This window comes from Telopea speciosissima, chromosome 11 (assembly GCF_018873765.1).
Source record: "Telopea speciosissima isolate NSW1024214 ecotype Mountain lineage chromosome 11, Tspe_v1, whole genome shotgun sequence".
Classification (NCBI taxonomy): domain Eukaryota; kingdom Viridiplantae; phylum Streptophyta; class Magnoliopsida; order Proteales; family Proteaceae; genus Telopea; species Telopea speciosissima.
Genome location: NC_057926.1, coordinates 54,471,838 through 54,607,871, shown reverse-complemented (window position 1 = coordinate 54,607,871; position 136,034 = coordinate 54,471,838). Strand labels below are relative to the sequence as shown.

The window sequence follows — 136,034 nt, the reverse complement described above, 5'->3', positions numbered from 1 at the left end:
ATTGGGACTTAACTCCTCTCAGGTTCCTTGTTCGGTCAGGTTCGTAGGTTCCTCTCATCGGGGACCGGAAATGACGACCTCACCCCCTGCCCAAACACACTTCCCGGGTGGGGTGAGGTTGTCATTTTCGCCCTCCCTATGAGAGGAACCTACGAACTTGACTGGATAGGGAACCTGAGAGGAGAAAAATTCTAATTTTTATTGTGGAAGAATTGGACACATACCAATAGAATGGTTGATCCATTATCAATGTAAGGGCAGACCATAGTTGTCATGGCATTTAGACGAACCAAGGCATTGGAGGAGGCCTGGATGCAAAGCAATACCAATAAGATGACTGTTACAGCAAGATCTGACCAAGCTCTCTTGGATCCTAGTTGTCCTGCACAGAAGAGCAAAGGTGGCTAAGGAGTGCCGGTCTGAACCGGCGGAATAACTTTAATGCCTAAATTAGACCTCACACAACAGATAAATCTCAAAGTAGAGAAAGTGTGAAGTCCCTTTACCTCTGTTATGAATGGCAATTTATAGGGCTGAGTTAGCAGATCGGCATAGGACTTTGATCGCCCATAGACCATTATTCGTGACTCTTGTTCGTATAGGTGACATCGTCCAGCATGAACACCTGTCGTAGGAAGTCATGTAAAATGTGTGACCTTAATTGGGCTAGTTAAGGGTTGAGTTATTCCTTTAGCTTGAGTTATCACTTTTTACCGAAGTGTCCCTTGACTCATCGCTAGTTGTTGATCTGGATGGCTTGGGTCTACTGACTGTATCTGAGAAGATCGGGTCAGTGAAATTGCAACCGACATATGAGCCAAGCTTCTCCATTCGTCTTCGTTGCTCGATTTGTTTGTTAACTAATTGTTTGCACCTTGGTTAATTAGGTCGGTTCGATCTTTGTGGAGATAGATGGCAGAGCCTGATTGGTTGGCACTAACTTGGTTTATCAACGACCAAGGCAACCAAAATACCTGCTTAGACAACTAAGACAACACTAGTTTTCATGGCGCCTGCCTGGATGCCAAGGCGGTCACCTAAGTGACACCTAGGTGATGCCTTGACAACTATGTGACGGACCCATAATACGGCCACAATCTAGCTATGATCTTATTACTAACACATTTGATTACCAGTCGTCAGCAATCGTCGATGTTAGAGTAGTACCTTACAATACTCCGACCACTACTACGCATTCTCCCCTCATAGTCCAAACTTTTCAAGCCTTAGATTTGTCACTTGAAAATTTTCATTTGGGCTGAGATTTTACATGTGATAAGAAAACCTTAAGGTTTTTATGTCCACAAACTTTGGGCCCTATCTTATTTCCCACTGGACAAATATTTTTTTTTTAATGAAGAAAAGTCAGTTATATTAAGAGAAACATTTGTACATCATACAAAAAAGGTTTTGAGGGAGTATTTGTCCTAATTGATGTCAAGATGTGAAATCGAAGGGCTGCTGTCCATTGGTTGTGTTGGAGAGAGATAGGTACATAAGAGAAGTTAGAGGTGAGTTCAGCTAGTTCAAAAAAAAGTGGTACTAGTGTCCAAGGTACACATGGCTTTCGTCCAGGTTGCAAAATTTTACTAAGACTAAAACTAGATATCCAAATCTCTTATAGATGGATCCCTTCCTTGAGAGCGTGTTTCCACCCTTGCAAGATTCCTATCAACTCAGCCTCCTTTGGGTTGGATGAACACGAAATTCCTGCAGATGTTAAAACACTCTGGCCATCTAACAAAAAGCAATACCCCCACCCAATTAGTCCCAGTGATGGTTCAGAAAGGCTTGCGCAGCAGAGAACAGGGAATTTTACTTCTTTGTTAGGCAAATGCGTGAAAACTGGAGTGCATTGTGTGCCCTGATCGTGAACTAGTGAGTGCATTTAAAGTGGGAGGGCAGAGATCTAAATAGGACATCCAGCGAATAATATTTAATAAAACCAACTGTGGATTAGCCGGGGCTAAACCACGAGATACTTTGTTTCTTACATCCCATACAAAGTAGCAAGTTAAAACAAATATAGAAAAAAACCAAGTAGCAGAACGCAAATTTAGGGCTTTAAAATTGAAGAGGGAGGCACAGAGCTGTGCAATATTGGGGCTGCTAAGGTGCTCTATTCTCAGGCCGAGGGGCCCAGATGCCCAAACACGCTTAGTCCATTCACAAGATATAAAAAGAAGCCATTGGGTTTCATCACGAGCACCACAGAGAAAACATGTAGGCTCGATCGGCAACCATTGTGAGATAGTATCCTTGACAGGTAAACCTGCATGTAAGACACGCCAAAAAAACATCTTAAATTTCGGATGAATTTTAAGTTTCCAGAAAAAATGCCACCATTTGGAAAGAAGCGGGCTATTTTGTAAATTAGTATGCAGGTAAGTGGCAGCCTGTCGAGTGGAGAACGTCCCAGTTTTTGATAAGGAGCATTTCCACTAATCCTCAGAGTCTGAAATACACACTCTTGAAATTTCAGAAGTGAGACATTGAGGAAAAATATTTGCAAGTAAATGGAAATCCCAAGCAGAATTTAAAATAAGTCCACTTACCTTGCGGACCGAATTGTCCAAGAGGGTAGGGAGGATACAATGATTTGTTAATGTTGGCACCCATGGGTCATGCCAGCAGAAAGTGTTTATCCCATTCCCAATTTTCTTCCAAACTATCCCTTTGAGAGTGGGAAGTAGAGCTGCCATGCTGTTCCAAACCCAGGACCCCTTTTTCTTTAAAGTTACGGGGTCAAACACAGATCTATGAGGGAAATATCTTTGTTTTAAAACCTGAGCCCAGAGTGACTTCTCTTCAGTGAGTAATCTCCAACCAAGTTTTAAAAGAAGGGCCTTATTGTAAGTGGAAGACTTGGGAAGCCCAAGCCCACCATGAGAGGTTGGTCTACAAATCTTATCCCAGCTAATAAGGTGGGCCTGTTTCTGTGTAGTTAACCCATTATTCTAGAAATTAAGATAAATAGAGTCAAGTTTAGCACAACATTTCTTTGGGAACAGAAAGCAAGACATCTGGAAAGAAGGAGTTGAAGCAAGAACAGATTGTATCAGCACTATTCTTCCAGCATAGGAGAGATAGTATGCTTTCCAGGTAGTCAGTTTATTTTGGACTCGCTGAATGATGAAAGATAAGTCCCTAACCTTAGAGCGTGAGTGAAAAAGATTTGTACCCAAGTAGCGGGAAGAATGGTTCATCTCTCTAACCCTTAGGATAGAACAAATAGATTTTTTCCTTGCAAGGGTTGTATTTCTGCTAAAATGGATTTTACTCTTTGAAAAATTGATTTCTTGACCAGTTAAGTTAGAAAAAAGTTCAAGGGCAGCTTTAATAGAAAGGACATCCTCCTCAGTGTTGCGACAAAAAATAAAAGTGTCATCAGCAAACAGCAGGTGAGAAATTTCAGGAGCCTGCCATGCTACTCTAATACCCTTAAAAAGCCCCGCATCACGGCTGGCTTGCAAAATACGGGAAAGGATTTCCATAGTGAAGAGAAAAAGGTATGGACTCAAAAGACAGCCTTGCCGAAGTCCCCTAGAAAGGCAAAAATAACCAAACGGGCTTCCATTAATCTTAACAGAAAAGGAGGTAGTTTTAATAAGGGAGTTGATCAGAAAAATCCAATGGTCAGGAAAACCCAGGAACTGAGAGAGTTGTTCAATCATTTTCCACTCAACCCAATCATAGGCTTTGGCCATGTCCAACTTGATGGCCACAAACCCAGTCTTACCATTCTTTTTCTTATTCAGGAATCAGAAAATTTCCTGGGCAATCACAATAGTATCATTAATTTGTCTACCAAGAATAAAAACAGCCTGGAAAGGAGAAATAAAGAGGGGGAGAAAAGCCCAAAGCCTATTTGCCAAAATTTTAGCCACAATCTTATCAGAGACATTGCAAAGGCTAATAGGCCTAAAATCAGTCACGGTTCTTGCCAAATCATGTTTAGTGATCATACAAATTAGGGTATGGTTGCATCCTGGGGGAAGCACCCCCCGAGGAAAAAAAAGATGTCACAAAGTTTGCAACATCAGATTCAATAATGTCCCAGAAGGTGTGGTAAAAACAAGCCTGAAAGCCATCCATGCTAGGGGATTTAAAAGCACCGATAGAAAAAGCAGCCTTTCGGATGACCTTGACAAATATTTGGATCACCTTGATAAGCTTATCTAGGCAACATTGGCAGCTATTCTAAAAATCTTTATCCTCAAATTTTATATAATAAGATAAGACAAAAGTTTTCATGCACGGCCATAGCTACATTAAATGCAGTCAGATTGATATAAATGTCAATTTAAAATGACATAAAAGCCCTTACACCCCTTATTTGATGGAGTTGATGGAAGAATCTTCCATTTACGAATACCTTCTCAATAAATTACTTGTACTCATGTGGAACTCATGGTCTGAAAGACTTATTCATGCATGGAGCTTAGAGTTCCAAGGTGGTTAAAGTTGATCAGATTCATAAGGATTGATGAGACTATAGGATACACAAATTGAGTGCCGTAAATTTATAAAATTATGGCTACCAAAAAAAAATATTTATAAAATTATGAGGATATTATCAACTTTTGTAGCATTACAGGTAACCATTAATAAATAGAAAGCATTGCCTAATGCATGGGGATCCACTATTTGCTTTGGATGTTTGCTTTCTTGGTTCTAGTATAGAGCTAGGAGTGGGAAGAAGTATATCTAACATCAAATTTGTCTCATCCCCCTATATGCCACTTTGGTAGATATTTAGATTACCATATCGTATTTTAATTAGAAGCAAGATCACCCAAATGATAATTCTATCATTTAATTAAGCTAAGACTTAGACAATACAAATACTCAGTTTTTATTTATTTATTATATATAGCTGCATAGAGCACTGTTTCTAAGTATTACACACGCCATAGTATCACAAAGAAGATTAGGAGATATCATAACTAGCCCCTTTCACCAACTCAGCAACCCTATCTATGATCGAACATACTTATACTCATACGCGCGCGCCGCCACACCTTCACAGATACCAAGTAGTTATCATTTATTTAGATGTAACCTAGCCAGCTAGTGCCACGTATACACATTCTCTAGCTAGCTAGATAGGTAAGAACTTCTGGTTTCTGTTTATGCAGAAATATTTCCAGTGGAAAGGCTAGAGTCGAACTCTTTGGTGAACTTCTCAATAAAATCCATGTAGTCATGTGGGTCAGGAATTTGTCCATGCGTCTTCTTGATATCAAGACACCACTTCACATAGTTCTTTCCATCCTTCTTAAAAGCCGTCAGTGTGGCCCTGTAAAGATCAAATTTTTTCCCTAGACCACCACCGTAGAATCTTTTGACCAGTACCATTTTTTCTTCATCTATTGCTTCAATCGTTTGCCTTGCAGTCTCAAAGCTAGGTGGTTCTGTGATCAACGTACAAGAGTTAACCCAAAGTTAGGTTTAATTTGTAAAATACATAATAAATAAAGGGTCTCTGTTTGGAAGCAATTAATAATTCAGAAGGGAAGGGAAGGGAAGAATGTTGTTATAGTTTACCTAAAAAATATTCCCAATCCACTACAGAACCCTCACTCTTGCCATCCCCTTTAACCACAGTGGTGCTTCTAAACATGTGAGGGAGGACCTGTGGTAACATGGTTACATGATCTGCGTAAATGTCGAAGAATTTCTCTGCTGAGCACTTGATCTCAAACTCCACCTCAAATGTAGAAACCCCTTCTTCGGAAGACATGCTTTCTTTACACACAACACACACAAAGAGACCGGAACAAACCAATCAAAATAAGAAGAGCACACAGCTGAGGAAGGCCGGAGGAGATTGGGATGACGCTAGGAGAGCACGTTAGGTTATTTATACATGGGACACCTGTTGACGCGAGGGGGTGAATGTTCATGTTGCCTTGCCACGTGTATATGTATATTTTGTGTATATCATTCTCTAAGCGGTGAACATGGGTAACTAATAAATGGGAATTCTTGTTGTCACCATGCTTAGTGACAAATGCATTGTAACTATGGCTCTCATTCCCCATCACTGCATCTCTCTTAAGTGAGGCCACTAGCCCACTAGAGTGGTCCCTTTTACTCCACTCCATTGCAATCCCTTTCACCCTTTTGGGCATCTATTCTTTAATGAGTAATGTGGTTGAAGGACTCCTGCCTTCCCTTCGTTGGAATCCTATATATCAATTGGAGCACATATTACCCGGGGACCATTCAGTGCAAGACCTCAACTTTTAGGGGGTGCCTTTTTTTTGTTTTTTTAAACCAGAATATTTACTGGGACCTGGGCCAACCCCTAGAAATTTTATTAGAAATCCAATGTATCAAAAGATGTTTGAGAATAATGAAAAACTGTGTCCTATGTTAAAGCCTTCAGTGTGGCCCTGAAAAGATCAAATTTTTTTTCCAAGATGTCCACCATAAAATCTTTTAGTGAGTACCATTTTTTCTTCATCTAGTGCTTCAATCGTCTGCCTTGTAGTCTCAAAGTTAGGTGGCTCTGTTATCAACAAGAACTCAAAAGTTAGCCATTGTGAAACACATAACTAAAGGGTCTGTTTGGATGTAATTTAGAAGGGAATTGAAGAATATTATAATTACCTAAAGCGTATTCCCAGTCTATTACAGAACTCACACTCTTGCCATCCCCTTTAACCACTGAGGTGGCCTTAAACATGTGAGAGGGAGGATGTGTGTCGAAGACATGCTTTCTTTACAATGACATGATAATATATGTTAGATAGATTGTAATAAAATGAGAGATTAAATAAATACTTTGTTATTTTGGTCAATGTACTTTAGTCCCACATCGAAAAACTACAAGAGTTATAAATGGTATTTATTATATTATCTTCTTTATCTCTTGAATTAAATCGAAAAAGGGAGACATTCTACGGTGTATATACGGTAGTCATCCGCACACGCGTACGCGCACGTGTGGCGTGGACAGTAGAGGCGTTAGTGGCTGCTTTGCATCATCTGGTACGTTGATTTTTTGAAATGATCAGATCCGTGGATCACGTTTGATAGGATGTGACTGTTGTGAACAGGTTCATCTCTGATTTTATTTGGACCGTTAGATCGGATGACAATCGATCTAATGGTCTAAATACAAAATGAATAGATATGTCTATTTAGAAGAGGTGCTCCACTTCTATAGAAGTACTGTGTTCAAACAAAATATCTCTCTCTCTCTCTTACAATTCAGTATCTCTAAAAGGAGTTCTGTGTTTTAATTTTTATTGCTTTGTTGATTCTAGAAGGTGATTTGGTTGTGTGGGGCGAATATCTCCTTTAAGATAGCGAGATCGCGTTCAAAGCAGTTTGAAGATTCCTTCTTCAATCAGAGTTTTTTCCAACAGCATACACACACAAAGATACTGAAGCAAACAAAAAAAGAATAAACACAACTGAGGAAGGAGGATGTTGGGATGGAGGAGAGCAGGTTAGGTTATTTATACACGATTACAAGGGAGATATGAGATGTACTGTGGGGAAATCTTGTTGTCACCACATTTGGTGACAAATGCATTGTAACCGTGACTCTCTTTTCATTTCATGGAAGAGTTATGTGACAATGTGGTAAGAAAAAAACCAAAAGGAAGAGTGATGTGACAAGCTCATCGTTGGATATCTAAGAAATGGTCTATATTAGCAACATATCAAATTTCAATCTCAAATTCAAACATTTTTCAATCTATATATAATGGCATACCCTTTCGTGTATGACCTGACAATCCCTATAGGCCAATGTGCTATTCAAAAACTTTTATGTTGTATTTCAAGACAAGCTTAATCCCAATAGGCAACTAATTTTGTCGCCACAATTATTTGTTACATTAAACTTCTTTTCCTTCGATGTCCTATTAGCTGTCTAGAAATATATTTTCCAATGAAATAATAAAAAAAAATTGGGTTAGTTGTCCAAAAATGAAAAATGTGGGTCCTTTTAAGCACTTCCTTTTTTTATAATTTTATTTTAATGCAATTTTAATGAATTTCATTATCTTCCATTATTTGGGGTTAAAAAATTCTTAGCATTGGTATAAGATCAATTTTTTTTGTTAAGAAAAATACTATTGATCATGAGAGTGTGTGGGGCGCATGGATATCTGACAACATTGTTCCTGTATCCATCAATTGAAAATAGACCAATTTGTCTTACATGCTAAAGATAGGGCCTCTTGTCAAAGAGTTGGCAATATTATTAATGTCCTTGGAACATACATAAAAAAAACAAATCTAGAAATAGAAGATTAGTTTGAAGACAGGTTATGGTTATCCATTTACATATCCCATCATCATGGGTCAAGGACAGGACCCTCCTTGTAAAGAGTTCTTACCTGCCTAGTAAATGGAAAGTTTAAAGAGTACAAAGGGGTTCCCACCTTCCCATTTACCTGTGTAGATAGGCATACATTAATTTATTGAGTTATGAAAAGTTTTACAATATTTAATAATAAAAAAAAATTCCTTTTTTTCTGTGTGGTGAAGGTGGGTTGGGGTACCATAATGATCCAATTCTTCATTCCTTAAAGTTTTGCCTGAGAATGATGGTGAGGGATTTTAACTAGCCAAGATGTGGAGTGGATATGTATATTAATTTACGATTTAATATAGGGGATTGCCACCAGTATGTGGTAGTAATAAGATCACAACCCTTCTATATATTGATATGCCTCCAATTCTACCACAACAATTAGTCTTATTATTATATTAAATTCTTTAATTTCTCCGGAAAATAATTAATTGTCGTGCTAGATTATTTTTTTTCCTTTATTGCCACATTTGGTTGTCTAGAAATATATTGTAAATCCATTTGGCTGTCAAAAAATGAAAAATTCATTTCCTTATAATTTTTTGTAGATTTTTTTTCTTTGCAATTTCAAAAAGATTTCCTTCTCCTCCATTCAATGTTAATAAATTCTGCATATTAGTATAAGATAAGCTCTATGACTCATATATATTGAGTATTCATTTAAAGATTTGCCCCCAATATCCTACCCTTTTTTGTTGGGTTGTGTGTCATGCATGTATTCTGCAGAACCCACACAGTTATTGTTGGACTTTGTATATATTTAATTGGATCATTTTTTTTTGGTTTATATATATACAAGATTAAAATTGTAATTGTGTGAGAATTAATTTCTAGGGTGCTTATATATTATCTTTATCGGGGGGGGGGGGGGGGAACCCTAGGTGTAAGAATGAGATTACACAAGGAGGTGGCAAGTGGTGTAGAGATTTTTTAGCTACTAAAAAATTACCTGGTTCTCGAATGTGAATGTAGGAAGTCGTGTAGAACCACGTTAAGTTTCTCACATTTATGCCTGATTGTTTGCTTGATTTTTTTTTTAATTATTTGTACATTCATCTCAATAGTGGTATCAAAACTTCGATAGATCTCCACAAATGGAACATGAAGATTTGAGGAACCAACGATGTACAAGGATCAAATGGGAAAAGTAAACATGTGGTCGAGCTCGTGACCGGCAAGTAGAGCACCATAGCATAAATGGCACAAACTAGCTCAAGAGCCAGCCTCAAAAGTGTTGTACGAGTCACAAAGGGAAGGAGGGTCGAAGCTTGTGTTATTGGTGAAGCCTGATCTCAGTCAAAAAATGCTGTGGCGATTCTTCGGCGGTCATTTCGCCTTCAAAACACGATAGAATGGTCGTTTCGCCTTTGAAATGATATGTATATCGGCATATGTTTTGTGTGTTTGTGTGATTTTCTCTTTATCTTCGTTTTTCTACAAAAATCCCTATTTCTGGACATTGTTTTTCTAACAGCTTGCAGGTCTTCACAATAGTGTTGATGTTCTTGAGGACCTGTTGGACTATTACACCATGAAGGGCGATGCATCACTATATGGGACTGTCATCAATAAGTATATGAGTAAAGTTGTAGGTGCATAGAGGGAATAAAGAAAGAAAAATGGAATCCGGATCACCTACCCACATGGGGACGGGTTCGTCCCAACCCTAGAGACGGGTTCCACACCCTATGGAAGATTCAGATCTGTCCCCAACCGTCACATGCCCATGTGGATGGCAGATCTGAACTCAGAAAAGTGTGGGTTACATTTTTGTTTTTTTTTTTGGGTAAACCGTGGGCTACACCATAGCGGCTTGTTTTCTTGGCCGCTTGCAAAATGGTGTCCTTGATTTTTGTGTAAAAAATTGGTAGTTGCACAAATCGAATAGTCATAATGACTATAGGATCCTCAAATTGCGTGCCTTAAATTTATAAAATTATGTCTATCCAAAAGAAAATTAATAAAATTATGAGGGTATTATCAACTTTTGTATCATTACCGGTAACCATTAATTATGGAAATCATATAGGAATTGTCTAATGCATGGAGATCCTCTCAAATTTGTTGTTTTACATGTGAGTAGCGAATCTTGAGATTTATATGTCCATAAAATTTGGGTTTCGGGTTTCATCCTATATACCATTTTGACAGATATTTATAAGATATCGTATTTTAATTAGAAGGAAGATCACTCAAATGGTAATTCTATCATTTACAGCTAGGATTTTTATCCTCTCAATTTCTCCCTTAAAATGTTGACATGTGGGTGGGAGTGATCCTGATTTTGACTAGAGAAGTTATGGAGAGATCAAGTTTGAGAGACAAGAAACACCGCGAGGGAGAAAGGAATAAGTGAAAATCGGTGGTGAAGTTTTACCAACAAAATAAAAATCGGTGGTGAAAAAAGGTGAGATAGTGACGGGTTTGGTTGGATTGTGAGGTTGGAAATAAATTGCAAATTAATCCTACAATTTATTGGGGGAGGTTGGAAACTATTAGTACAATTCGTTCAACAGCGGGCTTGTGAGAGATCTGAGCCCAGAAAAGTGGTACGTTATATGAGCTAACGTCTGATCGAGTTATTGCCTGAGAGTGTGGTTTATGTCAACACTCTCATGTGTCCATCTCTCCCTCCTCAAAATAAGAGGTAAAGACATCTTTTCATATGTGGGAGGATGGAGGTAGACTCATAGGAGTGCTGGTGTATGTTACATTCTCAGACAGAGTTTGTTTTTTCCAACAATATTAGAAATTGAGAGGATAAAAATCCTTAAAGCTAAGACACTTTTATTTTTTTTTAATGGTAACTTAAAACTAAGACTTGGAAGATACAAATACAATGTTTTTTATTTATTATAGCTGCATAGACCATCGTTTCTAGTATTACACACACCATAGTATCATACAGAAGATTGGGACATATCAACATATCATATCTAGCCCCTTTCACCAACTCAGCTAAGCAGTAAGATATGGTCTTCAAGTTCATGGAAGTAGAGAAATCTTTATCTTTTATTTAGATGCAACCTAGGTAGTGCCACACTGCCACACACATTCTCTAGCTAGCTAGCTAGCTAGGTTACTTCTGCTTTCTGTCTATGCAGAAACATTTCCAGTGGCAAGGCTAGAGTCGAACTCTTTGGTGAACTTCTCAATAAAATCCATATAATCATGTGGCTCAGGAATTTCTCCATGCGTCTTCTTGATATCAAGACACCACTTCACATAGTTCTTTCCATCTTTCTTAAAAGCCGTCAGTGTGGCTCTGTAAAGATCAAACTTTTTCCCCAGATCACCACCGTAGAATCTTTTGGTGAGTACCATTTTTTCTTCATCTATTGCTTCAATCGTTTGCCTTGCAGTCTCAAAGCTAGGTGGCTCTGTGATCAACAAGAGTTAACCCAAAGTTAGGTTTAATTAGTAAAATATATACATAAATAAAGGGTCTCTGTTTGGAAGCAATTAATTCAGAAGGGAAGAATGTTAATAGTTACCTAAAAAATATTCCCAGTCCACTACAGAACCCACACTCTTGCCATCCCCTTTAACAACTGTGGTGCTTCTAAACATGTGAGGGAGGACCTGTGGTAACATGGTTACATGGTCTGCGTAAATGTCGAAGAATTTCTCTGCTGAGCACTTGATCTCAAACTCCACCTCAAATGTAGAAACCCCTTCTTCGGAAGACATGCTTTCTTTACACACAACACACACAAAGAGACCGGAACAAACCAATCAAAATAAGAAGAGCACACAGCTGAGGAAGGCCGGAGGAGATTGGGATGACGCTTGGAGAGCACGTTAGGTTATTTATACACGGGACACCTGTTGACGCGAGGGGGTGAATGTTCATGTTGCCTTGCCACGTGTATATGTATATTTTGTGTATGTCATTCTCAAAGCGGTGAACATGGATAACTAATGAATGGGAATTCTTGTTGTCACCATGTTTAGTGACAAATGCATTGTAACCATGGCTCTCATTCACCATCACTGCATCTCTCTTAAGTAAGGCCACTAGCCCACTAGAGTGGTCCCTTTTACTCCACTCCATTGCAATCCCTTTCACCCTTTTGGGCATCTATTCTTTAATGAGTAATGTGGTTGAAGGACTCCTGCCTTCCCTTCGTTGGAATCCTATATATCAATTGGAGCACATATTACCCGGGGACCATTCAGTGCAAGACCTCAACTTTTAGGGGGTGCCTTTTTTTTGTTTTTTTAAACCAGAATATTCACTGGGACCCGGGCCAACCCCTAGATATTTTATTAGAAATCCAATGTATCAAAAGATGTTTGAGAATAATGAAAAACTGTATCCTATGTTAAAGCCTTCAGTGTGGCCCTGAAAAGATCAAATTTTTTTCCCAAGATGTCCACCATAAAATCTTTTAGTGAGTACCATTTTTTCTTCATCTAGTGCTTCAATCGTCTACCTTGTAGTCTCAAAGTTAGGTGGCTCTGTTATCAACAAGAACTCAAAAGTTAGCCATTGTGAAACACATAACTAAAGGGTCTGTTTGGATGTAATTTAGAAGGGAATTGAAGAATATTATAATTACCTAAAGCGTATTCCCAGTCTATTACAGAACTCACACTCTTGCCATCCCCTTTAACCACTGAGGTGGCCTTAAACATGTGAGAGGGAGGACGTGTGTCGAAGACATGCTTTCTTTACAATGACATGATAATATATGTTAGATAGATTGTAATAAAATGAGAGATTAAATAAATACTTTGTTATTTTGGTCAAAGTGCTTTAGTCCCACATCGAAAAACTACAAGAGTTGTAAATGGTATTTATTATATTATCTTCTTTATCTCTTGAATTAAATCGAAAAAGGGAGACATTCTACGGTGTATATACGGTAGCCATCCGCATACGCGTACGCGCACGTGTGGCGTGGACAGTAGAGGCGTTAGTGGCTGCTTTGCATCATCTGGTACGTTGATTTTTTGAAATGATCAGATCCGTGGATCACGTTTGATAGGATGTGACTGTTGTGAACAGGTTCATCTCTGATTTTATTTGGACCGTTAGATCGGATGACAATCGATCTAATGGTCTAAATACAAAATGAATAGATATGTCTATTCAGAAGAGGTGCTCCACTTCTATAGAAGTACTGTGTTCAAACAAAATATCTCTCTCTCTCTCTTACAATTCAGTATCTCTAAAAGGAGTTCTGTGTTTTAATTTTTATTGCTTTGTTGATTCCAGAAGGTGATTTTGTCGTGTGGGGCGAATATCTCCTTTAAGATAGCGAGATCGCGTTCAAAGCAGTTTGAAGATTCCTTCTTCAATCAGAGTTTTTTCCAACAACATACACACACAAAGATACTGAAGCAAACGAAAAAAGAATAAACACAACTGAGGAAGGAGGATGTTGGGATGGAGGAGAGCAGGTTAGGTTATTTATACACGATTACAAGGGAGATATGAGATGTACTGTGGGGAAATCTTGTTGTCACCACATTTGGTGACAAATGCATTGTAACCATGACTCTCTTTTCATTTCATGGAAGAGTTATGTGACAATGTGGTAAGAAAAAAACCAAAAGGAAGAGTGATGTGACAAGCTCACCGTTGGATATCTAAGAAATGGTCTATATTAGCAACATATCAAATTTCAATCTCAAATTCAAACATTTTTCAATCTATATATAATGGCATACCCTTTCGTGTATGACCTGACAGTCCCTATAGGCCAATGTGCTATTCAAACACTTTTATGTTGTATTTCAAGACAAGCTTAATCCCAATAGGCAACTAATTTTGTCGCTACAATTATTTGTTACATTAAATTTCTTTTCCTTCGATGTCGTATTAGCTGTCTAGAAATATATTTTCCAATGAAATAATAAAAAAAATATGGGTTAGTTGTCCAAAAATGAAAAATGTGGGTCCTTTTAAGCACTTCCTTTTTTTAATAATTTTATTTTAATGCAATTTTAATGGATTTCATTATCTTCCATTATTTGGGGTTAAAAAATTCTTAGCATTGGTATAAGATCAATTTTTTTTGTTAAGAAAAATACTATTGATCATGAGAGTGTGTGGGGCGCATGGATATCTGACAACATTGTTCCTGTATCCATCAATTGAAAATAGACCAATTTGTCTTACATGCTAAAGATAGGGCCTCTTGTCAAAGAGTCGGCAATATTATTAATGTCCTTGGAACATACATGGAAGATTGTCAATGGTTAGATGGTTATCCATTTATATATCCCCATCTCCAAAAAATACTATGTCCTTTTTTTGAAGGTCATGGGTCAAGGATTCATACCATTACAGAAAAAAACAGATAAGGTAAGCGTAAAGAGTTCTTACCTTCCTAGTAAATAGAAAGTTTAAAGAGTTCACCCTTCCCATTTACCTGTCTAGATAGGCATACATTAATTTACTGAATTATGAAAAGTTTTACAATATTTAATAATAATAATAAAAAAAAAATTCCCTTTTTTCTCTGGGGTGAAGCCGTGAAGGTGGGGTTGGGGGTACTGTAATGATCCAATTCTTCATTCCTTAAAGTTTTGCCTGAGAATGATTGTGAGGGATTTTAACTAGCCAAGATGTGGAGTGGATATGTATATTAATTTATGATTTAATATAGGGGATTGCCACCACTATGTGTTACTAATAAGATCACAACTGTTGCGTGTGAAAACCTCCGGTGCTTGGTTCGCCCGCGGATGAGCCTGCAAAAACCAAGCAATGAGCGCAAGAGGGCCGGTGTGGCTCCGGCCTAGGACTCTCCGATGCTCAAGTCAGGTCTCCAATGCAACAGCGTAACTGCTAGTAAAAGTGAGATGAGGAATAGTGCTCCATACCTGGGTATTTATAGAGTGAGGAGGAGATGAGACGGATGGAAGAGTCCTAGTATGGTAGGAGTCCTTCTTTCGGAAGGTTCTCCCGCGTAGAGCGGAGTGGAGAGTCATTTTCGGGGTCGGACTCTTATTAAGGTAAGAGTCCATGTAGAGTGCGATTCCGTGTTGTGCTGGGATCGTGGCTCGATCCTTATCCCGTGATTCTCGGGATGTGCTGACGTGGCCCAGAGATCCCCGGCGGGGTGCTATGGCAGCCTCAGTGGAGGAGGGCTCAGCCTCGGAGGTCGGCCCAAGGGGTCGGCAGAGGAGGTCGGCCCGAGAGGTGGTTCTCGGCCTCAAGCTCGGCTAGGAGTCTGGCTGACCTGTATGAGCTCGGCCTCAACCACCGGCCAGCTCACTCGAGCCTGGCTCTGTCAGATGACTTATCGAAGATGGGGTCGGCCCATTCTCCTGCTCGGCTCAACTCGGTTCTCAGACTGAGGTCGGATCAGCCACGTGGCAACCTCCGATAGGTAGGGTGTTTTATGCCTCATCAACAACCCTAATTAATATTGATATGCCTCCAATTCTACCACAGCAATTATCCTTGTTATTATATTAAACTTTTTAATTTCTCTTGGAAATAATTTAATCGTTACACGTGGAAGCACGTGGAAGAATTTTTTCCCTTCAATGCTGCAAATTTTGTTGTTTAGAAATATATTCTTCCACTGAAGAAAAAAATTATTGAAAGAAATCTATTAGGCTGTTCAAAAATAAAAAATGTGAACAGCTATGTTGGTTCTGCTATTAGATGTTTCTCGTCCTAGCAGGGGGTGGGAACAAATTTCAGGGTAGAGATGGCAGCGTTCTTTGAGGGGATCAAGTAGGCACGGGATTTACATATTGATATGCTATGGATTGAGAGTGACTCGACAACCGTGGTAACATCCATCCTTTCCCACAGGATTCCTTGGTGTTTCCTATAGAACTGGTGGATGGTCTCTATTTTCCTTGACTCTATACAGTGGCGACTCTCCCACTATTATCGGGAAGCAAATGCGCCTGCTGATGCCTTAGCGAATCATGCGGCAAAAGTGAAGACTTCAAACATTTGGACTGAATCCCCTCATTTCATTGCACATGCGATCTCTGGGGATGCTCTAGGTCACCCCTACTACAGATTTACCTAAGCGGCTCTCTGATTTTTGAGTTTCTTTTAAGAGACTTCTCTGCTCTTTTGTAATAGGGCTCAGGGTTTGCCTTTCGCTACGGGCGTTGCCGAAAGCAATCGGCAATTTTCTGGGCCTTTTTCTTTTAGTTAGTCTTCCAGTCATTCTTGTATTTCATATTCTTTTATATTAATACATACTTTGCTGACCTTTAGCAAAAAAAAAATGTGGGTTCTTTAAGCTCTTTCTTAGTCTCTTATAATTTTTTGTCGATTTTATTGCTGTGCAATTTTAAAAATATTTCATTCTCCTCTATTCAGGGTTAAAAATTCTGCATATTAGTATAAAATCAGTTCTATGACTCATATATAGTGAGTATCCATTTACAGATTTACCCCAAATATCCTACCCTTTTTTGTTGGGTTTTGTGTTGTGTATTCTGCAGAACCCACGCAGTTGTTGTTGGACCTTGTATATATTTAGTTGGCTCATTTTTTTGGTTCATATATGTACTAGAATTTAATTGTTTGAGAATTAGTTTCTAGGGTGCTTATATATTATCTTTATTGGGGAAAAACCCTAGGTGTAAGAATGAGATTACACAAGGAGGTGGAAAGTGGTGTAGAGATTTTTTGGCGCACTACAGAAGTATTATCTGGTTCTCTAATGTGAATGTAGGCATTCGTGTTGAACCAAGTTAAGTTTCTCACGTTTATGCCTGATTGTTTGCTTGATTTCTTTTTCTTATATGTACACTCATCTCAATAGTGGTATCAGAACTTCGACAGATCTCCACAAGTGGAACATGAGGATTTGGGGAACCAACGATGTGCAAGGATCAAATGAGAAAAGTAAACATGTGATCGAGTTTGTGACCGGTAAGTAGAGCGCCATCGCATAGTTGGCACAAACCACCCTAAGAGCCAGCCTCAAAGTGTTGTACGATTCATAGAGGAAAGGAGGGTTGAAGCTTGTGTGTTTGTGTGATCTTCTCTTTATCTTCTTTTTTCTGCAAAAATCCCTATTTCTGGGGTTATTTTTGTTGGGAAAAGTACAGAAATCATTTTCCACCTATATAAAGAAAACTCGAGAAATACGGCAGTACGTGAATAGTAACTGTGCATAGTGTCACATGAATAGTGACCATGTTAATACAAAGTGAGAACATACAAAGAGCGTATAAAAATGATAAAAGCAAATAAACTCACAGATACAAGTGTTTATATGGTTTGGCAATGCCTACATCCATGGGCGTAATTGGGACTTCTTCACTATGAGAGAACTTGAGAGAACAACCGTACAAGTAATAACGTACATTTGGATTTAAGTCAAACCCAACCCTGTATACAAATCCGGATACCTCTTGTACATCCTCTCTCAACTCACACTCTCAAACCCCTGAAGAGAATACTCAAAACCCAATAATTCCAAACAACTCTCCCACACTCACAGTTCTTGAACTTGTATGTTCGACCTGTATAGAACCCTTTCTCTTACCCCTAATTATAGGAAATGATAGAGGAGCGTTCACCTTGTTCTTCACGTTATTAAACAAAACAAGGTAGGTGGGAGGCACCCCTCCCCATTTTTTCTTCCTTCCATTTAATGGCCGATTGCTATTTTGGCCATTAGCTTATTACTCTCCATTACTCTCTTTTCTTTCTCTATATTTTTATTTGATTTTGTAATTCACTCCACTGTCCAGGCCATTTGTCAAGGACGGTAGCTGTCCCTCTTTAATGAGAAGGACCCCAACAGTTTTTCTAACAACTTGCAGTTCATCACGGCAGTATTGATGTTCTTGAGCTCTTGTTACGGTATTACACCATGAAGGGCGATGCATCACTATATAGGTCTGTCATCGATGAGTATACGAGTAAAGTTGTACGTGCACAGAGGGAATAAAGAAAGAAAAGTGTGGGCTACACCACAAGGGCTTGTTTTCTTGGCCGCTTGCGAAATGGTGTCCTTGATTTTTGTGTAAAAAATTGGTAGTTGCACCTTAGGAAAAGAGAGGGCTCGAGAAGAAAAGGAGAGAGAGAGAGAGAGAGAGAGAGAGAGAGATGATTGGATGAGAGACTTATTCATGCGTGGAGCTTGGAGTTCCAAGGTGATTAAAGTTTTTTTTTTTTTTTTTTTTCTTTGATGAGACCAAGGTGATTAAAGTTGATCAGGTTCATTAGGGTTGATGATGGTACAGAGGACAAAGATCGCTTTGTCAGATATTTAGATTACCTGGATAAATTTATAAGATTGTATTTTAATTAAAAGCAAGATCGCCCAAATAATAATTCTATCATTTACAGCTAAGATTTTTATTTTCTCAATTTCATATCCGTCAATTTCTCCCTTAAAATGTTATCACATGGTACTTGAAATCGACGATCAGATTTCAATGCCCAAATTTCACCCATTCAATTCTATCCTAACTCGAGTTACCTGTTTCTCTCTCCTCTCTCAATTCAGTGCTCTCTGACCTCTCCTCTCTCACCCATCAAGAGCTTAAAAAAAAAAAAATCAAACCGAACTTGATGTCTATAATATGAACCAATTCAAAACCCAAGCTATGAATCAATGAACATAACTCAGATCTGGCAAAATCAACTCTGAACCTTCTGTAAAAACTGAACCCAGAAATTCGTTAGAACATGTAACCCATTACCCTTAAAAAGCTCGATCTGGATTTTAACCCTAAAAGAATCTCAATCTTTGATGTATGAAGCAGGCCATGAATTAATTTTGCCCATTTGTTTTAAGAAACACTCATTTGGAATTGATTTTGATAATCAGATTTAAGGAAAAACTGAACCGAGAAATTCTTTAGAACATCTAATTACTCACTCCCTTAAACTTAAGTTCTGTAAGAAACCCACTTGTGCTCTATAATGGTGCCTCATATATATACAATGTCCTTCAAATTCCATTAAAATGCCTGAATTTTCGGTGCTCTCCCCTTCTGTTACTCTGGATAATCTCTTCTCTTCTCTATCTTTTTTGTCCCTTCGGCTTCACCTACGTGGTTTCGATTTCATTCCCGGAAGACCAAGTAAAGCGAAGCCATCTTAAAAAATTGAAGTGTTCAAATTAAGCGACTCCAACCAAGATCTCACTAGACCCAATCCTGATCTCCTACCGCCGCCTCCTGCTGAGTCATCTTCCATCGTCATCGCCGGGGTTGTGTTCGGCGTCAAGAGAGGGAGGAGTGAGAGAGGAGAGAGAAACGGATAACTCAGGTTAGCTTAGGATTGGGTGGGTGAAATTTGGAAATTGAAATCTGATCGTCCAATATCGACATTCTAAGGGGGAAATTTATAGAAATTGACAGATTAGAAATTGAGAGGATAAAAATCCTTAAAACTAAGACTTGAAAAATACAAATACAAAGGTTTTATTTATTATAGCTGCGTAGACCATTGTTTTTAGTATATTACACACGCCATAGTATCATACATAAGATTGAGACATATCATATCTAGCCACTGTCACCAACGGGTCTTCAAGTTCATTGGAAGTAGAGAAATTTAAGCAACCCTAGCTATGATTGAACAAAGTTATACTCATACGCCGGCACACCTTCACAGATACGTAATCTTTATCTTTCATTTAGATGCCACCTAGCTAGTGCCACAACACACATTCTCTAGCTAGCTAGCTAGGTAAGAACTTTCTGGTTTTTGTCTATACAGAAATATTTCCACTGGCAAGGCTAGAGTCGAACTCTTTGGTGAACTTCTCAATAAAATCCATGTAGTCATGTGGCTCAGGAATTTCTCCATGCGTCTTCTTGATATCAAGACACCACTTCACATAGTTCTTTCCATCTTTCTTAAAAGCCGTCAGTGTGGCTCTGTAAAGATCAAATTTTTTCCCCAGATCACCACCGTAGAATCTTTTGGTGAGTACCATTTTTTCTTCATCTATTGCTTCAATAGTTTGCCTTGCAGTCTCAAAGATAGGTGGCTCTGTGATCAACAAGAGTTAACCCAAAATTAGGTTTAATTTGTAAAATACATCATAAATAAAGGGTCTCTGTTTGGAAGCAATTAATTCAAAAGGGAAGAATGTTAATAGTTACCTAAAAAATATTCCCAGTCCACTACAGAACCCACACTCTTGCCATCCCCTTTGACAACTGTGGTGCTTCTAAACATGTGAGGGAGGACCTGTGGCAACATGGTTACATGGTCTGCGTAAATGTCGAAGAATTTCTCTGCTGAGCACTTTATCTCAAACTCCACCTCAAATGTAGAAACCCCTTCTTCGGAAGACATGCTTTCTTTACAAAGAGACCGGAGCAAACCAAAAAGAATAAACACAGCTGAGGAAGGAGGAGAATGGGATGAAGGAGAGCACGTTAGGCTATTTATACACGGGAGATATGGGGAAGTACTCTGTTGACGCTGGATTCCAGCTAATCTGAGGTGGATGACTAGTAAGAGGAATAGACAATGGTCTGTTTAACACGAGGTTAACTCGTGATTAATCTCCGATGATAAAGTCAGAACCAGACAATAGTTAAGTAAGAGTAAAATAAGGTAATAATAATAAATATGAATATCTATCCTTGTCCATCATTGTTCCTTTTATACTTCAGATCGGTTTAAGCTACAATCCACTTGAGTTGATGGTGAACTGTTACAACCCCACAGGTTTGGATTGGTCGGAGTGACTCACCTAGTTGGAAGTGAATTAAGTGATCGATATGGGATCCACGTACAGGGTCTTCCCTCCTAGTTGTTAGTGCATTCATGTTGTCTTGCCACTTTTGTGTATATCATACTCCAAGTGTGGGTAACTAATAAATGGAAAATCTTGTTGTCACCATGCTTAGTGACAAATGCATTAATGTAACCATGGCTCTCATTCTAGTCTCTGTAATAATATTAATGTTATAAGTCCACCGTGTGATATCTAATAAATGTTGTAGATTAACCACATGTCAAATTTTAATCTCGAATTTGATCATTTCAACATGTATATAATGGCATACCCTCCTCATTTATGTCCAGGCAACCCCTAGCTATGCACCCTGTTTTTTGCAGTCTTGAAATTTTAATGGTTTGTTTTGCAATGTGAAAAACTCTAATTAACTTGAAACTTGACAGGTAAATAGAAAATCATGGGGTCTTGTCGATCACAAAAATTTCAGCTTCATCTGAATTGCCACGTGACAGAAATAATACATAGTTATAAAAATCAAATATCACCAATGTAGTGATAACTAGTTAAACTCTTAGTATATTATCTCAAAGTTAGAATGTAGTAATCTACTTCTGACTGAGAATGTGATGGAATATATATATACATAAAAAAGTGTGACTGACAAAGTGTTGTAGAAGTTTACCAAAAAAAAAAAAAAAAGTGTTGTAGAAGACAAGTCAGCCTTTCTCCCATTTTGGGAACCGGATCATGTGGTACGTGAGCCACCTCACCCAAAAGTAGTTAATCATGTAATTTTCCATTTGTTTTGTTTTATTGGGAGAGATGATCAATTCAAAGAGTTGGAACATCTTGTCTTCGAGGCCTGGTGGGAGGTCAATTGGTCCAACCAAATGGGCCGTTGATCAAGGTTTCAGACCACTGAGTTGATGTATGGAATCAGCAGAGGCATGCATGAAAGGCACTACATATATGTTAGATAGATTGTAATAAAGGGTTTTAAACCCATGAAGAAGAGATTAGTCATGATTATTGGAATGATCATGACTATTGAAATAGTTATGACCGTTCCAGTGAATGGGTGCCAATGAGACTATTGAAATAGTTATGATCGTTCCAGTGAATGGGTTCCAGTTATGACCGTTCCGTTCTAGTCGATCAAAACACACAATTTGTTAAATACTCTCTCTCTCTCTCTCTCTCTCTTGCAATCAGAATCTCTCTAGAATCTAAGTTAGATTCTTCAATGCTTTGTTGAATCCTAAAGGTGAATTTGCTTCAATCGTGTGGGGGCAAATATCTCTTTTAAGACAACGAGTACGCGTTCAAAGCAATTTATAGTTTTCTTCTCCAAACAAAATTTCATCTAATAATAAATATATATATATACACAAATACTAGGTTGGTGTGTTCAAATCTCTTATAGAAGTTCAAATCATGTCTAGTACTCTAGGCTCTAGCCATGTTAGGATTGTGAAAATTTTGCTTGAAAATGAAATTGGGCTGGGCCTACTCAAAGATGAAAGAATTTTAAGGAATTGCAAAATCGAAACATAAGATCTATGGATATATCTCTTTGTAATATATATGGCATATAAAATGCCCAATTATTGAGGTCAAATTTCTTTGATTAACGACTCCACTCCAACGAGATGCACGACGCCAAATTAAATACTGATAATTGGATTTCTTTTTCTATGCTAATCGTGATTAAGTGCTGTAACCCTAAATTATGAAACATAAGAAATCCAATGATTTCATATGGTCCCCAGGTCCCTCTATCTTAATGGGTCAACATCCTATCTTGTTAATTAATTACAATGTGCGTGAGGTATTGCTCCATAATTTGCAATTTCAACTGATATGATTCTTAACACACACACACACACACACACAGAGAGAGAGAGAGAGAGAGAGAGAGAGAATGTTGGGAATTTAACTCAACCAACGCCCGAATCTTTGATGATCGGATCCATCTCTTCTAAGATGTGAATTTTACATGGAGGAGGAAACACTCCTCAATTGAAGTCTCTCCACCCGATCATAGTTCTACCACACTTGAGAAATACAAGGAATGTTTGGGTTGGGTGTGATTTGTATTCTGTGGGTCTACATATTTATTATTTGACTAGCATTTGTAAATAGATTGGGTTTTGAGTCCATTACATGTATGGAGTAAAATTGTAAAGGAGTGGAGATTATGGCTTTTGGGTTCCCTATATATTGTCTCCGTAGTAAAAACATAAGCATAAACAAAGGGGAGGTCACTTTATGAGGTGGAGAGTAGTGTAGAAAGTTTTTCATGTTTAGAGGAAGATCTCTAGTTCTCTTGGGTGGATGTAGGCATTCGTGCCTGTAATACCAAAAATATAACCACCCAATAAGGTCGCACCATGTCATCATGGGATGACGACCCAAGATCCAGTAGATCATATCCAAGATCAAGACCCATGAAGAAAACACCGAGTGCGATCTCGGGGGCCACGTAACCTTCCATTCCCATATGGAAGTTACTAAAATAGAGAGTGGAACAAAGGAAAGAAAAGATCTTGCTCCTAAAGAAGCCTCTCTGAGAAATATTCTCATAGAGAATAGAAACTACCATACTGGGACTCTAGCGTGAACTGCCTACTCTTTGGCCAAACGCTATATATACCCAGGTATGACCTCTTACAAACCATCTTCACTATTCTCAATTGTTGCTCAAAGATATCTGACTTAGACATCGGAGAGTCCCCTGCTGGTGAAAATCGGCTCTCTGGTGTCCATCTTGTTCTCTTGTGCAGATCCAAACCCAGGAAGACTCTTAGTGGAGATTTTTTGCACTAACCACCTACTCCTTGGCTAAACGCTATATATACCCATGTATAACCTCTTACAAACCATCTTCACGATTCTCAATTGTTGCTCAAAGAGATCTGACTTAGGCATCGGAGAATCCCCCGCTGGTGAAAATCGACTCTCGATCTGGTGCCCATCTTATTCTCTTGTGCAGGTCCAAGCCCAGGAGGACTCTTGGTAGAGATTTCTAGATGCAACAGTGCCAAACCACGTTAAATTCCTCATGTTATGTGTGATTGTTTGTTTGATTTTTTTTACCTGTGATTACGCATTCGTCCTCAACAAGTGGCATCAGAGAAAGATTCAGTAGATGATTATAGGATGTGCACGAAAATCTAAAGAAATGACACTACGCAAGGAGAAGTGAAATAGGTATAATTCTCACGTACAATTCTGACTTCAATTCCAATACAAAAGAGAGAACTATAACATGGAAATTGAGGATCAAGTGGAGGTTTTTCTTTCTTTTTTTCAGTGAAAAGGGTTGTGGACGATGTAGGATAATAGTACGTCCAGGTTGTAGTTTTCCCCCTTTTATTTGATTCAAGAGAAGCGCCTTGGATGGGATTGAAAAAAAAACAAAGCAAGAAAAGTAAGGTACATAATCATTAGGACAAAGTTTTCCTCCATCTATAGAAGACGGTTCACCCATCATTCTAGGGTTTTAATATGTTTCAAAATACCCTCTCAATACCCATTCCCACCCTCTCCCGATCCCATTCACTATGGGTGGAGAGAAACTCAATCCTAATCATTACTACCAAGAGCTAGAGAAAAAGTGAATAGAGAAAAAAAAAAAAAAACTTTATACCGTTTTAAAAAGAAGTGCAAAATGTTAAGGATGATGTGCTCGGAAGAACAAAAAAAAATCCGAGTGATACCATATAGTTTTCGGTTCTGTGCGAAAATGTGACTTTGTATAGAGGGTGTGGTACGAAGATTAGGTATTTATGAGGTTTTTCAGTGTTTCAGACTCAATGTAAGAGATGGATCTGGCAACTTGTGCTCTGTTGGTATAGATTGTGTGGATTAGTGCAAAAATCAACTGTAATCAAATTCATTAAGGTTGATAGCACGCACGGATGGCATAAATCAGGTAAATCATATGGTGGTTAAGGGTTCAAGCTTCACCATTGAATGTTTCAATGGTCATAATGATTTCACCTTATGACAATAACGGATGAAAAAAACATGGGAAGAAACAGTCAAGACTCTCAAGAAGAAATTAAAAAGAAAGAAAAAAACTAAAGAATATGAGGAACGATAAATGACAAACATTGAGGGAATTAGCAAACAATTAAATTCAAAATTCAGTTGTATCTTGTGGATAACACTCTTCGTGAGATTGTGCATCCAAACTACCCATTATTCTAGAAATTAAGATAAATAGAGTCAAGTTTAGCACAACATTTCTTTGGGAACAGAAAGCAAGACATCTGGAAAGAAGGAGTTGAAGCAAGAACAGATTGTATTAGCACTTTTCTTCCAGCATAGGAGAGATAGTTTGCTTTCCAGGTAGTCAGTTTATTTTGGACTCGCTGAATGATGAAAGATAAGTCCCTAACCTTAGAGCGTGAGTGAAAAAGATTTGTACCCAAGTAGCGGGAAGAATGGTTCATCTCTCTAACCCTTAGGATAGAACAAATAGATTTTTTCCTTTCAAGAGTTGTATTTCTGCTAAAATGGATTTTACTCTTTGAAAAATTGATTTCTTGACCAGTTAAGTCAGAAAAAAGTTCAAGGGCAGCTTTAATAGAAAGGACATCCTCCTCAGTGTTGCGACAAAAAATAAAAGTGTCATCAGCAAACAGCAGGTGAGAAATTTCAGGAGCCTGCCATGCTACTCTAATACCCTTAAAAAGCCCCGCATCACGGCTAGCTTGCAAAATACGGGAAAGGATTTCCATAGTGAAGAGAAAAAGGTATGGACTCAAAAGACAGCCTTGCCGAAGTCCCCTAGAAAGGCAAAAATAACCAAACGGGCTTCCATTAATCTTAACGAAAAGGAGGTAGTTTTAATAAGGGAGTTGATCGAAAAATCCAATGGTCGGAAAACCCAGGAACCGAGAGAGTTGTTCAATCATTTTCCACTCAACCCAATCATAGGCTTTGGCCATGTCCAACTTGATGGCCACAAACCCGGTCTTACCATTCTTTTTCTTATTCAGGAATCAGAAAATTTCCTGGGCAATCACAATAGTATCATTAATTTGTCTACCAAGAATAAAAACAGCCTGGAAAGGAGAAATAAAGAGGGGGAGAAAAGCCCAAAGCCTATTTGCCAAAATTTTAGCCACAATCTTATCAGAGACATTGCAAAGGCTAATAGGCCTAAAATCAGTCACGGTTCTTGCCAAATCATGTTTAGTGATCATACAAATTAGGGTATGGTTGCATCCTGGGGGAAGCACCCCCCGAGGAAAAAAAAGATGTCACAAAGTTTGCAACATCAAATTCAATAATGTCCCAGAAGGTGTGGTAAAAACAAGCCTGAAAGCCATCCATGCTAGGGGATTTAAAAGCACCGATAGAAAAAGCAGCCTTTTGAATGACCTTGACAAATATTTGGATCACCTTGATAAGCTTATCTAGGCAACATTGGCAGCTATTCTAAAAATCTTTACCCTCAAATTTTATATAATAAGATAAGACAAAAGTTTTCATGCACGGCCATAGCTACATTAAATGCAGTCAGATTGATATAAATGTCAATTTAAAATGACATAAAAGCCCTTACACCCCTTATTTGATGGAGTTGATGGAAGAATCTTCCATTTACGAATACCTTCTCAATAAATTCCATGTACTCATGTGGAACCCATGGTCTGAAAGACTTATTCATGCATGGAACTTAGAGTTCCAAGGTGGTTAAAGTTGATCAGATTCATAAGGATTGATGAGACTATAGGATACACAAATTGAGTGCCGTAAATTTATAAAATTATGGCTACCAAAAAAAATTATTTATAAAATTATGAGGATATTATCAACTTTTGTAGCATTACAGGTAACCATTAATTATAGAAAGCATTGCCTAATGCATGGGGATCCACTATTTGCTTTGGATGTTTGCTTTCTTGGTTCTAGTATAGAGCTAGGAGTGGGAAGAATTATATCTAAAATCAAATTTGTCTCATCCCCCTATATGCCACTTTGGTAGATATTTAGATTACCATATCGTATTTTAATTAGAAGCAAGATCACCCAAATGATAATTCTATCATTTAATTAAGCTAAGACTTAGACAATACAAATACTCAGTTTTTATTTATTTATTATATATAGCTGCATAGAGCACTGTTTCTAAGTATTACACACGCCATAGTATCACAAAGAAGATTAGGAGATATCATAACTAGCCCCTTTCACCAACTCAGCAACCCTATCTATGATCGAACATACTTATGTTGTATTTCAAGACAAGCTTAATCCCAATAGGCAACCAATTTTGTCGCTACAATTATTTGTTACATTAAACTTCTTTTCCTTCGATGTCGTATTAGCTGTCTAGAAATATATTTTCCAATGAAATAATAAAAAAAATATGGGTTAGTTGTCCAAAAATGAAAAATGTGGGTCCTTTTAAGCACTTCCTTTTTTTTATAATTTTATTTTAATGCAATTTTAATGGATTTCATTATCTTCCATTATTTGGGGTTAAAAAATTCTTAGCATTGGTATAAGATCATTTTTTTTTTGTTAAGAAAGATACTATTGATCATGAGAGTGTGTGGGGCGCATGGATATCGGACAACATTGTTCCTGTATCCATAGATTGAAAATAGATCAAATTCTCTTATATGCTAAGATAGGGTCCTCCTTGTCAAAGAGTCCACAATATTGTTAATGTCCTTGAAACATACATACAAAAACAAATCTAGAAGTAGAAGATTAGTTCGAAGACGGGTTATGGTTATCCATTTACATATCCCCATCATCATGGGTCAAGGACAGGACCCTACTTGTAAAGAGTTCTTACCTGCCTAGTAAATGGAAAGTTTAAAGAGTACAAAGGGGTTCCCACCTACCCATTTACCTGTCTAGATAGGCATACATTAATATATTGAGTTATGAAAAGTTTTACAATATTTAATAATAAAAAAAAATTTCTTTTTTTTCTGTGGGGTGAAGGTGGGGTGGGGTACCATAATGATCCAATTCTTCATTCCTTAAAGTTTTGCCTGAGAATGATGGTGAGGGATTTTAACTAGCCAAGATCTGGAGTGGATATGTATATTAATTTACGATTTAATATAGGGGATTGCCACCAGTATGTGTTACTAATAAGATCACAACCCTTCTATATATTGATATGCCTCCAAGTCTACCACAGCAATTAGTCTTATTATTATATTAAATTCTTTAATTTCTCCGAAAAATAATTAATTGTCGTGCTAGATTATTTTTTTTCCTTTAATGCCGCATTTGGTTGTCTAGAAATATATTCTAAATCCATTTGGCTGTTCAAAAATGAAAAATTCATTTCCTTATAATTTTTTGTAGATTTTTTTTCTTTGCAATTTCAAAAAGATTTCCTTCTCCTCCATTCAAAGTTAATAAATTCTGCATATTAGTATAAGATAAGCTCTATGACTCATATGTATTGAGTATTCATTTAAAGATTTGCCCCCAATATTCTACCCTTTTTTGTTGGGTTTTGTGTCATGCATTTATTCTGCAGAACCCACACAGTTATTGTTGGACTTTGTATATATTTAATTGGATCATTTTTTTTTTTGGTTTATATATATACAAGATTAAAATTGTAACTATGTGAGAATTAATTTCTAGGGTGCTTATATATTATCTTTATCGGGGGAAACCCTAGGTGTAAGAATGAGATTACACAAGGAGGTGGAAAGTGGTGTAGAGATTTTTTGGCTACTGAAAAATTACCTGGTTCTCGAATGTGAATGTAAGAAGTCATGTAGAACCACGTTAAGTTTCTCACATTTATGCCTGATTGTTTGCTTGATTTTTTTTTTATTATTTGTACATTCATCTCAATAGTGGTATCAAAACTTCGATAGATCTCCACAAATGGAACATGAAGATTTGAGAAACCAATGATGTACAAGGATCAAATGGGAAAAGTAAACATGTGGTCGAGCTCGTGACCGGCAAGTAGAGCGCCATCGCATACATGGCTCAAACTAGCTCAAGAGCCAGCCTCAAAAGTGTTGTACGAGTCACAAAGGGAAGGAGGGTCGAAGCTTGTGTTATTGGTGAAGCCTGATCTTAGTCAAAAAATGCTGTGGCGATTCTTCGGCGGCCATTTTGCCTTCAAAACACGATAGAATGGTCGTTTCGCCCTTGAAATGATATGTATATTGACATATGTTTTGTGTGTTTGTGTGATTTTCTCTTTATCTGCGTTTTTCTACAAAAATCCCTATTTCTGGATATTGCTTTTCTAACAGCTTGTAGGTCTTCACGACAGTGTTGATGGTCTTGAGCACCTGTTGTAGTATTACACCATGAAGGGCAATGCATCACTATATGGGACTGTCATCAATAAGTATATGAGTAAAGTTGTAGGTGCATAGAGGGAATAAAGAAAGAAAAGTGGAATCCGGATCACCTACCCACATGGGGACGGGTGAGTCCCCACCCTAGAGGCGGGTTCCACACCCCATGGAGGATTCAGATCTGTCCCCTACCGAGTACCGACACATGCCCATGTGGATAGCAGATCTGAACTCAGAAAAATGTGGGTTACACTTATCGTTTTTTTTTTAGGGTAAACCGTGGGCTACACCATAGCGGCTTGTTTTCTTGGCCGCTTGCAAAATGGTGTCCTTGATTTTTGTGTAAAAAATTGGTACTTGCACAAATTGAATAGTCATAATGACTATAGGATCCTCAAATTGCGTGCCTTAAATTTATAAAATTATGTCTATCTAAAAAAAAATTTATAAAATTATGAGGGTATTATCAACTTTTGTATCATTACAGGTAACCATTAATTATAGAAATCATATAGGAATTGTCTAATGCATGGAGATCCTCTATTTGATTTCGATGTTTGCTTTCTTGGTTCCACCATTGAGGGGTGTGAAGAAGTATATCTCATCTCAAATTTGTTGTTTTACATGTGAGTAGCAAATCTTGAGATTTATATGTCCATAAAATTTGGGTTTCGGGTTTCATCCTATATACCATTTTGACAGAAATTTATAAGATATCGTATTTTAATTAGAAGGAAGATCACTCAAATGGTAATTCTATCATTTACAGCTAGGATTTTTATCCTCTCAATTTCTCCCTTAAAATGTTGACATGTGGGTGGGAGTGATCCTGATTTTGACTAGGGAAGTTATGGAGAGATCAAGTTTGAGAGACAAGAAACACCATGAGGGAGAAAGGGAAGTGACAATCGGTGGTGAAAAAAGGTGAGATAGTGACGGGTTTGGTTGGGTTGTGAGGTTGAAAATAAATTGCAAATTAATCCTACGTTTTATTGGGGGAGGTTGGAAACTATTAGTACAATTCGTACAACAGCGGGCTTGTGAGAGATCTAGGCCCAGATAAGTGGTACGGTATATGAGCTAACGTCTGATTGAGTCATTGTCTGAGAGCGTGGTTTATGTCAACACTCTCATGTGTCTATCTCTCCCTCCTCAAAATAAGAGGTAAAGGCATCTTTTCATATGGGGGAGGATAGAGGTAGACTCATGGGAGTGCTGGTGTAAGTTACATTCTCAGACAGAGTTTGTTTTTTCCAACAATATTAGAAATTGAGAGGATAAAAATCCTTAAAGCTAAGACATTTTTATTTTTTTTTAATGATAACTTAAAACTAATACTTGGAAGATACAAATACAAAGTTTTTATTTATTATAGCTGCATAGACCATTGTTTCTAGTATTACACACACCATAGTATCATACAGAAGATTGGGACATATCAACATATCATATCTAGCCCCTTTCACCAACTCAGCTAAGCAGTAAGATATGGTCTTCAAGTTCATGGAAGTAGAGAAATCTTTATCTTTTATTTAGATGCAACCTAGGTAGTGCCACACTGCCACACACATTCTCTAGCTAGCTAGCTAGCTAGGTTACTTCTGCTTTCTGTCTATGCAGAAACATTTCCAGTGGCAAGGCTAGAGTCGAACTCTTTGGTGAACTTCTCAATAAAATCCATATAGTCATGTGGCTCAGGAATTTCTCCATGCGTCTTCTTGATATCAAGACACCACTTCACATAGTTCTTTCCATCTTTCTTAAAAGCCGTCAGTGTGGCTCTGTAAAGATCAAACTTTTTCCCCAGATCACCACCGTAGAATCTTTTGGTGAGTACCATTTTTTCTTCATCTATTGCTTCAATCGTTTGCCTTGCAGTCTCAAAGCTAGGTGGCTCTGTGATCAACAAGAGTTAACCCAAAGTTAGGTTTAATTAGTAAAATATATACATAAATAAAGGGTCTCCGTTTGGAAGCAATTAATTCAGAAGGGAAGAATGTTAATAGTTACCTAAAAAATATTCCCAGTCCACTACAGAACCCACACTCTTGCCATCCCCTTTAACAACTGTGGTGCTTCTAAACATGTGAGGGAGAACCTGTGGTAACATGGTTACATGGTCTGCGTAAATGTCGAAGAATTTCTCTGCTGAGCACTTTATCTCAAACTCCACCTCAAATGTAGAAACCCCTTCTTCGGAAGACATGCTTTCTTTACAAAGAGACCGGAGCAAACCAAAAAGAATAAACACAGCTGAGGAAGGAGGAGAATGGGATGAAGGAGAGCACGTTAGGCTATTTATACACGGGAGATATGGGGAAGTACTCTGTTGACGCTGGATTCCAGCTAAGCTGAGGTGGATGACTAGTAAGAGGAATAGACAATGGTCTGATTAACACGAGGTTAACTCGTGATTAATCTCCGATGATAAAGTCAGAACCAGACAATAGTTAAGTAAGAGTAAAATAAGGTAATAATAATAAATATGAATATCTATCCTTGTCCATCATTGTTCCTTTTATACTTCAGATCGGTTTAAGCTACAACCCACTTGAGTTGATGGTGAACTGATACAACCCCAAAGGGTTGGATTGGTCGGAGTGATTGACCTGGTTGGAAGTGAATTAAGTAATCGACATGGGATCCACATACAAGATCCCTCCTACCTGTTAGAGCATTCATGTTGTCTTACCACGTGTATATGCATCTTGTCACGTGACAGAAATAATACAGAGTTATAAAAATCAAATATCACCAATGTAGTGATAACAGGTTAAACTCTTAGTATATTATCTCAAAGATAGAATGTAGTAATCTACTTCTGAGTGAGAGTGTGATGGAATATTTATATATATATATATACATGAAAAAGTGTGACTGACAAAGTGTTGTAGAAGACAGATGAGCCTTTCTCCCATTTTGGGAACCGGATCATGTGATAGGTGAGCGGTGAGCCAACCCCCCCCCCCCATAAAGAAGAGAGGAAGTTAACCAGTCATGATTATTGGAATGATCATGACTATTGGAATAGTTATGACCGTTCCAGCGAATGGGTGTCAATGGGTCTATATAAACCAAGGTAATTCAGCCGATCAAAACACACAATTTTTTAATTCTCTCTCTCTCTTGCAACCAAAATCTCTCTAGAATTCTAAGTTAGATTTTTCAGTGCTTTGTTGAATCTTGAAAGTGAGTTACTTTATGAGGTGGAGAGTAGTGTAGAAAGTTTTTCATATTTATAGTTTCCTCTCTAAACAGAATTTCATCTAACAATAAATATATATATATATATATATATATATATACCAGGAAAATCTCTTTATATTCTTTTGGGTGTGCTTCGTGTAATACCAAAAATATAACCACCCAACAAGGTCCCACCACGTCATCATGGGATGACGACCCAAGATCCAATAGATCATATCCAAGATCAAGACCCATGAAGAAAACACCGAGTGCGATCTCGGGGGCCACGTAACCCTCCATTCCCATATGGAAGTTACTAAAATAGAGAGTGGAACAAAGGAAAGAAAAAATCTCGCTCCTAAAGAGGCCTCTCTAAGAAATATTCTCATAGAGAATAGAAACTACCATACTGGGACTCTCACGTGAACTGCCTACTCTTTGGCTAAACGCTTTATATACCTAGGTATAACCTCTTACAAATAGGGATGTAAACGGATCGAATTCGGCCGGATAGTGGCATTATCATATTCGTATCCGATTATATTCGGACAGATTCGGATAATATCCTATTGGTTTTCAGACGGATTCGGATAATTTCTGGATAGTGATTTTTTGAATACAGGTTCTCCTAAATGGATATGAATATGGATCGAATACGATTTTTCGACTATCCGTTGACATATTTACCGTTTTTATGATGAGGGTTAGGGTTGAGACTTGAGAGTTCAGTAACTACCCTTTCTTCAACTCTTCTTAGTCTTTTATTCTCTTACGTTTTTTACTTTTGATTTTTTAATAGATATGTAATTCCATGTATCACATTGCATAAAACAATATATATATATAAACCAATAGCAAATCTAGAAAAAGAATCAAATTATCTTAACTTATAAATTTATAAAAATAAGATAACAAAATCTAATAAGGTAACTTAAAAGGATAGACAAACACAGAGTTATATTTCAGATATTTTATTACCGTCGGACTGCTAATTGAATCGGATAATGATCGGTCGGATAGGGGGATTACCATATTCGTATCCGATTAGTTTCGGACGGATTCGGATTCTCCTAAACGGATACGAACGCGGATCGAATACGAATTTACGAATATCCATTTACATCCCTACTTACAAACCATCTTCACTATTCCCAATTGTTGCTCAAAGATATTTGACTTAGGCATCGGAGAGTCCCCCGCTGGTGAAAATCAGTTCTCTGGTGTCCATCTTGTTCTCTTGTGCAGGTCCAAACTCAGGAAGACTCTTGGTGGAGATTTTTTGCGCGAACCACCTACTCCTTGGCTAAACGCTATATATACCCAGGTATAACCTCTTACAAACCATTTTCATGATTCTCAATTGTTGCTCAAAGAGATCTGACTTAGACATCAGAGAATCCCCCACTGATGAAAACCGGCTCTCTGGTGTCCATCTTATTCTCTTGTGCAGGTCCGAACCCCAGGAGGACTCTTGGTAGAGATTTCTTGATGCAACAGTGCCAAACTACGTTAAATTCCTCATGTTATGTGTGATTGTTTGTTTGATTTTTTTTACCTGTGATTACGCATTCGTCCTCAACAAGTGGCATTAGAGAAAGATTTAGTAGATGATTATAGGATGTGCACGAAAATCTAAAGAAATGACACTACGCAAGGAGAAGTGAAATAGGTATAATTCTCACGTACAATTCTGACTTCAATTCCAATACAAAAGAGAGAAATACAGCATGGAAATTGAGGATCAAGTGGAGGTTTTTCTTTCCCTTTTTTAGTGAAAAGGGTTGTGGACGATGTAGGATAATAGTAAGTCCAGGTTGTAGTTTTTTCCCCCTTTTATTTGATTCAAGAGAAGCGCCTTGGATGGGATTGAAAAAAAAACAAAGCAAGAAAAGTAAGGTACATAATCATTAGGACAAAGTTTTCCTCCATCTATAGAAGACGGTTCACCCACCATCTTAGGGTTTTATTATGTTTCAAAATACCCTTTCGATACCTATTCCCGCCCTCTCCCAATCCCATTCACTGTGGTGGAGAGAAACTCAATCCTAGTCATTACCACCAAGAGCTATAGAAAAAGTGAATAGAGAATAAAAAACTTTATACCGTTTTAAAAAGAAGTGCAGAATGTTAAGGATGATGTGCTCGGAAGACCAAAAACAAATCCGAGTGATACCGTATAGTTTTTGGCTCTGTGCGAAAATGACTTTATATAGAGGGTGTGGTACGAAGATTAGGTATTTCTGAGGTTTTTCAGTGTTTCAGACTCAATGTAAGAGATGGATCTGGCAACTTGTGCTCTATTGGTATAGATCGTGTGGGTTCGTACAAAAAATCAACTGTAATTAGATTCATTAAGGTTGATGGCAGGCACAGATGACATAAATTAGGTAAAACGGATGGTGGTGAAGGGTTCAAGTTTCTCCATTGAACGTTTCAGTGGTCATAATGATTTCACGTTATGACAACAACGGGTGAAAAAACATGGAAAGAAACAGTCAAGGCTCTCAAGAAGAAATAAAAAAAAACTAGAGAATATTGAGGAACGATAAATGACAAACATTGAGGGAATTAGCAAACAATTAAATTTAGTTGTATCTTGTGGATAACACTCTTCGTGAGATTGTGCATCCAAACTACCATTGAAGTAAAGTCACACTCTAACCACATATGATAAAGCCCCGGCCATCTCCTTAGCAAAGTGAAGATCAGAGAAGAGAGTTGAGAATTCAGGTGCAAAATTAGAACAAATTCCCATGTGAAATCAAAGCAACGAATTAGTTTTTGAAAATTTTGAAGTTTATACAATGCTAGGTACTTCAGATTGTAACAGATCATGGAATCCATGGCGAAATGAGAAAGGAGGATGTTCTTGCATGACGATCTCACTGATTTATATATAACACCATAGTCCCTATTCAGTAGATGTGAGAAGTAATAGACCTTAATTGCTTAAGATAATAGAATCAAGCATACCATTAGAGAAGAAACATAAATAAGAGAAATGAACCTACCAAAGATATAAAAAAATTAAATATCCAACCTTGAGGGTTGACTTTGATGCAGGCCCAGATCAGAAACCTAAAATTGTTATGGGTCAAAGCACATCATCAGCCCCTTTGCAAGTTGACAGATGGAGGAACCCATCAACTTGTCAAAGCCCATAACAACATGGAGGCCCATACACAGCTAGACAAACCGAGCTCCACAACCTGACCAAAGCCCATATCATCAGGTCGAGTTCAGGGCCACATCAGCCCAAAACGAGCCAGCCTATGCACCCATGTGTGTGATTTAGCTTCTTGAAGGCCCAACCAACCTTGAACTGTTTTGAAGTCCATCACATTGGGACAAATTTGGGGGGAGAGAGCCCCCTTTCCCTTTAATTTGCTTTGTTCATTTTTGATATAATTCTGTGTCAAGATATTTAAGATGATTAAGTGTTACCTTGGATTAGCTAATTCCCTTATTTCATGTTTAATCTCAACCATAAGATGGGATAGGGTTACAAATTAGAATTAGGTTTTTGGTTTCTTATAAATGTAAAAGCTTTGCTCATTGAGAATAGTGATGAATAGAAAAAGTTAAATTTGCTTTGACCAGAAACCTTGAAACCACGGAGAGTTTAACTACAGTCCGGTAGAAATGTAGGTTTCCCCTATACATTTTCTTTTTCTCTTGTGTTCGTATTACTCAATTTACTCGGTTACACACCCACACCCCTGGACTCTAGGTACAAACAAATAGCCATGAGTGAGGCTTTGGGACTGAGGCTCATGCATGCCTCTCATCTAATCAGTTTAAAATTTGTTGTTGCATGCTTCCTTACATGCCCTTAATTACAAAATCTTGGAACCATGGAATCAAGTTAATCAAGGGAAAGCAAGCAATATGACCAGTCCTACTACTATAGGAATCCATCAACACCAAATTTATCTTTTTAATTTTACTGAAGTGGAAAATAAATAGATTCATTCCCAAATAAACTTTGGAAGTGTGACAATTTCAAATCCAACAAACTTGACAAAGAGAGCCCATCCAATCAACATATTTAAAAATTTAAAACAAAATAAAAATGAAGAAGATAAGAACAACCCATTTCATGAATGAAGGAGAAAATGCAAAAAAGGCTCTCTTTCTTCCCTAATTCCAAATCGATCGCAATTCGCAGAACCAGAAACCTTATCCTTATTATGAGAATATGAGGTCCACCAAGTGTGTCGAAACCCTTTCCCTCAATTGTTGGAAAGACAATCAATTGCGAGAGAGAGTTACTACTCTCGCAACATAATTCATAAATCAATTATTGTGTCATCATAATTTTTTTGTCTTATTATGATTTTTTTGTGTTTTTTCTCTACATCTACATCTGAACATGGCATCTGTTTTAATTCTTTTAAGTGTCCTTTTGCAAAGACAGTTTAGTTTGGAAGTTCTTTTCAGTTTTACCTCATAAGGTTGCGGAAAAAGCAAGTAGAGAATGCACATTTCTTACTTGGTACATATGTAGGGCCAAAAATAATTTATTATTTTCTCATAGAAGATGGATATCGAGTGAGATGATATTAGCAGCTCAAAAAACACATGATGAATTTCAAGCTAAACTCAAACTCGACATGAAGAAAGGATGGGCAACAAGGAAGAGGTATTAGAATTTTTATCAAAGATCACCATGGCCATGTCTCTGAGGCTATATCTGAGCCATTAAGGTTTCAGTTTGCTACCATAGAAGCGATTTCCGAATCTTTAAACCATCTTGTGATGGAATCTGATTGTAAGAAAAGCTTATTTCTTAACCTCGGAGAATAGTACAGCTGTCCCATTTCTCATTCAACCAGTGGTTGAGGACATCTCCCATATTTCTTCTTAGTTTTTTGAATTGTTATTTTCAATTTGTTCCAAAAGAATTGCAACTCTATAGTAGTGACTCCTTAGTTGGGAAGACCCTATCTATTCCGAAAAGAACGATTTACTTAAATTCCATTTCAAGATTGACGGAACAGTAATTCCGAGCTCCGCTCCCTTTCATGAATAAAATCTAATTAACCAAAAAAAAGACAAAGAAAGAAAGAAAGAGAAGTAAGAAAAAGAAAAGAAGAACACGGCCATAGAGGCCCCAAAAGCACGTGAAAAATTTGGCGATATAAGGCATTCACACACTAAGCGCCCTTATGGATGTCGGCCACTTGTTCAACTTGTAGCCTCTCTAGTCTCATTCTAAGGTAGCCCCCACTCTTGCGGACATGCCTAACCATCACGAACCACGTTTCAGTGTCCTATAGTTGAAACATCACATCACAATTCTTGCAGCTGAGATGGTTAAATTATGCTTTCTTCTCCCCTTCCTCTTCTCAAATCTGAAGCAAGCCTTTCAATGGAGTTGCTGCTCCAATTCCAAGCCATAGGTGGACTATTAGCTCTAGCTCTCTTCTACCATCTATGGATCACAAAACGTACCTTTTTTAACAAGAGTAAGGCCACAGAGGCCCCAGAACCACCTGGGGCATGGCCTATAATCGGTCACCTCCTTCAGTTAACAACCCCTCAGCCCCTCTTTCGAACACTTGCAGCCATGGCCGACAAGCACGGACCAGCATTCACTGTCCGATTTGGTGTCCATCGAACACTTGTGATCAGCAACTGGGAGTTAGCCAAGGAATGCTTCACCATAAACGATAGGGCTCTTGCAAGCCGTCCAACAAGTGCTTCAAGCAACCACTTGAGCTATGATTATGCACTTTTCGGTTTGGCACCCTATGGACCTTACTGGCGTGAAGTACGCAAGTGGGTTGTTCTCGAACTACTCTCGAACCGCCGGCTCGAGTCACTCAAGCACGTCAGATATGCAGAGATCGACAATTTTATTAAAGATTTATTTGGGCTTTGGGTGAGAAACATTAACAGGAATCAGATTAAGGTGGAAATGAATAGATTGTTTCGAGATCTAACCATGAATATTGTACTCAAGATGGTTGTGGGAAAACGATATATGAGTATTGTTCATGACGAGAACAACGAAGAGGTCCAGAGGATCCAAACTACCATAGTTGATTTCTTTAAAATTATTGGTGTTTCGGTTGCATCAGATGTGCTTCCAAGCTTCCTATCATGGTTAGATTGGGATGGGCAACAAAGGGCAATGAAGAAGACTGGTAAGGAGATGGACGCACTTGCTGAGAGCTGGCTCCAAGAACATCAACAAAAGAGACTCTCTGGAAAGTCTCATAGTGATGAACAAGACTTCATTGATGTGATGCTTTCAATTCTTGAAGAACATGCTCAATTACACGGTCATGATCGTGATTCAGTTGTTAAAGCCACCGCACTGGTAAGTAGTGTTACTGTTGAACTCGCTCTTGTTTTTTTCTCCTTTATTTATTCACCATGGATGGGGTGAAAGGTTTCTAATAGGGCTGCAATAGGATCGGGTCGGGACCAGGCTTTATAAAACCCTAACCCAACCTTGAGTCTCCTTAGCTAGATCCAGGCTTGACCTGACCCTGACTCAGGGCATGGAAAATCCAACACCCTTAGGGTTGGGCCGGAGGATCTTTGTGCCCTCCAATTCCATGCCCAGCCCAATTCCCCTAGTGCCTGTAATAAGGGCGCAATGACCACCCTATGCCTGCCCAAACACTCTGCCTGAGTGGAGTCCACCCCCTCCCCCCGCCCTTTTATTACTGGGCCAGGCAGGGAACTGGAGGAGATAATTTCCCCAGGTCGAGCTGACCCTTAGTGGCCCTGATCATGGGGTGGGGGAAGGGAGATGCATAGATTGGACTGGCCAAAGAGAAAATTATCAATTTTACTTAAAATAACATTATAATAAAATATATATCACTTATTATCTTCATATATAATATATATTATATAACAAATGTGGGAGACATTTAAAATTTATAATATATGAATTAATATATTACAAATGTGGGCACCATTGGGGTGCCTCTTATTTGAAAAGTGTCATTTGGGGTTCCTTGCGAGCTTAGTTTTACAGAACCCCAAATGACCCTTTTCGAAAAAGGGGCACCCGGCCCAAAGGTCCTTCTCACAAAGATTGGGCACCTCATCTTTACTTTACTCAAACCACACACACTCTCTCTCTCTCTCTCTCTCTCTCTCGCATAGGGCTTTACCAAATTAAGGGGAAAAGGGAGGGAGCAACACTAGCTTTACAAGAACCATTGTGTTCAAGTTCCTATTTACAGTAAATTGACATCTATTTTGCAGAATATGATCATAGCTGCCACGGATACCACTGCGATGTCCCTTTCATGGCTTCTTTCTCTATTACTAAACCACAAGAAAGTCTTAACAAAGGCTCAAGATGAATTGGACTTCCATGTTGGGAAAGATAGGAATGTGGAAGAAAAAGACATTGATAAGCTTGTGTATCTCCAAGCAATAATCAAGGAAACACTTCGTCTGTACCCTGCAGGACCACTCTTAGTTCCTCATGAAGCCATGGAAGACTGCAACTTTTCAAGTGGCTTCAGAGTCCGAAAAGGAACACGTGTGTTAGTGAACGCTTGGAAGATACATCGAGACCCACGTGTGTGGTCAAACCCTTTGGAATTCCAGCCAGAGAGATTTCTTACAAGCCATGCTGAAGTAGATGTAAGGGGGAACAACTTTGAGTTTATTCCTTTCGGGTCGGGCAGAAGATCTTGCCCGGGGATCTTGTTTGCACTCCAGACCATGAGTATGACGGTTGCCCGATTGCTCCATGGGTTCAATCTACAAACACCCTTTGGTCAGCCTGTGGATCTGACAGAGGGCACTGGTTTAACACTCCCCAAGCAATTTCCATTGGAAGTCCTCGTTAGCCCCCGACTTCCTTCCCATCTCTATGATTAAGACTAAGATATATTTCTTTGTTTGAGCTAAGATGTCATAGCCAAAAGAATAAAATATCCTCAAAGCTTTGGTTTGATGGTAAAAATCTAAGTAACATTAGGGAGGCTATTTACTTGAGCCTGTCTTGAAATTTGATGTGTGATCATTCAAATTATGTCTTAATTATTTAGGTGTGGCCAAGTTTTGCTACTGCACCAACTGTAGAAGGTTGGTGCAATTGTCATTATCACTGCTTCGTTATAACAAAAATGAGGAGAAGACAGATTATAAAGCTCCTTTAAAATTTTATTTATATACGTAAGGGCACAATTATCTGTGCAGTTATTTATATACATGTATAGGAAGGGCAAAAGGCCTAGAACTCCCGGGGCAATACAGATCTCGGAATTATCAGTGTTAGATACACTATGTAAGAGATAATATAGAAGCTTCACATGAACTACAAGATTAGGACAATACCAGTGAATCAACCTACTTCTTCTTCTTTGACAGATCTGGAACAGACTTTTTTGAGCTGACAACAACTGGAGAGGCTATGAAACCATTTCGCTTATCTATACTCAGTATGTGATCACTTTGCCCACTATTATGTTCCTTGGATCTATCAGTAGTTGTTGACCCAAGGATCTGCACCATTAAGCTGCCACCTACAATGAAGCAATATAAACACAGATTGTATATTTTCAGAGAAAAGAGAACATAATTAATTTCACTGAGTACAAGGGAGGGGAAGAAAATCCTAAATAGAAAGAGCAAGTATGATGAGATCACTGCATCAGAAACCCATGATAGATATTGTCACATATCCCCACAGCGCCCCCCCTCCCAAAAAAAAAAAGAAAGAGATGAATAATGGAAAGTTCCATTTCCATCCATCTAAGGGAGAAACTTTCTTATTTGGGGTTTGGGAAACCAAAAGATTTGGGAAATGGAACTCATAAAAATGGAGTTTGACTAAAACAACCCTATAAGGAGCAACGTCCCGACTTTTGATCAACAGAGTGGCAGAATAGGTCTTCCATGAACCAAACTTTCCTCAAATTTTACACATGATTAGTTCTTTTGAATTTTCAAATAGCATCTGAATTCTTAATGAAAATATTCAAAATGCATGTAATAAAAGTACAGTTTTGCCCCAACTAACCAAAAAAATTCTACTCCAATGTCAAGGGAAAAGTCATCAGGACCCTTCCCTGCTATCTTGCCCAGGTCCTTAAATATGGATATTAAGTAAGAATAATGATCAAGGTTCCTACTTTAAAATTTAATTTAAATAGAAAACAGAAATTCAAGGGAGATATTATTTTAACGATGTGAGCAGAGATGCAAGGGAGATATTATTTTACCAAGTATGAGAGCAGCCCCAATCCATCCAGCAGTGCCCCACCTTTCACCAAGGAGAAACCATGCAAAACCAGCACCCCAAAGTGGTTCTAGACCATATATAATAGCTGTATCTGTTGCTGACACATCACGCATGGCAGCCATCTGAAACCAAATAAAACTGGTTACAACCTAATTTTGTGCAATCATGGGTGAAGGCCTAAAATAAGTAAGCTTTGTGATTAACTCAACTTCTCTGAGTTTGAATTACACCTATTTGATTCAAAATTATCCGTGAAATGAAATAAGTGGCGATTTTAATGTTTTTAAACCTATAATTGTGCATGTTTCAAGGAGCTATATGAAAATTTTATCATTCTACAAGTAATGATCATAAGACACAAATCTTTGAAGGTTTTCAGTTGGGTACCAAAGGATGAATTTTTCAATAATACAATTCATTTTTCTCATAGTTGAATGTCCTTTCAGTTTGTCATATATACACATACTATCACCTACAATGCCCATTTAGAACCTCTTTTGTTCATGGCCATGAGACTTATAATTTGAATGCACTTTTAGCATTACTACCATTTTAAGTCTGCTCAGCTTCTTAACTCTATAGAGCGTCATTCTTTCTCATCACAAATGTCCAGTCATCTGTCCTTTAAGACTAATAATACAATGTACTACTGCTATTTTGAACTACAAAATCCCTACAGAAAATATCTAATAATGCACTACTGCTGTTTTAATCTGCTCATACAAAGGTCGTAACCCAGTGCATAAGGCTCCAGCCACTGCGGGGTCTGGGGAGGGTCATATCGTACGCAGCCTTACCCCTGCTTTCGCAGAGAGGCTGTTTCCAGACTCGAACCCATGACCACTTGGTCACAATGGAGCAACCTTTACCGTTGCACCAAGGCCCGCCCTCATTTTAATCTTCTCATAAACCTCAAAATATATATTTTTTAAAATCTCATGATCACTGGATTGAAGTTCTCAAAAAAGAATTCAAAGAGGAACCTACCTAATAATGTTCAAAAATATTTAAAGTCCACCCAACTCGTACACACTTGTAGAATCACCCTTAATCTGATCCTTCTAGCATGAGCAAGCTCAATTTCCCAGGAAAATTGCTCAGCCCTAACCAAGACATTCACCTATTGGCCCAAAGTATGCAAAAACAAAACCGCATCCAACTCAACTAGTTGCTACTTCCATATAGTAGCAGAGGAACATTCCTCCATGGAACTTGATCCTTTGGCTAATTGATGCATGGTTCCCGGATCACTTCCAACTAAATTTTCAGAAAACCGAACCCAGACAAAATAATTGACTGATTCTCCATCCATCATCCACATGAGGCCAATGTTTTGAAAATCAAACCGCACCATGAATCATAGCGGGTTCAATTAAAGCAAATAACAATTGTAATTCCTGGGGAATTATACACTTGTGCATTGATGAGACCATTCACTATTTCTTGAAGCTCAATATCACCCCCAAATGAACTATATAGCCTAGATTATTTCTGAGTTACATAGAAATCCCAAGAACTTAAGAAGATTATTAAAAATATTAAACAAATTTGAGAATAAGCAAAAAAACGACTTACCATCCCTTTATTATTCATCCCTGAGGGGTTGCGCTTGCGAAGATGTGAAAGAACGCGATTATATGAGCATCCAATGTCAATTGATATATATCCATTATTTGTACATACTTTTTCCACAAACATTGTACCACATGAATTGTTCTTCTATGGATCAACTTGAACACAATCCTTCCAAGTGACATCCCTTCCCTCACCATTTTTTCCATTAAAAATGATATTTAAAACACAGAAGCTATAGAAAGATATTCTCTCTAAAAAATATCCAACTCTTTTCCAGCTTTGCAGAAAACATAGAAACCAAAGCTCAATAAATTTGTTCTGTTTGACCCCAATTCAATGCAAACATGAAATGGAAAAGGTGCAATAAAATTTCTTCCAGAAATAAGGATGATATAATAACCTGTAGAAAATAGGACTTTCATCTTCAAACCCATGTATCCAATCTAGGACTGTCATAGGATTTTGATCCAAATCCAATTCAAATTATAGGTTTTCAACAAGATGCTGATCTGATCCTATCTAGATTAAAATTACATATGCATAGATAACATCTAAACTAACAATACATAAACGGGCTTCAGCTTACCTAGAATAGTGTTGGTCACAATCATCAAGTGGCCTTCTAGTCTAATCATATCTTTTTTAAGCCCAGTTCTTTCAGCATAATAAGAATATCACTCCGTGTTCTGCTATGTTAATGGAGCTAAGGCCAATTGAAACCCCCTTGAACATAATAGAGAAACCATTCACATGACAAACAAGGAAACCTACTGTCGCCCCCAAGTTGGATAGAAAGATGGATCATAACCAGGTTTGTAGCCATTTGGAGGAGGCAACCACTTAATGGAGATGAGTTGCCTTAGAGGATGACCACCATCAAATATTAATTTTAAAATATATTTGAGCTCCTTGCTTCTCATGAATACCATACTGGCATATTGTCTTTTGCCAATGTGTTTTGGTGTTGATCTAAACACTGGAAGGATGGTTGGGGAATACTAATGTTGTTTCTTGAGTGTAAACTTAGAAATGTTCCCACAGCTCAAGGGTGGACTTTGTCAAGCATCAAGCAAGGTTGGAAGGTCAAAATCAAGCATAGGAAGTCAAAGAGCAAATTGGAGCTTGGAGCAACAACAAGGAGCTTCATCAAGTCATGGTTGTATCAAAACATCTGAAAAACAAAATGATCAAACCAAGAAGCTTCATCAGACATAGGATAGTTTGCTTTTTGTATTAAACATGTAAAATCCTATGTAATTGTCTCGCAACCTTTAAACCCTCGTATTTCGGTAGAATAAGCCACCTATGTGCTCATAGAGGTCAAACAACCCAATGGGGAGTTGACCAAGTCGAACGAGTGGCTTACAATCAAGGGTGGACACTAGTCCAAGCTGAAACCGGATTCTGCAAAAACTGTAGACTGAACATCTGGTTGGTTCAAGGGACGTCCGGTAGGCCCAAGGGATGTCTATCCTTGAAGAATGTCATTTTGACATGTCTTCAGTCCCTAAGGGATGTCTGGTGAGTACAAGGGATATCCAGATGAACTAGGGACGTGTCCAGCCTGAGAACATGTCTTTTTGACATTGTCTTCAGTCCCAAGCAAAGGGGAGTCCGGATGATGAGACCGAGCATCCCAATGACCTGTCCCCAACAGTCATAATTTGAACTGTTTGAGTCCAATGGTAGCCTAATGGCCACTTTCGACTCAAGGGATGTCCGGACCCTACATCTGATATTCAATCAGGCCAGTTTTAGCCCCCTCCCCCCAACTACCCATAATGGCTAGGTCTTGTAAGAGGGGTGTTTTGGCCTATAAATTGAGGACTTGAGACTCTCACAACCAGCTAAAGGGAAACCATCTACTTGAACCTAATTGGGATATATTTTTGGGTTTTAAAAGTTGAGAGAACAAGTGAGATATTGATTGGAATATGTATCCTATTGAGAGGCATATTTTTGCATTTGTTCTTTGTTCAAATTGAAGAGTAATTGGGAGAGGGTGTTCTCCACAAGCGCAAAGTGATTTGTAAGGTGGTTTGATTGGCATTGAAATCCAACTGTGATAATGGAAATCCAAAGGCAGGAAGGTCTTTGATAGTGGACATGGGCACGATTGGGGTGTAACCACTCTAAAATTGTGTCATCCCTTGCACGCACTTTTTAGTCGTAAATCCTCATTTAGAGAGAAATATTTGTAATACCTAAAACACAACCTCTTGGGTTGCTATACCTATCCACAGGCCTATATCTATAGAACCATCAAATATTGATTTTTCCTTCAGTAACCTATATCACATGATTCTTTCTTCAGAAGGCTACAAACTCTTAAAAAAAAGGATCTTAAAAGGTTTTAAATGGTCTCCAATGCTTACTTCTTAGAAATACCATTCTAAAGTAATACGATAAATAGCAATAGCTAGATAAAGCATCATTTATTTCCTTAGAAAAGAGGAAATATGAACTCTCGAATTAGCCAAGCTTGTTCTTAGAGTAGAATGCGTAATGAGGTACATACCTCTACCCATAGGCTTAACCCAGTGGTAAATACACCTGTGTAGAGTGCGGGTATCCATGGAAACACAACCATCCAGTCCCACACCATGCTCCATGTCAAAGATGTTGGATCCAATTCTTGTGAGCCACCAAGCCATACACTAATGAAATACCATATTGTTGAAAATAAGGCAATAACGCAGACCTGAATTAAGCCATGTAGTTATGCAAACAATGTAGGAAAATAAAACAAAAAAAGTATTCATCATTTGTAACTTTAACACGTTAATTAAGTAAAGTTGATGGAAATAGTTCACTGCCAGAAAACTAACCTCGTATCCAAGAAGCGGTAAGAAATTCTTCTTTTCTGTACTTCTTGAAATATGTTCCGTTCTAAGCATATGAATACCAAAAAATACTGCACTCAAGAAGTTCAAAAGATCTCCAACCTGAAAATATGAGGATAAAAAGATGAATGTGAGTTAATATCTGAGAAAAAATAAAATAAATTGAAATGGTTACCTTAACTGCTGACATTCATATCCTTCATTTTAATAGTGCTTTTCTTATTGTTTCTTCTCATACCACTCCAGTACTATTTCCACAAGATGGCAACGATAAACCACTGATAATGAGCCAAACAATGCTTACGCTTGGAGGAGAGCCACTGGATTCCAGCATTGTGATGCCCACAATAGACATGAGAGCCCCAAACCAGGTACGAGCAGGCACTGTTGCTCCTAACATGCCATCTAGCAATGGTACAATAATTACCTGCTCAAGTAAACAGAGATATTCTCTGAGTGCATATTTATATTTGCTCTCATGGAATTTCAATTATGATTAATAGAAGTATATGAAGTATATATGTCTCAAAGACCAAAGTAGCTCAAGTGCTTACTGTGAACAAGGAAAGAAACGATGCACGGCCAGCTTCAGATGTAAGTAGGCCAAGGGCCTGCATAAGGTAGCCCATACTGACCCAAAAACCCAATTCAATTCCTGCAGTTCTAGTCTGGACATCATCTCGTGCCCGCAACACAAATGGTAAAAATGGGATTGCTGACACAGAAAATCGCACTAAAGTGAATAGTGATGGATCCATGATTCCTTCGACCTCTTTCAGAACTGGGATGTTACTGGCTGAAAGGCCGCAGTAGACTTAATTAAGGAGCCAAACTAAGATATAAAACTCTCAATTCGACAGAAATGAAGTGGATTATGAATCTCAATTCTATAGATCAGATAAATTGAACTAAGCGGAATGAACAAGCTAGTAACCAAAGTTAAAGGAACTATGAGATCCTTGAAGATTGCATAAAGTTCACAATTTTCATCAATCTTTACAATAACTAACTTTAAAGTCCAAAATGAAGAAATCTGAGAAATGAAAATAACAAAGGGGAGAAGCATACCGTACACAATGGTGATGACATTGAGCAGGATAATGCTCCTGAATTTCTTGGATGCGAATAAAATCCTGCGCCACAGTGGCCGACTTGCCAATGACTTCAAACTCTTGCTCGATTTCTTTCGACTCGACGCCGACGGACTATCCTTCTTCGCCTTCTCTTCAAATGCAATTGAGTTAGAACTTTTCAGTTTAACGGGGGAGTCGTCATCGGCTGGAAGTAAAAAGATGACATCGGCCGATTTTCCAATTTGGACTGGTTTCTGCTCCGAGCCCTTCCGAATACTAGCAGGAGGAAGCTCAGGATTCGAATTCCCCATAGAAGAGTTGTCTAAAGAGAATTTGGTGATATGGGTTTCTCTGATTCTTCTGCAGAAAGACAAAGAGAAGACTGAAGAGGCACCAGACGAAGAAAAATTGAAAGCAGGGTCGCTCGTCGTCCTCCATGATCGTCTCCATGTCGATGGAGAAGCCATGGCCGAGCTTTCTCTCTTCTTCTTCTCTTGCTTCTCTCGCACACAGTCCCTCGCTCTCTTCCTCAAAATGGAAAAATGAGAGTCTCAGGCTCTTACCCGTGTGAACAAAAGAAAGTCACGCAAAAGTAGAAGAATAGATTGGATTGGCAACTGAAAACCATTATGACACGTGTCGTTAGATCTGTAACCAAGTGGCTGAAAACGGATTGGGATGTGCAGGGATCAAATCCTGCACCGTCAGCACCATAACAGGAAACCTTCATTGTTCATTCTCGAGAAGATAATGTTTCAAATTTGTGGGACAAGGTCCAAAGAGTTTTTCTTTTTTTCACGGGACAAAAACGAAGGGTTCAGAAAGAGACTCCTTAATAAAATATTGGGAAGTAGTTCTCTATCCGGGCCACACTCCCATATGTCTATCTTTTTCTTTCTCAAAACAAGGGGGTAGAGATGTTTTTTCACATGAGGAGGAAAGAGATAGACTCATGGGAGTGCTGGCGTAGGCCGCACTCCCAGACATAACTTTTTCCCTAAAATATCACAATCCATAATCGCTTATCAGTGATTCAGAGTGAAAGGAGGAGAAAAGGGGTTAGAACTTATAATTAGATACATGTATGAAGCTGGCTAGGAATATGTGATGTGATATAAATGCCTATGATCTACAATTAGGCATCACTTGTCGTGATATTAGGGTGTCAATTGATCGGTTCGATCTGATTTTGATTTGGTTTATGTTAAATAAAAATCAAACCGTTTAAGACAAAGTATGGTTTTGATCTTTTTCAATTTGTTCTTTTATTAGGTTGACTTAATAGGCTCTTATCGATGCATTATTAGTTTGATAGGATTTCAATCCGTTTTTATTGATCAATCGGTTCAAGCTAAAACATTGATAGTTCGATACCCCTCCTGGCAATCTTGCATGTGTTATCCATATCACTGTTAATTTATTTTTTTTTTAAAAAGAGTAATCTTGTCTAACACACATATACAAGGAAAAAAGTTTTCCTTCACTTATAGAGTAGAATTTTAAGGTCATTAATGTTTGTTTCTTATAATACGAAGTCAATAATACCACCATCTTTTGCGTGATACTTTCTCAACACCATCCGAACCCCTCGGTCAAGGAATCGTCCCTATCCCTTGATCATAAACTCAGTCAAGGGATCTCCCCCATTCTAGCCAATTGAATTTAATAATTTTAGGGGTTTTTTTTATTAAGTTCAATTCTTTGCATAATATTGCCGATTATTCTTGCCAATTCGGATAACAATTGGCATCAGAATGCGACAAAACTGATTTCAATGGCGATTCCTATTACTCGAACCGTTCGCATTTGGCTGGGCCACCTAGCGGACCCTGAAACCGTCCGGATCTATCTTGTTTTTGACAAAACATTGCATCGTACGAATCCACCCAAATCATACATTCAGCTAGTTGATGGGTTCAAACCATACTTATCCATCAACATTAGTGCCTTAAGTTCCACATATTTCACATTCTTCACAAACGATTGTCCATGGGAAAACACATCACTTTTCTTGATGGGCCCAGCCAAAATATCAATCAAATAATTTGCACGTGTAAAATACAACACTGATGGGGCCCACCCAAAATATCAATCAAATGCTTATCCTATCTCATGTTATGTTCATAGTTAATTAATCACAAAAAATGATGATAATCATAAGTAATTATTTTACTAATTATATTAAGGGAAAAAAAAACTGTCTTGCTCTCACAACGTTGAATGAATGCCCCATCCCCATGAATGCGAAATATCCCACCCATATTGATGTTCCTAGTCATGCCAATGCGGGGCCTCACACTGCCTGACAAAGAACCTACTCCCTTTTATTAATAATCAAGGTCTGATTTTTTTTATGGAAATAATTAAGGTCTGTTGTTGGTTTGCAGGGGAGTACATGGTGAAATAATTAAGGGGATGGATAAGGAAAGTCTTGCAACTATTTCACCCCACCAAAACCCCTCCGGACAAACTGGGCCTATGAGTAGGGGTGTCAATTTGGCCCGACAAATTCGAGCCCACCCTAACCCGTCTTGAGCCCAGACAGGGCCTCGACCTGATTTTTCAGCCAACAATTCTGATTTTTTTTGGGGGGGGGGGGGGGGAGAAACACCATCAACCTCCTATGAGAGAGGAAGGGGAAATTTTTATTTAGTAATCAACGTGTAGAGCCCGTGGAAAGAGAAAAACGTATCTCTCTATTCCATGGATTAGAATTAAGCCCAATTTTCTAGAGGACAATGTCAGGAATCAGGATGCTGTTAATCTCCCTTGAAACCTACTGAGAACACAAGATATAAAATAGGAGGACAAATCAATTACAGAACGCAAAGACAAAGACGAATCTGAACTTCGATGATGTAGTAGAGTAACAACATCCTTGCAATCACTCTCAATAATGATGTTTTGATAATCATTAGAGATGGCTTCAAGATTGGCTGTTCTAATGCTCAAGGGTTCACCCACATCCAACGGTACCTGCTCCACACAACCCTGTATCAGGCCAATCAGTTACCATCATCAACTCTAGCCATGGAGATAGTTTTTTGTCCATACGTTCGGTCATTACAACACAAGTCATTCCAGTCCATTAATACCAGTCTATACCCAATTTGGGTTTGCTATTGGGCCTACCTGATAGAGCAAAGCCCAAGTAATAAGAGTTGATTAGAAAGGGAAGGGCATATATGGAACAAGAAGAGTCATCTTCTTCCTTGCGGAAAACCAAAAATATTGTAAAAGAGACTCTCTCAATACTCTGATCTAATCGACCTGAAATCGGGGATTAGATATATCTATCTTAATGCTCTATGAAACTCGATCGATAAGCACCTGATTTAACAGATTTTGATGAGCGAGGTGGAAGTTCTAGTAACAGAAGAAGACTCTCTCCTCTTGGGGTTAAGGACGGAGGTTTTGAGTCGCCCAAAGAAGTACTCTTCTCGAGCCCAAAATCTTGAGCCAACACGATGAAGAATGGCGAGGGCAGAAGAATGCAAGATAGAGGAAAGAGATCAAAACAGGGGAGCGAGAAAGAGATCGGTAGTTCAAAATTTTAGGGTTCAAAAAATTCGGATGAAAAGTTCGTCCAAGTGTTCAACTAGTGGAATAAAAATTCGATCCAAAAGTTCGGATATGGGTTTGAAAGTTCGTACATCTTAAAAATATGAATGCAAGATTCGGTTAGAAAATAATTTAGAAATTGAACAGTTCGCGTATGTTTGAAAAAATTCGGTTGCATAATTCGCCTGAGTTTGATATATGAAGAATTTCGGTACGCTTGAAAAATTCGGGTTTTTGAAAAAATTTGGAAATAGTTTTTAAATTTTCAGCTATCGTTTGAACTGCAGATACGCTTGTCGACATTAGATGAAATCACGATCTTTTCCATTAAGCTAGAGAAATTGTTCAGTAAATTATAATGAAAATCATTATCTTTTTCCATTTTGAGGACTGAATTGCTGCTAATATATTCTAAGGTTGGGGAATTGTATTCTGCAGATTATCTGATTGAGACAATGAGTGAGAAGGACTCAGTAGCTTTGAATGCTTTGATTGCGGGCAAGGCTCCTGCCATGTTCCATGAAATGGTTTTGGCTGGAATCATGTTTGATTCAGTGACTGTTGTGGGAGCTCTCTCCGATTGTGCTAGCTTGGGGTGTTTGGAAACTGCCAAGCAAATTGACAAGTTTGCTGTCGAAGAAAAATCTCAATGTCAATGTGTTTTTTAAAAAGCGCTGCATCTGATGAAGGGGTGCAACCAAATCATATCACCTCTTTTGGGTTCTTTCTTCTTGTGGCCATGCAGGGTTCGGAAGAGGGTCATTTTTGTTTTGAGGAAATGGTTCAGTCCAATGACTGCAATATCCAGCCAAGATTAGAACATTATGCTTGCATGGTTGATCTGGGGTGCTCTACTTAGTGCGTGCATGTAGCAGATGTGCTTTCAATTTAGCTTCTGAAATTGCTACATATCATTTTATTGATGGCTAACTGGGGATCTCCACTATCCAAGAACAGAGATGGGTATCATTCAACTTTGACATTTTTATCTCTGCATCCCATGGATATCTCTATTTTACAGATAGAAAACTTGCGAATGGTGCTTTTACAGGTCAACATCCAAAGTACAGTAGCAGAAGATGAGTCTTCAGCCATGATTGAGCAGGAAGGAAACCTTTGATCAAAAGTTGCTCCAGCATACCCCTGTGAATTTTGCTAGTTTTCTATGCCCTGGGCCAGGACCAGGGCCATTAGCTCGGACACATTGTCACCACAGCACCATCTTAGTTTCCAAGCCAGCCAACCCTGTATCCATTTAGTCCCCTGCGGGGCTGTCCATACTAGCCCAGCTACAAGTTATCCATATCCTTCTAGTGCCTCAATTAGATTACAAGATTCTTGTCACCTCTTTTGTCATGAGAGACTAACTGAGCCTATAGAAATTAAGCTTCAATCTGGTTTGTCAACTCATTTTTAGTGTATATATTTTAATTCATCTCATGGGATACCTCTTGATCTTGTTTTCTTAAGAACAGAACTAGCCATCTTTTGAAGCTCCAGAGTACCATGGAATTAGAACCTTACACTGTTCAAGACAGCTTATATAGAACCACCTGTAACTTTTTCACAGAAGTTATCCACCAAGAAACTTCACTCAAAACCTCAATATTGACCAAGGTCCCACTGGATGCATTCTAGACCAGAAAATCCATTATCACCCCCTCCCCCCTCCTTTTTCTTTTTTTTGGATGGAAGTTTACTACATGAACTCTGTTTTGGGTAAAAACAAATCTTGCGGTGCCTGATTTACCCCAGTTTATGATACTCCTTTCAGTGTTAAGAGTGAGGACATTCAGGTGTCACCGTAAGTTTTTCTTTTTGTCCACAGTATAACATCATCAAAAGCTTAAACCCTATTGACTGCTTTCCAAACTCAAATCCAACTAAGTCAGTTTTGACTTTTGAGTCCCAAATGAAACAAATAATGGTCACATCCCTCTTTCCCCCTTGTGACCACAACTGCATTGTTCTTTGGGAGTGTGAGAATCCTCCTCTCATTGTTGTGAGTGGAGAGAAAAGAGAAGGAGAAGGGCTTTCTCTTGTGTTCGTCGTATTGGGTTGCGGCATGATGATGTTCTCTCTATCAAGGGAAGAAGGAAAGGTACTATTCTTTTTTTTTTTTTTTACTTTTTGAGTATTTATCACATCGGGTATTAAAAAAAGAGTATTGTATTATTGTAAATCCACCTTATTTGGCTAGTTCTTCTATTATCTAAGACGAGATATTCTTTTCTTACCAAAAAAACAAGAAAGGTTATCTTTCTTGATGTTTGTTACCCTCTAATACAGGCTATGAGAAGATTCTATACACTCACACGTATTATAGCGAAAAGTTTTACCTAGAATAAATCCCATAGTTTTTCCTTTCACATTGAAAATGGTTTCTCATGTTAAAAATTTGTGTGCTTTTTTATAATTACCTCAATTTGTTTTTGTGTGTGATTATTTTACACATACTTGATCATTGTTTTATTTTATTTTTTCATTAACTTGCACATAGAGATGAGAAAGAGTTTGTTTTTGCCAACATACAAAAAAAATATCATAAACTCGTCTAGTAATCATTGCACTTGCTTTCTGAGCTTCTTTGAGGTATTTTTGAGTTGTCTTCAACAACAATTGAAAAAACAAAAAAAAATAAAACTTTAAAGACTGAAAAATTGGACTGTAAACCATGGTTTTAGTGCATGGTATCGGTCAACCTACAAATCAATATGATATTGGATCGATATCATCATCGATCGGTCGTATCGGATAAATTCACCCTTGATTCTCCTTTAAAGATGGATTTTTTTACCATTTTACCCCTTCTCCATACCGTGACACTAATACGATATCAACACAATACTGGGATCGATCACTTGCAAAACCAGTACGTATCGCCCGATATGAACGATACGACACCGATACACTCAAACCAAGCTCCAAACGGCCAAACCCTTTCCCCCCAACATTAAAGTGGCATGAAATACTTAAACCTCTTACCATAAGTCCCGAATTCATCTAACTCCCACTTCTATACTCAAGGTTTTTCCTTCTACAAACAAACGTGGGACTTAATTGGTCTTTGCATATGCAGGTACAAAGGCTGTCTATTCAACTTTCAGGTTTTGTGAGAGACAAAATCTAAGACAGTATCCTTTCTTTGGTAAACAAGACAATATCTAAAAAAAAGACAAACTGTAAATATATCTTTCTTTTTTGTTAAAAAAAAAATTAATTATTTAAAATACACCAACGGTAAATGTTGAACTATGTACCCGGATAGCAGGAGGACTGCCGATGGTACCCCGAAATACTGAATTAATCAGATGCAGTCCTTAGACAAACGTGGTGATAAGAAACTCTTTGGCCCATATGCTTAGCAGATTTAAAGGATGTTAATCTCTGGATTTGGGTTCGGTTTCGATTGGATTGAACTGGTTTTGATTTGTTATTAGACCAACCCAAAAACCAAGATTCCAAGTACTACGGATGTGTTGGGTTGGTGAGAACAATTAAAGTCATTTAAATGGAAGTTGACCTAAAAGAGAGATGTTGTAGTTGCTCACTTGCTCTATCACATTCCCATTGGTTTCTTCCCTACCAAACAACACTCACATAATTCATAATTGGAAGTGGGGAAAAGTTCATCCAAGTGATGTAGTAAATTTTTTGTTTTTTTTTGTTTTTTTCACTTGAAAGATTGCTATGTCAATTCTGATCATTAGATATTTAGAGAACTAGTATCGATTGGTCATGTGTCAAATTTTATAACCTAACTCAATCAAATATCCTCTCGTGTATTAGCATATTTACTGTTACTTTCATCATTATTATGTAATTTTTCATGGTCTTGGATTTTTTAGAGATCTATTTTGACACGCGAAAAATTTCGATTAGAGAAAAACTTTATATGTAGGCAAGAGACATTGGAGTCTACTTGTCCATAAAATTTAGGTTCCATATGAACTTCAATATAATAGATATTTAAGACCCGCAAAGAGAATCTTTTCCAGATAGGCCTGTTAGAGATTTTTCTCCCTTACGAGAGAGATATAATTAGTTATTCGACTCCAAACAAACATTCAAATCATAGGGAAACTACTTTTTCCATAAAATGAGAGTGTTCTTCTTCTCATTATTATTATTTTTATGAGAATGAGAGCTCTTCTTATTGTTTATATGTTATTCATATTAGAATCTTTTGAACTTATCAAACTTCTAATACAAGAAATATGTTTTCCATATCTAGGCTTTGAAGTATCTAATTATAAAAGCTGATACCGACAAAGTTTCTAATGAATTTTTTATAGGTTACTTAACAAGTGATTACCTTGAGAGAGCATGAATAATTGAACATTGTTTTTTCATTAGGAACATTGAGGAGACCAACCTATATTAATATAACTCTCTCTCTCTCTCAAAATTTATTGGGCTGTCCCAGAGCTTAATAAAGTTGTTGGCCCTCGAGGATAAGCATCCTCATTGGAAAAAGATGAATACATTTAAGTCAAGCATATGACTTCTAGCTAGGAATAGTCAATCAAATTAATATGTAAACTGTTATTATCTAAACCTGGATGATCTTATAACCTTCGTTTCAAGAATCATAATTGGATCGATCGAACTGACTAATTCATATAGAAATCGATCATGACCAATTTGATTCTGAGTTGTCAAAAAACCCTACAATCGCTGAGTTTTCAGATTTGAGGACAATTTCTAGGGTTCTTGAGATTGATTTTGATTTGGAGAATTCAATAACAAAATATGTTACTTGGTACACTTGATATAGACTAGTTGGTAAGATCATGTACACATTAAAAGAGTAGTTAATTAATCCTAACTAGTATGACTTAATTGAACCAAAAATCATATCAAATCAATTGGGGTCTGGTGACCTGGTCTTCCACTTGAAAATTATTTAAAATTATGGTCCAAGTAATAATTTTGACAATAGAAATAAAAGAAAAGATTAATTGGAGGACCCAAAATCCTAAGCATCTCCACATGGACTATGGACAATGAACCGTAAATGGAGGGTGGTAGTGTATTGGGTCGGGTCAATGCTTTGGACCCTTCCGGGGCGGTTATTCTAAAAATAAAGCTCTACCAAAAAGTTAACTTGGGACAAATAAATCCTCCAAAAAGCAAGGCAGCTGGGCCCTTCTCCATCATTTTAGAAATATAAGAAAGAGAAAAAAAAAAAAAAGGTTCGGTGTTGGTGGGTCGGGCCAAGATTGTCATCCAAAAAGGTTACAATTTATTTAGATTTTGAATCGGCAATTCACTAAATAGAGGCACAGAATATCATAAACTGGGAAACCATATTTATAGGGGGAAAAAAAGATGTGAAAACACTGCAATACAACGACAGAAGAAACAAATAATTAAATATAGAAAAACCAACTCACATTTTTTTTTTTTTTGGGTAGAAAAACCAACTCACATTTAATGCAAACACAGAAGAAGACTGCAAAAGAGACCGACCCATTAAATATGGTGCAGCATTCCTTCCCTTGTTTACTATGTCTGTTTCTTTCTTCTTCTTCTTCTAGTTGTGAAGAGGATTTGGACCCGTATGAACCTTTCTCTTATCTTCTCCATATAAGTCACCAGAGTCACCATTGGTGACCTCCAATGGGGGTGGACTCAAGGAAACAGGAAGTGAATCTAAACCAAGAAACCTGGCTTTTCTAGACCATAGTATTGTTCTTTCATGATTGTCAGTGGCAGAAGCAAGTGAGATTAACTGAGTAAGAACTAAGAAGAAGACTAAAAAACAGAAAACCTTAGTTGAATCATCACTGCATCTACTTCTTTGTCTTCTTCTTCTCCCTTCTTCTGCCATAGACCAACTCATTGCACCAGTTGTTAAGACTGTTTAGCTTTCAGAGAAGGTTGAAGCTCTATAAGAAGAATAAGAAGAGAAAACCCACCAAGGACCTTGACTCCTTGATTCTTGGAACCTTCTTATGTTTCTTTTTCTTCTTCTTCTCTCTCTCTCTCTCTGGTTGAATCTTTGAACTTGGAAACCTTTCTTACAGTCTTGACTATTTCCCTCCTTTCTTCTTTTTTCGGATTTGAGAGGAGTAGTAGGAGGTACAGCATTTATAGCCGTTGTCCCCGGAATATTCAAAACAATTTTTTTTTTTTTTTTTTTTTTTTTGGTTTATGGAAATGGAGGGCAACGGTGGAACTTTGACCCGTACTCTTAGGTGGCAGAAACTTTGTTTTCTTTTTTGGGTTTCTTGGATAAAAGTGGTAGCAAGTAGTTTAATGGCAATGGCTTCAGAAATCCGCAATCGTCCCCTCTCTGTTCAATTTTTAATTTTTCTTCTGATGGTGAAACACTCTTTCTTCCATTTGCTTGTACTATATCCATATATAAGGAGCTAGGGTTTCGAGTTGCATGTGAGACTGACTTATTCATCACTTCATGTTGCGAGTCTACTACAGTGGAAGAGACTGGTAGTTCTCTCTCTTTCCCTGTTTCCCTCTTTCTCTCTCTCACACACACACACATGGACCCCATTTATACACACACACACACACCAAGACAGGTTTTGAATGGTTGATATCATGGTATGTACCGCACCCTTCAACCCTTCACAGTTGGATTATTACAATTTGATGGTTAGTAATTGTTAATAAATCATTATCCGTTAGGGTTTTACCTGAAAGAGATGGGAACACAACAGAAGAGGATCTTATACGGGTTTGATTATAAATTTCACGAACTCGAATAATCTCTTTCATGATTTTCGAATATCTTGTCAAGTTTCTCCACGAAGAAAAACTCCACACCATAAATCCACGGAAAAAGATGAAATCCCACAGAATACACAATAATAGGAAAATTATCCTCTCCAATTCCCTAAAGCTCAGCAGTATGACAGTGCTAGGTGGAGTGCTGACACATGAGCTCAGGCCACTGGATGTCCAAGCTGTCACGTATTGATATCTCCACCTAGCATTGCCACACTGTCGAGCTTTAGGAATTGGAGAGGATAATAATCCTACAGTAATGACTTGGTGAACAAGATTTAATGAGAGAGATCTCAATGGTGCAAGAATGCAATTAGGTTTTTGGGGTGACTTGAATATGTCTTTATATAATCAGTCTCCACCTCCTCACAATGTCCCATTCTAAATAGGAAACATGGAGAGGGAAGAGACCCAAAGGGGAAAGGCCAACTCCTTAAGTGGCCGACCCACCCTAGTCCAATCGGCTGCCCCATGGGTGTGCGCCAAATCCGAACTGGGTCTGGCCCAAGTTCAGTTAAGAGTAATTACGTAGACAGCAGCAAACCTATACAGCCCATATTGGTCTTTATTGTTGCTATCTTTCAGCCACGTGTCAAAGAGATACTTGGCTGAAACTTGTCTCATGGAAAGATCAATTGTGATCAGATGCGGAAAACCTGTTCTAAAGGGCAGCAAGGGCTTTGTTTTTCAAAGTTTGTTTCTAAAAGGTAAAATGTAGGGTAAAAAACATCACTGAAAAGCATAATGGCAGAAGAGGAAAAATATTGCAATGTGAGAAATCAATGTCCACAAACGAATTCATTTAACTTTACTCGCTCTAGGTACGTCCTTCAATCAGGGAACTTTAGGTAGAAGACAGTGAGAGGGAAAAAAAGAAAAGAAAAGAAAAGAAATGTAGGTCTCTGGAATTAAAGTAGATAAATTCGACTCTACTTCCGCCTGCCCTTATTGTCGTGTGCACTCCACACACAAGCAAGGTAGAATGTACCGCCTTACCCCTGCTCGAGTGCCTTGCCTGAGTGGGGGTAAGGTGGCCCTTTCCACCTTGCTTGTGTGTGGGGCGCATGGCAATACCGGGCAGGCAGAAGTAGAGGAGTCGGATCCAAGAAGGTGTACTTGGCGCGTTGGACAATTGCTCACTTCCTGAACGCTTGGTCACTGATTCAAGTCCTGAAAACAAGAGTAAGGCTGCATATATTTGACTCTCTCGAGACCCTGTTAAACACACTTGTTTCAAATCTTCAACAGCCTCTTTGCAAAAAATGCCCTTTTATTATAGTCAGGGCTTTGTTAGTACAACAACTCAATGGATCAAGATATTCAAGGTCAATTAGGGCTGATCTGGGCTTTGGAAAACCCTGTTAGATTGGGCTTGGGTTTAAATTCAGGCTTTTAGGTTTAGGCTCCTTGGGTTGAGCTAGGGTCTAGTGTAAGCCCAGCCCAGCCTGACCCATTGATACCCCCAAGTACTTGTTATGTTTGAATGCAAAACGAATGTGTTTAACTACATTAAAGCATGGTTCAGATCCATGAAACTTGCAAGGGCTGGCCGCACTATTGGCAGTTCCAACAGATTATGCTCGTGGCTAGCTATTGGGGTGGCGTCAGAGTTCAGAGTAGCCATCCAAATAAGGATCAGAGAAATTAATGAAGATTCCTTCGCCGAGATTTGGCTTCAATCTTCAACTTAAGGGGTACCATCCCAACAGAGCTGGAGGAGCAAAGCCAAAATTTCCAATATAAGAGGAAAAGTGTAGCCTTTTATAATCTCTAAGGATGGACTTGATACTTTTAACCATTTTCCACTTTAAAGCAACCGGGGTTAAAGGATCAGCTGAAGGAATTTCCTCATTAACCACTGAAGAACTCTTGAAACTGGTCCAGAAGTGTATAGGACAATCTTAGGTGTCATGGTCTCTTGGGCCAAAGTATGGGGCTCCATAATGTCTGAGCTCAAAAGAAAATTAGTAAGGCCTAGATTATGATAAAAAACAATCCGTCCACCCAAAGAAGTACAAGGGGGAACATTCCCACATAATAGATTCTATCTGAACGGCTGTGAGTTGTTCACGTACGTGAACATTCTTTGCACACAAGAAATACTAGGTCCAGAAACAACAGACCCAGTAGTTCCACCTATATCTTTTTATTATTTTGGTAAATAGCGAAATTCGACGGTGCAACAATTTTTCATATTTGATTTGTTTTTTTTTTTTTGAAACAATGGTTATATAACCACACAGATTGATTTATATTTTGAAACCTAGGGGATTTGTAATTTCACAAGTTCCCCACAATTGTGAGAATGAAGAAATTTGATAAGAATTGAAATCGACTGTTTCAATTCTTCTAAACAATGAAAAACGGTTCGATTTTTGTTTTTCCTGGCTTTTTCTATGGTGTTGTTTCTTTGATGAGGAGTGAGGACAACTGCTAGCTGCTGGCTTGAGGCTAATGCTGTAGAACCAAACCCACCAAGGAGATTTCAAATTCGAGACCTTCGGCTCCTCATCTAGGCTAGGATCACTGATCACCCCTCCACCCTGGGCTCGGCTCAGGTTCATGTATGTTCTCTTACACCTGCAAGTCATTCAGGTGGAATTCACTCCTTCTCTGGATTCCATTTGGATGACTTGTAGAGGTTCTTGTACTTACGCTGAACTTGAGTTGGCCTCCTCCCCCACCATGGAAAATAATCCTCTCCAATTCTGCAGTGCGGCAATTCGGGATGGAGATGTCGACATGTGGTAGCTCGACATCCAACGGTGCTGAGCTGAACATAAAAAAAAAAAAAAAAAGACAAAAAATGAAAGTCAATGAGTTCGGACCGTTGGATGTCCGAGTTGCCATGTGTCAAAATCTCTACCCCAAACTGCAGCACTGCATAATTTAAGGAATTGGAGAGGATTAAAATCCCCCCCCCCCTCCACCTAAAATATAAAAAAAAACAATCAAAGCATGAAACATGTGGCTTAAAAGTAGAATTACAAATAAGACATGGATTGAGATTTTGGAATTGGGAAAGCCCAGTTCCTCTGCACGTACGTGTGAGAGGTAACCACCTGTCACATTTTTACCATTTACAAAGGGAAGAGGGGTATTGATGGAAACAGAAAGGACAAGTGATTACCTCTCAAATGTACGTTCATTTGCTTGTACATGTAGATGATCCATTCTCAATTACATAGGATCACTTGTGAAATGACCAAAACCACCTTTATTTTTGGATGTTTTTGCTAGGCTGGACCCTCCAGCTCCCGCCACAGCTGGAGGAGATCCAAATTGTTCTCTATTGGGATGGTAGGCACGAAAAAATCTAGGACAAAGCGAATATGCGGACACAACGGCCCAGGAAGATTCGTGCAGGATGCGCATCTCGTATCTTCGTTGAGGCTTTTTATTCGTGGCGCTTCGACCAACCCATTTCTTATTTGTAGACAGTATCCATATGAACAGCAGCCGCAGCAGCCGCAGGCCCGCAGCACTCATCAGCGTCCCTTTGAGGCTTCAGCAGGTTCTCTCTCTCTCTCTCTCTTGTTGATCCATGTCCGAAAGGTTCACTTATCCACATAATTGCTTCTTGGTTTCTTTTGAATATAGAATTGCACTTGTGAGTCAATTGCATATTATTATACTATTTTGTGTGAAATCGATGAGTGAACGATAGATTAGCTGACGAAATATAAGAACAATTACGATAGAAACAAGAACGATTAGAAGAACAAGAACTTTGTCGTTGGTGACGATCCCCAATTGGGCCTCCTCTGATAGTACTAATGTCACCGCTGATGAAGTGTTCGTCAAAATGCCACTTTGGAATGATTTGATGAGTTGGGTCTATTTGTCTAGGCAATCCCGAGAAAAGGGTTATGGGTTTTTGCTTGCGAAATTGTCAAGTACAATCTGGAAGAATCTGAGTGCTCTAGAATCATTGATTGGTGGGAGGAAGAAAGTCGCATGATGAGCTTCATCTTTTTTTTTTTTTCTTTTAAAAGATTACCTTTGTTATGGATTCTTATTCTGGAAATTTAACTGAGAAGGACAATCTGAGGTCTGAATTTTCCATAGTCAGTAGGAAAGCAAGCTGAACTAAATTATCTTGCGGACTGATTCCATATGGCCCCCTTTATTTTGGTCTACTAAAAAGTGTATCCAGAGAAAAAAATAATCCACCAGAAAGAGCCTTAAAGGAACCCTATCCCTCTGCTTGATAGAATATTATTTTTTGTACGATGATCAATAAAGGTTAATCATCTGTTAAATGTGTTGCAGATTATAAGATATAGATCGTGTCAGTTTTCTTGATTTTGATTGACTACAAGAGGTTATTGATTTAGAGAATAAGGATGGCCAATGGTGGGGTGCTGAGACAGATTTACCTAAACAGGTTCAACCCAGAAAACTTAGGGGTAACCTCAAAACGTGTTTGGATGGGGCACCGTTGGGAAGGAGTGACTGCTGTCAAGTTGACTGTTAATAGTGAAAGGCTCAAAAGAGCTTCGGTTTAGGCGGTGACTGACGTTTAATGAAAAGTATGATCCTTGATAGACTGAAACTTGAAAATATTATTTGTGTAACCTCATGCAACTATAATTCTCAAAAATCTGTGTGTGGCTAAAAAGACAATAGATTCATATGATATTCCATATATATGTATTTTTTGGCTTCCACCCAACATGCTGTAAGAAATTTGAGTTTCTTGCGACCAGAAAAGAAAAGAATAATTTTTTAAAGTTTCTTTTACCGTTCAAAATTATACATTATTTCGGCTTTTAATTTTAGTAAATCTGATTTTGTTTTCCTAGCTCTCATTTTAATGGTCCTGCTGTTTTTTTTTTTGGCACAATAATATCAGCAGTACACACTCTTGTTGTTTGTGTACTTCTTTCAATGACATCTGGTGGCCACCAAATGAAGGGATAAATTATGAATCCTCAGAGTGCAATAAATTCTTCTAGCGCCCTTGAGGGGGTTCATGGAGTGCATCTGGCATCTCGTTCACCATTTGTAGCAGAAGAGATTCCTCAACATGGGGAATTGAATCAGTCCATCTCTGAAGGTTCAGCTTTTGGAGCTAATCAGACACTATTAATGCAGTGAGTTCTAAGAAACTTTTTAACCTATCTAGTGCAAAGTATCAGCTTATACTTATAAGTCTTATCTATTCTGTATTGTTTATGAATTTTGCATTGCTTCAGAAGCTAATTTAGTCACTCTTAGAATTCTGAAATTTAGAACTGTTATTTTTCCTTCACATTTTACCTCATGTAGAAGAATATAAGTAAATTATGTAGATTTTGGTTCGGAATAATGGTGGCAGACACAAAGTGTCTGGTGCACTAAATGCAGCAAACCTGAAACACCTACTTCCGTTCAGTCCACATAGCATGTGATGCCGCTCAAAATGAAAAGGCATAATAAGATGGAAGATGGAGAAGAATTGTATGGCAAATGAGGAACCAAGTAGAGGATAAAAAGGGTCAGAGAGGACCACTTAACTCAAGGGTCAAAGAGGACTGCTTAACTCTGGGCCTCTTGGGTACTCACTCAAGTGTGGGACTCTTTCACCACTATAGGATCTCAAACTCACAATGGGGTTTACAAAGCACAACCAAAGGTAAAAGGTAGAAATCAAATTACTAACTCTTTTCAAAACAAGTTACAAATATAGAAATAGGGGAGGAGGGAGAGAGAGATGTTGGGATGGGGGACTTAAGGAGGGAGACGTTGAGGGATATTGGGAAAGTAAAAAAAAGAGTTGTTGAGAGGGAAGGGAAGAGAGACGTTATGAAGGTGCTGAGAATTGGATTAGGTGATAGATATGAAATTATATAAATGATATGTAAGGATCCAAAGGTTCTCTAGGTGAGCACCCACTGGGAGAAATCTCTTGGCTGCTATTTCTGCCATGTAGGGGTTCATTTTGCCAGTCCAACTATTGGAAAGATTGAGCACCCCTTGAGTTGTCTACCTGTCAGAATTTTGGACCTATTTCAACCGTATGGCCTGCCATCTAGTGGATTTTCTCTCATGTATTTTCAGAAGTTAAAGCAGTGGGGCCTTGGAGGGCTGATGTGCTTATTCAATATTAGATAGATAGAGGACCATGTGGTTTGTCCATCTATCAGGTTTTGAAGCCAAAATCATGTGAGCCACTGCGTATTAAATCATTGCCCCTAGAATCATCTGCCATCTGAATCTTGATCAATATTGACTTGTTGATTATGTTAGATGGTGTGATGCTTTTAAGCTGAAACATTCAATTGATTCAATGGTGATTATTGGCTACAACCATAAAATTTGAGTGCCAACTAAGCTGCCACTTGACAGAAAACACACACACACACACACAAACAAAGACTTCTCTACAAGTTGCTCACCTTGTGGAGCCACACCCTATAAATAATGGTTGCAAGCAAGAGAGATGTAAGATAAAATTAAGATCTAACTGAATACACATATTAAGACAAGCGAATATAAGATAACACTAAACATGGCCAAATTTCATTATATGGAATACCATTTTATGTAGTTTGGAAGTCTTTCGGAATACAAATTAAAACAGCTCATTTATTCTGTGCATCTTTTTCCAGACGCATTTGGCAGCAGAGGCCACCATGCCTGAGGCCTATCCGCTGTAATATTCAAGGTACTCCTAAGACAGCTTACTTTGTTTGGTATTTACCATATTGTGATCCTAAAGCACTATCAGTCCAACTGTCCTACTGCTATCTGTCGTTGCATTAATTCTCGAACATTCCATAGATGTCTATTTCTATTTGCTTATCTATTTCTTTTAAAATTTTGCATGTTTTAGGTGATCACAACCTGATAGAGACAATTGCTAATGTGCTCACTTCACTTCCTTTTATTATCCTTGGAATCCATACCCCAAGGCAAGAATACAAGATCTCCTTGTTACTTAGATATTGACTTCAAAACCTTGCATTAAATCATTGTGTCCGATAACTGTGTTTACTAAGGTTTCAGGAAGAATTTGAGTAGTAAACTATATGCTAATTCGTTAATTGGAGTTGGAGTTGCTTCAAGTTTGTACCATTCTTCAAGAGGAGAACTGAGGAAGTATCTAAGATGGGTCGATTATACAATGATAGCCACTGCAACAGTTGTAAGTTAGAGTTGATTTTAAGAATTGTTTGGGAACAGGATTTGTAGTTTATAAAAGATTGTGATAAGATCTTATTATGAAATATCAAGCTTCAATTAAGCTGAATAAATTTTAGCATGTTATATTGCTATGTGAATAATTTAACTTATGCAGTTAAACCGAAAAACATCTTTTCTTTAATTTGACTTGGCAATGCCAGCATTATAAATGTTTCTGACGTATTTTGCCATTTACCTGATTCTACCATTCAACTTTGAATGCCTACCACTTGGTTGAAGCTCATGCTTCAACGCTTAAAACAAAATAGATGCATAATGCTTAGGAGGACGACCATGAATGAATGCATTTTAGTGGAAATATGTGGCTTGCAGAACAAAAATGTGAAATCAATTGTGAAATTTGTACAACTTTACGGTTCAATCTGGATATCATGCAGAACTAAAGTGGCATTACCTGTACAAATTTAGTTGTTTATGTTATTTAAATTAATCATGGTCACCACGTTTAATCGTGAAATATGTTGGTGCATTCACCTTTTTGAACGTAGGGTTAGTTTCTTTTACTACATTTTAGTGTGTGAAGATTTGTCTCTCCTACAATAACTATGAAATTCTTAAAAGGCTAGTGGTGTTGATTCCCTGCCAATTGTTCCATCGTGTTTTATTTTTTACGGGGTTGGGTGCAGATTGAAGTAGATAAATAAAATTTCATCAAAGTGATCCATCCCTTGTCCATTGCCTTTGAAGTGGGAATATTTTGAAGGACCCTGATTTTGGTCCATATTTGTGCATATTTATAGGTCAAGTAATAAAATGTCTAAATAATGAGAACAAGAAAAAGATTCTCTCTAGATCAGTAAAGGAAATGACTAGTCAAGGTTGACTCAAACAACTAAAGCAGCCGTACATGTAAAATGCTCCCGCTGATTTACAAAGACAAAACATAAAACCCCAAAATAAAATATCAAGATAACAGCAGTAGCATAAGCTTCTTATTTATTCTTTTATCTTTTTCTGTTTCTGCTTTTTTTTTAAGATCAAAATTTGTGGACTTTTTTTTTAAAACTCATATTCTCTATTTTTTCCCCCTTCCACCTTACATTTTATCTTCATTCTTTCAATTTTGTTCCTACATGGGGACAAAGGGCTGAAGATTACAGTATAGTTTCTGTGACAAATAGCAAGAACCTTCTGAATAGATGTAGGGGATGAAACTTCAGCTATTAAAAAGGTGAAAATGAGATGAGAATAGAAAAGTACTTCTTATGTTAGTAGTGCTATTTATCCTCGGATCTGAATGCGAACAAGTCAATGCATAACATAAGCAGGGATCATCTTGCAGAACATGAGAAGCGCAATTGATCTAGCTGAGTATTTGAAATTTCTCATGTGTGGCTTAATGCTGATGAGTGTCTATGTTGTAACTTTCTTTATTTATTAGATTCTAATGCTGGATTAATTATTAAAGTATAACAATAGTAAGGGAAAATGGCCACTTTATGGCCCTGATGAGATAATCTTATCTTGGCTGTCCTCTTTTAAGCCATGTGGAAGGTTCCTTTAGTCAAACAGACTATTGGATGGGAAGCACCCTCCTTTAATTACCCACAAGTTTTGGACTTGTCTTTGCTTTATGACCATTATGTGATGGCATTTGTCCTCGTCTTTTCCAAAGTTGAGCTAAAGTTGACCTAAAGTTTCCAATGTTGAATTTTCGACCAATTTCAGAGCTTTAGATCTCCATTAAAATCAGATTAGGCTGACGCTTATTAGACTGATTGATGGTGATGTGGACAACATGTCCATGAACTTTGAGAACAGACCTACCCGTTGCTAGATATTTGGTGTTTCAAGGTAAGCTTATCTTTTGGCCATCAAGGAAACCTCTGCAGTTAGATTAAGCAAAAATTGTTCTTCATTGAAAGTTCATGTATTATTATTTGAGTTTCTTCATTAGTAGGTTTGTATAGTTAAATTGCGAAACTAATTGCAACACGGGTTCTTTTTTATTTGATCTTTTGATTCTTAGGTCTAGTGTAAGACTCATGAATTGTTTTTATGTCCTTTTAGATTAGGATTTAGTTAAGTGGTTTCCTGCACACTGTAATACATTCATTAAGTAATGATTACTTTATTAAATATATTAGAGAGTTCTTAGCAAGCAATAGTGAACGAAGATGAACTTTCTTCTCTGTCTTGTGTGTGAGGTACTGGAACTCTTTGTTGCCTTGTAAGTTTAGTGCTGTTTAAAATATATGTTTGAGGAGAACCAATGCATTTCTGGTAAATGGAGAATATATAGTCTCATACATCCAATTGAAATCCAGTCTACATAAACCATTACCGATGGTGGTACTTACATGCTATTTAAGCTATTTTATATATCAGGAGAATGGATCTGATTTTTTACAAATTAGCATTCCATATTTAATGTTATGAATGATCAGAAAATGATCTTGCAGGGAAGGCATCAGTCCCTTGCTGAAGTTGATGCCATATCATCCATAAATGTGCCTACCAGAAGTAATTATCTGACGATGACTAATAATATTTCAGATTTTTTATGTCCTTGTCTGCTGGTTGATGCATAATGTAGTTGCTCAGTGCATACAGTTGCATCTTATGAAGAGTAGTAGCTGAGACTTCCTTGACTTCCTGGGCTGGGCCTATTTCCTCTTACTTTCATTTACTTTCATTTCTCTTTTCGCACTTCTCATCTCTTGTGGCTTCATTTCGTCTTTTTTCTTGCTTTGTTTTGCAACTGCAAGGATCCATGTAGCTGACCCCATTTAGATGGGATAAGGCTTAGTTTGTTGTTGTTGTTACATGAAGAGTAGTACCTCATTCGTTTCCTAAGTTTCATTACTCTTCCCTGATAGATTATTAACCTGCTTGTTTTTTTATTGCCCATACTTATGTGTTTTCCACTGGAAGATTAAGATCCTTTTATGATGATTAATTAAACTCTTTTTAATTATTTTTTTTTCTGCAGTGTCTTTCAAGTGCACTAAGGAATGAGAATCCTAAGTTGTTGACTGCAGCTTCTGCTGTATTTTTACCTTTCCAGCCTTTAATGGTTTCAGTTGTTCACACTGGGTTAATGGAGGTAATCAGCTGTTTACCCTTCTCTGCAATGTTAACCCCCCGACCCCCAAATCATTACAGAATTTGAATTTGAATTTGGGATTCGTTTTACACAGTGTTGATATATATTTCAGTGTTGATTCATAAAGTCATCTGTGAATGGTTACACGGTATTTTTATCCTAGCTGCATTACAGGTCCCCTTGTCGAAAATTTGCAATTGTTTTTGCCTTCACCCCCTAATAATTTTCCCTGTAAAATGGCTTAATTATTTGATTTTTACGGATCTAAATTTTATCTCTCATTGTTAGATGGGGCAAATAACATGTACATTATAAATATCTCATTTTTTTTTAACTTTTTTTTTGGTGACAGTATGCACTAGTGTCATAGCTGATGCATCTTGTGAGGTGGCATACAGTTTTAGACAGTGAGCTTATGTTCATCTAGTGCCTTCAACTCCTTTAAAATGTATGGTAATCTGGTGCAAATGGTGGGTTAGAATTTCATAGAGTTCTTATGTGGGGACTGTGTTATTGACTGTGATGAACTCCATTGAGCATTTCTCCAAGTCTGTTTACTCGATGTTCTCCTAAGTTCTGGTGTCCTCTTTCTCTTGTTCTTATTTTCTCCATACAACATGTCTGATCTCGTAATGTACACATGCCTGGCCAGTTGATGTTTTTCTATCCTTTAACTCATCAGCAGGTTGAGAAATCTTTGTCATATACCCATTCTGTTGGCATCTGGGTGTTTGGATGAACCTTTATTCTCTAATTAGGGTAGCAATCATCGTCTCGTGCTTACTGGTAACTATGAAATGATCCACTCTATATGTTTTCGATCTAATTCCATGGACTGGTCTTCAAGGGACAAATGAAATTTCATCTTACATAACATGCACTAGGAAAAATTAAAGGAATCAAGTACTATTGCTCCAGATTTATGACTTCTCAGATTCCTCTATGAAATGTGATTTTTTAATATGTTTTGCAGTTATTCAGATCTGTTTCCTTGTTGCTGATGTCCCTGGAGTGTTTTTGTTTGTGCTTTTTCTAGAAATTCGAGCAATGTGTGTAATTTGAAGTTTTTTTCTCTGTTAGACCAGTGAATTTTATATCGTTTTCATGCAACCTACATTGATATCTACCTACCAGTATGCACACCTTTAGCTGGAAGCTTTGTCATCCCTTGTTCCTTTCCTGTAGTCCGTGAAGCCCAATCTCACTAGCCCTTCCTTTTGTTTTGTATGCTCTTGTGATGCTGCTACATGGATTTTTATTCTTGGTTTCTGTTTTTTCTGGTCTGGCGCACTATTATAGTGCCATTATTATAACCCCAGTCTGAGGTGAGTTGACCCCTCTTGTGGGCACTTTTATCATCTGCTTTCTTCTCAGTTTGTAACTGAGTTTTTGGCAATGACTGGAGCGATTCAAAAAACCGACTGATGAGAGGAGGCTGTTCACAGGTACATTAGGAAAGGGATTTCTCAGTCATAATCGATGTGGGATGAACACTCCCCCTTTATGTGTTGGTGGGTTGGAACCACCACCGTACACGTGGATGGAAAATGGAAGGGAGGCAGGATGTAACCTGCTCTGATACCATGTAAATCTCCATCTCAAAAGACCGATTTGGTGAGAGGAGGATGTTCACAGGCATATTAGGAAAGGGATTTGTCACTCACAATCGATGTGGGATTAACAATTGTGAGTTGCAAAACTGCCCTGTCACACCTGAGATCAATCCACATGGGTGATGCTTTTAATTTCTTGCCATAGTTACTGTAGTAATCCTCTGAAAATATATGTAGGCACAATGCCGTTTCGACACCTTCAGGGCTCATTCTGTTTTTTCACCAGGATGAATTTATCTTTTTATTTGTTCTTCCAGGTAGCATTTGCGGAAAGAGCATTGAAGGAACCAGATCTGAGAATGGCCCACAACCTGCATAAAATATCATCTCTTTTGAGTGGGGTTCTTTTTGTTGCTGATGATGTTTTTCCCAGCACACCATACCTTCATGCTGCTTGGCATCTTGCTGCAGCTGTTGGTGTTGGGACATGTAATAAACTTCTTGAATGATATTTGATCTAGACCTTCAGTTAAAAAAAGGTTACCTCATATATTCCCTGAGGTGATAGTAACGATCCTGTAATTCACCAAATTTGTATAAATCCCAATTTTTTCAGGAAACTTGTCTTGTAAAAAGTTACAAAATTTTGAATCTATTTCTATCCTATTAATCTTGTAGATCACCTAAAATTTTAAGCATTAGTTACAGGATGGCTACTAATGTGGTTTCTGCAGGTGAGACCCTAGTGCTTCTTTGTGTCATAAGAGTTGAAGAAGATGATTTTCCATTCTTGACCAGGTGATTGAACCAGTTGACCATTCTTCACATCCTTCTAATTTCAATGGTGCTTTCACTCCAAAAACTGAGAGAGAGTCATTTGAGGTGGTTTGGCCATGTTCAACAGAGGCCTTCAGGTGCCCCAGTCAGAAGGAGCGACATGATCACAATTGAAGGATCCGAAAGAACGAGGGGCAGACCTAAGATAACATTAGGAGAAGTGGTTAAGACAGACATGCTTAGCTTAGGTCTTATTCTTTGTATGACCGCAAATAGAGTTGATTGGAGATCAAAGATCCATGCGGTGGGCCCCATTTAGTTGATCTTTGTTGTTGTGATGTTGTTTTTTGTATTCACACCTCTGAGACCTAAAGCAGATATGTTGGGTAGTTAAGAAGCGATAAGTAGCTCAGAAGGGTTGATGCCCTAGATTTTATGTCGATGTTGTTTGTTCCTCCCCTCCCCCTTCCCTTTATTTCTTTTATGTTATTCTATCAACACCCTTTTAGCTGTGTCCATCTTATTCCCCACCCCAATTACTTCGTATTTTTAATCTATTGCATCTTATTAGATCCAAGTAGCCGACCTCATTAAGTTGAGATATGGCTTGGGTGGTGGTGTTGTTTCACTCCAAAAAATACACCGAAGGTTACACATATTCTGTTCCAAATTTATTAAAAAAACACAAAAACGAACGTTGCAGTACAGACCCAATTGAAGAACACAAATAATCTATTGAACCCATGCTTCCAATCTTGGAAAGTTGTGTGTTTTAAGATAAAATGGTTTTGGAAAAATGATTTCCTTTAATCAGTTACATTGACTTGAGATGGAAACATCTGGAGTTGCTGCTCTTGTATTTAATAGAGCATAGTAATTGCTCTTCACTTCTCATTATTGTCGTTTATTCTCACATAAAGAGAATTCTCTTTTGCTGGCTTTAATCAGTTGCGTGGCCTCGTGAGCAAACGTGGCTTATGGCTGAATTTGGTGTTTACCACTAACATAGAGAAGACAGATACAGATGAGGGGAAAAAGAAGGCCTCCCAATTTTTCTTGGTTGAGATCATTTGCTGCCTCTTTGTACTGTAACCCAACTGTATTTAATTTTAATCATCAAAATGTAAAAATTTGAAGGAGTGTTTGCAACATTACATATAGGGAAAAGGAAATATACATTGTCAGTGCGCACTTCCCCCGCGCAATCTCTCTCCTCTTTTCTCATTGAATATGTGGTCATGCGGATCCTTCTTCTCTATCCTCATTAAATATATCATTTCTCTACTATTATCGGTTTGCCTTGTAAGATGTCAATATAAACGAGCAATGTGTATATACCTCTCCCTTACATATAAATTAGTAATCAGCTCTGTCTAGTGCTACCTCGAAGAAACAAGGTAGATGTCTTTTGGGTACTTAATATCATTCATTTATGATAAAAGGTTTTATGCATGGCCACGTAACCATTGGATGGGGGGAGAGAGGAGATGTACAATTACCCTCACCCCTTTGTACGGCACGACTGTGTACATACACAGGTGTGTCGCAATTGATTTTGGCTGTGGATTAATGATGTGGCAGCTTCCAACCTTATGGATAGATAGGGCTCATGGATTAAATACATGTCAAATTTTGTGGTCAAACTCAATCATAATCCCAATTAATATTCAATTGATCCAATGTACTTTGGATGGCTCACAATTTTGGCTCTTACCTTTGACTTTTAACCATACTTTGACATATTTTCTCTTTATATACATAAAATTTGGATTGAGATACAATTTCATAGATAGATAGGGGATGGTAATACCTACTTGTTCACTAAATTTGAGGACAAGTTAGGGTGTCACATTGCAAATATCAATTGGAACATAATGTTAAGCTTGACAACACATTTGTGATGCTACAATCTACCTATAAAATCAATCGGGTAAATTATAGTGAAGTACCCAATGTTTAAGAAACTATGTTTGGGATACCTCATGTTTGAAATATTATGACTGGAATTATTTATTAACAAATTCTATTTAAGACTGAAAATATTTCCAACTTCATCTATGACTAATGCCCCCCCCCCCTCCCCAACTACTCTCACCTACGCCCCACGGCCCCCACCCCCATTTATGCAAACCCTCCACCCTCAACATCTCTCTCTTTCTCTCTCCCCACTCCAAGGGGAACCAAGGGTAGCGGGCATGAGGTTGGGGTGGGCACAAGAGGGGGACGAGGGTGAGAAGAGGGGAGTTACAGGGGTGGGATGGGGTTGAGGCAAACGGGGATAGGGAGGGATGAGGGAGAGGGAGCAAAGGGCAGGGGTGGGCATAGGGAAGGAAAGAGTTGCAGAGCAGGGATGTGGTGGGTCTGGGGTTGGGGCAGGGAAGAGGGTGCGAGGGTGTGGATTGCTAGAGGGGCATCGGGAAGGGGATGGGAGGGGATAACAAGAGACGGGGAGGGAGAGGGAGAGCCAGAGGGAAGGGGGAGACATTACATATCGGTGGTAGATCATGGGTGTTATATCAACAATGTAAACAATATAATAAATTGTATTTCATTTCATCTGAGAGTAATATAAGATTCTATTACAATCCACTAGTTTGTAGAATTTTTATCACCTGCGGTTCCCTGCTTGGTATGGTTCCCTAGTGCCTCTAATAAAAGGAGATAGACCCCACCTGAGCAGTGTGTTCGGTCAGGAGGTGGAATGTTTATTTCAGCCCCCCCTATGAGAGGAACTGTACAACCGTACCGATCAGCAAACCTCAGGGGATAAAGGTCCCTAGTTTGTAGATCATTTTTCCTTCTTTTAATTTTGTCATGTTGTCTGTCTCTCTACTAACCCCCCCCCCCCCATGGAAATGACCCCCCTACCCTCCCCATCCCATCCTCTCAAGCTGGGCATAGCTGCTAGCACCAAAAAAACCAGCAGCATGTCCAACCCTCTCCCTTAACAATGATACCATAACTTTCTATAGCTGGAAAATATTCCTAATACATTTTTCTTTTACTTTCGAATCCATGTGTAATGTGTACAATATTTTCCATTTTAACGAACAAACAGACTTTCTGAGACCCAATAGTACTAAATCTGTTCATTATATTAAATAGGAAAATTATTGGGGGCGGTCCAGTGCCCATCGTGCGGCTGGGCACTGCCCATGTGTGCATAATGGGCCCCACCGTGCATACATGGGTGGTGCCCAGCCGCACGATGGGCATTGGATGCCCCCAGTACTGGGGGTGATAAGAATCGTATTAAATATGGTGGGTTTGGTGTGGGGGACGACCCCTTAGTCCCTAAAATCCTCCATACACCTTTTTTGGTAAACAGCTAAAATCATCCCATATATATACAACAAGAATGATTTGATGAGAAATGGATAAATCACAGAGCGGGGTTGGTTCATGTTGATTTTAACTGGAATTTGAATCATTCTAATATAATTTGACATTGAGGCTCTGCACATACTTTAAAATCATTAAAATCCAGGCAAAGTGGGGCTCTCCTTTTATGACATTAATCAATGCTGTACAATCTAGAATGATAATATCATGATGATGACGATGATCATCATCATCAACATCATGGGTATGGAATGTATGGATATGGACACTGTATGGACCATGGCCAATGCAGTAGAAGAGAAGGAAAGATTCCAAGCATTTTCCTGTGCTACTTCTGGATTTTTGTTTTGGGGTTCAAATGCAAGCAGAAACAATAAATAGAAGGGTAAATTACATGTCACCCCCTCATATACAAACAAAATTTAGATCACCCCCTAATTTTTGAAAAAACTCAATTTACCCTCTCTACAGTAATGATGTTAGTTTGCTGTTAGTTATTGGTGTGAACCGAAAATATCAACCGGCTTGAATCGAAAATATCAAAACCGACCGATTGAGCTCTTTATCAAGTCGGTATTGGTTTTGATTTTTGGACACCATTAAGGGATTGAAAGTAATCGCTACAACTGATTTAATGGACCTAAATAAGAAAACATCGATAAAAAAACATCTAAAAATCAAAACCAAATTGAAAATAAAATATAAGAGGCCAGGAAGAAAACTGATAAGGGACCAAAACTGACAATTTTATTTTTGATAGTTAAAAATATTCATAGCAAAAGTTTTCATGCATGACCATGCATGTACACGATAATGATGTCAAATTGACATTTAATCTGAGATGACATAAAAACCCCTACATCCTTTATTTGATGGAGTTGATGGAAGAATCTCATGTATACAACTACCTTTCCCAATTTTCTTTAATTAAGAAGAAGATTACATTCTGTAGTAAATATATTGGTCAGCGTCATTTTTTAAGAGGACTTCAAGATCATTAGGGAAATTTAAAGGATAAAAAATAATTTCATCCATCCCTAATTGGAAGGAAATCATATAATCCACTGATTGGTTCAACTCCCATCACACGTGCTAAAATTGCTTCCATTGTAGTCTATCAACCAGATGCACAATTGCACTCTTCAAGTGCCACACCACCCAAGAACTTCGAGCTCTTCCTTTCAAATTGTCAATATTACGTTTTGAATTAGATCTAATAGAAATTCGGGAAAAAGCTATGCACAATGTCAGCTCAAGAATGAAATTACGCACTCTTTATATATCACAATTTCATGTGAGGGGGTGTCATATGTCATAAAAGTTCATCCCTCTATTTTTCAGATTCCAAATGGAGTTCCTCATGGCCTCATTTGCTTAAAACTGCACTCGGGTAATGTAGGGAACTCTTTCTTTAGAAATTCTCTGTCCACACATAACACCAATCGAAATTTCATATTCAGTACAAAGTTGTCTTTTCCACCACCATTATATATATACAAAAATAGGCACACCAGCCTTATGCCAAACCAATCCTCCATATGATGCCCTATCTTGATTATGCACCCGTCACAATGTAGAACCACCATATCAAGAGATTGGGGAAATTAGTAGCAAAATTTTGGGTTAAATCGACAATATCGACAGTGATTTTGATTTCATGGACCAATCAATCATCAGTCCAAAATCAAACCGAACAATTATATATTAAACCCCCCTCCCCCCAAAAAAAAAGAAAAAATCAAACCAAACCGACCATTTAACACCTTTACATTATTTGATTAGGGGGATGATGTTTTAGTTTTATCTCATTCTTTTACATATGCTTCCTTTGCTTTAGTTTCTCGTTCTGTTGTACATGAGGTCCATCTTTTAGCTAAAGGCGTTTCTATTTTTTTCTGTCTTGATTCCGGTGGCTTTCTCCCCACACCCCCCCCCCACCCCCACCATTTCCTTACCTCTTGTAGTCCTTTAGTCTGAGATTTACCACGCCATAGTGACCCCTAATAAAATTGCTCTCTTACTTAAAAAACAAATTAGGAAGGCAAAGAAGCAGCAATCCGTGGATACATGGAGAGAGAGAGAGAGAGAGAGAGAGAGGGGCAGTTTGGATTAAGAAGAAGGATGAAAGGCACCAGTCAAGGGGGGGCAATAAATGAGGGGGTAAGGGTTGAGGAGGCTGATTATAAACCTCATAATCGTCACGTCGCTATTATTCGCACCTCCCGATAACTCCCAGAATTCCACGCTTCCATCTTGCCTGTGCTTTTCTTTTCTCCCTTACCCTTTTCTTTGTCTGCCCTTTACCCCCCTCCCTCTCTCTCTCTTCTAACTCTTTATTATTCTCTCCATTCTCTAAGTATCTCTCCTATCTCTCCTTCCTTCTATATAACCCAGTCAACCTCTTCTCCTTTCCTTCACTTTCTTCTTTTTAAATCACAATCCATCTCCCTATCCTTCTCCCTCTCCTTGTTCCTTCTCCATGTCTGCAACTCTAGACACCTTCTCTCCCTAATTGTTTCATTCCCTCCGCATCTCAACTACCCTCTTTTTCAGTCAACTACACTGAACCCATTACAACACTCACACTACAATGTGGATGATGGGTTGCACTGATGGTAGTAATGGATTCAACATGTCTGACTCCTTAAACGGCAGGAGACTTCGTCCTCTCATGCCAAGGCCTTCTTCTAATACTACTCATCCATGCCTTAATCATATCCATGGCTCTGATCTCTTACCATATTTAGGTAATTTTTTTTCCCATTTTTTTTTTCTCAACCTGGGTTCTTGATTCTTGATTATGTTTCTAATAATAAAATTGTGTTGTAGCATCCATTACAGAGCAAAGCAAGCGAGAGTTAATAACACAACCTGCGGTTAGCACACGATGGAACCCCACACCTGAGCAGTTAAGGGCCTTAGAGGAGTTGTATCGACGTGGTACTCGCACACCCACAGCTGAGCAAATCCAGCAAATCACTGCACAGCTTCGTCGATTTGGTAAAATTGAAGGCAAGAATGTATTCTACTGGTTTCAAAATCATAAGGCTAGAGAACGACAGAAACGTCGTCGTCGTTTGGAATCTGCCTCTGCTATTGATCAGCAACAAGAACAACACGACATTGAAAGCTTGGAAAAGAAAGATTCAGGTACTCATAAATGTTATAATCTCCCCAAAAAAAATTCTTACTAGGGTTTCGCTTATACCCTAATTCCCTCTGAGGGTTTGCTTGGTTTGTTTAATTTGTGCTTTGATGCAAACCTTAATGGGTATTTTTTGTTTTTTCTCTTCTTGTGCAGGATCAGGCTTTGAAGTAGAACAGAACAGGAACTGGGTTCTCCCTACAAACTGCAGTACATTTGCAGAGGTCTTCTATACATCTCCATTGTCAAACACTTTTAGCTAAGAAAAAACATCTAAAAGCAATGATTAGAAGTAATTATACTTTATATGAGAGCTAATGTAAAGACTGACTAAAGTTCATAAGGAGGCTTATATGAAATCATGAAAAGGAAGGAACACATAAGAGTAACAAAAGCTTTGTATGTTGGGAAACTAAAAGGGCTTAAAAGCTGCACTCCTTCCTTTCTGTCGGGCCTGTTGTTATGAAACTGAGCAGTTGCTTTGGGCTTTTGTGCCTTGTGTTAATTCACTCTTCCTTCTTTACTTCTTTATTTATTTTTCTTCTTTTCCAGGAATCTGTTTCAATGCAAAGAGCAGCCGTAGCAGAAAGTAGAGCAGATGTATGGATTCAGTTTGAGGAGGGAGAATTACAGCAGAGGCCAAGCTCTGCAGAAACCCATGCCACGTGGCAGATGATGCATTTATCTTGTTCTCCTCCTCCTACCCATCTCACAAACACCATAACCAGATCTTATACAGAACCAATAACAACAATAAACCCACATCTCATAACCAAAGAGAGTCTTCAGGAAGACAATGAGGAATGTGGAGATTCTAACACGCTTCAGCTCTTCCCTTGTGGTGATGATGCAAAGAAGGAGACCAAGCTGAGTATTCAATCAATGAATAGAGACTTCACTCCATACCAGTTTTTTGAGTTCCTTCCTATGAAGAACTGAAGGAGAATAACTGAGTAGCTTACCCATTTGTCATAATGTATGTGAGAATTAAGATGTTTAGATTTTGTTGTTATTGGAAACTTTTACTGTTCTTGTTGTGAATTGCAGAGGTTGGTGGATGTTAGGTATTTAGTGAGGTGGGTATGAAGAAGGTTTCCTTAAACTGTACTTCCACTATGTTGCTTAAAATCAATGAAGAGCTTCATGAAAGTAAATATTACAGGTTTCAATGTTGAAACTTGACAGGTCTACCTATCTATCTCTTATGCCCCTATTATAGTAGTTTCAGAGAGAGTGGTGATGGAGACTTTGGGTTCATCAATTGAGGTATTTGAATGTGAAATATGAATCAGAAGTGAAAGAGTTTGATCGATGGTGAAATAACTTATAATTTGGGTTGAAGACATATGTTGCATTCCTTTACATATATGGAAAACAGATGTTTTTAAAATTGACATTCCTCTTATGGAGAGGTTATTCTAAGGGGACAATGAACAAACTTGGGAAACTGATAATAATTGCACAATAAACATAATAAACCTAAGAAAAGAAACTAAAACAAGACATTCTTATAAAATATAGGAACAAAGCTCAATCAATATATGGTAGTTTTCATGAAGTGTAAATTCTGCTTGGAAGCTCTAAATGAAATTAATTTTAAAGGTCTTTTAACATCATAAAGGAATTAACTCTTATATTTATTCACTTTGAGCATTCAAGTCTGGATTCAGGGAGAGATGTCAGAGTGCATAGAAAACATCAACACCAAATCATATAAGAGAAGGATAAAAGAAGAATATTAGGGATTAACAAATAAAAAAATCTTCAACTTCTATTTCTAGTTCCAACTGGAAGCCTACCACTAGGTTTGTTCTGTCCTTTTTTATATATTATTTGTGAACCAGAACAAAACTACACGCTTAATCAGTGATGATCAGTAGTAGTTCAAACCTTAATGGGAAAATCCCGTGGTAGCCATAGTTGGTGTAAAGGAAATTCTAAACTTTTTTTTTTTTTTTTGGCCCTTTAGTATTTGGGATTTTCTAAGTGACACTTGTCAAGGTGTCAAATAATTTATAACCTTACATTTTTGCCCTTTTAGTACACCCAAAAATTTTCAACCAAGGTAAATGTTGTCATTTCACATGTACACTAAAAATATATACATGGCCACGACTCTTTTGATAATGAAATAATGTTGTCGCTTTCAAATTATTTTTGAAATATACTTTTTAATATTTTTAATTTAAAGAACCTTTGAGTATAAGGCAAAGAGACAACTAAAATGAGTCAAGTTTTAAGTACACATATAGAGGTAAGCCCTGCCTTTCACATGTTTACTCCCATTAGTATTAGATAATTTTTTTAACGGGGTAAAACCCTACCCTTTCACATAGTGTACCCAAAAAGTGGGTAAAGCAATGACAACTCTTATGAATGATATAATGCTAAGTCACTTTCAAATTATTTTTAAAATATTTTTTTACTTTCTATTAAAAAAAGTTTGTAGGATAAGACAAAAGGAATATGTTAAGGGTAGCATCCACCTCGAATTCAATGCTAATTGGATGGTATTGGGTTGTGTGGAAGCATTTTAAGGTCAATTTTGATTCTAAAATCCATGATAAGCTACAATAAAGTTGTTTGAAGTGGCATGACCATGTTCAACGGAGGCCTTTAGATGCTCCAGTATGGAGGAGTGATTTGATTCAAATTGAATGAGCTAAAAGTGACAAGGGCAATACATGTACTGCTTAGACTTTGTATCAAGTATGACCTCAAATAAAACTAGCTAATTGGTGGTTAAAGATATCCATGTAGACGACCCCATTTAGTTAAGATAGATTGAGTTGTTGTTGTTTAAGGCCAATTTTGGTCTTGCTGATGGACTAGCTTCTCTAACTGATTGTTTGTACTTTGTATAGTAAACTGCTTTTTCTCTATTCAAGAATCCACATTATATGGTTCCTCTACTAAAGATATTAAGATGGTAGCTAGATTGGTGAAGTCTCATGCAAACAAATCTCTGCAGTCTTCTTTGTTTTCTTTTTCTTCCCCTATTTTATAGAGTGATCATGGATAATTCTCAAAATTATTTCAATCGACAAAGTTTTCCACCACCTATAGAGGATGGTTCACCCACCATCCTAGGGTTCACAAACCCCTCCTAGGATTTTAATATGTTCTAAAATGCTCTCCCGATGCCCATTCCCACCCTCTCCTGCCCCTAGATGAATGGGATCCCATTCTCCGTGGGTGGAGGGAAACTCAGTCAACTCGATCCTTATTTCAATAGTTAAAATAGTTAGGATAAGAGCTTGGATAACCTAACTAGTAAAAATTTAGTCCACCAAGTACATAACAATCACTTTAATTAATGGGAACATGTGTGTTTTGAATCATGGAAAATAGATTTCACAAGACATCATGACTTCAGATAAGAAGGTACCAAAATCAACCTAATCAACTTTAGTGTGTGGTAGATGAAGATATTTATCATCATAAGCACCAAGTACCCTTATGTCAACCTTCAACCAAGTCTAAAGTTTAAATTCTAGAGGTTTGACATAAAGAATTTACTTTTCTTGACTACAATTCCCATGCATAACTTGTCTGTGTATGTAATTCAAAAGAATTTATTATCAAATCAAATGCTGAGATCATTCACCAAGATTCACTTAAAATGCAGCTTTTGGTTCTTGAAAAAATCACCAATGAGAAAGAAGAAAAAGAAATAGTGTAGAGGGAAGAGGGGAATTAAGAGAAATACTGATGGGTATTGCCTTTGTTAGGGTTTGGTGGTTGGGATGGATCAAAGGTTGAGTCTTTGTTAAGGCTGAGTGGTACTACTACTACTACTACTACTGGAAGAAGATGTTTGAGGGAGCTGAGCTGATGTTGTTGTCTTATTAGGACAGAAGAGTGGAGCTGAGGAGCCGACGAAACAAGCCCGACCAACCTTTTTCCGCAGCAATTAATGCTGGACACTGAAACACCAAGATCTCATAAGATTACGGTCGGTTCTTGGCAATCTGAACCACCCAATTCTCATCTTCTCTAGATCTGTTTCTGTTTCAATTCCCACCATTTTTTCTTTCTTCAACTTCTCTCTTTCCTTTTTTTGCCTTCTGTCCTCTTAATAATAAAATCAGACATTTTGAGACTTGAGACTTTGAGAGAGAAAAGGTAACAAAGAGACCACCACTCTCTTGAAGTTTCAGATGACTTTCTAGTGACAATTTGACACCCACAAAGAAGAATCTTGGAAAGGACTATGTACTATATATTTCCCTACAAGGGATAGTCCATCAGCTTTAGAGATCGGACGGTTCATGTTGTCCTGATGACCCATGTCTTCTTCTTAATAAAATCTAGGTGCAGTTAGCCAGCAAACTATGCCACATAATTTCCCAGAAAGATGACATTTTTTTGGGTTGGGATGACTTCAGCCTATATGCATGCCTAGGGTAAGCCTGGAATAAAATCACAAACCCGGAATCCGATCTTTAGGGATGTTTTTTACTAATGTCGCATAAACGCGTGTATGTATCATGTTACAAATCAATAGAAGCATGATTTTTAGTGACATTTATGAAATGTCTCTAAAGATTTTAGTAGGGATTGTGAAATGCCTCTAAACCGTTCCTCTATCGCTGATTTTAGGGTTGAAAGGAGAGGGAAGAAATGGAGGTGGAGAGATTTGTTTCCTTTCCCTAGAAAATGAGAAAAAGAGAACATAGAGATTTGGTGGATTTACATAGAGAGTATCATCAAACTTGGGGAGAGAGAGAGAGAGAGAGTCAATTTTTACGCGATGGATAAGTTTTCCAGCAAGGTCTGAATGTGTTTGTAGAGGCAAATCCCTTCCCCCTTCCATCCATTATCACAATTGGGCTGTGTTTCTTTCTAAAATTGATGAATTAATGATTATTTTATGCAAAAATGTTTCTTGTTCGAAGGTGTAGCCTTTGCTAGCACCTCTCTCTCTCTCTCTCTCTCTCTCTTTCTTAAAATGACCTCTCTATTCCCTATTTATTGAACTAATAGGAGACGTTGATTGGCTCTCATCTGCCGGCATAAGTTTCACTAACAAGCAAAAAACATGAATTTTTGTCCTCTCAAATCCGATGCACCATACCACTTGAGAGTAGATTTTATCCTCTCAAGTGTGGTGCACTATCCGATGCACAGTCAACTGCACTGGGCAAGTGCACCGGAATTAAGAGGAAAAACACCTTCTCTATTTTATTCATAGTTTAAACTAGTTGAACATATATATGCTCATGACGATTATAAGCACAGAATAAGTAAAACTAATTTCTGTCCAAGAAATAGAAAGAGATCTTAACCTATTTCGTAATTTTTATTTAAACCTATATCGATATATATATATTTTCCAAAAATAAGGCTTAAAATGATACCCAATACCCACATAAAATGTTCTCTGCGCTGGAGGTGCAAACTGTGCCCAGACATATGGGGTGGGGCAAAATGACCACTCTACCCTTCTGAATGACAGACCCATGTGTCTAGACATAGGCTACGCTACGAAACAGAGAACATCAGCCTATAAAGATAAGTAGAAATCAAATCATACATTTTTCCCCAAGCTGGGTAGGCATGAAATGCTTGCTTCCTTCCAGAGGCTTGAATGATAGACCCATGTGTTTGGACGTAGGTTGCGTTGCCGCATAGGAATTTATTTATTTTTTTTTTCAATAAAGACAGACAACATCAACCCATAAAAATAAGATAAAAATAAGTAGAAATCAAATCAAACACTTTTCCCCAAGCTGGATAGGCATGAAATGCTTGCTTGGTTCCAGAGGGATCGGTCGGTTCTTATTGACATTGATGTGTCATTCCAAAATTCATCCTGCAGCATGTAGTTGCAAATACCTTGGAGGTCTGGGTTATGGCTAGAGGTCATAGCCATGGCCCATGTGAGCCATCCAATCAGATCACGTTTTGACACATCCTAGTTTCAAATACATTATCATTGTTATCACACCCCCCTCCCCAAACCCAAAAAAAACCCAAAGATGAGCCTTGTCTTTGATATTAGGGTTGCCTCATTTGGGAGTTTTAACAGAAGCGGTCCCACATGAATAAAAAAGAATAAAATATAAGAGAATGAGGAATGTGATTTGGCTGGAGGGAGAAGGGATTTGACAGAGGAAGGAGAACTGGAGAAGGGTCAGGAGGGTCTGCAACAAAAATTGACAACACCTAAACGTAGTTAGACAGGGCCCACAGTCCCAGCCTGATATCATGAGGTCATCATGATGTCCCCCCCACCCTTAGAGTGTCTTATCTTTCAATTCCTTAGTCCTCCTTACCCTCCAGCTTCTCAAATTCCTTTCACATTTCCTTGTCATGAACAACCCTCATTGGACCAGTATAAAGCATGTTTCACAGATAACCAAAACAAACCCTCACATGGTTGGAGAGACTTAGAAGCACAGTGCCTCCTGTATAGGCTGTATTTCCTCTTACTTGGAAGCCCTAATCTCTATCCACTTAACTCAAGACTTCAGATATGGCTTTGTGGCCTTTTACCAAAAAAATATATTTTGATATGGTTTTGTGGGGGTAGTAGGAGGTCAATTATTATATATCTTATTCTATTCCAGTGCAAGCATGTGTTTAGTTGTCTTTTTTCATATCTGATTACATCACTTATTGTAGGGATTTCCTTTAATTTTTTGCAGAGTAAAAGAAGCATAATTAAAAAAATTAAATAATGGGGCGTTGTTCTCTGTGTCGCAGTGCAAACTGCGCCCATGCACATGGGGGTGGGCACAATGTTCACCCTATCTCTTGAGTGGCAGGCCCATGTGCTTGGGCACAGCCTACGCTGCAGCACAGAGAACATTCTCCTTTAAATAATAATAACCATATATTCTTCAATCAAATCATAAATAATATCCATATGGGTATTTGCATTAAACTCATCTGACCATTAATCATCTCCAAAAAAAAAGACATAATAAAAGACAAATTTGGAATAGTTAAAGCTGTAGAAATTAAATATATAAACTAAAAATCTACTTCCAAAGAACCTATGGCTGATGATGATCCAGAACCTGGTGATAATCCTGCAAATCAGAAAACTCATTGATCTGATGCATCGATGGTGCAAAATAGGGATGCATCATTGGCTGCATGTTTGGAGAGATGTAGCAAGGCACCGGCCCTCCTTCTGTATTATTGAGCATGATGGCCTTCTCATTACAAGTTGGCAACATGGGATTGTAATAGATCTGACTAGACATCGAAGGTACATGATAAGGCATAATGCTATTAGATGCACCATAGCAGTTGGTCACGAAATCCATACCGTTGATCAGATGGCCATAATCGATGGACAAACGGTGGTGATGTTGCATCTGCATGTGTATGTCATCCATTGTACTGGTATTAGAAAAATCCACATAAGGAGGAGGAAGAAGCGGAGGATTTTGATTCATTGGTGGGACAGAGTATCCTATCAATCCTATGACATCATCTAAGGGGTTGTGGTTTATTTCATTGAGATCAATCATCAACTTCACAAGTTCAAGCTTCGAATCCAACGATGCAACGAGGGTCATGAGTTGATCCTTAGAGAAATTGTTGATACGGTCGTCCCATGTAGGATACTTATCTTTGTCTTTCCATTGGCGCAACTCGGCCAATTTGAAACGAACCTTCTTAGTTTGGTCTTCCAATAAATCAGGGATGTCTACATGTCGCTTCCCCGGTCCAACTGTGCAGTTCTTTCTAAATTGATCAATGATGTTGAGGACATCTTCACGGTTCTCTAGCCAAGTCTCTGGTTCGACCACACGGTCACCTTGGTTGGGCCCTAAGATGATCAAGCATGCATCAACACCACAAAGCGTGGAGAACTCATAAGTCTTCTTCTTTAGACCCTTTTTTCTCTTCTGGAAAGTGGTGTTACGAGATCTTTCCGTTGCAATCAGTTCTAACTTCACTTTCGCACGACCCATCTTCACTCTCTTATTCACCTATTCATTCATCGAGTAGATAGTGTTAGGCTATGTTTGGAAGCCAAGAAAAGAAAAGGGGAAGGGAGATAAGGAAGGAGAAATCAAAAAGGGGAGAACATGGAGAAACTCGGCACTACCCAATAATTAAGGGTGTCAACCGATCGGTTTGGTTTGGGTTCAGGTCGATTTTTTTCGATTTCAATGTGACCTTTAGGGAAACTAAAACCAAACTAATAAGGACTGTTCGGTTTCAGTGCGGTTTGATTTTGTGTCGGTTTTGATTTATGATTGGTTTCATATCGGCTTCGGTTTATGATAATGGGTTTGGATAGTCAATTATCATTCTGATGAATAATAGAAACAAAAATTAACATTTTACAGTGTCCCAAAAACTATAATTCCAATTGGAACTTTCAATAAGCAGTAGGAAGATGTTTGATCATTGCAAAAATTTTAGAAATTGTTGCAAGATATAAATAGTAATCCAAAAGAAATAGGTAGGCAGAGACCATGGAATTCAAACAAGTATTACAAAACAAATACCACAAAAAAACATTTAATTCACAGTAGTTAACATTGCACAAAAGGACTCTTCTAATCAAAAAGTATTCTTCATATTTTAAAATATAAAATAGTTGTTCTACCTTGTATAGTAAAATGATTACTTGTATAAGCTCAGGAATGCAAATTAAATCAACCAAACAATTTATGAAAAGTAATTAAGAAATTCAATAATGCAGAAGCTTTTGAGAATCAATAGAGATAAGAGAAGTTATGGTAAAACAAGTTTAAAGGAATTACTTACTATAGTGATGTACTGAGACACACACACACTCACTCTTTCTCTCTCTCTCTCTCTCTCTATATATATAAGTTGGATTATATAGTTTCCTTATAAGAGAGAGATAAGTAAAGATAAATTCAATTAAGAAAGAAGTTAGAATATATGGCTTCCTAATAAGAGGAAGATATGCTTACCAAAAAAAATATATAAGAGGAAGATATGTGAGAGGGGGCGATTAGAAATAACATATATTATAGAGGGTATGTTGGTTCCTTGAAAGTAAAATTTTACGCCCTAACTAATGGAGCCTTAGTTTTTTTTTCTTTTTAATAAATATTATTTCATTTAGTTTGAACTTATAGAAAATGGGTTCTTGAAAATTTATTTCCAACAATATATGTTGCCCAACTCATCAATCCACGGGTAGATGTAATGGACCAAGATCCTCTGCAGTACCTCCGGGTGTGCATTTGCCACAGGATGTGCACCGCACACCCTGCGGTACTGTAGAGGATTTTTATCCAGAAGTTATCAACATAGCAGGAAAAGCATCCGCCTCCAAAAAAATACTCTTTTACATAAACAGAAATGGATTGACAATCCATGCCTAAGATAGGAATGATTTTTCATTCTTGTGGCAGATTTTTTATGGTGGAGAAAAATAATTGGATATATTTTTCATATCATCACTTATTCAAAGGTCAAATTTTAGAGAAGATTTGAATTTGAATTTGAATTCACTAGTATCATGATAAAGTTCTAAAAAAAATGCTTTCTCTAATTGGGATTTGTGTAGCATAGGAACATTTTACAAAATTCAGTGAAACCTTATATATTTTGGGTTAGGGGTGCAACAGGGTCGAGAGAAAACAGATCCTCTACGGCTCGCTGCCCCGTTCTACCTGTGCTGCATAGACACAGGTTCACGCGCAATGACCGTCTTACCCTTGTCCAAGTGGGGGTAAGGTGGTCATTACATGCGGCCTTGTGTCTACGCAACATAGGTCGGACGGGCAACTGCGCCGTAGAAGATCTGAATCCATCGAGATGAGATATAGCAGCCAAGGCGTGAACCTGTCAAGCTCAGTACGAGCCAGGCTTGGCCATATTTTTGTCATTTTTAAGTTAGTTTTTACACACGAGAAAAAATACTTTTTATCCCGGCCCTGGCTCAGCCCACCTTGACCCTTTTTGTCTTGAGTTTTTGTTTTATTCTTTTTATTTTTAAACAGGGAGAACATGAAGTTAGAGAGAGAGATATGTACATACCAGAGGAAGGCCGAGTTCTGTCAGGGCAGATGAGATCCTTCAATGGCGACTTAGTAAGTTACCAGCTATTGAGGTTGCCTTTTAAGGGTGATTTTGTTAGATCCATGAAAGGTCTCTCGAGAATTCTGTTATTCATAATCAGTTTGGCTCCCATGATTTGGTGTTCTTATGCACATGATATTGTCAGCTAGGGGTGCAAGTATGGCCCGGTGGGCTTAAATCTGCCAAAGCCCGCCTGAGCCTGACAGGGTTTGGTTGGGCTTTTCTTCCTGCAGAGTGGGCCAGGATTGCGATTCCTAGGTTTGGGCTAGGGCAAGGATGGGCTTGAGCTGAATTGAAGCCTGTATGAAAATTTATAATTTTTTTACATTTATATAACATAAAAATAAAAGTAAAGCCGCTTGGGAATTGGGATATCTAACTTTATTTATAGACATCTCATTCTTTATTCCTTCTCTAAAGTTTTAATTATGGGACTAATAAACACTTTTTTTTGTTCCAAAAAAGGAGGAAGAGTAGCGAATGTACTCATCTTTAGTCTCACATTGGGAATTTAAGAGAACAAAAAGGGAATGAGAGCCTATAAATAAGAGGGAGAAATGGCGGATAAACTCAATGTTGGTTGTTAACCCTAAGGAGATAGCTTAATTGGCAAGAACCTATCTATTCAAAAAAAAAAAAAAAAAAGTTGATTATTAGTGGACGAACAAAATGGTCTAATGATAAAATAGGGCCCCCAAAGCCCAACAGTGGTGCTTGGGTTGAGTATTGTGGAACTTGGGTTGGGCCTGGGTTTTGAAAAGCCCGGCCCTATTGTACCTTAATATTGTGGATGCACTAGCAAACACATCAAAAGTCCGGCAAACCTAGTAATGCTTTTTGTTCAATAAGAAGACACATGACCACCTACCTATACGTGTAGGGTTCATGAACGTACTGACATGTGTCATTTTGCTTTCATAAATATTATTTCATACACTCTTAATGCCCTTTTATGAAAACTTGGCAATGAAGCCTTCCTTGCCTACATGCATTTTTCCTATTAATGAAGAGAACTATATATATTTATAGGGAAAAAGATCTATACTTGGTGGTGTTTCCTACGCCTTCTCACATGGCACCATGAGATTACGCCTCTATCTACGAGGTAGATACTCAGACGTGCTCACCTATTGGCCCAAATGCTTGTGTAGAAACCATGCGACCAAGTAGAGATCTCTTACCCATATTTATATGTAGATTCATAAGTGATGGAATTGAATCACACTGGTACCCCAAATAAAGTGCTAGTGAGGGGTAGTGATAGGCCTAGAATAGAATTTTGGGCAAATAAGCTCCTATCATGTTGTCATATACTTAACCACCATTTTGCTCTTCTTAATCAAGAGCCTAACACAAACGAGAAGCCCAATTTAAATCATAAAAGTGAAAAACACAAAAAAATAGAACTAATAATGAAATCTTCTTCTCTTTTATCACAAATTATTATCATATGATACTTACATTAGTTCATCTAACCATTAATAATCTCCACTCCTAAGTTCTACCTCATAAAAGATAAAATAAAAGACAAGTTTGGGATACTCAAAGCTGTAGTAGCTAGACATATCTATAAATTAAAACATAGTGGAGATGTAACAGAAGAACCTATGACCGTTTATCATCCAGATCATGGTGATAATCCTGCAAATCAAAAAACTCATTGATCTGATGTAGTGGCGGTGCAAAATAGGGATGAGTGAAGTAGCAAGGCCTCACCGGTCCTCCTCCGGTATTGTTGATTACGGTCATCTCATCAACCGTTGGCAACATGGGATTGTAACAGATTTGATTAGACATCGGAGCTACGACAGTTGTAGGATGATAAGGAATAATGCTATTCGATGTACCATAGTAATTTCCCATGCAATCCATACCGTTGATCACAAGAGATTGATCCAAAGCACAATAGGGCTGGTGGTGAGGGTTCATGTGTATCTGCATGTCATCCATTGTACTCCTATTATAAGAATCCCTATAAGGAAGATGAGGAAGAGGAAGAGGAGGAGGAGGGTTTTGATTCATTGGTGGGACAGAGTATTCTATCAACCCTGTGACATCATCCAAGACATAGTGATTTCCTTCATTAAGATCAATCATAGCCTTCACAAATTCAATCTTTGAATCCAACGATGCAGCAAGGTGTTTGAGCTGGTCCACAGAGAGATTGTCTAGACGGTTGTCCCACGTAGGGTACTGAGTTTTGCTATTGTGTTGCCGCAACTCGATCAACTCTCTACGAAGCTTCTTAATTTGGTCTTCATAGAATTCAGGAATGCCTATGTGTCGATTCCCTCGTCCCTCTGTGGCTGTACAGTTCTTTCTAAACCGTTCGATGATGTTGAGAACATCTTCACGGTTCTCTGGCCAAGTCTCTGGTTCGATCAAACGATTACCTTGCTTAGGCCCAAAGATGATCAAGCAGGCATCAACATCACAAAGTGTGGAGAACTCATAGGTTTTCTTCTTTAAACCCTTCTTTCTTTTCTGGAAAGTGGTGTTGCGAGATCTTTCCTTTGCAATGAGTTCCAACTTCACTTTCGCACGACCCATCGATCTTCACCCTCTTTCTCTCCTGTTTAGTCATCAAATAGATAATGAAAATCTACATTTGATTCAAAATTTGTTAGGTACTGATACACCAACAGTTCCAGAGCTGATTAAAAAAACAAAAAAAGAGCAACTCATGCACAAGGCTCCTACTATCCTTATTTCGCAAGAGAGGTTGTTTCCAAGTTTTGAACCCGCATAAGTTGAAATAGCAAAACTTACAAAAAACATATTGATATTAATATATTTAACAACAACAACAATGACAACCTTATCCCATATACTAATACATTTAACATCTACATTGGGCAAAAAAAGACGAAGAACCAAGGGGTAGACACAGAGACACATCTAATGTCCATACACTGACCAATCTAATGCCCGGCCATACAATAGATCAAACTTCGTTAGACACATAAAATAATCACCAACATCTTTCTGATGAATAATAAAAACAAAAATTAACATTTTACAGTTCCAAATTCTTTCTTAGCATGTTCTCAAAGTAGATAACAAAATCCCAAAAACTTGTAATTCCAATTGAAACTTTCAATAAGCATTAAGAAGATGTTTGATCACTGTAAAAATTTTAGAAATTGTTACAAGATGTAAATAATAATCCAAAGGAAATAGACAGAGACCAAGGAATTCAAGCAAGTGTTACAAAACAAATACCCAAAAGAACATTTAATTTCACAGTAGTCAACCTTCTAATCAATGAGTATTCTTCATATTTTAAATTTAGCAAAATGACTATTTGTATGAATTGAGGAATGCAAATTAAATCAACCAAACTATTTATGAAAAATAATTAAGAAATTCAATAATGCAGAAGCTTTTGAGAATCAAAAGAGATAAGAGAAGTTATGGTAAAACAATTTTAAAAGAATTACTTACTATAGTGATCTACTGAGACACACACACACTCTCTCGAACAATCAGTAGGACAAGGAAGTAAACCAGACCCACATTGTCTTTCCCTTCAAGGCTTCAACCCTTCAAAGTATCCATTCTATCCTCTTGATCAAGAATAACTATGTCTTCCGATCCGAGAGACCAAAAAAAAAAAAAAAAAAAAAAAAAAACGAATGGAGAAAATAGGAATATATATCAACCAATGAAATAAAGGAACGTACCACCTTCACTTCGAGGAGTCAGACTGATCGAGACAGAATCGATGACTTAGAAAATCAAATTCCTCCGAACAAGAGGAGCGACTGGAATTATGATCCGGGTACCTCCTTTAATTTCTTCTGATCCGCCAATTTCGCCTTCCAATCCTAATTCTCAAACAGAGAAGATCGGAGGGGACACCAATAAGAAAAAAAGTTGGATTATATAGTTTCCTTATAAGAGAGAGTTAAGTAAAGATAAATTCAATTAAGAAAGAAGATAAGTTAGAATATATGGTTTCCTAATAAGAGGAAGATATGCTTACCAAAAAAACATATACGAGGAAGATATGTGAGAGGGGGCGATTAGAAATAACATATACTATAGAGGGTATGTTGGTTCCTTGAAATTAAAATTTTACGTCATAACAAATGGAACCTTAGTTTTTTCTTCTTTTTAATAAATATTATTTCATTTAGTTTGAACTTATAGAAAATGGGTTCTTGAAAATTTATTTCCAACAATATATGTTGCCCAACTCATCGATCCACGGGTAGATGTAATGGACCAGGATCCTCTGCAGTACCTCCGGGTGTGCACTTGTCACAGGATATGCACCGCAGGTGCGCACCCGACAGTACTACAGAGGATTTTTATCCAAAAGTAATCAACATAGCAGGAAAAGCATCCCCTTCCAAAAAAAAACTCTTTTACATAGATAGAAATGGATTGACAATCCATGCCTAATTCCTTCCAATAGGAATGATTTTTCATTCTTGTGGCAGATTTTTTATGGTGGAGAAAATTAATTGGATATATTTTTCATATCATCACTTATTCAAAGGTCAAATTTTATAGAAGATTTGAATTCACTACTATCATGTTAATGTTCTTAAAAAAATGCTTTCTCTTGTTGGGATTTCTGTAGCATGGGAACTTCTTACAAAATTCAGTGAAACCTTACATATTTTGGGTTAGGGGTGCAATAGGGTCGAGAGAAAATAGATCTTTTGCGGCTCGTTGCCCCATTCTACCTGTGCTGTATAGACACAGGTTCACATGCAATGACCGCCTTACCCTTGTCTAAGTGGGGGTAAGGTAGTCATTACATGCGGCCTTGTGTCTACACAACATAGGTCGGATGGGCAGCTGCCCCATAGAAGATCTGAATCCATCGAGATGAGATATAGCAGCCAAGGCGTTAACCTGTCAAGCTCAGTACGGGCCAGGCTGGGCCACATTTTTGTCATTTTTATGTTAGTTTTTACATACGAGAAAAAATATTTTTTACCCCGGCCTTGGCTTAGCCCACCTTGAGCCTTTTTGTCTTGATTTTTTTGCTTTCTTCTTTCTTTTTTTTTTTCACAGGGGAGAACATGAAGATAGAGAGAGAGATATATGTACATACCAGAAGAAGGCCGAGTTCTGTTAGGGAAGATGAGATCCTTCAATGGCGACTTAGTAAGTTACCAGCTATTGAGGTTGTCTTTTAAGGGTGATTTTGTTAGATCCATGAAAGGTCTCTCGAGATTTCTGTTATTCATAATCAGTTTGGCTCCCATGATTTGGTGTTCTTATGCACATGATATTGTCAGCTAGGGGTGCAAGTATGGCCCAGTGGGCTTAAATCTGCCAAAGCCCGCCTGAGCCTGACAGGGTTTGGTTGGGCTTTTCATCCTGCAGAGTGGGCTAGGATTGAGATTCCTAGGTTCGGGCTAGGGCAAGGATGGGCTTGAGCTGAATTGAAGCCTATATGAAAATTTATAATTTTTTTACATTTATATAACATAAAAATAAAAGTAAAGTCGCTTGGGAATTGGGATATCGAACTTTATTTATAGACATCTCATTCTTTATTCCTTCTCTTAAATTTTAAATATGGGACTAATAAACACTTCTTTTTTGTTCCAAAAAAGGAGGAAGAGTAGAGAATGTACTCATCTTTAGTCTCACATTGAAAATTTAAGAAAACAAAAGGGAATGAGAGCCTATAAATAAGAGGGAGAAATGGCGGATAAACTCAATGTTGGTTGTTAACCCTAAGGAGATAGCTTAGTTGGCAAGAACCTATCTATTCAAAAAAAAGTTGGTTATTAGTGGATGAACAAAATGGTCTAATGATAAAATAGGGCCCCCAAAGCCCAACAGTGGTGCTTGGGTTGAGAATTGTGGACCTTGGGTTGGGCCAAGGTTTTTAAAAGTCTGGCCCTATTGTACCTTAATATTGTGGATGCACTAGCAAGCACATCAAAAGTCAGGCAAACCGAGTAATGCTTTTTGTTAGATAAGAAGACACATGATCACCTACCTATACGGGTAGGCTTCATGAACAATTAGGTGCTGACATGTGTCCTTTCGCTTTCATAAATGTTATTTTGTACATTCTTAATGCCCTTTTATGCATTCTTAGTGAAAGAGTATGAGTTTTTAGGGTTCTCTATATAGAATGAGAATATGATGACAACTTGGCAATGAAGCCTTCCTTGCCTACATGCATTTTTGTCATTAATGAAGAGAACTATATATATTTATAGGGAAAAAGATCTCTACTTGGTGTTTCCTACGCCCTCTCACAGGGCACCGTGAGATGACGCCTCTATCTACTAGGAGATACCCAGACGTGCTCACCTATTGGCCCAAATGCTTGCATAGAAACCATACGACCAAGTAGAGATCTCTTACCCATATTTATATGTAGATTCATAAGTGATGGAGTTGAATCACAATGGTACCCCAAATAAAGTGCTAGTGAGGGGTAGTGATAGGCCTAGAATAGAATTTTGGGCAAATAAGCTCCTATCATGTTGTCATATACTTAACCACCATTTTGCTCTTCTTAATCAAGAGCCTAACACAAACGAGAAACCCAATTTAAATCATAAAAGTGAAAAACACAGAAAAATAGAACTAATAATGAAATCTTCTTCTCTTTAATCACAAATTATTACCATATGATACTTATATTAGTTCATCTAAACATTAATAATCTCCACTCCTAAGTTCTACCTCATAAAAGATAAAATAAAAGACAAGTTTGGAATACTCTTTTTTTTTTTTTTTGGTAAACACAAGTTTGGGATACTCAAAGCTGTAGTAGCTAGACATATCTATAAATTAAAACATAGTGGAGATGTAACAGATGAACCTATGACCGTTTATCATCCAGATCATGGTAATAATCCTGCAAATCGAAAAACTCATTGATCTGATATAGCGGTGGTGCAAAATAGGGATGAGTGAAGTAGCAAGGCCTCACCGGTCCCCCTCCGGTATTGTTGATTACGGTCATCTCATCAACCGTTGGCAACATGGGATTGTAACAGATCTGATTAGACATTGGAGCTACGACAGCCGTAGGATGATAAGCAATAATGCTATTCAATGTACCATAGTAATTTCCCATGCAATCCATACCGTTGATCACAAGAGATTGATCCAAAGCACAATAGGCTGGTGGTGAGGGTTCATGTGCATCTGCATGTCATCCATTGTACTCCTATTATAAGAATCCCTATAAGGAAGAAGAGGAAAAGGAGGAGGGTTTTGATTCATTGGTGGGACAGAGTATTCTATCAACCCTGTGGCATCATGCAAGACATAGTGATTTCTTTCATTAAGATCAATCATAGCCTTCACAAATTCAATCTTTGAATCCAACGATGCAGCAAGGTGTTTGAGCTGGTCCACAGAGAGATTATCTAGACGGTTGTCCCACGTGGGGTACTGAGTTTTGCCATTGTGTTGCCGCAACTCGTTCAACTCTCTACGAAGCTTCTTAATTTGGTCTTCATAGAATTCAGGAATGCCTATGTGTCGATTCCCTCGTCCTTCTGTAGTTGTACAGTTCTTTCTAAACCGTTCGATGATGTTGAGAACATCTTCACGGTTCTATGGCCAAGTCTCTGGTTCGATCAAACGGTTACCTTGCTTGGGCCCAAAGATGATCAAGCAGGCATCAACATCACAAAGTGTGGAGAACTCGTTGGTTTTCTTCTTTAAACCCTTTTTTCTCTTCTGGAAAGTGGTGTTGCGAGATCTTTCCTTTGCAATGAGTTCCAACTTCACTTTCGCACGACCCATCGATCTTCACCCTCTTTCTCTCCTGTTTAGTCATCAAATAGATAATGAAAATCTACATTTGATTCAAAATCTGTTAGGTACTGATACGCCAACAGTTCCAGAGCTGATAAAAAAAAACAAAAAAATAGCAACTCATGCACGAGGCTCCTACTACCCCTGTTTCGCAAGAGAGGTTGTTTTCAAGTTTTGAACCCACATAAGTTGAAATAGCAAAACTTATAAAAAACATATTGATATTAATACATTTAACAACAACAACAACAACAACCTTATCCCATATATTAATACATTTAACATCCACATTGGAATTAGACGAAGAACCAAGGGGTAGACACATAGACACATCTAATGCCCATACACTAGATCAAACTTCATTAGACACATAAAATAATCGCCAACATCTTTCTGTTTCTTAGACTTCTTACTTGGTCAAGAAATTGTGTGTGTGTGTGTGAGAGAGAGAGAGAGAGAGATGTACATACTGGAGGAAGGCCGACTTCTCTCAGGGAAGATGAGCTCCTTCAATGGCGATTGGGGAGAAAGTGCTAACTTGAGAGTTGAAACCTTACACTTTAAAGGTTTTGACGATCTATCGCAAGATTTTTTTTTTTTCCTCAAGAAAATAAAAATGGCAAGATTTTATTTGCAGTGGGAATATATCTATATCCATCTAATATGAGCGGAATGAATCTCTCTACTCGATCTTTTTTTTTTTAGAAGGCCAACTAAGTCAGTTACCAGCTGTTGAAGTTGCCTTTTTTAGGGTGATGATTTTATTAGATCCTAATAATATAAAAGGTATCTTGAGATTTCTATTTTTCTTAATCGGATCGTCTCTCACCAAGGCTTAAAACATGGAATCGGTATTCTAATCCGGATTGGAATCAATCCGAATTGGTGTTCAAGAACCCTAAAATCGATCCTCAAATTTAAAGGAAAGGGAATTTATAGGGCTTTTGGATATGAATGACTCTATCGGATTGGTGGAAATTGAGATCCAATTACTGATTATTAAAACCTCTCCTCACTGAGTCTCGTAATTCTTAACTATTTGGCTCCCATGATTTGGGGATCTTTATCGGCCCCAATATTGGGGCCGCTACTATGCGTATCGTGCGACATAGCAGCGCCCATGTGTGCACAGTAGGCCCCACCGTGCGCACATGGGTGCTGCTGTGCAGCATGATGCGCATAGCATCGCCTCCAGTACTGGTGGGAAAATTATCGCCCCCAGTACTACTGGGGGTGCTGTGCGCATCGTGCGGCGCAGCACCGCCCATGTGTGCACAGTAGGCCCCACCGTGCACACATAAGCAGTATTGCACAACACAATGCGCACAACACCCTCTGTAGTACTGAGGGCGATAAAGATCCATACTGGTGGTGTGCTTACGCACTTCATATTTTGTAGAGATGCAAGTTTGATCTAGTGGGCTCAAACCTGTCGAAGCCCATCGGGCTCAGGTGGGCTTTTCATCCTGCAGGGCAGGCAAGGAATGAGATACCTAGGCCAATGTCGCATTTGGGCTGAAGCATGTATATAAATTTACATATTTTTATATTTATATATATATAATTAAAATTAAAATAATGTAAGCTTCACATTCTCATTCTTTATTTCTTCTCTAAAGTTTTCGACTTGTACATTAACAGCACACATGCATCTCCTGCCCATCAAGGCCGTTGTCAGAAATGGAAGCAAGAATCTCTCTCTGTTGTCTATGGCCTCAAAATCATTCAACCATTGGGTGATAGTGCAATCCTACTGCAACACTATCGAGTAGGTCCGACCCATCACAGGTAAATGAAAGTGCAAGGTCCTTCATATCAGGGTCATGCACAGCCACCCCCAACCAAATTTCTATCATATATCCCAAGACCAACCCATGACTTCGGAAAATTCATTTCCCAGTGACGGGTCCTTGTGGATCTTTGCTTCTAATACGATCTTTACTTATTCTGTCCTTTGTTTCCCCTGATTGTCGGGTGCATTCTACATCATCTATTTTTTCAGTAAGAGAAAAGAAATACAGTTACACTAAAGCTAAGATTTAGCATTCAAGGATATAATAAGTTCATACAATCCATTTTCAGATGCAAGATCAACACCTCTCGAAGAGAACATCCATGTAATAACTAGGCAATTGAACTGCATAATAATCCTGTAAGGGAAAGGTCCATCTGATTTTGCCTTCCTCCAGATACCATCATTTTGAAGATATAAACCATTCAAGAGACTGCTAACAAGCTCCAGTCAAGAAATATAAAGGGGCTCTGGTTCCACTTTTCTTCTGATCCTGGTACAGGGTGCAACAAAGTACAAATCAGGATTCAGAGGCATAGCAGCTGGGAAGTGTTTTCAAGAACTGCAAGGGAATTTACAGAAAACTTTGTTTCTATACTTTCTTTCTTAAATGATTAATATAACCTGTGTTTATGTACAGTAAAACCTCTTGAGAAACATTTCTTAATGTGTAACCTGTAAAATTCTGAATTACAAAACAACTATGACACAATCGAAGGCCTAAATCAAACCAATCATTACATATTTGGTCATACATTAATTATGAAAAAAAACTGACGATCTAGAAGATAATCTAGAAAACAGCCAGTGATGAATCAATGCAATGATTAGATAATTATGGTTTTCATAAACACATACTGAGGTTAGAAAATGACTAGGGCTGGTGAGCTCAGGAAAATACAGCAGTTCTACAAGTGATATTTTAGAAAATCCCAACAAAGAAAATACAAATGTAGGAATATCCTCTCTTACCTTCTCTCCAAGTTAGTGCAGTGTTTCTTCTTCCTTTGGGTAAGGTTAATGGATGGTATGGTGTGAGGGCCTTATGCCCTGAGGCTAACAATGAGACAGGAACAAAGGAGAACCCTCAAACTGCAACCTAAGAGGAGCTCAGGCATCTTGAATCTCATATCTCAATAGTGGGTGGGCATATACTTACTGTTTCACCAAAAAAAAAAAAAGTGTGGCACATCTGTGGGCATGCTTCATTCCTTGAGACTCAAGTCAGGTCAAGCGTAGGAGTCCCATTCAGATAGACTTTGTGGAAGTGGGAGTAGAAATCATAACTTCCTCTCATTCAGTTTCTTTTAATTTGTATAATTGAGAAAGTTGTGTAGCAAGTATCTTTAAGGTTTTTAGGACTCTTTATACTCCTTTTTCGGTTTAGGGCTCTTCTAATTAACATTGGAAGGTAATACAAAGCGTTAAATTCAATATCAACAAACAAACAATTCTATACAAGTTTACAAGGAACAAAAGTCGAGGACAAAGCACACTTTCTAGAAAAGGTGATGAGGAACCACGGTCTAGCAGGTTTAGGGACCTTTTCTAGTCTTGCACACTTATTTGTGATTTTGTGTGCTATGTGGAAAGATGAGGGGGCAGACTTGACCAGTGGATATTTAAGGGATGATCTGAATAGGCCATATGTCAAATTTCAGTCCCAAATTCAATCATATACACCCCATGTTAAGGTTTACTCTCCATGGATGTCCAAGCACTTCCTATATGGTCTACGCACTCATTTGGTATTATCCCACATTTTTCATTGCTTTGTTTTGCCACGTGGAAAACTCCATTTGGTCTGAAACTTGAGATGTGAGCAGGGGAACTTGAGGTCTACCTGTCCACAAAATTTCAGTCCATCCAACCTAACACATGGCATATATAAGTGTGCAGACAATGAATAGCATCTGAACTGCCACTCCAGGAACCCCTTGTCCAGGTAAAGGGGGGAAAAGGTGTTCTTTTAATCCTTCAAACAACAAAATATGATTTTTATATCAACACAAAATTGGAAGAGTTGACCATATACTTACCAGTTGTCAGGTGCCCATTTGCAGCCTTCAGTATCAACAACATGCAGGCTCAAAGCATGTCTCGATTTTGGGGATTGATTCTCAAAACTGAAATCCATAGTAGGGAGCGAGTAAGAAATATAGAGTAAGTATTTAAACCAGCCAGATGTCAAAATAGTTTTTTATGGCAAGTAACCTTTGATGTATAAGGTCACCATGGATGACCACCAATGATCCAGCTTTCACTTCAAGAGCTACAAAATCTTTCTGATCAAAAGCTGGGGATGGACGATCAAAGTGAACACCCTCCTCATTTCTAAAGAACCTTCTCACCAGGCCATCTGACAAAATCCACATACAAGAATGTAAGATTAAGCTTGAAAAGTAAACAAGTCTTTCAATACAAACAAAAACATAAACAAGTTAAATAGAGGGAACCTACTCTTGTGAGATCCTGGAATGGCCCAAAGGCAACCATTAATAATGGTTGCATCCTCCAGAGCTAACCACAATCCAGTGCAAGAAGGAGGATCTGTATAAAGAAATGAGTTATCCTGGTGTGGCACTACTTCTCCCCCAATACCCGGTTGCTGCAAATGATATACCCATATGTTACTTCAAAACCATAAGGCCAATAAAATAATATTTAAAAGCATTAGTTTTTCCCTTTCATATAAAAGAAATGACCTACTTAAGAAGGAATACATTAACAAAAATGCATATATGAAAAGTTAAAGTTGTGAAATTGGTGGGCATTTATCACTCATTCATCAAAATTTCTAATTTAAACTATAGAACTCACAGAGACCACATAAAATATGTTCTACACATCAGCATATTCCTTCAAAGTCTTTACCAAGTCATATATCCAGAATATAAAATTATAGAAAGACTCAAGGAGGGCAGGGACACAAAATGGAAGATTCTGTGGTAAGGATACAACTCAACTCAACCTTTCCCAAAGTAAATGGAGTCAGCTAATAGATCCTCTTTGGCCAATCAACTCTATTCAAAGTCAAACTTGTTAGTCCTAAGATATGCATGTCTTTCCTTCCCACTTCTCCCATTGTCATTTGTGGACTAATCCTGGCTATTTTGGCTCCCCAATCTGAACCATATCACTCCACCATACGTCAAAGGTCTTTGTTCCACATGTTCATGCCACCTCAAACGACCTCTCACAACTTATCATGCGTTAGAGCTACTCCTAAATTAGTTCCAATTTGTCCAATCTGTGGTAAGGGTAGTAGGTAAAAAAATTTCACAAACAAGCATGTTCAGGGAAATATATAATCCATAATGCAGGGAAGAATTGATGGGAATTTTGTAATTTTGCCAGACTTTATGTGAAAGAACTAAGTCATCATAAAATTAGTCTAGTATGTATCTGGAACAACAAAGAGTAAGTGACAGGAGTTTCTCTGCTGGAAACCACTTCTGCAAAAGTACACTATAGTTCCACAGAAAAATTTGCAAAAAAAAACCATGTCCATACTGCCTAAAAGGTGAGAAATACTAGAAAACTCTTAGGTTCATGCATATTAATTTTCTTTGCAACATTTGACATTGTTATGCAAGAGAAGCATTTCGGACAGCAGATTGTGATGAAGCACAAACAGTAGGAACAGAGAAAAAGCACCAAAGAAGGAAAAGGTTCCACTCATACTATGACTACACTTGAAATAGACAGAGATACACACAAAAGTGAATCTAGGTAAAGTCCAAGACTTACTATAGATGCTCATTGTAATAAAGGTACTCTCCCTAGTCATGCATATATTGATGATCTGACTAGTTGAAAAGGAAATATTGTAGCATAGCAATGCTAGATGTTAGTCCAAGAAAACCCAATCATCTGGAGACTCAACTACCAAGGACATTCCAGCATAAATCCTGAATACTTCAAGCAATCCATCACATCCCTTCTTTTTTAAGATATGATCAGATCTCTTCATATGAATTTCCATTCTCTTTATAACATAACTTCACCCTACTTCTTTACCGAAAAACAAAACTTCATCCTACTTTTTCTTCTGTTTCTTCTCCCTATTGACACGCTATCCCCGCTTCTGTTCGGCCAGACAACCGTATGCCCCTTTCTCCTCATCAACGTCTAAGCTAATCAACTGCTCATATTTCCTCTTTTGTAGTTCTATAAATTTAAAACGAATATTTTATCGCCAGAATAGTGAATGTTCTATTCCACAGACGCACTTTAACCAGATGCTTCAATGAAGTATCAATCTCAAATCCACCGACTCCACCGATATCGCAGTTTGGAAATCAGGACATTTTCTTAATGGTGTAAAAGAAAACTCCCAATAACCACAACCAAGTTCTTTTTATGAGCAAAATGAGTTTAATGAATAAGCAAAAACAATAAAGGTTATCAAAAATTAAATCATGAGTCTACATTAGAACCAATAAGAAGAAAAGAGCTCCACTGGTAATTTTAATTTTCAGATTAGAACCAATATGAAAGGTCCCACTCAGAAGCAACATGAAAAGATTGAAGGGCTTTTGAGTCAATACTAATATGTTCATTCCAATGAATACCCATTTGGTCAGGAGTCATTTTCCAAATAAAAACCATTATCAGTTTGTCAATAGCTGCCTTTCAACCATAAAAACAGTACCCATGATCTATCATACCAAATTAGGTCCAGTCCTACCTACAGAAATATAACTTGTCTGAATATTAAGGCTTAACAATACGGACATAGAAAAGTAAGATTGGTCAAACAAAATTAGTTAGTCGCACATAAGCTTTGCTACAACAACCAAAGTGCAGTCCATGAAACTTCCTCGAATTTTACGGGAGAAAAAACTGGTTTGATGATCAATGGTACACATAAAGGTTAGGAAGAGCCACTTTAAGGGAGAGAGCCCAAAGTACAAAGGGACCACTGACAGGAAAAAATCATTCCCGAGTACAGAAAACGTTATGTGTACCGTCAATATTCTTCAGTTCACTATTCTGTTTCACATGCTGATTTTCATGCATGCAATTGACCATCAATATGTATTATCTTTTTCTTTGTATTCCCTCTACCCTGCACATTTATGACATGAATGATGGAAATAGTGTTACCATCTGAATTTTATATCACAGGGTTGAACCATTCTGAAGTTATACAACATCAACACGGCAACACGCATTAAAGAGAGATGGGGAGAGGGGTACGCTATAATATCTCACAGAAACTGACCAAGCATATTCATCCCTCTGCCATGCTGTAATACATAACTTCAAGCACATCAATGAAATACATGAAGTACCTTAAATATGTACATAGATTGAATGATCACTGGCCTCTTGTAACCCAATGATACAAACAAATTTGAGGTTTTCTCTGAGCGACAGAATTTGGAAAATACCGGGTCGATCTCATGTAAAGCTGCATGAATACCACAACAATTGCAATTTAAGTCTATAACAATCCAAAAGTCATAAAGCCCTCACCAGAAAATACCTCCACTACAGCACGTAAATTCATATCTATGAAATAGAGTTCAAGAATCTATAATGCAGAGCAGGTAAACCATAGTTCTAAGATTTAAGTAATATGACTAGAATTTGTCAATAGCAAACCATGGCCAACTTTGTTAATAGAGAGCTGCTTTGGCTGCTTCAAGTTTCCATCATCATCAAATGCTTTCTCTGCACCACAATTACAAGTATCATGACACCATGATAAACATGTAAAATCCAAAAGATTAGTTAATAGAGAACTTAACAAAGAAATTAAAATCACAAAAGTGACAATTTTAGATTTTGCAGCAAGTGTGTAAAGCTATAAGACATGAGAATATAGGAAGGAAAGGAATGGGGGAAAAAGGGGATGATTTTTAAAGAAGAAAAGAAGGAACCTATCAGGGCATTCAGATCTCGTAGTTGGATTAGCTTCGTCCAAGCAAACCAATCAATTAGATTTTCCCTCATCAAAATAAAACATTATAACAAGTAAAGCATGTCATTTCTTCCTGGACCACCTTAAATTTATAATTTCTGAGCATACAGAACAGACAAACACAAATACATCCAGTCACAGCAAGTCTTTGAACAACCTGGAAAGAGCAAATCCTGAATGTGAAACTTCAATTAGTATAGAAAGACTATTTCAATGAAGAAGAGGAAAAAGATATAAAATAAGATGTCAATGTTCATAAGTATAAGTTTTATGCTTTTGACCAGCCTAACTATTGATAAACTAGCAAGACAAACACAAAGTTATTGAAAACTAAACAATGGGGATCACGGGACATTTTATAGTTTGTACCTTCCCGGCATTCTTCCCCCCATTCATAATGCATCATGAAGCACTTCTGGTATCTATGACTAGAAAACACACTAAGAATTTCATTTCGCATAAATACAAATTGGAGGAGATGGATGAATCAACAAGCATTGTACCTCCAGGAAACTCAGAAATACAAAGCCCAATAACTTTTTTTTTTTTTATGCAAAAACAAAACAGAAATATATTACTTATCAAAGGAGGTACAGCGGAGATTAGAATAGTTGCTATCATTAAATAGGAGAAATCTCCAGTAAATAACACATGCCCAACAAATCAAATGAAACTATTTCATTAAAAAATTCACCGAAAGGCGGGAAATGCTACAACCCAAACAAGAAATTTCCCAACCAACTCAGCAAATCAAATTCAAACAGAGAGTAACACACGATCAACATATAATGGAGTAGCAGGAGGAGCCCTACCCTCGAAGAAGAAGGAAATCTTCTCTGCGCTCTCGTAAAAGTAATCATCTGTCAACTTTTTCTGAAACGAAGAAAATGAAACCAAGTACTTATAATTTGATCACTTAGTTTTTCCTTTGAGTTTTCCCTATTTTCAAACTAATCTATTATCACCACTATATTACCTGGTTTTTGGTAGAGAAAATAGAGACGGAGGAGCAGTCGAACTCATCGAGCAACTGGTCCATCTGCTTCCTCATGCCATCAATTTCTTCAGGACTCGAAAACGAGTCAATAACCAGAAATCCTGAACCATTTCAATTTTTCAGTTTCATTCAAACTCCTTCCAATAAAAAAAAAATTTAAAAATATCTTTTTTTGTGGAGAAAGGATTTCAGTATTGAAGCTCAATATTACCTTGAGAATGGAAGGCTTGAAGTTGCTCTGGATTAAGGTTTCCAACAATCCCCATCTCTTTACCAGTGATGAATTCGGTGCCTAGGTTTGGAGTTGGAAAACTGGAACGGGGAATTCGATTTTGGAAATAGAAAAGGGTCAACGTTTACAAGTAGATTGAGGATTAGGTGAGTCACCTAGAAAAGCAATCCAACCTCCACCGTGGCGGCTCAAGAAATGTCCACGTATTATCCATTCCACTTGTTCTTGTCATAAAATTTATAATTTTTTTTTCCATCAAAACTAAATAAATAAATCCACGCATAAAGTTAATAAGGCCATCTTTGGTATAGTTTTTATTTTTGATTTTTGCTTTCAAAAACGTTTTTGGTTGTGTTTGGTATCGTTTAGGGAGCCTATTTCGATTTACAAAAAACTGAAAAAAACTAAAAACCAAAAAGAGATCTAAAGCCGTTTATAATTTTTCGTTGAAAATCACTTTTGATTATTTATGCGGGACTTTAATGAGCACGTGCTTGTAGCTCTCAAAATCGAAGGATAAGAACGTCATTTCCATGTTTAATTAGAAATATCGATCTTCCTCCTCTAACGTCTTCTTCTTCCTCCTACGACCCCATCCCTCACTTCCATTCTTCTTTATTTTTCCTGCAACTCCACCCGCCCCCTCATCTTCTTCTTCCTGCCTTTTCCCTCCAAAATCCGAGCTCACCAGTCTACCTTTCCAGCAGTGCCAGCACAGTATCACCGTCGTCGATTGCTAGCCTTCCGGTCGAACAAGACGAACGGAGCTTATCGAATCGAGGGTATCGAACGAGACGAACGGGGCGAGTGTGATCGCGCAGCTTGCGGTGGAGATCAGATTTTGATTTCGCGTCGAAGACTTGAATGATACCAGACTCACCACCAGCTGCCAGAAGTTTACCGTCGAAACGAAAACTGGCGGAGTAAGCGACGTCGCTGAAAGAGGTGATCTTTGTTAAATCTTAAAGTTTAACTTTTGGAATTATTTGTTTTTTTTATTTTTGAGAGATGTGGTGAGGAATTTATGTATTTTGTGTGTGTGCCTTGATATTTGAGCTTGCTTGCACATTTCCCACATCACCCTCCACCCATCCATTTCCCTAGTCAAAACCTCTTTCTTATGTCCCTATTTCCCAACGTAAGCCTTCCTTTCCCATGTGAGCATCCATTCCATTGAGTGACCCTTTCCCATCCTATCATCATTTCCAAGTTCCACCTTCTCCATTCATATCTCTCGGTTCACATAACTTCAATCTTGGAAGTTGATCAATTGCCTTGATCTTCTCCTTTCACTTACCTATAAAGAACCCCATTTCTCCATTCAATCGAATCAATCAATCAATCATATTACCTTGTGTGCAAGCTTGTCATCATTGCCCAACATCTCTGTATCTAAAAAAGTTTATCTTCTCTCATCCTATTGGAGTAATATTATTGTTCTTCTTCAATTTTTCGGTTGTGAGTCTTGGGCTAGTGGAAATTTTATTTTCACTATTTGTAGAAGCGGGTTTCGGTAATTGGAATTCGTCTTTCTTCACAATCTTGAATTTGGATTGAAGAATTCGGGAGTTGTAGAGGGTTACAGAGGCTGAGAATGTGGCAGTGAAGTCGTGTGGTGGGTCAGGAGAGAAATAAATGGAGGTGATGGCGGAAACTAGGCCTGGGATTTGTTGGGTCTTAAAGGATCTCCAATTCTAGAGATGAAAAGGGTTTCTTTGGAGTGGGTTTTAACCGAGATTTCACAGGAAAGGTCTTCCCCAACTGGTCATCCGCCATTAGAGCTCTGGTTGAAATTTTTCTTACCCTCTTGACGTCAATGAGAGGATAAATTGAATATAGTGGTCTTGGGTCTACTGGGGCTATATCGTTTGGAGTTTAGTAATTTTTATTTTGATCTGTTTGTCTTGGATCTCTACTTGTTATAAATTTAATGGAGATTCACAGTTTTTGGCAGGTCATTTCTATTTGATCCATTTCTGATAAGTTTTTCCCAAAAACTTTGATGGTGGATTTCTTTGATTTTTTCCACAATCATATTCTCTGTCACAGCGATGTTACCTTCTGGAAGATGCAAGTAAGTTTTCCTCTGCTTCTCCCTCCAAATTCCCAAATAGAAATGAGATCTTGTGTCACCACCAACACTGCTGCCAATGCCGATGATGATGTTTCTTCATCTTCTTCTTTTTGTTCATCAATCCAATTCAAAGTGGTGCATTTAGATTTTTATAAATCTTTCATCTACTCAAGAGAAACCATGGGGATTGATATTTTTTCCTCAGAGACAGGGGAATGGAGGCAATCCACGGTGGTTGTCATTGGCCCTCGTGGCTCTCGCTGGAGCTCACTAATTAAAATCAGCACGATGATACCCAACAACTTGGTTCTGAGTTTATGCTTTGGGAAGGAAGATGGGTAAAGGTGGCATCTCTCCACTCACTCATTTCAAAAAATTATTATGCAGATAGGTATGCCAAACATTTTTTTTTTTTGTCTACAATTTATTCTGTTTAGTGGTTACCAAACGTTTTTTATGTTTTGGCCAAAAATGGTTTTCGCAAATGATTTTTGTTAAATAGACAAAAATAAAAATTAAAAACCATACCAAAGAGAGCCAAAGTTATACAATGAAATTATGAACATAATTATTGAAGTCCATATGAACAAGGAAACTGTTATTTTGAAAAAATCAATTTGACTTTATGCTAGGAAGATTCATGATCAAGACTATGTTCTTACCTAGGAGATTGAAGCACGGACAGCTCGAAGAAAGATTCACATCCTTCACTTGAAAATAATTTTGAAGAAGTCAAATGTAAATCTTTTGGCGTCATTTGATTCCTTAAATAAGAAATCAAGAAACCTTTTTTTAAGAAGGGGATAAAGGAAGACCTTTACCCAACCACAACTCAAAAGGGTAATGATTTTTATTAGAAGGTTTCTCAAACATGGCCCCCAAGCAAGAGACCTTACGAGACTTATTATGATTGAGCCTAACAAGGACCCGAAATCTAACCCTTGAGAGACTCATGGAAATGTAAAGAGAGGTCAAGAAGGATCTGCATTTGGATTTTATAGACCTAAAAAAAAACCTACGACAAAGTTCGTAGATAGTTAATCTGGAATAATCTGAAAAAGAGAAGGTTGTCATGTAAATATGTGGACATCATTAAAGATATGTATGATGATGTGGTAACTAGCGTCAAAACTACAACGGGTCAAAGCAGTGAATTTTCAATCTTAATTGGGTAACGTTAAGGATTAGCTTTAAGTCATTATTTGTTTGCGATTATCATGGATGACTTAAACAGAGGCATACAAGATGAGGTTACTTGGTATATGATTATTGCAGATGATATTGTTTATGTGGATACAAAAACATGGATTAATGCCAAAGTGGAACTATGAAGATCAACCTTGGAATCAAAAGGTGTGAAGATAAGTAGAATTAAGATGAAATATACAGTATGTAACTTGAGCAACACTAGGACAGATAATGAGGTGGTGAATATTGGTGAGAGGGAGCTAGATCCTGCAAAGTGATTATCTTAAATATTTGGGATCAATTGTAAATAAGAAGGATGATATAGAAGATGACGATGCCCAGAGGATTAAAATAGGGTGGATGAAGTGGAGAGGTGCTTTCGGAGTACTATGCGATTAGCATATTCCTTTAAAACTTAAAGGAAAATTTTATAGGATTGTCATTCATCTAACTATGATGTATGGTGTGGAATGTTTTTCTTCCAATAAGAGTATGGTAGTTGGGATAAGGCTATGATAATGATGATATTGTTGTTATTGTTGTATCAAGAACGAAATCCAAGTCATCATACCTAGCTAGGAAACCTCAAATGGTTGATTCGATTCCGTTTTAATCGATTCTCTGGTTTTTCATATATCAGATCGGTCTAGTTTCAAGCCAATAAAGAACTTGGTTATAAAATCAAAACAAATGATAACTATTGGTATAGTTATGGAATAAATATCGGTACTGGATAGGTCGTATCGATGGATCAATACTGATACGTAGCTAAACCCTTATCAATGGAATGGTTCTTATTAGGGCAAGTTTTTCCAATAAATGGTTACTTTGGATCTTTCTAAGCGTCACTATGCTAAGTGAAGTATAATGATTCATTATTTGCTACTTGGAAGTACATGAATTAGTCCATGTGATAGAGGATCCCACATACAACTCAATACCCAAATTTTAGTCCAAAGTAAGCAAAGAAAGATGCTCGAACTCTGATTCAAAGTTATTACCAAAAAAAGAAAAAAACTCTGATTCAAAGCTTTAGTAAAATTACAAAAATGCCATCAAATTAAGAGGAATATAAAATACAAAATGACATCTTTTGTAACTTCAGCTACTACTTCTACTCATTTTAAACTGAAATTGTACCAATGAAATGCTACCTATTCCTTTATCATATCTACTAACCCTTGTACTATCATGGACCAAATAATTAATTGTTATACTTCACCAGGCATAGTGATTGGGGGAAGAAAATCCTAATTTAAATTTGGGAAAAAGGTTCTGGGTTTGGAAGTTCTAGAAGATATATCTATGTTTTACCAAAAAAAAAAAGATATCTCAATGATATCACAAATATTTGACATATGGCAAATTGGACTAAGCTGAAATTCCACGGATAGATAAACTGAAATATCTCATAATGACATGTCAAGCTTTAGTCCAAATAAAATTTGTGGAAGAATAAAACTTAAGAAAAATCTGGACCATTGACAAGTAGAAGATCAATATTATGCCACGATATGGGACAATATGGGTCTGTATGGCAACATTTCTATTCCAAAATTCTATTTTTAAGTCAAAAATAAATTTTGTATTTATGTGATTTTGGAGTAATTCTGCATCAACAAATGTTGAAGAATTGCACATCACCTTTCCATGTAACATAATTAGAAGAATGCTCCATAGATTCCACATGGAATTATTGGTTTAAGAATCTTTTTGCCTTTAATATAAGAAATCAAATGCATATCAAGTCTTCAAATATAGAAGTAGTACTTTACCTTTAATATAAGAAATCAAATACATATCAAGTCTTCAAATATAGAAGTAGTACTTATTCCCATGTATTTAGTTCACGGGATCTATCGTGTATCGATTTTATTGGATTGTATCAGCCTAATTCTAAATAAAAAAATCCATAAGAATCAGCCGATATGACATATCCATTACTTAGTCCTAAAATCTTGTTAACCCACGAAATCTACCAAAAATCAAAGAGTAGAGGAGACAAAAAAGATAGCAAAGATTGTGTTTGGTATGCAATCTATGAGTCTAAATCATATTTTGAAATCTGATTATTCTTTGTTTTCTTGTTCACTCAAAACCATGATTACATCTGATATTATATGTTTTGTAAGGAATTTAGTTCCAAGTTTCAACAATTTGGATCCTCTACGGCCGAGCAGCTTGGCAGGGTTGTGCTGTCAAGACAATGTGAGTCGCGTAATGACCACCTTAACCCCCATTATGACAAGGTATTTGAACAGAGATACGGCAATCATTGCGCACCTCTCTGTACCTTGACAGCACAGTAAAGGATCTGAATCCTTCCACCTTGTTTGGAATGAGAAAATGCGACAGGTATTGCGTGAAGAAAGACGTCTGGTTCAAGACAAGCATTATACTTGGTTCATCTCTCATTCCCAAAGTCAGTCTCGCATGGGATTCTACTATTCTAGACTTTCGGGGTGACCTGTGCCCACCCTATGCAACCTGGCTCTCGTGATTGGGTGCGGCGACGCACATGATAGGGTGGATGCACCAGCTAGCTCATCAAAAGTCATCCAACTTTAGTAATACTTGCCGTGGGGAATACGTTGTCCCCCTTTGGCAACAGCTCACGTGCAAAACTGGAAAGGTAGAAGAACCGAAGCTACTCATTATATAATAAAGGGAATTAGGAATGACCATTATGTATGAATGTGGTAGTGGCATGAAAGTGAAATGTCACGTTTAGATTCTCAAACAATCTAATTGTAATGGCATTTCTGATATTTCTAGGTAAATTTGATGGAAAAAGGTAATCTGGGCTCTAAAGGGAGGGTACAATCAGAATTGGGGATCGAATTGGTAGTGTCGATTTTGATCTAGTGGCTGGTATGTTCTTTCTGTCTCGCTTTTTCTCACTTAAAATAACCTTATTACCCTCACTTTGTTCTTATCTCTTTGTGTATTCTCCTATGCCGTTTTCTCAAAGAACCTTCTCCTAAAATTGTATTCATTACTAGAAACTGAAGCTTTATCTACTTAAAAGAAATATTTGGTTACAAATTGACTCCAAGTGGGCAAGAGCACCAAATCTCTCTCTCTCTCTCTCTCTCTCTCTCTCTCACTCTCATTCATATATATTGCTACAAGATGTCTCAATCACAGGGTTAGAATTTGCTCACACGCCACCAAATTTTAGATGTGGTCTAGATGCTGGGCTTGCCCCTAGACATTATTTGTGGATGCGGTGCTATTGAGTTTCTAAGGATAGTCCAGTTCTACTACATGCCCAATAAATATACGGTCTAGGCCATCTCTTTATTTTGGCATGGGACCCATACATATATTGACATGGGAGCCCATTGCATTATGGGATCCAAATTGTCTATCTAATATAATCTATAATAGACCCCGGTTTTACGGATTGGTATTGGATCGATCGTATTGACTGATATCCGCTGTGACTAATATTGATACATGATTGATGCGTGCAGATCAAATTTTCTTTTATATGAAAAATGCTGTTTTGATATGGAATCGGTATCGCAGCAGTTTGATATGGCAAAAAAATATTGGTATCGACGGCAATTTATACCATAAAATAAAATTCATAAAAATATACGCATGGAAATTATTTTTTTGTGTTGACTAAAATATCCAATACTAGACCACAAACTTATTAATTAAAGATAAAAAGACTCTCACGATGTCGGAGTGGGGATTCCTTACCATCTTCTCTCAGATAACGAACAAATTTTAAATTCCCTATTTGTACAGTTTCCTAACTCTGGCCGGCTTTGTAGCCCTATGTTCATTCTAGGCACCAAATCCGATCTACATTACTACAAATCCAATAATGCAGGTAGCATGTTCTACTCATAATCTGTTTAATTAAAGTTTAATCCCTTTATTTTATCATCTTAATGGTATCGTGGCATAAAGTCCTCTCCTTGGGCCACGTACACATGGAATAAAAATATTCTCTTAATGTAAAATATAAAAATGCAAAGAATGGATGAAACATGGAAGTGGCTCGGCACGTGCATCATCAGTGCATCAAACAACTTTCCTTTGAACCGTAGGCCTTGACATTCTCCTTCAAGTCTAAGGAAATGACAAATCTTTACCCCAAAAAAATAAAAATGACAAACCACCCTCTCCTCTCGGCTGTTGCTCCCATGGTTTAAGTTTTTTTTTCCTTTTTGGTAAAAACATGGATTAATTTAATGTCATCGAATCCGCCGTATGGGATACTTGTCCAATACCGTATCGATGGCATCAATACAGAGTGGGGCAAAAATAATGATTAAAAAAAAAACATTGTAATATTGTATTGGTATATTGAAGGGCAAATGTCCAATCGAACAAATACATAATTTCCCTTCCACATGAATTTTTCATTTATCTTGTTTTGAATAAGTGGATCTCATGTGGATGATACCTTTTTCAAGACAACCATTGCTGTAGCGTGCGGATTTTTCCTCACATTAGCATCATGGGAGATCTTCTTCCAAGAGAAAAAAGATTGTCACGTCACCCTTGTGCAATCTCTTCTCACATAAAATTTTCATTATTTTTTTTTTACCTGCTCTGAATATGTAGGCTCCACATATAAGTGATGCAATTTTTAAGACATCAATTGGTATGACATATAGATTCCTCCCCACACTGGTAGCAAGGATAACCTTCTCCCAAGTAAGTATAAGGTAAGCACATGTGCAAAAGTCAAATTCAAAATTCACCAGAGAAATTATTTCATTTTATGATTACTTGAAATATAAAAAAAATTGAAAAATAAAAGGATAGCTGCTAGCGCAGCTAGTCAAGGGCTAGTGCAATTGAGCCTAGCCTGCAAGAAGGTCTCATTTTCGAGACTTGGTATTCCCGCTATCCCCCTTTGTACTATCAAACATAATAATAATAATAATTAAAAAATAAAATAAATAGTATGTATAATAGGCATATGGTTAAGATGGTTTACTTATGGGTAAATCTCCATATAACCAAAAGTGATGACAATAAGTCGTCATTATTCCCTCATTAAGATAAAACCCATTAACGAGGGTAATTTTCATTTTTCAATATCCAAAATACCCCGTATTATATGGGGTTTCGAGCTTATAGTTTTATCTTGATGTAAAGCTCGTGTAACCAACTGTGATCGTACCAAACAAAACCCTTGTTTTTATTTTTTCGTGAGGGAAATGAGTGCATGTTTCAAGAATATGTCGCTTCAATAATCTTATAAGAAGCAACCATCTACCATTTGGAAGATTAGAGATGACTCAAATTCTTGCATGGTTGACCCCAAAGTCTATTGCCTATACACTTGTAAGTCTAAATAGAGTCAGCCAAGTGACAAAAGGAAGTTTAAAAAATTTGGAGACCAAGTGGAGGGTATATGGATATACTAAAGATGCAAAAAGGAAAAATGCATAGATTTTGTCAAAACGATATTGGAGGGATGCAATCTGCATTAGCTTGATCCATTCTATTCTTTGAATATTAATTTAAATACAATTCTATACCTATTATGGAATATACAATATATGAGATGATACAAAGAAGGAAAGAGAATACAATCAAAATATGGAAAAGATGGAAGAAGAATAATGGAAATATGGAAGGTACAGGTAATGTATGCGTGGATATTCTAATAGAAATATGTTATAGAGTATGTGGTTGAATTTGATTATGACATGTGGCTACTGCATAACATGTATAACTAATCCAATTGTAAGTTGGTCAAATCTAACTATCTATATGTCTCAAAATAGTGGATAGTTCTCATAAAATTATTGGAACCACATTGTAAAAGCTAAATTTCCCTTCTTATGTTTCAGAAAATCTTGTCTTAACCAAAGTTGATTAAAAGAAAATTGTAATTTTTCTTTGCCTTTTTACTCTAGCAAACGTATTTAAAACCTTATCATTTTATACATGTAATCTATTTAAAATCTTAGTGAAGTCATTTTCGAATTGTCTTGAATTTTTTTATTTTAATCCTTGACTAAAAAGAATTTTTGGAATAACGAAAGACGCAATCAAAGGAAAATTACAATTTCTCTCACATTCACCATTTTGGTTATAACAAAATTCATTATTTATTTATAGTTAAATCCATGCTTAAAAAATTGGAATTAGATAAACATACCATTCGATTCCGATCCAACTCTTATCAAGTAATTGATTCTAGAGTTTTTGGGATTCCATCGCTGGGCTTTAGATATGAGAGACCCATCTTAGGGTTTTTTGACCGATTAATTTTCAAGTTTAAAATCCTTTTAAATCTATTTTCATGGAAAGTTTAAAAAAACTGTAAAAAATAGACAAAATTGAGAAGACTTGGAAGGAAGGGAGGGAGTTTCCTCTAACAAAGAACCCGTGTAGAAATTGACTGGAAGTCGACAGCTTGATTGCAGAATACTCCAGCCTCCCTCCAGGTAAGAATAAGATTAGGCAAAAATTGTGAAAATTCGCCTTTTGATCTCAATTCACATTCTCATTCCCCAATCGTCCAATCCTCCTCTGAAGCATGGCGTCTTCTTTATAAAGCTCCAGCGCCTTTCATAAAGTGAACCCTTTTGTTCCACGAAATGCATTACAACCTTATGCAGATTAGCTTAACAAAAAGGAGATCCGATCATCCAATTCCAATCCAAAATCGTGAAAACCCAGTTCCCAGAACCCCAAGAAAAGCAAAGAAAAGATTCATCTTTCATCAAATCAACCTTAAGTAGGGAGAAAGAGGGGAAGGGGAAGCAAGCCATCTCCATTATTAGGCCTTCTCCCTCCTCGGCTCTGCTCTCCTTTCTTCTTCTTCTTCTGTTTCTACTTTCTACTCTCTCTCTCTTATGATATAAAAGGAATTTGATTATTATAGTCATTCCAAATCACATTATAGGGAAACAGCAGAACGGGCAGACAACGACAATATTACGTCTTAAAATAGTCCATATTAAAGAGAGAGACAGAAGAGAGAGAAAGTAGGCTGGAGGGAGGAAGAGAGAGAAAGAGATCTTGTGCCAGAGAGCCAGAAAACGCAGCAAAAGCTGCAAAGCAAAGCATACTGCATACTGCATAGCATACCATCTTCAAGAGAAGCTCTCATGACGTGAGAGGCCTCAGCGAGAGAGAGAGAGAGAGAGAGAGAGAGAGAGATCTTGTGAGAAAGAAAACTTGTGTGAGCGGAAAAGGGTGAGAGAGATGCACCCTTACAGTCGGATTTCGAGTAGTGGGCACAGCACTCCGTCACCGCCACAGTCGCCGCTGCGGTCGCCGAGGTACCGGCATGGAAAGGGGAAGGGAGGGAGGTTTCCCTCGGGGCAGCAACCAAGGACACTCGTGCAGAGAATCGCGTGGATCCTACTCTCCGTCATTCTTCGTCGACAGGGTGTTTTCCTCTTTGCCCCTCTCATTTACATCTCAGGGATGCTACTCTACATGGGCACTGTGTCCTTCGATGTGGTTCCACATATTAAGCCTCGTCCTCCCCCAGGCTCCGTCTACCGCAGTCCACAGCTCTACGAGAAGCTTCGTCCTGAGATGGATTCTGATAATTCTTCCTCTTCTGCGGATGGGGTCAGTTCTTCTTCTTCATTCTTCTTTTCTTTAATGTAAACATCTTTGGTACCAAACTACCAATTGTTATCAATAACTGGATTGAAACTAGAGATTGAAATTATTAGGATTTAAAGAAAATGATTTATCTTTTAATCACTTTTTTCGGTGGAGGGTTGTGATATCTGGTTTCTGAGTTTCTTGGGACTAGGCTCAAATTGTATGTTAGTCTCTTGTTAATTTATTCTTTACTAAAGGTTGAATTTTTGTGCTTTGGATGTTTGAAATCGTTAAATAAACCATTGTGCATAGATTTAGAAGAGATCTGAACAATGAGCTACTTAGCTACAATTTTTTGTTCACATATCATGAGGAAAAAACAGAATAAGTTTTTTTTTTTGGAGTTACGATGTCATTGACTGAGAACCTTTGGATCACTCAATCTTCATCTTCTTCTTCTTTCTGATTTGGGTGGGACTCCTTTCAAAAGTGACAATTACATAATGAGGCAGACATTCTATGAGTGGGGAGGTAGGTAGTGGTTCAATCAGCAGTATTTTCTTTAGTGAAGTTATCCAACTCCCAACCTACCAGTTTCCACCTACCAAAAGAAGAGAAAAAAAAGCAAAATGATAAAACATCATACCATTTAAGAAATTAAAGGGGAATGGATGGATGTGAGATGAATTTTCACTATATTAGATGTTTCACCATGATCAAACTGCGAAAGGTTATATCCAAATGAAGAATTTTGGGCCACTATATTCGATTATCTATCTAGTAGCTTCATTGGTTTTTGGCAAGTTAGACGAATGCTTTTGATTGCTGCTGCTACTACAACATTCCCTGTTTATGATGATCTGCAGATCCTTTATGTAAATAACTATAGCTTTGACCTGTGTAATGGTCTATGTTAATTAGTCATTTAAAATATTGTCAAGGTATTCCTTTGTGTTTTCAAGTCCCTTGCAGTGTAGTGCTACTCTTGCCGAATATGAAGAATTTGATGGATCAACAGCTTCTATAGAAAAGCATATAAAAGATAAAATGTAGGAACTGATTGCTGAATGTCAGGGAAAACTGTATACACCAATTTTACTTTTAACCCAAATTGTGCTTCAAGCATAGAGAGAAAACAATTAGCTGTTGTGGAAATGTGAAATTTGTGGCCAAGGCTAAGAAGTATTCCATAAGCCATTAGGATTATGACACACTACCATAAAGCATAATTGCAAGATGTCATATCATACCTGAGCTATGAAACACACTTTACTAGTCTTGCTTTTACCTTTTCTGATATTTCCCACCTACAGAATCATGGTCTACACTACCAGCTGGACTGAATAAAGCCTTTAACAATTGTACTCTGCCATGTTCAGAGACCCTCAATACTTAAGAAAGTAGAGTCTGGAAGAAGTTATTTTATTTCATCTGGAAGACTTAAAGCAAAAGCAGTGATGAAATTCATTGGCATAATGCGTGGTATATTTTCTTTCATGAATGTCACTTCTTGAAGTCAAAGTTGGAAGACAGAAACATTTATGAACTTTTTATGAGAGATTCTCCATAAAGAGACCCAATTAACCTATCAAGGACTAACAGTTTTTCCTATGAGGGCATCTGGGCCAAATGCAAAGAATTGCAAGGCACTATTTAAGGAAATATAGTGCCTCAATACAGTTAATTAGACCCTTATAACTCATGTACTGAGAATTCTTAATGACATTTTTTTGTCAGAATTATTAATGATATTTTACGGTAACATTTTTTTTTTGTTGTTGCTAGGTGTATTACTGTATAAGGGGAATTGGCCCTTTGTCTTTCCTTGTTCCCTCCCCTCCCCCCCTCTTAAAGTTGACTTTGTGCACAAGCACATTTGGAGTTGAGCAATGATTTGGGTTGTCTTCACCGTATGCTGAACCTCACCCTCTATAATCATTTGATGGTGTCACCCCTTCCTACTCCCCCACCTAGAAGAGAGAGAATGTCAAACTGGCTCACTAGCTTCAGGTTCAGATTTGCATGATTTATTATTCAGTTGTGGTTAAGGCTGCGTACATTTGACCCTCTCCAGACCCTGCCTAACGTGGGAGCCTTGTGCCCTGGGTACGGCCTTTTTATTATTCAGTTGTGAGTAAAGTCAGTTGGAGTTCTTGTTAACTGTGCTATCATGGTCTTTTTCTACTCACAATTTCATATGGACTTCGTTATCAATTACTTTGCATGGGGGATTTCTTTCCATTTTTTATCTTCTTTGAAATATTCATTGACTATGTTTTTCTTGAAATATTCATTGATGATGTTTTAGTCTTATTAGCATTAATGGTTGAACATTTCTTCATTACATGCATGTTCCCATGATCCCATCATTGGGGTGTCGTGTCAGCTCATCTTCTATTAATGCAAGTTATTGACCTTACTGTAGTTAGCAACTGTGTGGAAACACTCTTACAAAGGTGGTGAGTGGAGACCTTGTATTAACAAGAGCATAGAGGGTATGAAGTCCTACTTGGTTAAGCCTATGCATTTATTTTCATTTTTTATTTTTTTGCTGCTAGTTTTGTTTAAAATACTTTATTGTACTTGTACTCGATTTGGTTGTAGCAGGGAGTACTTGATAGATAATGTTGCTTAAATTTCTTTTTCAATGTAGTGCTGGTTCTACAGTTCTTTCTGTACTTGTTCTTATGAATATTTTTCCCAACGTATATGTGTCTTGAATGCATTGTTTGTCTGTGTGTGTGTGTGTGTTAACAAATAACTATCTATTCAATAAGGGAAAAAAAAGGTGTAGGATTTTTTTGGCACCTCCAAAGTGTTATGCCAAGCTTTGACATTCGCAGAATCTGTCTCTACTAGCACTGGCTCAAGCCCTTTCCAAATAACAAACTCTATACCCTTGTTGTATGCAGTATATTGTTGCTTATTTTGTTTTCTAGGTTATTCTCCCTTTCGTTTCGGGCAATGTACTTCCACGTCAATGCATGTCAGACATCTCCGTTGGACTATGTTGTAGGTTGGTTCTTTTTCTCCTGATAAAAAAGAGCATCCCAGTGCACAAGGCTCCCACCACTGCAGGGTCTGGGAGGGGCAAATGTAAGCAGCCTTACCCCCTACTTCACAGGAGAGGCTGTTTGAAAGTCATTTAATTTCACCCTGGAGGATTTGGGGAGCAATCTATAACTGCCACCTGATGATTGAATTCACTGAAGCTTTGCTGTTGACTCAAAAATAAATAAAAAAACAAGTTATTGGCTACATAATGTTAATGGTGAAATAATTGTTAGTGGTCAAAAGTTTTTTTTGTATTTCAGAAATCATCTTAGCACCTTATGATCCAGGAATTGATATGGTTCACCAAGTCAGCTTTGGCTACCTCCAACATATACCGTACTCTTGGGGCCTAGTGCATACTTAGCCTTCATGATAGCTTCATCTATGGTGGTGGTGAATTGCCAATATGGCTTTCTCCTTTCTCAAGTATCATACTTGAAGGCACCGGTGATCATAGGGAGGAGACCTCGTGACCTGCTTTGACATTCTAATAGTCGTCTGTAGCTCCTTTGAGTATGTTCATCCTATGGATAAGGCCTTTTTAAAAAAATATATATTAATTTTTTACTTTGTTTTATTTTTTGATGAAAGAATCTGTCAGACAACCTTAAAGAGTTCAAGGTGGGTTTTAAGCTAAGATCAGTTCCACACAATAAAAACTTTCAGCAGAGTGAAGCTGAAGAATAGTAAAGCTCAAGTAACAAATTAATAACATGGTACAATGACAGTTAGGTGGGTCCCATGTTGACGATTACCTGGGACAGGGGACTGACATGCAGTTGAAGAGTTTGCAAAATAATAGATGCTGTCTGGATTGGTTGGATCCAGTCACCTACTGGTTTTGATATATTTGATGTCCCATTCTGGGATGCAGGGTTTTAGGGGTGATGGTTTTAGATTGGAAATTTGTAACTTTGATCCTCCTATTTCATTTTTGGGTTGTTTAGGTAGGTTCATTCAATCTTTGCTTTGTACTGTTCTTGTTTTGTCTTTCAAACTGTTATTTCAAATAGAGTTCTTAATGAGAGGCTGGATGAGCAGCTACTAACCTATGTAATTCGGCATTTATATGTCTGAATGGAGAATCTGAATTGCTGCTACTGCTTTGAGGTTTTTCTCGAGTATATGAAGGTTTGAAGATTTTTGTCTCCATGTGAAACTGTATTGTGAAGCTAGTTCTCTCTCATCTGTTCACTCTTTTACTTCCCTAGAGCCTAATCTGGTCCCAGCAAACAATCAAACATGTCCCTTATTCCACAGATGCAGCGTTGATCAAACTTTAGAGAAGACCCCATTGTGTTCAAAGCAAAGAGAGTGTAAAGCACAGATATCCCTAAACCCTTAAAATGGGTTTGTCAACCTCTTTTCCCAGAAGGTCAAGGTCACACCCTTCCAGAGATTCATGCCCGGTCCAAAATGTCATATATACCTTGGATTAACTGGCCCTAAAACATGACGTGACCACACAATTCATTATGTGCACGTGAACACATGACCTCCTCAAACCAAGTCCACGCAACCTTGTTAACACATTGTCTAAGCCCAGGTACTATATGCTATATCTTAAGTTAGAAAACCCTTTTGAGCTCTACATTGATGCATTTTTCTTGGACATTCTCTGAGTATGAGACAGACAAAATAAGCTTGTTACAATTGCATCCTAACAAGTAGTTTCTGACCTTAATCTTTTAGGACCCAATGTCGTAGAGCTTGGCCAAATCTTAAGAAACATGTAAAACTGCTGGCTGAACAATTTGACATAGCCAGCTTTCTTTAGCTGTTGACCTTGATCATGCTGTCCACATCATGGTATTATTTACGCACTAAATCGTCTTGCTGATCTCTGAACATGATTGCTCCATGCATTAACCAATTGACTCCTGCTTGAGTTCTTGATCATCAGCTGTGAGATCCTTTGCTGTCTTATCAAAGCAAGGAAAAACTTGTTATGCTAAGATTGCATCTTTGTGTCGAATACTCACTATTTTATTTGAGCATCATGTATATTTCCTGATAACATTGAGCAAAGTGACCAAATTTGAATGATAGCCATGCAGAAATCACATTGTGTTAATAGTCATTGTATAAACTATATCGCTTCATTTAAAAATTTACTTAGATATGCTTAATTCAAGTGATGCCTATACAATTTTTCCTACAATAATTATCGTTTCTTCAAACTTTAAATGGATGATGTTGTGTTGCATACTGTAGGTTTACATGCTTCAAACGGTTACATATATGTGGAGGCAAATGGTGGCTTGAATCAGCAAAGAACATCGGTTGTTATCACACCTTCTCATATTTCCTTCAATATTTATTATTCGCTTATGAATTCGTGCTACCTTTTTTTTTTTTTGGATGGTGGAATCAGGTCTCACTAAACAGATCTTGTTCTCACATTTTCTACTTAATTACTGGCCTATGTTTTGCAGATATGCAATGCAGTTGCTGTGGCAGGTTATCTGAATGCAACACTTCTAATCCCACACTTCCATTTCCATAGCATTTGGAGGGATCCAAGGTTTGTTTTTATATCTATCCTTTCCTGAAAAACTAGTATGTAACTCAAGGTGCGTGTTTGCAGTTGTTCCAGTGTCTGTCTTTAATATATATTTTCCTTAATCAAAAAACAGAAATTTTGATCATAGATAAATCTGATAAGCTACGTGTTTGCTGTTGTATGATCTGATGTAATTTATATGAGATATTTGTGAACTCCAAAGCTTAAAAATTAAGTCTGTTACATCATGAAGTATCAAACAAAAGAATGCTGTAATAAATTACATATAAGGTTAATAGCATAAGTCAAAAAGCATTACAAATAAAAATCAATTGTTTCATGTCAATTATGTCAACTTTTTCCCCCACTTATGGGGATCTGTAATGACAGAAAAGAAGTTGTATTAGATGTTCATATTTTCTGAGTTGTATTAAATGTTCATCTTTTCAAGATGAGTACAATGGTATGTTCATCTATCAAGCTGAATTTAACACACAGAACAGGGATCTATAATGACAGAAAAGGAGGTGGCAACCCTTTAATAATGATCTTCCTAGTTCCTACAAGCTTTGGCACAGAGAACAGGAAGCTTCCAGGGTTGACGAGATAAGACTTCCAAAAAATTGCGAGGCTTTGAAAACCTCATACTAGTCACCTCCCCAAACTGTTGAGTAATTTTAAAATTTAAAGCAGAGGAGCATTGGAACTTATCTCGAAACCGCCGCTTTTTCCATTCACACCAAACAGTCCAAAAAACAAAACCCGGTAGCATATCCTTCAAAAAACTAAACTTACTATTAAACCAATCCCTCATACTTATGTTTGCAACCTTACAAGCAAGAATCAAGGAGAAGTAACTGAAATTGCTAGCACAGATTCAAAAACTTCCAGATTTTAGAAGCTAAAACCCCTTTGCTAAAAACAGGATCAACATCTTCGCTACATCTGTCATGGCTGCAAACACAAGCTGCCATCAATAAGATGCCTGCATCCCTTACCGCCGAACCCATCGGAATAGCACTAAAAGCCAATTTCCACAGGAAAAAAAAATTAATATTCAATTGTAGCTCCTTGAGTTAACCCACTCAACAAAAGGCAATCTGGGGCAATGAACACACAATAAATTCCAGGAAGAGAAAGTAGTGAAACATTCCTGTAGTCCTGTAGAAGATGGTTCCAATACCCATTCACCCCTACCAATCAGAGGAACCAGCAATGTACAAAAAGAATCCAAAAGTTAAGGAGGTATATAATCTTGCAGCAAATCATGAACAACATACCCATCAGCACTAATAAAAAAAGGAACAGGTTAATTAATCTAATCATTTGGAATTAAGAAAATAACGTTATCAATCAGAAAATCATTATTACTCCACCATTGATCCTTCCAAAAATTAACTGATTAATCAGATCATTTGGAATTGGGGAAATAACATTAACAATCAGCAAATCATTATAAGGGAAAAGATAGGTAACAAAAACATAAAAATGAGTCCAGTATTTAAAACTATGAAAATGCAATAAACAGGCAATTATCATATGTTTGAGCTGATTTTCTGGAGTCTACTTGGGGTCCAAACCGCCAATAAGGCAGGTTGTGATTTGGATGGCTGGTGCTGGACTTTAAAAGTGTGTGGTCTACTTCTGTGGTATCCATATGTGGGGTTGTTTTCTGTCTCTGAATAGGTCTTGGTGGCTCAGTTCTCTAAACTAGCATTAACTGTTTCTTCTAAAGGCTGGAAATAATGGAAAATGGAAGGTTTTACAGAACATCTGTGTCATAAGAAAATTTCAGAATATTTCAAGAATTATATTTTGTTGAAACCTGAAAGTACTGGATTTCCTCCTTTTTTTTGATCGATTTAGTAGTTGAATTCTTGTGAGATATTAAATGTTCTTGGTGTTGATACTTTTATCTGCGGGATGTATGTCCATGTACAACATATCATTCTTATTTTGGGAACTTGTGTACTTGTATATGCACATAGTTTGTCAAATATGTTGCTTATCCCCACCCCAAAGAACAAAAAATTCCCCATTCATTCCAAATTTATATTTTGTTATGGTAATTCCTGTCTATTTTGTCTTAATTGCTTGCACTTGGTGTACCCTTCTTTTCAATATGGTCATGATGAAATAGTCCCAAGGTCCACAGCTAAAGTCCTGTTTGAAAATCACATTTTTCGGTTATCATTTATTTGAAATTTATAAATACTGTGAAGTTACAGCCAGTACCAAACAATATTGTTTGTAATGGAGATAACAGATTCGAATTCAGTGATCTTTGTGATCTATGTATCCACTGATTTCTGTGCATTTTATCCTATCAAGTCCCAAGAGAAAAATATTACTATGGTGCACTTTTTGGTCATCCTAAGCTGTCAAATCCTTGCACAGTTGCACTGCCTGTTCATGACCCTTGAGGATGTCGGCCACTAGATATGATGCTAAAGTTATTTGTAATGCCATCTTTTGATTATATTGGATTGAATTCTCTTACTAAATTTGTTCATGTTCTGCTGCTGTCCTGGTGCATACTACACATTGAATTTAAGTGTTTCATTGGTAGATATATTATTTAATGGTTTTGCTCTTTCAGATTATGTGCATTATCTTCAAGTTTATTCTTTACCGTTGTTCTCAGCAATCAAGATGTATTTATTTGGTTAATGATTGGTGCATAAATCAGTCTGTGCTTTGTGGGTGAAGCTTTGATACCATTCTTACTGCAGCAACTTCAATGACATCTATGATGAGGATCATTTCATTGGTACTTTAAAAAATAATGTGCGGGTGGTTGATAAGATACCAGAGTACATAATGGAACGATTTGATCACAACATGAGTAATGTTTATAACTTCAGAGTAAAGGCTTGGTCATCCATCAGATACTACAGGGATGCAGTTCTTCCAAAGCTACTTGAAGAACAGTGAGTTAAAACTATTCTTTTGTTACTAGTTTCCTTTTACCTGCTTATTGGATAGATGCACAAAATGGTAAAGCTGCAAATTTAGATGCTCTTGCAAATGGTGTTTTAAGGAGGATGGTTGTGAAATTATGTTTTATGATGTTTTTCGTTCCTGGTGATCTGTGATCTGTTTTGAAGATACCCCCAAGAGATCTACCCATGTTCCAGAAGTTATTTTCACTGATTAGTGATAGGACATTGATACACGAGGATTTTGTTTGTGGCTGTTTATAAATATTCTTTGATTCTTCAATTTTAAGTTTTAATGGCTAAATTTAAACATTTTTTCTACATATGGATAATGCAGGGTCATAAGGATTTCTCCTTTTGCAAATCGATTGTCATTTGATGCTCCTCCAGCAGTACAGCATCTTAGATGCTTGGCAAATTATGAAGCTTTAAAGTTTTCGAATCCTATATCAACTTTGGCAGAAAGTTTGGTTGCAAGAATGAAAGAACGCAGTGCAAAAAATAATGGAAAATATGTTGCAGTTCATCTACGCTTTGAAGAGGTTAGATTTCAACACCCTGGAAGTTTTGTGGCCATGCTGGTTATAGCATTCATTGGCTGTGAAATTTTGCTAAATGCTTCGCAGGGTGACTCCTATTTTATATGTTTGGTCCATATCGAAGGACAGAATTAGGGGTGTAGGTCAACCTCTCATGTTTGGTGATTGAACATGTGAGATTTTTTTTCCAATTTTGGTTCTTAGCACTTGAAATAATTTCAAGGAATTTTTTGCACATATTTTTCTATGGTCAGATTAGGAATCCATAATTTTTGGATCCTTTTTAAGTCTATTTTATAGTCGCTCCCACTCACAGATGCTTTTTGTTAGCTTTGGCTATTACCTTTGTGGTTTGTGTAGGTTTCTGGGAAATAATACAAATTTATTCTTTTTCTTGAAAAATAAATCGTGGTAGTAATTTTTGGTCATACATTTTCATGTACAGGATATGGTTGCCTTCTCTTGTTGTGTTTTTGATGGTGGGGAAGAAGAGAAAAAGGAAATGAATGCTGCTAGAGAAAGAGGTTGGAGAGGAAAGTTTACCAAACCTGGTCGTGTTATTCGGCCTGGAGCAATCAGGATCAACGGGAAATGTCCCCTTACCCCGTTGGAGGTAGTACTACTTTCACTTTTACAGTCCTTTTGTTCCCCTATAGAGCTGTTTGATGTTCATTGTACATAGTTTTGCCTTGTGGAGATTTTCTTATGACTTAAATTATTATATATTCGTAATTTCTACGTTTATATAGATATCTTGCTTTTATTTTGTGGAGACTTTACTCTGTGCTGGTCCTTTTCAGCACAGATGTTGAGATGGGGTCGTTCTTTTTATTGTCGGATCTTGGATGGTCTTTGAAGCTAATGTGTAAACACAGTTACCACATCCTTGCGTGTGTGAGTACAAGAGGCTAGTGCTCTGTGCTCAGTTTTTTATAACTAAGGTGGCACTCTCAGTTAACAGAAATATCAACCTATATACCCTCCTTCCCACCAAAAGTGGTGGGAATATTTGATGCTCCCTAGGAGGGCTGACTCATTTATAAAAAGTGAAAAGGAAGCACCCAAGTGACTGCTCTGTTACATTCATTCATCCATTCAACAAAAAACGGAAGGAGTTGTGCTAGCCATATTGGCCCACCATGAATTGGATTTTTCACTTTATAATCTATCAGACCATTTTTCAAAAGGTTACTCTCCGATCCTTTCCAAAGCATTATTTCTCACACATGGTTTAATTTTTTTGGGCTGAAATTCTCCAGGAGTGGTGACAGTGATAATAAATTGCATTTGGATCTTTCCCAGGAGGCAATTAGGCTGCCACGTGGCTAAATTGGGCCCTGGGGCCAAGTTTGGCTAGGTTGTCCACCCACACTTGTTAATTTTCAGACCTCAGTTGTACAATGCACTCCTCAGACCTCCCTTATCTATGTTGGTGGTTTGAAAAACATCACATTCCTGGTTGCTCTTTTCTTTTCTGCAAGGACCTTCTTGCTACCATTTAATATGGGAAGTGGTCTCATGCCGCATATCATCCATCTAGTTCTTTGCCACCATCTCTTCTTTCTTTCCTTTCATCTTCTGAATATGAACATGGCAAACCACTAACATTTGCAGTTTGCCTACAAACTACCAATACCTGAATATTTTCCATCTTGCTTGCCTTGGATATTGTAAATACTGAAAAGTTAAGAAACTACTCCTAATCTGATAAATTTGTTCAAAGAGTTGCAGCAAACATAAGCCAAGTGGTACTACTTTTGCCAGGGGGAGGGGGGAAGTGTGGATGTGCCACGGGGTGAGAAGTGCATTATACCAGAATACTATTGGAAAAGTTATTGGTCACATGATGCAGTAGCATTACCATGGCTGGACTGGCATCACCCAATTTGGAAGCCCAGACCGAGGCGAACCCGGTTCAAATTGGGATTTTGGTACAAGGATTGGTGAGGGCGGGCCTTGGTGCAACGGTAAAGGGGGCTCCATTGGGTTTGAGCCTGGAAACAGCCTCTCTGCGAAAGCAGGGGTAGGGCTGTGTACATTATGACCCTCCCCAGACCCAGCAATGGCGGGAGCCTTGTGCACTGGGTACGCCCTTTTGGTAGGGGATAACCTTGTAATCTTTTAGCTTATTGTGTTTTATTTTGGATTGGCCACGTAAGGAATTAGATTGAGTGGTTAGTTTCCTAGTTTGAGAGTAGTTTCTATTTTGTAGGCTTTTTATTCTCTTATTTATATGTATGTAACCTGCAATGGGATTTAAAGAGATGAATAAATGAGCCTTTAGTTGAGTTACAGTAGTATGACTTGTTGAAGCCAAGAGTTGGCTGTGCGATCTCCTTTCTCTTTCTCCCTCGATTCAGCCCTCCTCCCTATCAGTTGCTATCAGTCGAGTTTCTTTCCTAACTCTTTTCTCTTTCTTGTTTCTCCTTCTTCAGCTTCTTGTTTCTCTTGTTCCTTTCTCCTTTCTTCCTATTATTCCCATTTTTCTGTCCAACGTAGTCGTCTCGGCATCTAGGCAACCCAAGGTGTTGGGTGGGGGCTGGACTCAAGGTGACATCAACAAGGCACCTGGATGCCTAGCGACCAACATTTTTCTATCCAACATAGTTGTCTCGTCGTCTAGGCAACCCAAGGTGTTGAGAGGGGGCTGGACTCAAGGTGACATCAACAAGGCACCTAGACGATCAAGGCACCTGGATGCCTAGTGACCAAGGAGCCTGGACCCCTTGATGACTATGCTATCCAAGCCCTGCTACTACTGAACCAACCAGGCTGAGAGAGATTTGATTGATCTCTCTCATTCCTTGTTGTTTCATCTCCAGATTTGGTGTGTTAGAACCATGAAACTAAACCCAGAGCCTTAGCTGCTGAAATGAATTCCGGTGTGAGATTCCAATCGATAAATCCGGTTTAAGGTTTACCGTCAGATGACTCAGATCTGAGTTCAGTCCCTTCCGGTTCCTTTATTGGTTGTTGTTCCAATCTTATAGCTGTCCTATTTGGGAGAACTAACAGTGAGGATCCTATTCTCACAATGGCAGGTTGAATGGGTTCCAAACAGGGGAGATCCCATCTTTGATTCGTGAACTGGGTATCGCTGTTACTGTTCATAATGAGAGGTTGAAGATGACCCCTTTTGCTTTATTACGGTTAAGGACAGGCTCTCAAAATTATGCCAAAGTCCCTGTTTGAGTTTATTTCTATTCACTCTTAATTTTCTTGAAGAATCCAGAATAGCTTTTCTACTCAACATTTATTTGCAGATTGGTTCTTCCCATTTGGAGTTAATAAAAATTATGCCACCGAGTCTATTTACTCCTTTCTAAAGGATCCAGAACTTCTATTTATTTACAGTTTTGCCAGTGCATTCTTAAATTGAGTTATTTATTATCCTTGTGTACCCATAGCGCTCCCAAAGCAGGGTCTTGTAACATGGGAGTGCATTATCACTAAATAGTCCTTCAATTCTCCTAATTTAAGCTTCGTCTCCTGCTTAGAGTTCATACTCGAAAGCAGGAGCTAATTATTTATGCCCAAAGTTGTCTTTATGTTAACTTCAAGATTTTGTTGAAGAATGGAAAAAGAAGATGAAGAGTACAACCTCAAATAGGATCTTACAAATATGAAGAATGATCTCTGGAAGCCCTCCTCTAGGAAGCTCATTTGTTAGATTGGTACTTTGGCTCTTGATGGGATTGAGATGTTCTTAGATCAGAGATACATAGTCCACAAATTCAAATGGGAGTTTTTCAATGCATATCTTTCCTGGAGGACATCCATTTGATTACCAAGGCCGAGTCTTTTTTATTAGAATTGGGAAGGCTAAGAAAGAAAGTAAGAAAGCTGGTTGAGATCACGTGGTTTCTACATGAAATGGGAGGTTTTTGGGAGTTTCCGCTCATCTCCCACATGAAAAATTTATTAGTTCTGGGAAAAGTTTCATTAGTTTAGGTTTGACAAGTTGCAAGGCAAATTCATTCTTTGAATAAGTTAAGTGGTTTAGAAGTTGTGTTGGGGGTACGATGTCTTGTATTCCATCGCTTGGTTTGTGGGTTGATTCCGAAGGGCTGTAGGTCTCAACTCTCAAGGTTGAGGCCTGGAGGAATCGGCCCATTTGTGCGTTAATCTACTTTTCTGGCAGGACTTCGGCGAACTAGCGGGTTCATGTGGGGGTTCGGGGGCAGTAGGCCACGAGGAATTTTCATGAGGACTATATGTGCATTTCGGTAAAATTCCTGTATAGGGTTTCGCTATAAATATGTAGCGAGGGTTCTTTCTCTAAAACGCATCCAAGAGGTGTGAGGATGAGCGGCTGTAACCCTATTCTCCATTGATAGTGAAACAGATCTCATCTAACCGTGGACGTAGGCAATCTTGCCAAACCACATAATCCTTGTGTTTGTTGTTTGCGATTTCCATTCTTTTCTGCATCGTTTTAGGATTCGTTTTTTCAACAGTTATGCTCAGAAGTTTTTTAGTTTTTATAAGTTTATAACATATTTCTTATGCTATTTTACATCTTCAATGGTTATATTTGTTCTTCCTTTTTAATATGTTGTCAGGTTGGATTGATGCTTAGGGGCATGGGTTTTGATAATAGCACATCTATTTATTTGGCCTCCGGAAAGATATACAAGTCTGAGAAGACCATGGCCCCACTTCTGGAGATGTTTCCCCTTTTGCAGACTAAAGACACACTAGCATCAGTGGAGGAACTTGCTCCATTTAAGGTACAGATATTTGTTGTTTTCTTGTAGGATCACTGATAAATTGATGTTCTTATTCAAGGTTAGTGCTTTAACTTGAGTTATTGCTTCTAGAACTTCTCTTCCAGGATGGCTGCTTTAGACTACACTGTTTGTCTCCACAGTGAAGTATTTGTGACAACTCAAGGTGGAAATTTCCCGCATTTTCTACTGGGCCATAGGAGATACTTGTATGGTGGACACTCCAGGACAATCAGGCCCGACAAGAGAAAGTTAGCTCTGATATTCGATAACCCAAACATCGGGTATGTGCTCATTATGATAGATGCGTCTTTTATTTGTTTGCATGCCCGGTGCACCATTTAGTACATATTGGTGATTTCTGTCTCCATTTATCTTTGTGCCACATTAATTGTTGCTATTCGTAAAACAAACAAGTCAATCAAACTGGCTGGGCGTGGAAATGACATTGGAATCTAATTGTCGTTTATGGTTGTTAATTCAGCATAAAGCTAAAATTAGGTATAGGAAGACTTAGGTTGTGATTCAGTTTTTTAGTAGTCTAAGATTCACGTGGGGGGGGGGGGGTTGCCAAGGCCTTGCTTCCACATAAAATCATGGTTCAAAAACTCGTCCCGAACAGCCATCCCAACCAGGTCGAGTTTTCCGAGATCTCGGCGAGACAATGTACTTTTTTTTTGTTTCGGTGGCTATGTTTCGGTGGCTAATGGTCACAGTTGGCTCCGAAAGTTTAAGGGAATCTTGTTTTAGTCTTAATAAACATATTTAAAGCTTCAAATTGGAAAAAAAAACCCAATTTGATGTTTTAGATTTGCACCCTTGGTTGGGCAGTAAAGGCCGAACCCTTAATGTAATATTACTTATCCTACACATTGTTTGAATGATATGAGACATAACTGGCTAGTAAAATAAGTAAATTATGCAATAATGGATGAAGACACATAATATTGAATAATTATTTAAGAAATAGTTAAACACATAAAGTCTCAACTACAGTACTGCAGTACTACAAACCACAAGCTACAGTGAAGTGTTCACACTGCATATTACATAGACAACCAACCCAAGTACAATGAATAATACATATAGTTCACAATGCATATTACATAGTCCCAATTCCCAACATTACAATACTATGACTCTAGGAGTATTGAGGAGGTCGAGATTCTCGAAATATTTGAGGCTTCACTAAGATTTCTCGAAGTATTCGAAATCTAGGTTGAGTTTTTCAAAACTTGCATTTTTTTATTTATTTTGCATGCTATCTCATCTAGACCAGGTTGAGTTTTCTGTGCCGAGATCTTGGTGAGTTTTAGAACTATGCATAAAATACTGTGGAGATGCAAAAGGTAGAAAAGTTGAGGTGAGACCATCCTATTTTCAAATTTTTGGCTGAAATATTTTTGCCTTCGACTGGGCTTAGAATTTTCTAAACAAAAATAGTCTACAAAAAATGGAAAAATTTCCATTAAAAATGTGCAAAAGACTTCTTTTCCTGGAAACCGTAGGAGCCTCTAATTACATACAAAGATTGTGAAAATGCATCTATGGATATCTGTGTATTTAATGGAAGGAACTAGTAAGAAAACTCATCAAGTCTTACATATGTGTACAATATGTGAACTAGGTGGGGGTCAGCATCCCTACCTGGAAATAGAATAACACCCCCTCTAATAATTGCCACATAGCAGTTCAGCTGGGGCTGGAATTGTGTATAGGTGGACTCCAAGGTCTTCTGCTCACCTGTCAAGTTTGAGCAATCTGGGTTCGCCTAGGGCCCAAACAAAGTATTGAAGAAATCAAGGACTACCAAGGGACTACAGTGGGTGCATGGACAACATGGGGAGGGTATGCCTACATATGAGAGGATATATTGAATCTCAGCCTCAAATTTGACATGTGGTCAATGTACTGTATTTCCTAAACTTTCTGGTCACAATTTCCAGATCAACCATACATTTGGCAAAAAACACAGGGTGTGTTGATCTCCTGAGTGAGTGCAGCACGGGAATATTTTTTTATTATTTTAAGAAATTCATTTGACATAAAATAAATTATTTTTTCTTTACATATTTACTCAATTTTTTAAGTCCATATTATTCACATATTTGGTATATGTTTTCAAAAATTGAATATTTAGTGTACTTTTTTTGTTTCTACATATTCTATTTCTAAAATATTGCAATGTTTTTGTACAATCTGTGAATTTGCTACCTAGGTTTTAACTACTGTTTACTGTCTAGAGTGAAGCACTTTCATGCCTGTAATTATACTTAGGATATATTTCATAAGTGAACAATTCATGCTTCTGTTTGGAGAGAATTATATAATAAATATGGACCTCAAATCATGCATTTCTTGCATATCATTAATACATATATTATTTGTTTTCTCAAAATAAATTGGTGCATATACTTTTGGCCCCTCTAATTCTTTCTAGGATTTTTTTAACATGCATCAGTATGCTCCTAGTTATCCATTTCATACAAGCTTCTCAAATGATGCATTGGAGGTCTGGGAATGTTTTGGAATTGGACTTTCTGGGATAAATTCTTGAGTTCTTCCCTGTCTCTTAGTTCATCATTTCAGGGTGCTGTGCTTCAAAGCTGAGTCGTGTACATAGTGATACATGGCTGGGTTTGTGGACAACCTTTGAAGCAATTATTTTAAGTTCAGTATCTGTACTATTGACAGTGGAATGCTGATATGCAGTTTGTCGGCCTTCTGCATAAATTGTCAGGGAAGGGTTTTAGAATGAGATATCAGCTGTGGGATCATGTTTTGAGAGAACAAAATAGGGGCAGGGAAGAAGATGTTTGTTGACTTATGGGCTGGGTATGCATAAGATGCCACTGTAAAACTAGAGTGCTGAAGTAGTAGTTGCATGTGAACTAAAGTTTCTTGACTTTCAAATGAATTAGAATTCAAAATGTGAATAAATTCTCCACAAGAGAGAGAATAAGCTTTGTTAAACTGTTGAAAACTCCTTGTTCTCCTTTCTGTCTGTTGAGCACACGACAGAATGTCAAGGATAAGGACTGAATAAAAAACCAGCTTAATATGGTTTGGTTTTGTTTAATAAAGTTTGCATAGGTATAGCATTAGACCATTCACATGTGGTAAAAACACATTGATCTTTATGACTGGTTTGACCAACTTATGAAAAATAAAAAAAAGAAGAGAAGAATTGGATTTATCAATTGGGTGTTATTTGAAAGAATGCAATCTATAGTTTATGCTTTAGTCATGGTGTTGGATTTTGCTACAGGTGGAAGGCCTTCAAACGCCAAATGCTGAGCATGCGATCTCATAGTGATGCAAAAGGAATTGAGCTCAAAAGACCAAATGATTCCATATATTCCTTTCCATGTCCAGATTGCATGTGTCGTGTGAACAAATCAGAAGATCATAGATCCTCATCAGCTCCCTGATTTATTTGGAAAGAATTTCTGATGGATTGTTTTTGTTCCTATAACTTGGTACGTGCATCTCGTCGTTGATCCTCATTCTTTACATTGGTGTAATTCTTTGATTTTTGCCATCGACGAGAGGTATCGCACAAATTTCAAGCTTCACTCACTTTCTTGGAGAGCACATTGCTCGGATTCTTTCCCTGGGGATGTAAGGGAGAGTTACACCCCATTTGTACATGCTATCGGAAGAGAAGAGAAAGCAAATTTTCTAGACAACGAGTTAGTCGGGCATTGACGACTGCCTAGGCTAATTTTTCTGCCACAGCTGCTGTATCTAACAAAGCCGTGACCTGGCAAATTGCATTCATTACCCCATCCTTTTTTACCATAGATTGTATATTGTTTGATCTCATCAGTATCTCAGAAGACTGTAAAGATGAACAGACATTGTATACGTTTGTCATTAATCCGAATCAGTTAGGTTGATTTTGTCTAGGATCATCTTTTTTATAGTGAGTGTTCCATTACCTATCTTTCCCCCCAACCAAAAAATAAAAAAATAGTTTCTGATTCATTCTATTATTCGAGAATTAATCTTGAAAATTACATTTTTTTTTTTCTTCTGTTGTAGTGGGATAAAGGTGCACATTCTGATGTGTATTTCATGGTGTTTGAACGGTTAGAAATGAGGTGAGTAAAGTTTAGTACCTAGACAAGGATCTCTCATAGGTTTGTTTTGCACTCTGAATGAGAACTGGTTCACTTGCAATGAAAAACAGGGTTACAGTCATTTGTCCTCACATCATGTCTCGATCAGAAAATTGCTACAAATTCATAGCAATAGTATATAGGGTTTTTTTCTCAAGCTCTAGGGGTTTGTAATGGTTCCTCAAAATCATCACACATGCGATGGAATACAAGACATCCTACGCCAAGGTAAGCTTCATCGATGAGTATGTTTGGAGTCTTCCACAATATAGATTCACCATGTTTACCAAATGACAAATGGTTACTCATTGTATACCTTGCAAGGTTAATTTAACTTAAAATTAGGATCAAGATCGGGTCTAGCCAATTTTAATCCGATTCCATTTTAAACTGGCAAGAATCGGCTAAATTCTAGCTGAACCCTAGACATGGAGTGTGAAAGTCGTTTCAGAATGGGAGACATCGAGATCAGCCTCGGCTTATTCAGATCTTAATCGATCGATTCCACCAATCCAATTCTGTTTTCTGAAACCGTGGTACCTTGTGACCTGGTGACACTTTGAAAGACCATTAGGGAGAGAAGTTGAAGACCTAATTGGAATATTTTTTTGATAAATCACTAAATTGGTACTATTTTGACCCAAGTGAAACGACCCAATCTGAGTTTTGCCCAAACCTTCCATTCACTTCACCTGGCTTTCGAAAAAGACTTGGGCCTTGCATCATGGGAGATCTATGATTCATATCTATGAGGTTACCGAAAAACCAAAAAAGACAGAACGGGGCACTGCGCATCAATAATTCCACTGGTCACTTGTTGAAAGGACTAGGGCCTACCACTCAATAGTACTCTCACCTGCAAGAATAGATGGGTCAAATATTGGCAAAGCCTGCATGATGTGTTTCATTACTCACCATCTGATGTCCTCATCTTCTTTGATTAAAACCTGCATCCTTCAAAAGAAAGATAGAAAAACCTCAAACCCACCAGAGCAGTTGCAGTGTTGTACGCTTATGTTGTACTCCTGCTGAGCAGCCTGCAAGAACCTAAAGATTCTGCCTTTGACTAACTTCCAAAAGAGACTAAAAATGTGAAAAGGGTTTGTGATTGACAACCCACAGCCCTTTTTTTCAATACTTTTGATCCAGAGAGTGAGTCCTAGCCCCTCAAATTATTGAACTTTTCCACCCCCTTTTTCTGTAGGCTGAGCAGGAGTTGCCCAAAACGGCTGGACCAGAATTGTACTAACAATACAACTTTGGCCCATTCATCAAAGGTCTTTGCACCATAAAGGGTCTCATGTACTCCAACTAGCCAGGCCCCTCTCTCTCTCTCGCTCTCTCTCAATTAGTGCAGTAAGCAATAATAATCTATTCAACAATAATGGCTAATGGGTGTTCTTACTTCAAAGAATCTTCTACTTTATGTTTCTAACTTGTATTTTACTACCAACAGATCTAGATTCAATACTTCTTATTAACCATTGTTAGATTCAAGATTTGTCATATAAAAAACCCATAAAAAAAACTCTGTAGATCTTAGTAGTCTATTACACGACAACAATTCCAATAGGATTTCTCTGAGACTATTGTCTGATATCAGCTCGGGCAGTGTGATGCAAAGAGAAACACACCCACACCTCACTGTCTCTCATAGTGTCAGGTATTTTTTTTACAAACATATCTACTAGGTACATGGTCTTTGACAAAGTAGATCGATCAAAACCGTCCATTTTATTAAATTCCAACACCATCAGTTGATCTACCCCTCTGATTAACATTTCCCTATTATGGTTTGATGGGTGGATTTACATTTACAAGGAGTGAGAAATTGAGAAATGTTCTCACACTGCCATAGAAGTGGGCATTTGTAGAAGCCACATGTGAATTCGAATATTTTCTTGTTTTAAGTGCATACACTGTTTACCCTGACAGCCTCGAGAGTTGGGGCACTGCTGTAAGAGGAAAACAAAGAACCTAGAAACCGCATCAAGCATCAACTTATTTCTCTGCAAATCTCACATCAGTCAACTAATCAACTTGGACTTTTCCCTCTCTCACACAAGCTTTTAAATCGTTCTTCACTCCCAAGAACTGCATCAAAGAACCTACCTTCCCTCTTTTTTTTCTCCATAAAAACTCACCCACTCCCATTGTCCCATGATTTTAAAGCAGGACAAGACCCATATGTTTGGCCATCCCAATTTCACAGTGGACATAACTATGAGACCTTTTCTTGCTCTGTTCTTCCTCTGTTCCTGCTTTGCTTACCTTACTGGTACTCTCCTCTTCTCTCTCACACACTTACACTGTTACACAGGCACAATTACACATGCAAATGTAACTAATGAAAGTGTTTGATTGGTTTTTTTTTTTTTTTGATGTACAGTTGAGGTCTCAGCAACTACAATATCACTCTACAACAAATGCTTGCACCCAGTATGGCCAGGAATCCAACCCAGTGCAGGCAAGCCCATTCTAGCAAGAGGTGGGTTTATGCTCAACCCCAAACAAGCTTACTCCCTCAGAGTCCCTGCAGGCTGGTCAGGCCGCATCTGGGGTCGCCATGAGTGCTCCTTTGATGCCTCTGGCAAAGGCCTCTGCGCAACTGGAGACTGTGGTGGTTCTCTCTACTGCAATGGCCTTGGTGGGGCACCACCTGCAACCCTCGCAGAGATAACATTAGGAGAACAAGATTTCTATGATGTAAGCCTTGTTGATGGCTACAACTTGGCTATTGCAATCACCCCATTTAGGGGAAAGGGTAGATGCAGCCCTGCAGGGTGTGTTAGTGATCTGAACCGAATGTGCCCAGTTGGGTTACAAGTAAGGTCTCAAGACAATCAGGTTGTGGCTTGCAAGAGTGCTTGTTTTGCTTTCAACTCTCCCAGGTACTGTTGCACTGGAAGCTTTGGGAACCCACAGACTTGCAAGCCCACTGCCTATTCTAGAATCTTCAAGACAGCTTGTCCAAGAGCTTATTCTTATGCTTATGATGATCCAACTAGCATTGCTACTTGCAGTGGTGGAAACTACTTAGTAACCTTTTGTCCTCACCATTAAAGTAAAGGAAAAGACAAGTCAAAAGCTATTATTTGGCTTTGGGATTATTGAGTTCCCCTCTCTTCATATGTGCCATTAGAAGCTTAGACTTTAATCTATTATCTGCTAATCTTGTACCTACAGTTTGTCTACTACAGTGATAGTATCAAGTAATTTCATTATTAGTGAGCTATTAAAGAAGTTTATCTGCTAAGATTGTTGAATTTCAAGTTCAGGATTAGTTTCAAATGTTCCTTCTCCTCTAAAAAAAGTTCTTGAAGGGTGGATTAAGATTAACTGTTGGGTCTGGTAGACCTGGGCTTATTATGTCAGGTTTTATTTTCACAGATCGTCATACATTATCAACTGCTAGAAACCTTTGGTGGTGGTTACATGTTCTTAAGGTGACAATGAAGTCTCATTAAGAGGTCCTTTCCTTTACTTCCTTTTGTACGATTTAAAAAAAAAAAAAAAAAAACTAGTATTAGTAATTAAGTGGGGCAAATTAATTTATTTCTTTGTCCATGCATTTGAAGATTGTATATCAAGAGAGCCCAGCCCATATACAACAGCATCCTACATGGATTCCCACCTTGCAATGGGCTATGGGCTCACCCTTGTATAGGCATAACCCACCCACCCACCCACGAATTAGCATACAACCCATTGGTTGAAAGAGGAGAAGTTCAGTTTCGATGGTGAGGTTCAGCTATTTGGGTGGGTTTGTTCTTGGGTTTGGTTTGGGTTTGGACCGGTGGGTGGATTTGTTTTTAGGTCTAAAATGGTTCAAACAGGATGTCATGAGGTTTTCAAAAAAAATTGAATATTTTTAATCTCAGCCATTGGATGGCTGTCAAGCCAGGTGGTGCGGTGTGAGGTGATGGAAGGAGATGGAAGTACAACCAATGGAATTAGAGGATCCGGATCCATCCCAAACATGCGGCTATTATCATATATTCATAATTTCATATGATGGGAAAAAGTACTCCCTTTAGGCTGTGTTTAGATGACAAGAAATGAAAAGAAAAGCAAAATA

General features: G+C 37.9%; 14 protein-coding genes across 23 annotated transcripts; 5 read left to right on the top strand and 9 right to left on the bottom strand.

The window, feature by feature from the left end:
* Window positions 1-5,112: 5,112 nt before the first annotated feature.
* LOC122646695 (MLP-like protein 423) lies at window positions 5,113-7,420 on the bottom strand. 3 transcript variants are annotated; one of them, XM_043840290.1, is made up of 4 exons: window positions 7,381-7,420; window positions 6,713-6,742; window positions 5,548-5,732; window positions 5,113-5,414 (listed from the first exon to the last, which is right to left on the bottom strand). In XM_043840290.1, the coding sequence occupies exons 2-4, from the start codon at window positions 6,718-6,720 to the stop codon at window positions 5,131-5,133; spliced, it is 477 nt and encodes a 158-aa protein (XP_043696225.1). In that variant the 5' UTR covers window positions 6,721-6,742; window positions 7,381-7,420; the 3' UTR covers window positions 5,113-5,130. The 3 variants fall into 3 exon arrangements, with proteins under 3 accessions (XP_043696225.1, XP_043696223.1, XP_043696224.1); XM_043840288.1 differs by lacking the exons at window positions 6,713-6,742; window positions 7,381-7,420 and having other exon boundaries at window positions 5,548-5,783; XM_043840289.1 differs by lacking the exons at window positions 6,713-6,742; window positions 7,381-7,420 and having other exon boundaries at window positions 5,113-5,421; window positions 5,555-5,783.
* A 3,988-nt stretch (window positions 7,421-11,408) lies between these two features.
* On the bottom strand, window positions 11,409-13,676 carry LOC122646693 (MLP-like protein 423). Its single transcript, XM_043840285.1, has 3 exons — window positions 13,662-13,676; window positions 11,827-12,051; window positions 11,409-11,712 (listed from the first exon to the last, which is right to left on the bottom strand). The coding sequence occupies exons 2-3, from the start codon at window positions 12,020-12,022 to the stop codon at window positions 11,429-11,431; spliced, it is 480 nt and encodes a 159-aa protein (XP_043696220.1). The 5' UTR covers window positions 12,023-12,051; window positions 13,662-13,676; the 3' UTR covers window positions 11,409-11,428.
* Window positions 13,677-19,992: 6,316 nt separating this feature from the next.
* On the bottom strand, window positions 19,993-20,585 carry LOC122645371 (MLP-like protein 423). The gene is made up of 2 exons (XM_043838681.1): window positions 20,390-20,585; window positions 19,993-20,276 (listed from the first exon to the last, which is right to left on the bottom strand). The coding sequence occupies exons 1-2, from the start codon at window positions 20,583-20,585 to the stop codon at window positions 19,993-19,995; spliced, it is 480 nt and encodes a 159-aa protein (XP_043694616.1).
* Window positions 20,586-30,846: 10,261 nt separating this feature from the next.
* Window positions 30,847-31,500, bottom strand: LOC122646694 (MLP-like protein 423). Of its 2 annotated transcripts, none has more exons than XM_043840286.1 (2): window positions 31,293-31,500; window positions 30,847-31,178 (listed from the first exon to the last, which is right to left on the bottom strand). In XM_043840286.1, exons 1-2 carry the CDS (start codon window positions 31,486-31,488, stop codon window positions 30,895-30,897), a joined length of 480 nt encoding a protein of 159 aa, XP_043696221.1. In that variant the 5' UTR covers window positions 31,489-31,500; the 3' UTR covers window positions 30,847-30,894. The 2 variants fall into 2 exon arrangements, with proteins under 2 accessions (XP_043696221.1, XP_043696222.1); XM_043840287.1 differs by having other exon boundaries at window positions 30,847-31,185; window positions 31,300-31,498.
* Window positions 31,501-37,794: 6,294 nt separating this feature from the next.
* On the top strand, window positions 37,795-40,337 carry LOC122646692 (xanthotoxin 5-hydroxylase CYP82C2-like). The gene is made up of 2 exons (XM_043840284.1): window positions 37,795-38,793; window positions 39,696-40,337. The coding sequence occupies exons 1-2, from the start codon at window positions 37,840-37,842 to the stop codon at window positions 40,320-40,322; spliced, it is 1,581 nt and encodes a 526-aa protein (XP_043696219.1). The 5' UTR covers window positions 37,795-37,839; the 3' UTR covers window positions 40,323-40,337.
* Window positions 40,338-40,584: 247 nt separating this feature from the next.
* Window positions 40,585-47,708, bottom strand: LOC122646583. 5 transcript variants are annotated; one of them, XM_043840161.1, is made up of 8 exons: window positions 47,175-47,708; window positions 46,661-46,902; window positions 46,411-46,533; window positions 46,092-46,208; window positions 45,782-45,964; window positions 41,669-41,810; window positions 40,912-40,969; window positions 40,585-40,878 (listed from the first exon to the last, which is right to left on the bottom strand). In XM_043840161.1, exons 1-8 carry the CDS (start codon window positions 47,644-47,646, stop codon window positions 40,794-40,796), a joined length of 1,422 nt encoding a protein of 473 aa, XP_043696096.1. In that variant the 5' UTR covers window positions 47,647-47,708; the 3' UTR covers window positions 40,585-40,793. The 5 variants fall into 5 exon arrangements, with proteins under 5 accessions (XP_043696096.1, XP_043696094.1, XP_043696095.1 ...); XM_043840162.1 differs by lacking the exon at window positions 40,585-40,878 and adding an exon at window positions 41,062-41,092 and having other exon boundaries at window positions 40,918-40,969; XM_043840159.1 differs by having other exon boundaries at window positions 40,585-40,969.
* A 14,684-nt stretch (window positions 47,709-62,392) lies between these two features.
* LOC122646894 lies at window positions 62,393-89,443 on the top strand. Of its 2 annotated transcripts, XM_043840531.1 has the most exons (7): window positions 62,393-62,586; window positions 64,084-64,139; window positions 64,308-64,386; window positions 64,481-64,619; window positions 67,611-67,724; window positions 69,595-69,803; window positions 89,428-89,443. In XM_043840531.1, exons 1-6 carry the CDS (start codon window positions 62,417-62,419, stop codon window positions 69,784-69,786), a joined length of 750 nt encoding a protein of 249 aa, XP_043696466.1. In that variant the 5' UTR covers window positions 62,393-62,416; the 3' UTR covers window positions 69,787-69,803; window positions 89,428-89,443. The 2 variants fall into 2 exon arrangements, with proteins under 2 accessions (XP_043696466.1, XP_043696465.1); XM_043840530.1 differs by lacking the exon at window positions 89,428-89,443 and having other exon boundaries at window positions 69,595-69,965.
* Window positions 75,987-77,528, top strand: LOC122645370 (WUSCHEL-related homeobox 1-like). Its single transcript, XM_043838680.1, has 4 exons — window positions 75,987-76,143; window positions 76,226-76,546; window positions 76,698-76,765; window positions 77,094-77,528. Exons 1-4 carry the CDS (start codon window positions 75,987-75,989, stop codon window positions 77,478-77,480), a joined length of 933 nt encoding a protein of 310 aa, XP_043694615.1. The 3' UTR covers window positions 77,481-77,528.
* Window positions 83,543-84,472, bottom strand: LOC122645369 (MADS-box transcription factor PHERES 1-like). The gene has a single exon (XM_043838679.1). The coding sequence runs from the start codon at window positions 84,470-84,472 to the stop codon at window positions 83,543-83,545; it is 930 nt and encodes a 309-aa protein (XP_043694614.1).
* Window positions 88,173-89,117, bottom strand: LOC122645368 (agamous-like MADS-box protein AGL82). The gene has a single exon (XM_043838678.1). The coding sequence runs from the start codon at window positions 89,115-89,117 to the stop codon at window positions 88,173-88,175; it is 945 nt and encodes a 314-aa protein (XP_043694613.1).
* A 4,204-nt stretch (window positions 89,444-93,647) lies between the features above and the next one.
* On the bottom strand, window positions 93,648-94,307 carry LOC122645367 (agamous-like MADS-box protein AGL80). The gene is made up of 2 exons (XM_043838677.1): window positions 94,151-94,307; window positions 93,648-94,057 (listed from the first exon to the last, which is right to left on the bottom strand). Exons 1-2 carry the CDS (start codon window positions 94,305-94,307, stop codon window positions 93,648-93,650), a joined length of 567 nt encoding a protein of 188 aa, XP_043694612.1.
* Window positions 94,308-94,775: 468 nt separating this feature from the next.
* LOC122646054 (protein ESMERALDA 1-like) lies at window positions 94,776-131,727 on the top strand. Of its 2 annotated transcripts, XM_043839520.1 has the most exons (11): window positions 94,776-94,781; window positions 113,716-114,094; window positions 116,499-116,568; window positions 119,342-119,409; window positions 119,563-119,651; window positions 122,363-122,560; window positions 122,907-123,111; window positions 123,554-123,721; window positions 127,671-127,838; window positions 127,929-128,119; window positions 131,104-131,727. In XM_043839520.1, exons 2-11 carry the CDS (start codon window positions 113,720-113,722, stop codon window positions 131,264-131,266), a joined length of 1,695 nt encoding a protein of 564 aa, XP_043695455.1. In that variant the 5' UTR covers window positions 94,776-94,781; window positions 113,716-113,719; the 3' UTR covers window positions 131,267-131,727. The 2 variants fall into 2 exon arrangements, with proteins under 2 accessions (XP_043695455.1, XP_043695454.1); XM_043839519.1 differs by lacking the exon at window positions 94,776-94,781 and having other exon boundaries at window positions 113,591-114,094.
* LOC122646055 (phytanoyl-CoA dioxygenase) lies at window positions 96,326-103,377 on the bottom strand. Its single transcript, XM_043839521.1, has 9 exons — window positions 103,249-103,377; window positions 103,017-103,138; window positions 102,853-102,913; window positions 101,722-101,790; window positions 101,409-101,527; window positions 98,572-98,719; window positions 98,326-98,470; window positions 98,151-98,237; window positions 96,326-96,604 (listed from the first exon to the last, which is right to left on the bottom strand). Exons 1-9 carry the CDS (start codon window positions 103,301-103,303, stop codon window positions 96,562-96,564), a joined length of 849 nt encoding a protein of 282 aa, XP_043695456.1. The 5' UTR covers window positions 103,304-103,377; the 3' UTR covers window positions 96,326-96,561.
* Window positions 131,728-134,145: 2,418 nt separating the features above from the next.
* On the top strand, window positions 134,146-135,208 carry LOC122644666 (thaumatin-like protein). Its single transcript, XM_043838055.1, has 2 exons — window positions 134,146-134,234; window positions 134,346-135,208. The coding sequence occupies exons 1-2, from the start codon at window positions 134,180-134,182 to the stop codon at window positions 135,017-135,019; spliced, it is 729 nt and encodes a 242-aa protein (XP_043693990.1). The 5' UTR covers window positions 134,146-134,179; the 3' UTR covers window positions 135,020-135,208.
* Window positions 135,209-136,034: the final 826 nt, after the last annotated feature.

What these genes read in the sequence shown, in the direction of transcription:
- LOC122646695 (XM_043840288.1), bottom strand. Translation starts at nt 5,743, where the DNA reads ATGTCTTCCGAAGAAGGGGTTTCTACATTTGAGGTGGAGTTTGAGATC. An exon ending in GGATTGGGAATATTTTTTAG is followed by an intron (nt 5,415 to 5,547) that starts GTAAACTATAAC and finishes CGTTGATCACAG; the next exon opens with AACCACCTAGCTTTGAGACT.
- LOC122646693 (XM_043840285.1), bottom strand. Translation starts at nt 12,022, where the DNA reads ATGTCTTCCGAAGAAGGGGTTTCTACATTTGAGGTGGAGTTTGAGATC. An exon ending in GGACTGGGAATATTTTTTAG is followed by an intron (nt 11,713 to 11,826) that starts GTAACTATTAAC and finishes TGTTGATCACAG; the next exon opens with AGCCACCTAGCTTTGAGACT.
- LOC122645371 (XM_043838681.1), bottom strand. Translation starts at nt 20,585, where the DNA reads ATGTCTTCCGAAGAAGGGGTTTCTACATTTGAGGTGGAGTTTGAGATA. An exon ending in GGACTGGGAATATTTTTTAG is followed by an intron (nt 20,277 to 20,389) that starts GTAACTATTAAC and finishes TGTTGATCACAG; the next exon opens with AGCCACCTATCTTTGAGACT.
- LOC122646694 (XM_043840286.1), bottom strand. Translation starts at nt 31,488, where the DNA reads ATGTCTTCCGAAGAAGGGGTTTCTACATTTGAGGTGGAGTTTGAGATA. An exon ending in GGACTGGGAATATTTTTTAG is followed by an intron (nt 31,179 to 31,292) that starts GTAACTATTAAC and finishes TGTTGATCACAG; the next exon opens with AGCCACCTAGCTTTGAGACT.
- LOC122646692 (XM_043840284.1), top strand. Translation starts at nt 37,840, where the DNA reads ATGGAGTTGCTGCTCCAATTCCAAGCCATAGGTGGACTATTAGCTCTA. An exon ending in TTGTTAAAGCCACCGCACTG is followed by an intron (nt 38,794 to 39,695) that starts GTAAGTAGTGTT and finishes TCTATTTTGCAG; the next exon opens with AATATGATCATAGCTGCCAC.
- LOC122646583 (XM_043840159.1), bottom strand. Translation starts at nt 47,646, where the DNA reads ATGGCTTCTCCATCGACATGGAGACGATCATGGAGGACGACGAGCGAC. An exon ending in CGTTTCTTTCCTTGTTCACA is followed by an intron (nt 46,534 to 46,660) that starts GTAAGCACTTGA and finishes TTACTTGAGCAG; the next exon opens with GTAATTATTGTACCATTGCT. An exon ending in TGGGGCTGCTCTCATACTTG is followed by an intron (nt 40,970 to 41,668) that starts GTAAAATAATAT and finishes GCTTCATTGTAG; the next exon opens with GTGGCAGCTTAATGGTGCAG.
- LOC122646894 (XM_043840531.1), top strand. Translation starts at nt 62,417, where the DNA reads ATGAATCCTCAGAGTGCAATAAATTCTTCTAGCGCCCTTGAGGGGGTT. An exon ending in AATCAGACACTATTAATGCA is followed by an intron (nt 62,587 to 64,083) that starts GTGAGTTCTAAG and finishes ATCTTTTTCCAG; the next exon opens with ACGCATTTGGCAGCAGAGGC. An exon ending in CTTGGAATCCATACCCCAAG is followed by an intron (nt 64,387 to 64,480) that starts GCAAGAATACAA and finishes CTAAGGTTTCAG; the next exon opens with GAAGAATTTGAGTAGTAAAC.
- LOC122645370 (XM_043838680.1), top strand. Translation starts at nt 75,987, where the DNA reads ATGTGGATGATGGGTTGCACTGATGGTAGTAATGGATTCAACATGTCT. An exon ending in CTTGGAAAAGAAAGATTCAG is followed by an intron (nt 76,547 to 76,697) that starts GTACTCATAAAT and finishes CTTCTTGTGCAG; the next exon opens with GATCAGGCTTTGAAGTAGAA. An exon ending in ACTGCAGTACATTTGCAGAG is followed by an intron (nt 76,766 to 77,093) that starts GTCTTCTATACA and finishes CTTCTTTTCCAG; the next exon opens with GAATCTGTTTCAATGCAAAG.
- LOC122645369 (XM_043838679.1), bottom strand. Translation starts at nt 84,472, where the DNA reads ATGGGTCGTGCGAAAGTGAAGTTAGAACTGATTGCAACGGAAAGATCT.
- LOC122645368 (XM_043838678.1), bottom strand. Translation starts at nt 89,117, where the DNA reads ATGGGTCGTGCGAAAGTGAAGTTGGAACTCATTGCAAAGGAAAGATCT.
- LOC122645367 (XM_043838677.1), bottom strand. Translation starts at nt 94,307, where the DNA reads ATGGGTCGTGCGAAAGTGAAGTTGGAACTCATTGCAAAGGAAAGATCT. An exon ending in CATCTTTGGGCCCAAGCAAG is followed by an intron (nt 94,058 to 94,150) that starts GTAACCGTTTGA and finishes GTACAACTACAG; the next exon opens with AAGGACGAGGGAATCGACAC.
- LOC122646055 (XM_043839521.1), bottom strand. Translation starts at nt 103,303, where the DNA reads ATGGGGATTGTTGGAAACCTTAATCCAGAGCAACTTCAAGCCTTCCAT. An exon ending in GATTTCCTTCTTCTTCGAGG is followed by an intron (nt 101,791 to 102,852) that starts GTAGGGCTCCTC and finishes ATTGTGGTGCAG; the next exon opens with AGAAAGCATTTGATGATGAT. An exon ending in GGTGACCTTATACATCAAAG is followed by an intron (nt 98,238 to 98,325) that starts GTTACTTGCCAT and finishes TATGGATTTCAG; the next exon opens with TTTTGAGAATCAATCCCCAA.
- LOC122646054 (XM_043839520.1), top strand. Translation starts at nt 113,720, where the DNA reads ATGCACCCTTACAGTCGGATTTCGAGTAGTGGGCACAGCACTCCGTCA. An exon ending in TGAATCAGCAAAGAACATCG is followed by an intron (nt 119,410 to 119,562) that starts GTTGTTATCACA and finishes TATGTTTTGCAG; the next exon opens with ATATGCAATGCAGTTGCTGT. An exon ending in GTCCCCTTACCCCGTTGGAG is followed by an intron (nt 123,722 to 127,670) that starts GTAGTACTACTT and finishes ATATGTTGTCAG; the next exon opens with GTTGGATTGATGCTTAGGGG.
- LOC122644666 (XM_043838055.1), top strand. Translation starts at nt 134,180, where the DNA reads ATGAGACCTTTTCTTGCTCTGTTCTTCCTCTGTTCCTGCTTTGCTTAC. An exon ending in CTGCTTTGCTTACCTTACTG is followed by an intron (nt 134,235 to 134,345) that starts GTACTCTCCTCT and finishes TTTGATGTACAG; the next exon opens with TTGAGGTCTCAGCAACTACA.